The 142,133-nt window shown below is 39.8% G+C and overlaps 9 protein-coding genes and 1 long non-coding RNA gene across 16 annotated transcripts; 2 read left to right on the forward strand and 8 right to left on the reverse strand.

Moving 5' to 3' along the window:
• Positions 1-5,234: 5,234 nt before the first annotated feature.
• On the reverse strand, positions 5,235-33,121 carry LOC109202684 (sialoadhesin-like). Its single transcript, XM_025907709.1, has 8 exons — positions 32,966-33,121; positions 32,658-32,891; positions 15,467-15,808; positions 11,310-11,655; positions 11,167-11,224; positions 10,816-10,949; positions 10,655-10,712; positions 5,235-5,417 (listed from the first exon to the last, which is right to left on the reverse strand). The coding sequence occupies exons 1-8, from the start codon at positions 33,099-33,101 to the stop codon at positions 5,340-5,342; spliced, it is 1,386 nt and encodes a 461-aa protein (XP_025763494.1). The 5' UTR covers positions 33,102-33,121; the 3' UTR covers positions 5,235-5,339.
• Positions 33,122-37,585: 4,464 nt separating this feature from the next.
• Positions 37,586-42,709, reverse strand: LOC109202518 (sialoadhesin). The gene is made up of 7 exons (XM_025907686.1): positions 42,599-42,709; positions 42,123-42,425; positions 41,815-42,048; positions 40,812-41,153; positions 38,980-39,325; positions 38,825-38,879; positions 37,586-38,163 (listed from the first exon to the last, which is right to left on the reverse strand). The coding sequence occupies exons 1-7, from the start codon at positions 42,684-42,686 to the stop codon at positions 37,954-37,956; spliced, it is 1,578 nt and encodes a 525-aa protein (XP_025763471.1). The 5' UTR covers positions 42,687-42,709; the 3' UTR covers positions 37,586-37,953.
• Positions 42,710-46,104: 3,395 nt separating this feature from the next.
• On the reverse strand, positions 46,105-51,438 carry LOC109202678 (uncharacterized). The gene is made up of 9 exons (XM_019360594.2): positions 51,269-51,438; positions 49,674-49,955; positions 49,352-49,585; positions 49,140-49,244; positions 48,230-48,433; positions 47,795-48,127; positions 47,158-47,476; positions 47,006-47,063; positions 46,105-46,842 (listed from the first exon to the last, which is right to left on the reverse strand). Exons 1-9 carry the CDS (start codon positions 51,321-51,323, stop codon positions 46,636-46,638), a joined length of 1,797 nt encoding a protein of 598 aa, XP_019216139.1. The 5' UTR covers positions 51,324-51,438; the 3' UTR covers positions 46,105-46,635.
• A 6,078-nt stretch (positions 51,439-57,516) lies between these two features.
• Positions 57,517-57,950, forward strand: LOC109202698 (uncharacterized). Its single transcript, XR_002062643.2, has 2 exons — positions 57,517-57,704; positions 57,785-57,950. It is a non-coding gene; the product is annotated as an uncharacterized LOC109202698 (long non-coding RNA).
• A 3,911-nt stretch (positions 57,951-61,861) lies between these two features.
• Positions 61,862-69,534, reverse strand: LOC109202675 (uncharacterized). Its single transcript, XM_019360589.2, has 12 exons — positions 69,360-69,534; positions 66,208-66,489; positions 65,890-66,123; positions 65,679-65,783; positions 64,767-64,970; positions 64,341-64,664; positions 63,677-64,022; positions 63,534-63,591; positions 63,183-63,316; positions 63,020-63,077; positions 62,449-62,506; positions 61,862-62,367 (listed from the first exon to the last, which is right to left on the reverse strand). Exons 1-11 carry the CDS (start codon positions 69,412-69,414, stop codon positions 62,471-62,473), a joined length of 1,836 nt encoding a protein of 611 aa, XP_019216134.1. The 5' UTR covers positions 69,415-69,534; the 3' UTR covers positions 61,862-62,367; positions 62,449-62,470.
• A 17,044-nt stretch (positions 69,535-86,578) lies between these two features.
• LOC109202679 (sialoadhesin) lies at positions 86,579-97,488 on the reverse strand. Of its 3 annotated transcripts, none has more exons than XM_025907693.1 (9): positions 97,314-97,488; positions 95,769-96,050; positions 95,447-95,680; positions 95,235-95,339; positions 88,529-88,732; positions 88,103-88,426; positions 87,466-87,784; positions 87,314-87,371; positions 86,579-87,150 (listed from the first exon to the last, which is right to left on the reverse strand). In XM_025907693.1, the coding sequence occupies exons 1-9, from the start codon at positions 97,366-97,368 to the stop codon at positions 86,944-86,946; spliced, it is 1,788 nt and encodes a 595-aa protein (XP_025763478.1). In that variant the 5' UTR covers positions 97,369-97,488; the 3' UTR covers positions 86,579-86,943. The 3 variants fall into 3 exon arrangements, with proteins under 3 accessions (XP_025763478.1, XP_019216140.1, XP_019216142.1); XM_019360595.2 differs by having other exon boundaries at positions 86,580-87,150; positions 88,529-88,558; XM_019360597.2 differs by lacking the exon at positions 88,529-88,732 and having other exon boundaries at positions 86,580-87,150.
• Positions 97,489-107,560: 10,072 nt separating this feature from the next.
• LOC100701506 (uncharacterized) lies at positions 107,561-112,956 on the forward strand. 5 transcript variants are annotated; one of them, XM_025907711.1, is made up of 8 exons: positions 107,561-107,979; positions 108,696-108,779; positions 109,859-109,966; positions 110,542-111,588; positions 111,691-111,760; positions 112,304-112,478; positions 112,600-112,690; positions 112,843-112,956. In XM_025907711.1, the coding sequence occupies exons 4-8, from the start codon at positions 111,538-111,540 to the stop codon at positions 112,939-112,941; spliced, it is 486 nt and encodes a 161-aa protein (XP_025763496.1). In that variant the 5' UTR covers positions 107,561-107,979; positions 108,696-108,779; positions 109,859-109,966; positions 110,542-111,537; the 3' UTR covers positions 112,942-112,956. The 5 variants fall into 5 exon arrangements, 1 of the variants encoding a protein (XP_025763496.1); XR_003220361.1 differs by lacking the exon at positions 112,600-112,690 and having other exon boundaries at positions 107,570-107,979; positions 108,705-108,779; positions 112,843-112,938; XR_002062632.2 differs by lacking the exon at positions 112,600-112,690 and having other exon boundaries at positions 107,571-107,979; positions 112,843-112,938.
• A 5,932-nt stretch (positions 112,957-118,888) lies between these two features.
• LOC112847051 (sialoadhesin-like) lies at positions 118,889-126,142 on the reverse strand. Its single transcript, XM_025907715.1, has 5 exons — positions 125,144-126,142; positions 120,184-120,516; positions 119,427-119,745; positions 119,275-119,332; positions 118,889-119,193 (listed from the first exon to the last, which is right to left on the reverse strand). Exons 2-5 carry the CDS (start codon positions 120,407-120,409, stop codon positions 119,056-119,058), a joined length of 741 nt encoding a protein of 246 aa, XP_025763500.1. The 5' UTR covers positions 120,410-120,516; positions 125,144-126,142; the 3' UTR covers positions 118,889-119,055.
• Positions 126,143-126,784: 642 nt separating this feature from the next.
• On the reverse strand, positions 126,785-129,024 carry LOC112847081 (uncharacterized). Its single transcript, XM_025907822.1, has 4 exons — positions 128,926-129,024; positions 127,308-127,589; positions 126,990-127,223; positions 126,785-126,918 (listed from the first exon to the last, which is right to left on the reverse strand). Exons 1-4 carry the CDS (start codon positions 128,978-128,980, stop codon positions 126,785-126,787), a joined length of 705 nt encoding a protein of 234 aa, XP_025763607.1. The 5' UTR covers positions 128,981-129,024.
• A 3,052-nt stretch (positions 129,025-132,076) lies between these two features.
• LOC109202677 (uncharacterized) lies at positions 132,077-138,435 on the reverse strand. The gene is made up of 9 exons (XM_019360593.2): positions 138,305-138,435; positions 136,724-137,005; positions 136,406-136,639; positions 136,209-136,313; positions 135,305-135,508; positions 134,870-135,202; positions 133,508-133,826; positions 133,356-133,413; positions 132,077-133,192 (listed from the first exon to the last, which is right to left on the reverse strand). The coding sequence occupies exons 1-9, from the start codon at positions 138,357-138,359 to the stop codon at positions 132,965-132,967; spliced, it is 1,818 nt and encodes a 605-aa protein (XP_019216138.1). The 5' UTR covers positions 138,360-138,435; the 3' UTR covers positions 132,077-132,964.
• Between the last annotated feature and the right edge of the window lie 3,698 nt (positions 138,436-142,133).

Below are 142,133 nucleotides of genomic sequence, written 5' to 3' on the forward strand. Positions count from 1 at the left end.
GAGACGCTGTAAAAAGAAGTAACACTGGATTCAAACAGTGTCACACTGTATTCACTTCTCCCCTGTAACATTGATATTTTCTCCACAACACAGTGTAATTTAATCACCAACACACAGCCTGTAACCACAGTTTTCTTCACACAAAATCTCAGTAATCCTGTGGTAGAAAACATCATTAAGTTGTGTCCTGCTATAAATCACATGATCGAATCACATGATTAACCATCTGCTGTAAAAAGGAATGCAAATGTTAGCGCTGCGCATTTGTATACACTCTTTCTCACAGTAATCTCTGTGAGCAACACAAAGTAGTTAATAACACACCTATGGTAAATTCACAGACACAGAAAATTTTAAACTAAAAGGTTAAATTTGCAGAGTTCACATAGTCATGTGACCCAAATTTCCTCCTGTGGTCTCCTTCTGCTCCTACAACAGACACACACAGAGATACATCCACACCTTTGTCAGGTGGGGGTTAACTTCACACAATGGTGTTAATTTAGTCAGTCTTGTCAGCTTTTGTCAGTCAGTTTTTCCCCATTTTTATTTGCTGACAGTAGAAGCTCTCGTGACGCAATAAGTTTCTACTGCCAGCAATGACGTCAATTCAAAAAAGGAAAAGAAGAATTTTTGATCGGATTATCTCGCTTAATCCTTTTTTTGGGGGGTAGGGACCTATTTTCTAATTGTCCCAAATAAGTGACTTTCTCCTGAGTCCATTTTAATTTTTGGAGAAACTCACTTTTGCAACAGTTTTCTTGACGACGAGTCGTATAACGCTTCTGTTCTAATCGTGCATCTCTGCTCAAACAGAGATCTTCAAACGAAACCTTCAGTGCACCATGAAAGTAACAAAATAAAAAGAAATGAAAGAAAATAAAGGAAAGCAAAGGAAAGAAAGGCCCTGTTTAAGTCATGACACGTGTTCTTCATGCCAGGGGGATAAATCGTAACAACCCATTTGGCAGGCTCAACTTAGTAACAAAAGACAAATCAACAGCCAGTTTAATCTCAAACATTCATCCAATCAGCCACACACAACATACAGCATAACCCTGTTGTCTCATCACATAATAAGTTTCTTCTCATGTATCCAAATGTGTGCCATGGTAAAACTTCTTCACACACCAGAAACTCACAATCAGCTCACTCATTTAAGACCCCTCATCAGCATTCTGTTTTCCTCTATGATGCAGTCATCTGTCCTCCTATAATATTCAGTCCACTAGTCTATGTATCACTTTCATCTTACTAGTGACTTGGACAAGATGACAAACAGAATCTCATGCTTAAGATGCTGTCTGGTCTTCATGAGTATCATTGTATGTGTATACGCATGTAGGGTTAGTATGGTTGATGCATTTTCTGTATGTTTTTGTGTTCCTCTCTCATCACATTTTCATTATTCTCATCACTGCTTAAAACAACACACACATCTCTCTCTCTCTCTCATAAACAGAAAGTAGCATTACAGCTGTTTCAGGCTGAGAAACACCAAACACTCTTCGTGCTATCATTCACCACACAACTTATGTTATTTCTTTGTCCGGTGGGCAGGTGACCTGCAGAATCACGTCTGCCCCAGCTGGATACCTTTTCACACACACCGTGACGTCAGACACGCTCACACTTGCTTCTGCTTAGAGCACAATTTCACTTCATTCTTCAACGATCCACACACACCACGTGCTGCCCAATAAAAACTTTGCAGTGTATTTCATCCTCTTTCAAGGCCGACTTCTTTTAAGTTTGCAGCAGGCAACGCGACTTACACCAAAACCCAGGCTACATGTACACAACAGGTCACCAAATTCCATTAACACCGCTTAGGTTTCCTTCTGTGCTGCTGCGTTCACTTACTGGCACTCACACACATATACGCTCATTCACACTCTTTTTAGGCCTATAATCCCCCTTACCGCGGCGAGCTCTTTCCTCCTTACCATTGGTGGAGAAACCATACACTCAACGCCCTTAACTGCGGAGAACCTTTTTTATCTTTATAGAGCTCTATCCTCCTTTCGGTGGAGAAACCGTCCTTACCCTCCTTCTATTCGGTGGAGAAACCTCTTTAAACCTCCTTCGGTGGAGAAACCGACTTAATCCTCCTTAAATTAATCAAAAAGATTAAAAACAAAAAACAAAAACACTGGCGGAGAAACCAGGCAGCTTGCGTCTACACGCACAGCTTGCGCACTCACGTACCTGCTTTAACGCACGGGCACGTAGCCGCTCTCTAAGGCCTTCTGTACTCACTGTTCGTGTTGTTTCCATTCATGGGAAGAGTCTCTGGTTCCCGTCAATCGCCATCCATCCCGAGGGGAGTTCAGGCGCAAACTGTCCGGCCTAGAACAAAGCAAAGTACTAGGGCTTTCGTCAATCTTCCCAGACGATGGCTGCTAGCAGACTGCGGTGGCGTCCTCTCCCTCTCCTCGGTGAATGCGATGTGTTAGGCTCCGGCTCTCGAAGGACCAAATAAATGTTGGGTCTAAACTCAGACCCCGCTGTATCCAGGACTTATTCCCATGAAAGAAAAACAAGGCAACAGTGTTCGATCGATTACTTGCGCAAGGGAGGCCTCGTTGGTATCTTAGCTCATCACGAATGACCCCAAATCCGGCCTCCTCTCGCTGCCTTTTATTGAGAGACAGTTCACACACAACAATAGTACCTCCCCTCATAACCCCCCTTGGTTACAAAGACAAGGCACTGTATGCATATATGTGTGTGTGTGTGTGTATGTGTGTGTGTGTGTGTGTGTGTTATGCGAGAATGTGTGTGTGCGTGTGTGTGTGCGTGTGTGAGACCTCCTGCTGGGCAGGAAGCTTACATCAAAAAAGACCTTCACTAAGATGTTGCCTGTAATAAAACATTACAGCCCCTCACCCAGAACCTCGAGAATCTGGGGATGGGAGGAAAGAAAGAATTCCTTTCACAGAGTTAAAACAATGGACAAATGGTAAACATAAAAATGACAAATGTTTAACTATTCACTCTAACAGTACCTTCCCTATTTTGAAGTTACAAAAACTTACTTCTTTCCCCCCCAAAAAAATTAAGGTCAAAGTTCACGATTCAACAATAAGAAACAGACTAGGCAAAAATGTCATCTGTCCGGGACTGTTTTACTGCTTCAGGACCTGGACAACTTGCTTCAATTAATTGAACCATAGATCCTGCTCTCCAAGAAAATCCTGAAGGAGAATGTTCGGCCATTGGTTTGTGGCCTGAAACTTAAGCATAGATCTAAAGCTCAGAGGAAGAGAGTTCCAGAGTCTGGGGGCCACAGTGGCAAAAACTCTGTCTCCCTTACTTCTAAGCCTTGTATGCTGTACAACAAGTAGGCCCTGACCAGGTTCGACCAAGTTTAAGTTCTAAAAACAGCTGGAATTCCCATCACTACAGGCTATCTGTGCAGTAAAACACACAGGACCCCAAAGCTGCCCAATTCAGTGCCTGCGTGAGTGTCACCCATGGGAATCATCATTGACTAAAATATTCTAGCTGGATTGTCATTGAGCACAGTATGTGTCAGAAATACGGTAATAAAGAACTGAATGCATAAAGTAACAACGGTAAGCACACCAGGCACATGAAATTGAAATTGAATGTATAATATTAAAACTATTATAATGATCTAAACTACAAGCCAACTTTTACTTTTGATATTTTAACTGTAGTTATGTTTCATAAAATGCACATGCTTTTAATTAAAACCTAAACCTTCCATTGTAAGGGAATATTTTAACATTGTTATAGAACAAAGAAGGACCTAAATATTTCTTCCACCTCTGCTCCTGTTCAGACATTAATGAGTAAAGTCTGCTGAGTGAGGAGTTTAGATTTACCTGTGACAATCAAAAAGACTCCAGGCAGATCAGACTGTGTCCATCCTTCATGATCTTTCTGGAATCTGAATGTGTATCCTCCTGAGTCATTCTTCTTCAGATTGTTGATGGTCAGGATGTGTTGGTTCTTCATGTTGTCCTGATACTCCACACGACCTGCAGCCTCAATCAGCTCTTCAACTTCCACTTTATCTTTTCTCCATTTTTTACTCCAACATTTAAACTCTGGCTTCATGTTATCAGGATGTGAGTATTCACCTGTGATGTTCACTGAAGATCCTTCCAGAGCACAGATTCTCCTGCTGACATAATTCGCTCTCCAGCAGTTTTTATCCTGAACACCTGAAATATAGATGGAAGATTTCAAGTTGTTTGATTGGTTTGTATTTAAGCCCTTGAGTTATCATTATTGGTTAGCAAAATAGATTTGACACTTACAAACTTCCTTAGACTGAAGGTGTTTGTGGCCTTTAACTGCACAAGAGAATGTGTCTCTTGAAGAGTTTTGAGTTGAATAATGTTGATTCTCATGATAGTTTTGTTTGTTGTGATACCACATGAAGCCATTTTGATGGTCAGTCAGGTTACAGTTTGTTATACATGTCAGTGTGACAAACTCTGACGTTGAAGAAGCTCTTTGAACATGAACCTCTGTTAAAGAAGGATAAACACACTTCTTGTCACTATATTTGATGTAATCATACATCTTATTTAAGTCATATACATGTATAATCTCAACGAATATGGTATAAACTTCACCTCTGGGATATGTGATGGAGCACGGCTCATCTACTGATGTCTTCCTGTAAGAACACATTCTCCCTTTAGCATAGGTCACACTGAAGCAGGTCTCTGTGATGGAATCTGAAACAAAGAAATGATATTGATTGAAATTAATCACTGTATGACCCATTGTGTTTGTTTTCTAGCAACAATAAACATCATGACTCCCCCACAGAGACTTCAGGGGCTCTGAGATCCTCGTAGCCTTTGGCAGCACAGGAGTATGTGACTGCTTCCTCACTGCTGAGCAGCTCTTGGTACCAGGGAGACCAGTCCTCATAGAGAAACTCTCTGTTCTTGTACCAGATGTAGGCTGCAGGCTTTTCAGTCAGAGGACAGCTGCTGCTGCACATCAGTGTTACTGTCTGTCCCTCTGTGGCAGGAATCACCTTTACCTGCAGCTCTGAGAGGATGATGGAGAACAGCTTATACAATGATGTCATTTGGAAAGTAATCAATGAGTAAAAGTCACTGTACCTGTAACAACTTGAAGACTAATTCTGTTGAGCCAACAGAGTTGTGGACTGTCTGTAGTCTTCATACAGCAGTAAGAGTTTGCATCACTCTCTCTTAGATCATTGATGGTTAAAGTATTGTTTTTCTCTTCAGACATGTTGTACGTTACACGTTGTCCATCCACAGAGAGCTCACTCTGAACATACTTGTAACCATCCCAGCCTATAGTGAACCATTTTCTGCTTGAAGTCAGATGTTGATGTGAGCAGTGCAGATCCACTGATGAACCTTTGCAAGCACAGATCCTGGTTTCTCCTCCATTAACACCTTTAACAAAAGAGAGTTAACAAAAATATTTATTTATTAATATGTCTTTATTATTAACCACTTAATAATTTTCAGTACTTCACATTAGGAACTAGTGTAAAGTAAAATTTATCATCTGTAAATTTTACAAGTTACAAGTTAATATTAATTAATGATTTTTACATAAGAACTCATTAATAGTCTCTGATACCTGAAATGTAAAAGGTGAGACCCACAAACAGACGACCAGCATCTCTCAACTCCATTAACTTTTTAGTCCAGACATTGAGCGTAAAGCTGACATTAAAAGCTCGAACCATAAAGACAAAGTAAGTCATCGGTCAAACTAAGCAGTACTCTTTGTCAGAGTGAAGGGTGAGGGGGGACTGCTGGCCCATATTCTTTGGTTTCACACATCATGTGGCTTTGAAACTAAAAGTAAACTTGTTTCCTTTTCCTTCAAATCTTTTGCATTCTTATATGCTTTGTCTTACCATGAATAATATTTTAATTTGCATCAGTTGTTTTCGTATATAATCATTCTTTTGTTTTATTTACTTGCTGCATGCAGTTGTTTTTGAATGCATTAAATTGTCAGTTTATTTCAGTTTTCAGTTTATTAAATATGTTGAAGTTGTTGAACAGATAGCTGTGGAGGTGTATAACTACTGAGGATTTCTCAGTATGACAGTTTACAATGTAAACACATAGCTGGAGTGATGTAGACATAATTCTGCTGCCATTTTTATCTTTTCTTTTTCAAAATATAAAACAATGTGATATCGGGAACACGTTATTTAAAATGTCCTTAACTTTGAACCAAAAGACAAAAAGTAATGCATCCGTCAAACTAAACACTCTTTTTCTATGCAGAGTGAAGGGTGAGGAGGACAAAATGACTTTTTTTTCTTTTCTTTTAAGAAGGAACTGGTTTCACATTCACAGCTTAGAAACTAAAAGAATAACTTCCTTCCTTTTCATCACTTGCTTTCTTGTATGCTTTGAGTTTAAACCCTGCTTAATGCAGTTGTGCTTAAATATCCATCAGAGATACTTGAAGTTATTGAGCAGAAAGCTGTGAAGATGTTAAAACTCTTATAATACTTTAATAAGCGAAAACGTCTGTTTTCAAAGAGCAGCATGAGTGATGTTGATCTTAAGCTGCTGTGTAGCTGCTGTTTTTAATAGAAAAAGTTACTTTCTTATTGATTAATTTTTATTTAGCCTGTCTCTAGTTCCTTTCTTTAAAATTTCCATATTCAAGAAGTGTTTGAGTTCTCTGACTGAATTGTATTCTGGCTATAAAGTGTTAACATTAATTCTACTGTTTCTATCCTGTAGTGGTTTAATTCCTATTCCTTTAATGTCACTGCTGAGTGTGGCTCAACAGTCAAAACGTCTGCCAGTCTTTAGCCTTTTTTGACTAAAGAAGAGAAAATGGGATTTCAGCCATAGAGGAAAACACTGATACTCCTTTAACAAGTATTTTGCTTTATAGTCACGCTGTTTTTTTTGTTTGTCTGTTTGTTTGTTTTTTGGTGCTGCATTAAACACTATGATATATTCTCTAATGAAAAAATAAGTACTGCGCTTGTTGCCGTGTCAACTTCAAGATGAAACTAGATAATTTTGGAGGACTTCTTGAAGTTGTTTAGCAGTTCAGGACATGTCGACCAGAGGACACCATTATATCTCTTGATCTCAGCATCATTTTCTATTATTCTCAGCCTACTTCTTGTCAATTTCACAGCACAAGATTGAGTGAGGTGCAAATATCTGTAGTTATTTCATTATTTCATTATTAATATTTTCAGGAAGTTTTTTTCTTTTTCTTTTTTTACATTTTACATGATTATAAGTGTAGGCTTTAAAGTAATAGCATTCTTTTAGTTCTAGGGGTTTTTTTGTCTTTATTTTATGTGCTGTGTCATTTCTCTTCCCACAGGCTGGCACAGTGATCGTCCTTCCATCATTCTCTTGTTGTACCTGATTCCTCCTTCCTGTCAAAGACCTGGCAAGGTTTCTGCATCCCAAGCTGAGAAGCACACTGTGGTCTTCCAGAAGGTTTGTTCTGTATTTTTTGTTTTTTGTTTTCTTTCACACCAACTAACATTTGTGCCCCCATCTTTTTTGCTGATTCTTTTCATATATGAAATGCACTCTTAAAAATATTTGATACCTGTTTTATTCTTTTTACCATGTGACCTTGTGTTTGGGGCGAGGGGTGTTGGTTAGCTGTTGATTTGAACTTTGATGGGGAAAGCTTGTAACAATTATGTCTCGACAGAAATTTGGATTTTGTAATTCAACTTATTTTCTTTTACTTTTCTTCATTTTTAACATACTCTGAGTGGAGCAAGCATCCAGGAACATGTTGATGCCCTCAACCCCATTACACAACCCTATATACTTGCTGCTAGGACAAAGAGGAACACCATCCATGAGTTTTTTATTGTCCTGGACAAGCAGGTCAAACCATGCAAGTCAACCAATTCACTTGGAGCTTTTGATGACTTTTTCAAGGCTCACTAACACTGTTTAGAGTTATTATTTTATGTTTTACACTTATGAAGATACATTTGTTGAAGACCATTTTCATATAACGTGATAGATTGGAACACTACTGTTATACCCAATAGGCACTACCAAAAGACTCCATACAGCCATTATTCATAAGTTGATTTCATACTACAAGAGTTGACGGTAAAAAAGTAAAAAAAAAAAAAAGGGTTCACAACTGATAATAATTCATATTAGTTGACAAAAGCATAAAAATAATGTGAATGCGGTAAGAAAAGATTAAAAAAGTTATTATTTTTCATGTTGTATTAATTGTTGTCATTTTATTCAAGAGACACTGGCTCTGTGTTGAAATTGACTCTTGTGGTGTTGCACTCATTTTACTGTGTAGAAGTTACTCTGTGCTGCCATGATGTACTTTCCATGATGTTTATCTGTAGTGAGCTCAAGTTCAGAGACAAACCACAGCAGTTCTTGTTTGAAGTGATATGTAAATCACCTTTTTTACAGCTGCTGTTTCTGTCACTTCATAAAATCTCAAAAAAAGGAGTGAATGTCAAAAATAAATAGCAATTTTACAGGAAAGGTACAAAACAGAATAGACAAAGTGTTTACTGTGAGTATCTGTCGAGAAACTACACACAGCTTTAACAGCAGCAATATCACTTCCTTCTTCATGATTTTGTTATGGAAATTTTAACAATAACCTGCAAACACCTCAGTGAGCATGATTTGAAGTGAGTTTAATAACATATTGCAATATGGAGAGAACCACTCCTGTCAAACACTAGGGTGATCTCTGAATTGTGGCCGCTGCCCTTACATGTTATATAACCCATCACAGACACTCTTAAGAAAGAGAACATTCCATAGCATATCATATATCTCTATACCTTCAGTCCAGCTGGACTCCCTCACAGAGAGAATTATGACCTTGTTTTCTGCTTGGCTGTCACCTCCCTAAGAGCAGGATGTGTGGAGATTTCAAGTCTACAATGAACCTTCTGTGAAGGTGCAATAAAACCTGGGGCCCACTTGTGATAGGATTCCACATAAATGCATACAATTGGTGTCAGGAGTGATCTGGCTATACTTAAGTGATATGATTAAACATTAATACAACAGAAAAGAAATCTGCTTCCACTATTTCTTATGGTTCCTGTTGTTTGACTCTTTGTTGCAGTCTTTAATTCTTAGTTCACATTTTAAAGTTGGAGTTGCTATTTAGAGTCTCTGCTTGCTGTTTATCTCTGTTCAGGGAATGAGTTCTCTGTAATGTAGAGCATGTGGGTTTCAGTATGAGTAACTGTAGTCATCTCCCCCCACCTGTGTTTCCATTTGTTGCCTCCCCCTGTCTTGTTCTATGTTTGTGCACTGGACACTTTTACTTCCTTGTCTCGCACATTTTGTCAAGTGGTTCCCTTATTTGCTTATCATAACATGACTAGTTTTGTAAAGATTAGATTTGTAGTGAAGAGTGAATGTCTCTCATTATTAAGAGGTCATCATTTGTCAGCCAGAATACATATGAAACCGCAAGGCTGAATTTGAACAAAAACCACTTTTATTGCAGTAAATGTCAATACAGTTTTTTTGGAAAGTTATGAGGGTTGCAAAAGTTAATATAGAGACATCAAGTGGTTTTTGGACATTTCATGGTGCATTAAAAAAGTCACTCAGCTGCACTCAAACACAAGTTGCTGTTTTTTGTCATCTTTCAGTTGTGACATATGTTTTAATAACATACATTTTATAACTGAAAAGATTTATTTCTTCTGTAATTTATGTATGAAAACCACTGGCAGATCCACCAGATGTGGTGTCCCTGCTGTGATACTGAAATTAGTTCAGTCGCTAAACCTATCAGAGAAAAAGGCCCTTTAAATCACTATGGTAACAAAGTTACTTTAGTGAGCAGGTAGTGGGTCCATACTGGAGTAGAAAGCACTTGTGTGGGTCATAGGTAGTTGCAGTCCGCTATAATGAGCTGGGAGGTTTTCATATATGGAATCAGGCTTTACCTGAGGAGGAAGACACACATATTTTTTTCTCATTTAAATATTTTTACTTTATTTGCAGGTTATAATGATACCCTGACCAGCAGGTTTGTGAGGTCACAAAATATAAAATATCAAATCTGGGAAATTCCTTTTCTATAACACTTATATTTAAGTTACAATTTAAAAAAAAAAAAAAAAACGTTTTAAATTTTAATGATCGTAAGACGGACGCGATCTTATTTGGTCCAAATCGTTTTTCTGACGCTCCAGATGTTGATCTTGCCACTTTGACTTCCCATTTAAAGAGTTCGATCACAAATCTCGGAGTAAAAATTGATTCTGCACTTATATTTGATGGTCACATAAACGGGCTGGTAAAATCAGCATTCTATCACCTCAGACATTTATCGAAGGTTAAGCCCTTTCTTTCTAAGCGTGACTTGGAAAGTGTTATTCACGCCTTTATTACTTCACGTTTGGATTATTGCAATTCTCTTTTAATAGTGTCCAGAACATGTGGTCGCAGGTCTGGTGATACGATTACAAAATCGATCATCGACCTGCGGCCTAGAGCGTCCTGGTGCCACGTGCACTTATGGACACTCTTATGTTCGAACAAGGTGTTTGTTATGGCCAAACGGTGATTTGCACAGTTTGGCCATAACAATGCATGATTTACATATGAAGAAAAATAGCACAGAGGAGTTTTATGTTTTATACTTGAATCCTGTCATGTACCTGCTCTTCATTGTCTGATGTTTCACTTCTTGGAAAGTGACTGGAAGTTGTTGTCATTCTAATTTACAAAAAATGAAATAATTAGCAAATCAACAAGTGACTTCAAATCACAGTTTAAATATGATGAATACAGCAAAAAAAAAGAAAGAAGGTGTATTAACTTAGCAGGCGATAACTCGATGGTTGAGTAGAGGTCAGTGTTGTTTTTCAAACTGAAATGCAGCCTGACATAGTGATGACCATCCTGCTCCTCCGATTCAGCTGGAACGTTTTCATTTATGAAATTAGGAAAAATCTGCATAGACAAATAACATCACATTTTATTAATGTATATTTACATGCATTTACATATAGAGGTTATGATTCACATGAAGGAGAACAATACAGGGGCAAAAAATACATGCTTTTGGGTTAAGCAGGAATAGATTTATATAAAGAAAAACAACGTGTACAAGCGGCTTGTTTTATTTCTGTTGTTACTGCAGAAGAATTTTTAGTTTCCTGTTTTGTACCTGCTGTTTGTTGCCGAATGTTTCAGTTCTTGAAGGCTGGTTAGAAATCCTCTTTTTTCTGATTTGTAAACAGATAGAAATATATAAAGTAAAGCCATATCACAAGAACATATTGATCTGAATGAGATCAAAGTGTTGCTCACCTAACACACCAGAAGACAGAGAGAGGTATTAAAAACAGCAGAGCAGCAGAAACTCCTGCAGCTGCTGGTGTCCATGTTCCTGTGATACTTTGGACAGTGAGAGTCTTTGGAGCAGAGCTGATATCTTTGTTGGTTTTCACAGCACAGGAGTAGCTTCCTGCATTCTCTCTGCTGACTGGGTCTAGGATCAGATGTTTGTTCTGGTTCTCTCTTGGGGTCAGAGGTCGACTGTTCAAGTACCAAATGTAGTTTGTGTTGTCAGTCAGAGGACAGCTGGTACTGCAGGTCAGTGTGACTCTCTGACCCTCTGTCACCACTGCAGAAGGACTCATCTTCACTCTCAGCTCTGAAAGTAAAAAATCATTATTTATGCACCACTACATTATTTTCATTGATTTTTAATTGTCAAACTGAAAACATTTTGGAAATGAAATGAGACATTTGTTTCGAAATGTAGTTCTTGTGAATGTAGATTAAAAAAGAACAACATGATTCAATTAGCCAGAAATTTTATTGTTCAAAATTCTTCTGACCTCATTTAAAGTTGACTATTAAGCGATGTATGCTCCTCGATGTCAGAGGGTTAAATGTTGAAATGATGAGTCATTGCTTTATAGCTCAAACAAAATAACAGTATCCAGATAGTTCAAATAAAATGAAGCGAAACATGGAAAAGACACATGAATGCTTCTTCTAAAAAAGTAAAACACATTTTTTCCTTCATAATAATTACTATTTTATACAATATAAAAAGCATTTTTCTGAAAACTTGTCATGATCCTGAGTCCATGACTCAGTGATTTTGTGTTTGGTGTATTTATTGTTATTATTTGTGGGCTGTTTTGGGATGGTTTGTGTTTTGGGATTTTAGTTACTGGGATTCTGGGTTTGTGCTCCCTCTGTTGGTCCCTGGTGTTAGTGTTCCCCTGTCTCGTCAGGTTAATCAGGTCCAGCTGTGTCTCCCACCTGTGTGTGATTTCCCAGTGTCCCTCTGTGTATTTATAGTGTGTATTTCCCTCAGTTCCTCGTCGCGTCATCTGTGTTCATCTTCTGTGTCACCCTGTGTGGTCTCCCTGCTGTCCTCCCTGCTGTCCTCCCTGCTGTCCTCCCTGCTGTTCTCCCTGCTGTCCTCCCTGCTGTCCTCCCTTCTTGTTCAGGTTTGCTGCTCTTTGGTTTAATTTTTCCCAGTTTAGTTCATCCTTAGTTCTGTTTTGCCATCTCCACTTTATGTTTGGTATTGTTAATAAATCACCCTCACATCCGAATAAGTACTGCATTTGAGTCCTCCTTTCCTCACATCACACGGCCGCTGCCCCGAGCCGTGACAGTACGACGCGACCACAAGATGGACCCAGCAGCACTTAATCCGGCTAAGGAGCTACAGGAGAATCTCATCGATGCCACACAGGAGCTCATCGACCTGTGGCTGGAAAGCCAGGATGACGAGTCCCAGCGCGCTATAGAGAGGTGGCTACAGCGTCAGTTGACCGGTCTCCCATGGCTTTTGGGCTCGCTATACCCGTGGGAGCAGGACTTTCTCCTTTTGGATTTAGGACTTCATCCCCCGTCAGCATTCACTTTCGAGCAGTCAGATGCGGTGAGTGAGCTTTGGCTCCCCCAGATTCCGGGACTTTGTTTTCTGGGGCTATCCAGAGCGGGATGAGAGACAATATGTATAGCTTACCTACCTTCGTGGTAACGGATCCTTCCCAAGTGGGTGTCTATACATCGTCTGCTAAACCTAAAGACTGTGTCTCTGCCGCTCCTTCCGAGCCTGGACTTCATTGCCACCCTCCAGCTCAGTTTTGTGTTCAGCCGTTAGCCCCCCAGTCAGTAGCACCGCCATTAGCTCCCCAGTCAGTAGCACCGCCATTACCCCCCCCATTTCCTGTTCAGCCACCATTTCAGTCAGCCACTCAGCTACCATCACCACTAGCATCACTGCAACCCATATTTCAGTCCATGGCTCAGTCAGTGGCTCAGTTAATGGCTGAGTCACAATCTTCACTCGCTCCTCTACAGGAAGCTATGCCCATACACCCCTTAAAGGACTGTTTTTCCGCCGCTGTTTCTGAGCAGGGAGACAAACTGTGTCACAATGGACCTGTTCCTCAAAAGCTGGCTACATTAGAGACTGCTACTCACTCCAGGGCTTCCCCAGAGGCTGGGTTACAACCCTCAGCTAACTCTGGACCCCTGGAGGCCAAGACGCCAGCTAGGGACTGCACCCGGCTGTTACTGCCTGAGCAGGGTCAGTGCTCTGCGCAGCTGCAATCCTCCTTATGTGTGCCAGAGGCCCACGTGCCTACTGGTTTTGTTTCACGTGCACCAGAGGCCCACGAGCCTGCTGGTTTTGTTTTGTGTGTGCCAGAGGCCCACATGCCTACTGGTTTTGTTTCACGTGCACCAGAGGCCCACGAGCCTGCTGGTTTTGTTTTGTGTGTGCCAGGGGCGCCCATGCCTACTGGTTTTCAGCTTGTTTTTGCTGGGGGGACTGAGGAGCCCGTCCAGCCTGCCCCGTCATTGGCAGCTTCCGCTGAGGGGTCTCAGGAGCCGCTTCAGCCTGCTGCTTTCGCTGGGGGGACCGAGGTGCCTATCCAGCTGTCACCATCGCCTGCAGCGCCACCACCTGCGGCTCCCACAACGCCGCCTGCGGCAACATTCCCGTCCGGTCCAGCTTCAGCTCCATCCACGCCCGGTCCGGCGTCGGCATCAGCTTCATCCACGCCCGGTCCGGCGTCGGCATCAGCTTCATCCACGCCCGGTCCGGCTTCGGCATCAGCTTCATCCACGCCCGGTCCGGCGTCGGCATCAGCTTCATCCTCGTCCGGTCCAGCCTCCGTGTCTGCATCCTCGCCCGGTCCAGCCTCCGTGTCTGCATCAGCGTCAGCATCAGCATCAGCATCCACGCCTGCAGCGTCAGCATCAGCATCAGCATCCACGCCTGCAGCGTCAGCATCAGCATCAGCATCCACGCCTGCAGCGTCAGCATCAGCGTCAGCATCCACGCCTGCAGCGTCAGCATCAGCGTCAGCATCAGCATCCACGCCCTCAGCGTCAGCTTCATCCATGCCTGGGCTAGCTTCAGCTTCATTGGCTTCCGCAGTTGCCACGCTGCCGCCCGTCATCGCCAATGTGGACACCTTCCTGAACGAGGTTGTCGCCACCACCGCCTTCCGCGTGGCCGGCCTCCGGACTTCTGTGGCCGCCACCGCCTTTCCCGTGGCCGGCCTCCGGACTTCTATGGCCGCCACCGGCTTCTTCATGGCCTCCTGAACCGTCCCATCCTGGCCTTCTGTGCTATCGGGCCCCAGGCCTGCCACCTGCACTATGTTTCGGACTCTGCTCCCCTGTGTGTTTTGTGAACGTTTTGTTTGGGACTCTAGGGCCTCCATTTTGGTCCTGGTCCGGTCCCTCCGTCCTGGACCCCCTACCGCCCACCCGGGTCTGGTGGTGTTTTTCTGTGGCTGTTGGGAGCCAGCCCTTGAGGGGGGGGGTACTGCAATGATCCTGAGTCCATGACTCAGTGATTTTGTGTTTGGTGTATTTATTGTTATTATTTGTGGGCTGTTTTGGGATGGTTTGTGTTTTGGGATTTTAGTTACTGGGTTTCTGGGTTTGTGCTCCCTCTGTTGGTCCCTGGTGTTAGTGTTCCCCTGTCTCGTCAGGTTAATCAGGTCCAGCTGTGTCTCCCACCTGTGTGTGATTTCCCAGTGTCCCTCTGTGTATTTATAGTGTGTGTTTCCCTCAGTTCCTCGTCGCGTCGTCTGTGTTCATCCTCTGTGTCACCCTGCGTGTCCTCCCTGCTGTCCTCCCTTCATGTTCAGGTTTGCTGCTCTTCGGTTTAGTTTCTCCCAGTTTAGTTCATCCTTTGTTCTGTTTTGCCATCTCCACTTTATGTTTGGTATTGTTAATAAATCACCCTCACATCCGAATAAGTACTGCATTTGAGTCCTCCTTTCCTCACATCACACGGCCGCTGCCCCGAGCCGTGACAAAACTTATATGATTTCAGTTTTAAATGCAGGACTTTTTCTTTGTAATGAGCATTTGCAGTGCAGCATTGACATGTTCACAGCATCTGAATATTTGATCCACCTCTGCTCCTGTTCAGACATTAATGAGTAAAGTCTGCTGAGTGAGGAGTTTAGATTTACCTGTGACAATCAAAAAGACTCCAGGCAGATCAGACTGTGTCCATCCTTCATGATCTTTATTGAATCTGAATGTGTATCCTCCTGAGTCATTCTTCTTCAGGTTGTTGATGGTCAGGATGTGTTGGTTCTTCATGTTGTCCTGATACTCCACACGACCTGCAGCCTCAATCAGCTCTTCAACTTCCACTTTATCTTTTCTCCATTTTTTACTCCAACATTTAAACTCTGGCTTCATGTTATCAGGATGTGAGTATTCACTTGTGATGTTCACTGAAGATCCTTCCAGAGCACAGATTCTCCTGCTGACATAATTCACTCTCCAGCAGTTTTTATCCTGAACACCTGAAATATAGATGGAAGATTTCAAGTAGTTTGATTGGTCTATATTTCATCACTTGAGTTCATTATTAGATTTTTGAGACTTACAAACTTCCTTGGATTGAAGACTTTTGTGGTCTTTCACTGCACAAGAGAATGTGCCTGTTGAAGAGTTATGAACTGAATAACGTTGATTCTCATCATAGTTTCTTTTGTTGTGATACCACATGTAGACAGTTTGATCACCAGTCAGGTTACAGCTGGTGATACAGGTCAGTGTGACAAACTCTGAGATGGAAGAAGTTCTTTGAACACGAACCTCTGTTGAAAAGGGATAAACACACCTCTTGTAACTATGTATAGATATATTCAAAGAGCTTATATAATACATATAAATGATAGTTTCAACAAATCTGACTTTAAATGTTTACTGGAGATGTGTTTGTAGAGTGTGGAATTTTTACCTCTGGGATATGTGATGAAGCACCGCTCATCCACTGATGTCCCATTGTGGAAAGACATGTTTCCATAAGTCACACTGAAGCATGTCTGTGTGATAGAATCTGACCAAAAAGAAATTAGATTTAATATCTGTATGGAGGTCATTTTTACAGGGTTTTGCTGAAGGGTTTGTAGCACAGTAAACATCATGACTCACCCACAGAGACTTCAGGGGCTCTGAGATGCTCGTAGCCTTTGACAGCACAGGAGTATGTGACTGCTTCCTCACTGCTGAGCAGCTCTTGGTACCAGGGAGACCAGTCCTCATAGAGAAACTCTCTGTTCTTGTACCAGATGTAGGCTGCAGGCTTTTCAGTCAGAGGACAGCTGCTGCTGCACATCAGTGTTACTGTCTGTCCCTCTGTGGCAGGAATCACCTTTACCTGCAGCTCTGAGAGGATGATGGATAACAGCTTATACAATGATGTCATTTGGAAAGTAATCAATAAGTAAAAGTCACTGTACCTGCAACAACTTGAAGGCTAATTCTGTTGAGCCAACAGTGTCCTGGACTGTCTGTAGTCTTCATACAGCAGTAAGTGTTTGCATCACTCTCTCTTAGATCATTGATGGTTAAAGTTGGGTTTTTCTCTTCAGACATGTTGTACGTTACACGTTGTCCATCCACAGAGAGCTCATTCTGAACATACTTGTAACCATCCCAGTCTATAGTGAACCATTTTCTGCTTGGAGTCAGATGTTGATGTGAGCAGTGCAGGTCCACTGATGAACCTTTGAAAGCACAGATCCTGGTTTCTCCTCCATTAACACCTTTAACAGAAACTTTTATCAGGAATTGGATTCATTGTCTAATCATTTTTACCTCAGGGTTTTTTTTTCTTTTCTTAGCAAAAACTTTGTTATAAAAAGATAGAATGTAAATAATGTATAAATGATTACTCATACCTGAAATGTAGACGATGAAACAGACGAACAGATGTTGAAAATCTGTCAGCAACATGTTGGTTGAAGTCCTGCGTGCAAGCATAAAGTTGACAGTAAACATAAAAGTAGACACGATTAACTCACAGGTTAAAATCGATTTAAAACAGAAGGATTGACATGACTGTTTTTGTACAGTGGTTTGTCACACAAAGCACCTTTGAAACTAAACATCAACGTCCTTCCTCTGTGGTTCCTTTGTTGTCTGCAAGACGATCAATGTGGTTTAGCCGTTTTGCCCTGAATATTTTAGATGTTCAGGTAACTTTCAGCTTTCAATAAAGTGTTAATATTATTTCTCTACATTTATGTATGTATTTATACATTTTTTCTAAAACTCTCCTGCTCAAACCTGATGGAGTGTAATAAAAAATTTGTACAAGAGTCAAATGATTCTCTTGTCAAAATATTCATACAAACATTACAAGGCATGTTAAAAGCCTTTTAAAATAATAAAGACAATAATAATAATAATAATAATAATAATAATAATAATAATAATAATAATAATAATAATAATAATATTAAAATTACTAATGATGGCATTTTGAAAACATCACCATTGTTGTGCACCAGTTTATCTTGCTCTGCTGTCTTACAGTTCCTGGCCTGCCCACTGTAGGCTTCCATTATCACAGCTCATGATCTCAGCACCACAGACTGCTGCTGAGATCACGGACATTTGGTTAGCACTTGCAGGTTATGTTTTCAGTAATATTTTCCACTGAACCCTATTATTATCTTTAAGTTAGCGCATGACCACAGTTCTCTCTGCTAGATACTGATTGCAATCACAGCAGTGCACATGCAAGTGTTTGTTTGCATGTGTGTGTGTGTGTGTGTGTGCGCGTGTGTTTGTGTGTGTGTTGCAAATGAAGTGCCATGTCAATGCTACATTTGGCTGTAGCTCGGGAGGTAGAGCAGGTCACCTATTAATCGGAAGGTTGGTGGTTCGATCCTTGGCTCCTCCAGTCTGCATGTCAAGTATCCTTGGGCAAGATACTAACCCCAAGTTGCTCTCCGATGCATCCATCGGAGTATGAATGTGTGTGAATGTAGTTAGAAAAAGCACTAAGTACAGATAAAGTGCTTGTGTGAATGGGTGTGATTGGGTTAATGTGATATGTTGTATAGAGCGCTTTGAGTACTCCGGGAGAGTAGAAAAGCGCTATATAAGAATCAGTCCATTTACCATTTACATTTAACGTTCTGTTTCGCGTACACTACATTCATTCTGTTTTTCAGACCCTACATCTACGGGAAGAAGTTCCTTCTGCACACAGACCATGTGTCCCTCACTTGGCTGCTCAACTTTAAAGAACCGGAGGGATAGCTAGCCCGGTGGTTGGAGACGCTGGAGGATTACCACTTTGAGGTTCGTCACCGGGCGGGACGTCTCCACACCAATGCAGATGCCCTCTCCCGCCGCTCTTGTGAGGAGGAACAGTGCAGGTACTGCCAACGCCTAGAGGACCGGGAGGGCCTGACTTCAGTGATCGCGTCATCACAGGGCGGCCAGGAAGATGACTCTGTTCTGGGTGGGCACTGTAGCAGTCTTCAGGTCCAGTCCGCCGCAGGGGATACCGAGGATATGGAGGCCATGGATTCCCAACAGCAGCAAAGTGACCAGAACCAAGACCCTGTCCTTTCCCAGGTCCAGTGTCGGATTGGAGCCGGTCAGAGACCATGATGGTCAAAAGTATCTGTACTGGACCTCGAGACCAAGGCTCTCTACTCCCAATAGGCCAACCTCACAAGCCGGAATGGCCTCCCCAATGCTGCTGGCAGGATCTCCGGGGTCACCGTGAGGTCTTCCAGCTCTTGGTGCCTCAACAGTTGCGGTGCAGGGTCCTCCAGCTGGCTCATGGTGTGGCAGGGGCAGGACACTTTTGAGTTACCAAGACTCTGCGATGACTTCAGTCCCGGTTTTACTGGCTTGGGTGTCGCCAGGAGGTAGAGCTCCATGTCCATCGGTGCGATGCCTGCACGGCTCAGAAAGGACCTTCCCAACGCTCTCATGCCCCCTTGCAGCAGTATCTGGTGGGGGCTCCCATGAAGTGGGTTGGAGTGAACATCCTGAGACCCTTCCCCACTACTGACGAGGGGAACAGCTATGTCCTGGTTGCCATGGACTACTTCACCAAGTGGCCTGAGGCCTGCGCGGTCCCTGACCAGAGCACTGTTACCACTGCCGAGTGTCTGGTCAACGAGATATTTTGCCGGTTTGGGGTACCAGAGGAAGTGCACAGTGACCAGGGCCGGAATTTCGAGGCAGTGGTGTTCAAGGTCTGTCAGTAGCTGGGTATGAGAAAGACCCTGATGACACCACTGCACCCCCAGAGCAGTCCAGGAATCTACTAAGTGCGCTCCAGCGGCCTTGATTTTTGGGCATGAGCTGCACACCCCAGTACACTTGGTGTTCGGATCCCCCCCTGAGCAAGAAGTGGGCGGGAACCCTGGATTGGACTACCTCCACAACCTCCGGACCCAGCTACGGGAGGTGCACCAGTTGACCAGGCAGGCGCTCTGGGATGCACACTCCCGGCAGAAGCCATCTTATATTACCCGCTGCAAGGGGGGAGAACTGTCGCCAGGTCAGCAGGTGTGGGTCTACAGCCCGGAGAGGAAGAAAGGGCTTTCCCCCAAATTGATGAGTCAGTAGGTTGGACCCTGCACTGTTCTCGAGAGGCTGTCCGACATGGTCTACAGGGTGCGGCTGGTCAAATGGAACAGGGTGGTCGTACTCCATTGTGATCGCCTGGCACCCTATCAGCCCTTGAGTCCACCCAGGGAGGTGTCAGGGTCCCAGCTTCAACTACAGGCCCCCACCCTGGCCTCAGAGATGGCTGGGGGATCAGCTGAACGTCCTTAATGATGCCATCGCCTTCCCAACACCTCAGAGACTTTGCTATGGACATGCCAGTTGCTGGGGAGAGCTAACCACTCAGGTGGGGGCTGTGTGGCTTGTTGGGGGAGCGGCTAGTTATCTTCCATCATGCCTTGGGACATGTGCTGCTGTTAAGATGTTCTTGTTTTATTGTCCGCGGTTACATGACTTTTAACTGTTCTCTTAACTGTTCTGTTTATACTGCGGTACAAAGTCACTGACAGTCATTGTTTGAACGAAAGAATGATTTACCATGAGTGAGTTCTGTTATGTTGTTATTGACCCTCGGAAGCACACTGTAGCATAAGCAAGTGTTTAATAAAGAGCTCCTCTTACCTGTTTGTTGTGGAACAGCAAGCTCAATCGCTGAGTTTTGCTTTGTTGCTAAGATTCATCTGCTCACCACAATATAAATGTATTTTGCCAAAATCTCAGGTCAAAGCTCACAAAACTTTTGTGGTAAGCAAACGGATTCCACACAAAGATGTAAAGCGCAGCTCGTTCACCCGACGGCACGTACACGTCGGTGCTGAAAGCCGACATCTAAATGATTCTGAATCTGCAGGTTTGGTCGCTCTCTGACCAAAATTCGCTGAACCAGCAGCAAAAAAAGATCAAAACTACGCTTCACATTTGATAAACATCGTCATGAATTCCCTCTTACTTTTGCTGTTTTGCTTCCTCCACGATAAAATCACACTTCCTGCACAACTCACTCTCTCTCAGTGTACTCAGAGACTAGTTTACCATCAAAAATCTGTTTTCTGCATTATTCGCTTGCTTATTACGTACCAGTCCACCGTTGTGTACAGACTTGTGAGCTGTTTTGTTTTTTTTAAAAATGACTTCAAGAAAACTGCCTTTGTGCTTTCCAATACTGAATAAATGTAAACTTTTGAGAATGATGCCAAAATTGCAAAACACTTAGCTGTGTCTCTACTAAAACCTCTGTAACTTTGCTCTGCTTCATTTCAGCAGTATCAGGCAATGTTCATATGTTGATTAATGGTTTTCTTCCATTTTTGATCTACTGCAGAATATTTTCAAGGTTATCTGCTATACAAATATGTTTTTCTGTGTTTTATCCTCACTTACTTTGACACAAAAGCATCTGCTGTGATGCTTACACATCTGATGAAGTCTCACAAGTGTCAGCTTTGTTTTTATACAAAGATATAAAAACATGGATATGTACTGATAAATTATCAGAAATATAATATTTCTGATGGAGTCAAAATTCAATCGAATCGAATACCCAGCCCTATTTAAGACCCTTTCATTGTATGTAATTGCTCTCACTGTCAGAAGAGGAAGACAGAAGGCAGATGGCCTGCTAAAATGAAATAAAAAATAAAAATACATTACCATTCGCTGAATCTAAGCTTAAACTTGAAAATTAATTCTGCTACTTCTATCATCAGTGATATCATCAATAAATGTTTCTAACTGGATTCACTTACAGCCATTCATGCCCATATGAATGTTGCCTCCACCATGTTCAACAGAAAGCTGTACTGATAAATGATCAGTACAGCTTTTCCGCTGCAAGCTTTTCTGTTCCCACTGTCTGTAGTCTTCATACAGCAGTAAGTTTTGCATCAGTCCCTCTTAGATCATTGATGATTAAAGTTGGGTTTTTCTCTTCAAACATGTTGTACAGTACATTTTGTCCATCCACAGAGAGCTCACACTGAACATACTTTGATCCATCCCAGTCTACAGTGAACCATTTTCTGCTTGAAGTCAGATGTTGATGGGTGCAGTTTAGAACCGCTGATGAACCTTTAAAGGAACAAATTCTGAGTTGTGCTTTTCGTGGAAGTTTTAAAATAAACTGCAAACACCCGGTAGGCATTATTTGAAGTGGGTTTAAATACATATTGTAATATGGAGAAACTCTGGTCAAACATCTAAGCAGTCTCTGAAGATGGGTGCGGTTCACTCATGTCTTATATGCCTTGACCAAACTAACAGAACAAGAAATTCCTAAACATCACATGAGTCTATACCTTCAGTTCAGCTCATCCTTGGAAAACCTTCCCTTTGAGAGAGAAAGAGAGAAAATTACGACCATGTTTTCCACTTAGACGTTGCCTAAAGATTTAGATCCCAAATCCTCCCTCCTTCTTCCCTGAGATAAGGACACAGAGTCTCACTACCTGTTTACGTCTCACATAAATTTACAATTGCCCCACTGTGTTTGTAATAGGGCATGAAGACACAATTGTAGTGTCTATTCTACATGCGTATAACTAAGTGAGAAAGTGATATTACTAGTACTAAAGTGATCAATATATAAAAAAAGAAATTTGCCACCACATGCTCCATTAACACCTTTAACAGAAACTTTGATTAGCAAACAGCTTCATTATCCTACTATTATTATCTCTCTTTATTCAAAGATTAATGATAAAAAAGTCACAATCTTAAATACTTGACTTTAGGAATTAATATGAACTCAGATTCCTCAAATTTAAACTATACAATCTGTAATTTTTTTCAAATATTTCTTCTTAGGATTAGATAAAGTTATTTAAAATTATTATATAAGGACTCATAAATAATCACTAAGATATAAAAGATGATACTCATAAACGGGCAACCAGCATCTCCCAACATCATGATCGTTGTAGTCCAGGCTTTAAGTGTAAAGCTAACAGTAAAAGCTTGAACCATAAAAGAGACAAAGTAAGTCATCGGTCCAGCTAAAGAGTCTTCTTTGTCAGAGTGAAGGTGAGGGGCCAGAATGACTTCATGTTGACATTAAGCAGCTTTGAAACTAAAACGATACTTCCTTCCCCTTCTTTTTAATGTTTTTTGTGCTTCTATGCTATGTCTCGGCATTAAAAACATTTCAAACCAAAATCACTGCCTGTATCATCATGATAATTTTGTATGATTACTCTAAGTATGAGCTCTGCTGCATGCAGTTATGTTTAAATGCATTAAACATTCATCTGAGATGCTTGAATTGGTTGAGCAGAACGCTGAGGAGGTGTTAAAACTGTTGTCCGTTTCTGATGATGATGGTTCCAAGTCCAAACTTTAATGATCAAAAACTGGAGTGATGTTGACCTTAATCTGCTCTTAAGTTGAAATTTTATTGTATTTATATTTTAATGTAGAGAAAGATGACTTTTTGTGTTTGTTTTACTTGCTGTCTTGTGTTTTGTTTAACATATCTATAATTACTCTTTGAGCTCTCTAATTGAATTGTATTCTGGGTTTGAAGAGTTAACATTAACGTTGTTTTTGCTGGCCTCTGGTGGTTTAACTCGCCAACTTATTGCAGCAAATTACAACCTCATGCACTCCTGACCCTTCGATATGCCTGCTGGGTGTGGCTTATAGTTCCAGCCTTAGTACTTTCATTAGTAAACAGCTTTGTTATCTTTCTTTATTATCTCTCTTTTTGAACTTTCTATAATTAATCTCTGAAAAATCTGAAGTACTGTACATCAGGAATAAATATGGCCTCAATGTCCTCAACATCATGATTGTTGTAGTCCAGGCTTTAAGCGTAAAGCTAAAAGTAAAAGCGTGAACCATAAAAGAGACAAAGTGAGTTATCGGTCAAACTAAAGAGTCCTCTTTGTCAGAGTGAAGGTGAGGGGGACGGAATGACCGCTGTTTCATGTTGACTGGTTTCACACTTTAAGCAGCTTTGAAACTAAAACTAAACTTCCTTCCTCTTCCTTTGAATCTTCTTTGCACTTGTATTGTGTGTGTTCAGCCTGAAAAACATTTAAAAGAAAATACAACTACCTTCTGTATCATCACATACTTGTGCTGTATACAGTTGCATGAAATATTCACCGCAGATGCTTGTAGGTGTTCAGCAGAAAGCTGTGGAGGTGTTAAAACTGTTCTCCATATCTGAAAATAATGGTTCATAATGAAATTACATGAATCCTGACAAAGAATCCAGAGACTGAATCTCAATGAGAAAAAGCTTGTTAACGCTTTGTGTGTTTTATGTTTGTGTCTTGTTTTCTTTAAAGCTTCTATAATGAGTGGTTTAGCTCTCTGATTGAATTGCATTCTGGGTTTGAAGAGTTGAAGAGATTAATGTTATTTTTGCTGGTCTGTAGTGGTTTACCTCATCACCTTATTGGAGTAAAGGAGAACCTGATCCACTCCTGACCCACTGATGTCACTGCTTGGTGTGGTCAGAGCTGTTACTCTTTACCTAAGAATTGTGTTTTAATTCACTCTTGCTGTTTGCTGCTGTGAGGGACCACACAGCCAAGGCATAGAGGACGCAGGGAAAAAAATATCCTCAAAAAGGGTTTTCTTTATTTTAACCCTCAAAAAAGTTCAAAAGACAAAATTCAAAAACATAACTAGCAGGTACATAAAAGAGGTCAACTAAATATAACTCTACAAAAAGCAATTTCCAGAAACTTCAACAAACAAAGAGGACACAACTTAACTCACAAACTGACCAAATTAAAAAGACACCAGAGGGTAGCTTTTATAGTGGTTTGGCCAATTCTTTACACACAATAGGGGGAAAACAAAAACACACTAATATTAATTAAGCACAGAATAACACAAGTAAACCTAAAGCACCCCTGGTTCTGATAAGCACATGGTTGGTCCTGCTGAGCAGGCATTTTGAGCCCTCAGCCACGCCTTTTGCCTTGACAGGAAACAGCCACCGCCCAAAACCAGGTAACTCAAAGAAAGAGAAACATAATTAATATAACAGAAAACATTTTTAGAATAACCACACAATGCTATTATGTGCGTGCCTCATAATATCAGTGTTAGGTTTAACCAAATGATTAATGAATTATATTAACGAAGAAAACTGCAAAACAAACTAATAAAGTGAACAAATGGACTGATTTACCCATGTGTGGCTGATGCCATCACAGCTGCATCAAAAACAGTGACATATTCTCTGATTTAAATAAATACATAAATAAACACTTGGTGACCTCTCAGATATGAACTGACACAATTTAAGAGTCCTTCTTCAACTTGTGTAGCAGTTGGGGACATGTCAACCAGAGGGCACCATTATTATAGTTCTTGATCTCAGAAGCTGGTTATTTAATGCAACAGTCAATGCTGTTTAGAGATTTGACCACTTTTTTACTGAGCCATCCTTCAGGTATAAGTAACATTTCTCTATTTTTTTTCTATTTTTCTCTGACTACCCGTTGTCAAGTCAACTCATGATAACTGAGGTTATTTGAATCATTATGATATGCCAGGTTTTTACTAACTCATTTGTATATGGTTACAGCTTAATTTTACACATTTTTTCTACTCTTTAATCTGTTTCTCAGCTCCACTTTTTTAATAAATTGAAAAAAAGAGTTTTCACAGGTTAGATGAACCACTGCATTTTTAAGAAGTCAGTACTTTTAGTGTATTTTATAACAAGAGAAACATAAAATTAACATTACATAATTCTAAGTAGTGAGTAAATTGACATTTTTTCCACATTTTTCCACATGTATAATATTTCAATTACACAGTATTCCCCAGGGAATGAGTTTTGCAGTGACAGCTCCTGACACATAGGGACCAGTTTGGACTTTACCTTCCACCTCTCCTGCAGTTTTGCCTTCTGCCCCTGAGGCGTCTTGAGTTTGTTGGGTTCCTGCTCTCTGATCTTGCTGTTAACTGGCAAACATCATTTGTTGGCTGGCTAGAAGGTTCCTTGGTTTCCCTGGGTTTACAGGACAGCTGAATGATCTATTTTAATTAGCAGCACAAACAGTTGCAGCACCCCAAATGAGGAAATCATGGATCAAAATAAAAGCAAAAAGTATAAGTAACAAAACAAAAACTGGGTAAATTCAATTGCTTTATTACAAACATTCCTAAAAATCATTCCCATTCTGTCTGAAGCTCCTTTTAAAGTAGCAGTGCACTGTGAATGAAGGCAATTCTACAAGAAGGTCACCAAACATTATTAGAGCCGTGATGGAGAATTTTAAGAGTTTTGACCTTCTGTGTGTTAAATTAATATGGCTGAATAGAAGGCTCCAAAATATCGTGTTTTGTCTTCATATAACCCTCGATTAAGATATACTTGTGTTCTGTGAACACAGCAGGTATAACTTGTTCCTATAAACAATAAATTAACAACTGCATACAAATATTATTTAAAAAACAGGTTTTTGTTTGTTTGTTTTGTTTTTTAAAATCTCACAAAGACAACTTATTTATAGTGTGCAGATCAATTTGGATCATATTTCCATAACAATCTGGTGTCAGTGAAGTGGGATTCCTTGGCTGATCTAAAGCTGACATGGTGGTGGCGTGTCACCTCACATAGTTGTGAGATGAGACCAAACATGATGACAGCAAACACCTCCATTGGAATTTCTAAGAATGGACCGTGTTGTCCAACAAAAGAAGAAAATTGGGATGAAAAGTAGCAAAAAAAAAAAAGTGCTGGTGAATGTAAGATGCCTTATTACAGAAGTGAAAACGTCTCCACGTTTCCACTTCTGTACATAAAAGCTTTCTTCTCACTTTCACCTTTAAAACAGGAAAAGTGTGTTTTGTGCCTTCTGGCTGAAAACGCTATATCAGTGAATACTTCGCCATATACAACATGAGAATGTGTAAGTACAATAAAAGATTACAAACATTTCCTGAAAATACCTCAAAGTAACTACATACAGTAAAATTACTTACAGTGTAATTTATGTTTCCTTTCCATCTAAAATAATCAAAACAAAAATGTGTCACTAGGTAAAGATGGCATATAGCATAATTTGTTTCTTCTTTCTTTCAATTGATCTTGTTGTGCTGTACCCACCAGTAAGTATTTTTCACATGATAATTACACACTAAGTCAAATCTGTATTTAAAGCTGCTACAAATATTGCCACCTAGTGGTGGAATATTTTGTTATCTTTTGCAGATTCTGATCATCTATGGATTATATACTTATTAAAACAATAAAAAACAAACTATTCAAACATCCAGCTTCTTACAGAAAAGGGTGAAGAAATAAGATAGAACTGATTATTGTGACAAAGCTTCACATTAGATGTAATGCAGCAGAATTCAATTATGGTAGGTTGATTTACATTTCAAATAAACATTTTCCTTATATCCTCATCAAACCTGGGAAAAGAATCAATTTAATTATATTTTTATCAAAAAGTTTTGATAAAAATTAAATAGCAGGAGCCGGGCCTTTAATGTGTTAAAGGTTCACAGTTTTACAGTCATTTTTACAGTTAAAGCTCTAAACAATGTAGAAAGCAGCAACACAAAGCACAAAATGTAGCACAGCTTGCATGTCCGACAAAGTTAGCAATAGTATTTTTTAGTTGTGAGTTGTAATGTATTGTGCAGGACATGTGCGACACATCATCAAAGAGCTTTAAATTGTAAAACTGAAGCACATCTATGTTTCTATTCAGTTCAGCTGTATTTTATTTTGCACTATGATGTGTGATTTTTGCCCTCTGTACCTGCCAGCTTTATTTCATTCTTGAACTTATCAGGGAATGCTCCCTTCAAATAAGTATGACAAGAAAGTGACCTACTTTTCTTTCACAGTTAAAAAAGTGATTCAATGCTGCAGTAGAGATCAACTTCATTGGAACAGAAATCACCTGCATTGGAGTAGAGTTGATGGTTCATATTAACCTGTGTTCTGCTGTAGTACACTGAGATGTTTTCATATGTATAATCAGGATGCATCTGAAGAAAGAAGACAAACTAGTTAAATATTGGGTTAGACATCAGTGGATGAATCATTATTCATAGAAAGAAATGATTGTTTTGTTGTGTTTTTTTTCCAGTGTTGTACATTTTGTAAGAATTGCTGATGCATGATATCTATTAGATGTAATGCTATGGTAAGCATTGATGTGAAGTAACTAAAAAACCCATCATAATAAGAAATCGTAGAATTCTCGATTAGACAGATGTGTTGCATGCAGAGAGTCACTGTGTTGTGTATGAATATATCAGTCTTTGTCACAGCAGAGCTGAATCAGTCTGTTAGAGAAGGTGCTCTGCTGCCTGTCCAGTAACTGGTGAAGAGGATGGTCAGGATTATTTATGATGGATAAGAGTTTGTTTAGTGACCTCCTCTCCTAAAGAGCTTCAAATATATAGAGTTGCAGCCAATCACAGTTTGTCATAAAGAGACTTCACATCGATATTTGAGATGCTAATGTTTTTAGTCAGTTAAGTAGAAACATTATCAGGTATTGGTGCTGAGCTCCAATAACAAGACCTCTAAAGGAGGTTATGATGTAAATGAAAGAGAGAAAGGATGATGAACTTTAAGCTTTTTGTTATGATGAAGAACAAATGATTACTGTGTGTTCATTTATCTAAACAGAAACAAGACAGTTGATAGGATGTTCAGTTACTTTCAATTAAATTCCATTTTATGTTGCAACAAATCACAACACCAGTTGCCTCAAAGAGGGGTAATCATCTCAGGCAACCGGTTGTGGGTGAAAATGATTTTATATTAATGCTGATTTGTACCTGCTGTTTGTTGTTTGTTGTTTTTCTTCCTGGAGACTGACTGGAAGTCTTCTTTTTTCTAATTGACAAAAATGTAAATATGAAAAATATTTCAAATGAGGTTGAGTATGACTGATTTAAAAGAGGAAAACCATGGTTCTCACCTCCTCAAAAAGAAGAAAGTGAGAGGTGTTAAAAGCAGCAGAGCAGCAGAAACTCCTGCAGCTGCTGGTGTCCATGTTCCTGTGATACTTTGGACAGTGAGAGTCTTTGGAGCAGAGCTGATATCTTTGTTGGTTTTCACAGCACAGGAGTAGCTTCCTGCATCCTCCCTGCTGACTGGGTCTAGGAGCAGATGTTTGTTCTGGTTCTCTCTCGGGGTCAGAGGTCGACTGTTCAAGTACCAAATGTAGTTTGTGTTATCAGTCAGAGGACAGCTGGTACTGCAGGTCAGTGTGACTCTCTGACCCTCTGTCACCACTGCAGAAGGACTCATCTTCACTCTCAGCTCTGAAAGGGGAACATTCAACAATAATAATAATATATAAGTAATAATATGTCAAGACTTAAAACACTACATAGTCTCAACATGAGTTAGTCCTGGGTCAGTGACCCAGTGTTTTCTGTTTCGTATTATTAATCTTAGATTTCATTCATGTATCTTTGTTAGTTCTTAGGTTTTGGTTCTGTGTTTCTAATATGCCTCTAAGTTCAGTCTGTGTATTTCCAGTTTTATTGTGAAGGTCCATGTCTTATGTCAGCGTCTTCAGTTTACATTTCCCCTGTCTCGTCAGGTCAATTAGGTTCAGCTGTGTCTCCCTCCTGTTTCCCATACCACGTTTCCCTCTGTGTGTATTTATAGTGTGTGTCCTCTTGTGCTCGTCGCTGGTTTGTCTGTGTTGTTTCCCCCAGTCTTCATGCTTCTCTGTGTTGGGTTTCAGGTTTGTTTTTGTTAGTTCTCCAGTTTAGGTTATCTTGGTTCTGCACATGATATCACCACTGCTGTTTGTACATCACCGTTAAAATAAAGCTCGCTCACATCAGTAGCCCTGCCTGCATCTTGGGTCTTAATTTCCACACACCACATGTCTACCAGCACAGGCGTGACACTACAGGAGTTTTAATTGAGGCTTGACTGCAGGGAGACCCGTCAGTCCTTATATTTAGTTATATAATGTGACATTTATTCAAGCTCTGAATTCTATTTCACTGTATTTGACTGATAGGTTGAGTTATTTGTTACTTTTCAGCTTTGCTTATCATCATTGTCCAGATGTTGCTTGTTTGTGGGTGTCTCAGCCGTAAGTGTTGTCTTCACCAACTGTCAGGCATGATTTATAGGTTCACTGAAGGATCATTTCTTTGCCTTAAAAACTCTTGGATTGCTTTTGCAGTATGCTTTAGGTCATCATCCATTTGGACTGTGAAGTTCTTTCTGATCATTTTTGCAGCATTTGGCTGAATCTAAGCAAAGACTAAAGCCCTCTACATTTCAAAATTCATCCTTGCTACTGCATCAATAATCACTAGTGACCCAGTTCAACCAGCAGCCATAAGACATGACTCCATCAGGTCGTTTAGAGGACTATTTCTTTCTCTGTACTTTTAAGTTTTAAGTGAATCTTTAAATCTTTCCAAAATGTTTTTATTTATTATTATTTTCATTATTTTTTTCCTGATATTTCTTTGAGGGCAGTCTTTTCTTGGTTAAGAAAACATTTTTCTTAAAAAAAGAGAGATTACTGCAATCATCCACTGATGTCTTTTGGCCACTTCTAAAGATTTTGCTGTCCCTTGACACACTAACTTTTTTTTTTTTTTTAGTCTACTGTTGGTCTCCTTCACTCATCGTTGGACTCCATGTTGAAAGATCCACTGAAAACCGGAAAAGTAAATGTTCAATTCTTCACATAAATTTTATATTTTTCACACGCTCAGTCTGTAGCAATGAATCACGGGGAAAGGCCTTGGCTTCTTTCAGTTTTTAAGTTATCTTTGAGCCTCTGAAATTCGCTGACTGTGTGTAGAACTGGCTCTAATTTAGATAGATAGATAGATAGATAGATAGATAGAATTTTATTTCGAACAAATATAACTGCATAATTAAAAGTTAATCACCTGCTTTTTCTATATTTCTTGAATTAAAGCTGAAGGTCTGCATGTCATTCATATCTTGTTTATTTAATTTGAAAAATGTTGTTGTGGTTTACAGAAAATACAAACCTATGGAATCTTTTCCCAATAACTTTTGGATCTGACTGTTTAAAATAATAAAACACTTACATGTGCCATTTTCTATGAAATGAGTATCCCTACTTTTACTTTTGATCCTTGCTCTACAGTATTTTTACATAGTGGTATTGCTGCTTTTTAGTGAAAAGAATCTCAATAGTTCTAGCACTATTGCTTATATTAAAGTATCAATGAGTAAAATCTGCTGCTAAGATTTACCTGTGACAATCAAAAAGACTCCAGGCAGATCAGACTGTGTCCATCCTTCATGATCTTTCTTGAATCTGAATGTGTATCCTCCTGAGTCATTCTTCTTCAGGTTGTTGATGGTCAGGATGTGTTGGTTCTTCATGTTGTCCTGATACTCCACACGACCTGCAGCCTCAATCAGCTCTTCAACTTCCACTTTATCTTTTCTCCATTTTTTACTCCAACATTTAAACTCTGGCTTCATGTTATCAGGATGTGAGTATTCACTTGTGATGTTCACTGAAGATCCTTCCAGAGCACAGATTCTCCTGCTGACATAATTCACAGCTGAGCAGTTTTTATCCTGAACACCTGAAATATAGATGGAAGAATAAAAGTTCACTGGTTGTATTTCAAACCATCACTTAACAAAGTTGGGTTTTTTGAGACTTACAAACTTCCTTAGATTGAAGACGTTTGTGGCCTTTAACTGCACAGGAGAATGTGCTCCTAGAAGACTTTTGAACTGTATAATGTTGATTCTCATGAAAGCTTTGTCTGTTGTGGTACCACAGGTAAGTGCTTGGGAAGTCAGTCAGATTACAGCTGGTGTTACAGCTCAGTGTAACAAAATCCAGTGTGGAAGAAAGTCTTTGAACATGTACGTCTTTTAATAGAAAAGAAAAACACATTTTTTTCATTAATTAAGAGAGACCCAATATCTACCACACATCCAGAAGAAAACACATTCCATAAAACTTACAGATTGATTTGCATGTTATATTGTGAAATACGTTTTTGAACACCAAGTGAAACGTGAGGTACTTGATGGACAAATCATTGTTGGCAAGCACAGCCATAACACAGCAGTAACACATTTCTTGTAGTTGGTCACCAGGTTTGAGTAATTTAGGCCTCTTTACAGAAACGTTTAAAATCCTTTATGCTTCTTATATAACATTTGGCACTTTGAAGCTTCAGCACCCCCCCCCAACAGATCTTCTACAGTATTGAGATCTGGAGACCTTTAAACCACTCCATTGCCTTAATGTGCTTTTCTTTTGACAGTCCTTTGTTGCCATGGCAAAATGTTTTATGCATGCAAAAAAAGCTCGATTTTGGTATCATCTGACCATGACACTTTCTCCCAAGAATTCACGTTCAAACCTCTTTTAGATGTTTACAGGAAAAATGAAGACAGGCTTTTACTTGTGCCTTCATGATTGTAATCTGTGGGGGCCAGAATTCTGGCTTGGTTGTAAGGGATTAGATAATTACTTACTTTTGGCTAATCTCTCTCTTTTAATATGAAACTATCATGAAAAAATGTTCATGTGGTACAAATTAAGCATGGGATCAAATAAATATCTCCCCCACTGTTTACTGATACCGTGCAAATTACAGTACTTTCATCAAATAGGATAATGTACATGTACAGTGTGTGGAAGCTTCACCTCTGGGATAAGTGATGGAACATGATTCATCCACGGATGTCTGATTGTAAGAACACATTTTTTCAACTTTTCCAGCAAAGTTCAAACTGAAGCACGTCTGTGTGATGGAGTCTTGGGGAAAAAATGCAGCATTACCATTTGTATTGAGATTATTATTATCGTTTCCTGTTGTTTTATGTAACGTAACAAAATAAACATCATGACTCACCCACAGAGACTTCAGGGGCTCTGAGATCCTCGTAGCCTTTGACAGCACAGGAGTATGTGACTGCTTCCTCACTGCTGAGCAGCTCTTGGTACCAGGGAGACCAGTCCTCATAGAGAAACTCTCTGTTCTTGTACCAGATGTAGGCTGCAGGCTTTTCAGTCAGAGGACAGCTGCTGCTGCACATCAGTGTTACTGTCTGTTCCTCTGTGGCAGGAATCACCTTTACCTGCAGCTCTGAGAGGATGATGGAGAACAACTTATACAATGATGTCATTTGGAAAGTAATCAATAAGTAAAAGTCACTGTACCTGCAACAACTTGAAGACTAATTCTGTTGAGCCAGCAGTGTCCTGGACTGTCTGTAGTTTTCATACAGCAGTAAGTGTTTGCATCACTCTCTCTTAGATCATTGATGGTTAAAGTATTGTTTTTCTCTTCAGACATGTTGTATGTTACACGTTGTCCATCCACAGAGAGCTCACTCTGAACATAATTTCCCTTCCATTGGATAGTGAACCATTTTCTGCTTGAAGTCAGATGTTGATGTGAGCAGTGCAGATCCACTGATGAACCTTTGAGAGCACAGATCCTGGTTTCTCCTCCATTAACACCTTTAACACAAACTTTCATTAGCAAACTGATTTACTCCCTGTTTTTGGCAGACTCCGTTTGACTTTGTTAGAATATTGTTGCATGAATAATGCTAAACATTATTCATGCAACAATATTCTGTAGTTCACATTAGCAATTAATCTAAATTCAAAGTTTATAAATCATCTACAAATCATATAGTAGGCCTATGTAAAGTTACTTCTATTCTTAAATAGGGACTAATAAATAATCACTGATACCTGAGATAAAAAAGATGACAACCACGATCAGACGTCCAGCGTTTCTCAAAAACATGATTGCTGTAGTCCAGACTTTTAATGTAAAGTTGACCGTAAAAACATGAAAAAGGTAAGTCGTCCTACAAACTAAATAGTTCTCTTTTTTAGAGTGAAAGCTGAGCGAGCCAGAATGACTCTTGTTTCTGTTTTTAGTAGTTTCACACACACATTGTGCAGCTTTGACACTAATACCAAACCTTCGTACTCTCCTTGGTTTTCCTCTCAGTCTCTCTACGGTGATAAAGAATCTGTAAGCTGAAACTTAATGGTCGACACGAACAGTTTCAGCGGTGTAGAGATTAATTTGCTATGATAGTGTTGTGCTGGGTGTGGTTAGACGCAGGTGCTGGATGTGGTTCGAAAGTGTCAGGCTTTAGCACTTTTGAACCACACTCAGAGGTGTAAACACACCTTCAACCACAGGGGTAAACACTGTTTAAATACTTTGAGTAAGAATTGTGTTTTAAATTCACTCTTGTTTTTTGTGGCCTCAAATGCTGTGACATGTTGTTTCACTGATGAAAAATAAGCACAATATGAACCCAAACAATTCTGGAGGCATTTTTAAAACTTTTTTAAAAGGTATAACCTTCTCTCTAGCTCTGAGTAGATGATTGTTACTGCTCATGATGTCACCAAATGCTTGTTTAACACAGCAGTCTATGCTGCTGAGGGATTTGACCATCTTTGCTGAGCCATTCTGCAGGCATCAGGAACATGTTCATGTTCTCTGCTAACCCATTGTCAGCTCTCTGCAGCAGAAGAAAACTGAGCTGTAAATGTTGTTAGTTGTCAATCTTTTGAGGTTATGAGGCAGGTTTTCACTAGAAGAGAAATTTAGTGATCACAGCTGATCAGTATTTAATGTAAAAAAATATATAAGTTGCAGGAAATCAGGTCAGTTTTTTTTGCACTTGCTGTCATTTTTCCATACTGTTACAAAGGCGGATGGTTGTAATGAATTTAATAAGGTTCACATATGTACATACTAGTACTTAACTGAATTCAGGGTTATATTAAGAACTGACTTTTTTCTTTTATTATATTTATTTTACAGTGAAGACAGATGAGTTTATTCCTATATTTTTAAGTCATCATCAGGACTGTTGGTCTTGGGATTGCTGGTAGTGTTGCAGCACCCCCTGCAGCAAATGGCAGACATCACAACACCCACTGACAAGTGCAAAAAAATAAAAATAAACAATATTAATAATAATTGAAAAAAGATAGACAAACTGTTGAAATACTTCAAAGACCACTTCTTTCATTATTTTTCTCAGAAATGTGGGATTTGGGAAGTTGTTTTTTTTTCCTAAAAAAATCATGTTCAAATAACATTACATACTATTCACCGGCTATCACAGTGGCACAAACACATTGTTTTTTGTTGTTATATATTACAGTGTCATTAAATAAAAGAACAAAAGAAGACCATCAAATTAACAAGCTTCATCTCTTTAAAAATACTGGGAATTGTCCGGGTGCTGGCCTCTTTAATGTATCATTCTCGACCTGGGACTGGAAACATGGACATGGACCATCAGACTCACCTGTCCCTGATGAATGTCCTAACAGAAGGTTTTAACACTTTGGTCATCAGATCAATAAATTGTGAAGGAATCTGTCGCCTAAACTTCTGAGTGCCAAGCTACATTACAAATTATTCAGTAATTTCACGGTCCTACCTTTGTTACAAAAGGGTTTTTTGGATATTTGTGAATATTTTACGTTTGGGTCAGGAAAAACATTATCCATATTTTTGATAGGTTCTTGTCAGTCGTGCATAAATAGGTTTATGTATGCCTTGACTGTGTTAGGAATAAAAGAAATATTTTTTAATGTGTATCTGCTCATTATATTGTTTTATGTACTTTAATAATGAAGGCTTGTAGAGCAAGGCCACCTTTGACTCACAAATAAGTGCTCAGGCAGACTGAAAAACAGGACGTTTTAGTGCACAGGCATATTAATAAATCAAGACACAGAAAAGAGGAACTTTCCATATAAGCAATGTGTGAGACTGTGTGATGTGTAAAGTACCGAAATAACACCATATAAGACACACCTTATGATTCTAATGTTAGAGAGCTCTTGCAACTGGCGTTTGAGCTGTGCAGGGGTCTTTCTCTCTGGAAGATGATTGAATAAAAAGAAATATAACTGTTTTAACACACTATGAGTCGGTTTTCTCTGTTTTGTCATGGGGAAAAAGAATCGGGTTCAATAACTGCTACTTGTTAAAAACCACGTAGTTGGAAGGCTAATATGCTTTTTAATGGTTTCATAATGAATTTACTTACCTGTGTGTCTTCCTAACAGGTAAGAGTTAATTATTGTCACATCTGTGTTAAAATATTGTGTCTCCGTATACTTTTTTCAACAACGCAGACCAGTTGAGTTCAGTTTTGTCTGTTTTCTCTTGTCCTCTGTGTGTTGGGAGATAGTAGGTAGTTACATGACTTACATACTTTAGTTATACTAGAAAGTAAAGAGACAAATTGAATACTACATACACTTTATACCTTATACCCTGCAAGATGCAAGCAGGTAAGACCCCAGGTGCAGACTGTGCACCTGGGGTCTTGCCTGGTGTGGTCGACCCCAGCCTCTATCAATCTTGTGCTTAAAACTTGTTCCTTTGCTCCTATGATTAGTGCCTCTCTGCTGTTTTTCCGGCCAGGTATTATCCAGCCATTGACAGCATTTTTCAGTGTCAGCACTTCTTCTATCTGCCGATGATATATGCTTTGCAGGAGCCTTTCCTTCTGTGATAGTTCTTGTTGTTGCTCTTTCTCAGGTTTCCCCTGCCTGAGGTATTCACTAAGCATGTGAACTGTGGCCATCTCCTGACGTACTCATGGATCTTTGTTGTTTCATCCTGGATAATGGTTATGACGTTCACTTGTCCTTGAAGAGAGAGAGGGAGGGAGAGAGAGGGAGAGAGAGAGAGAGAGATGTACCTGTGGTTCTACTGAAGCCTCTTCCAGTTCTGAGGGCAACAGCTCAGAATACTACACCACTGGGACCTCTTTGGGCTTCACCTTTCATATCTGATCTACTAATGTGTTAGTTTTTTTCACAGGCAGTGCTCTGGAGGAAATGTTGGTAGAGGAAGCTGCCATCCACACGGAGAAGGCAGCAGTCACCAGACAGCACTTGGACCCACTGCAGGTAGTCGGGCATAGACAGATCTAGGTGTTGCAGAGGCTGCTGTCTGGGAAATGGTCAGCTGGGTGAGTGATGCCATTTGCTAAATCCACACTATTCAAAACAAGAAGCAAATGGTGTATCTTTCTTTTTGGAGATGATTGAGGAGACAGCAACACCATTCCAGTGGTCAATGGAGGAATGGACTGTGCACTTGCTGCCTCTTCTGAAGGGGTGGCCCAGATTGACAAATGGACAAAGCAGATACCAACACGGGCTGCCTGTGGCCAAGGGCGAAAAAATAGGTGAGGTGGTCCCTGATGCTGGGTGCGTACAACCAGAGGTTTATCCTGAACTCTGTGGCTCTAACCAGTCCCCTGACTGACCTCACATGGAAAATTGGCTTAGATCTGGTTCAGTGGACAGACTGATGGCAAGTCGCATATGAGAGGCTGAAGCAAGCACTCTGGAAATTGTCAGAGCATGAACGTCACTATAACTCTGTGGAAAAAGAGTGTTTGGTCAGGTCTTCGTGCTATTACGTGCTGGGGTGCCCATTCATCGTCTGTTCAGACCATGCCACGTTGCAAAGGCCCCACCATATTTTAAAAAATATTTTAGGTAGTACAGAGGCTGGGGGCGCAGATGGCTATGGCTGACTTCCTCTGTTGGCGGCATGAAGGTGTATGGCAACTGGGTGTGGTTTGTGGCTCGCTGTCAGAGGGAGAGAAAGGGCAGTGTTGGAGCAGCACCACTGGGAAGAATGGCACACCTGTTGTGTATTTCTGCAATATTTTTTCTCTTCCCATAGAAGTTGTGAGCAAGCAGAGGACACAGATATATTTTTTAACAAAAACTTTTCAGGGCGGGCAGTATAAAGGCGGAGGTATGTAAAGTGATGGAGCTATTTTGTGGTGCAGAAGAAGAGAGAAAAATGCCAACACGATGACTTTAATGTTTCATCGGTTCAGTTTTACAGACATTTCGCCAAAGCTCTAAACCATCCAGTACAGCTTGCATATCTGACAAAGTTGGCAATAGTAATTTGAAGTTGTGTTGTATTTTGCAGGACATGCACAACACATTTCAGCAGCAGCAGCATTTCTATTTTTCTACACACTACTACTTTTCTTACTCTTGTATTTTATTTTCCACTATGATGTATCATTTTTACTCTCTACTTATCAGTTGTGGTGTCCCTTCTGTGTTAGTTCATTATTATCCCAATCAGTGAATGCTCCCTTTAAATGATTTTTTTATCACAATGATTCGATGCTGCAGTAGATATTAGTTTCAATTTCGTCGAGTTCTGCTTCCTTGGCATAGAGCTCAGCTGCATTGGCATAGAGATCAGCTTCGCTGGCATGAAGATCAGCTTCTTCATAATAGAAATCTTGTTGATGTTTAATATTAACCTGCATTCTGCTGTAATGAGCTGAGATGTTTTCACAAATGGGACCAGGGTGCATCTACAGAAAGAAGACAAGTGATATGAGCACTGGGTTATTTAACACTAAGGATTCAGTTAATGCCTCATTCAAATAAAGAAATTACTTTTTTGTAAATGTTGTACATTTTGTTTTGATGTATGATATCTATCAGATTTAAATGGTTTAGTTTTTTTTACGTTCATTCTTTGTATGCAGTTAAACTTGAAAACATTGCAATTTTAAAAATTGAAACAAAAAGGAGTACATTTTTTTTTTATTGTCATTAATGAAGTCAAAAGTGTTTCTTATATTATTATTCAATGAATCAATGGAATAATTGATGAAATACTCGATTACTAAAATAACCAATAGCTGCAGCCCTAATAGCTAACAATTCGTGCAGAGGATGGTCGGGATATTTTATGGATAACAGTTCAGTGGTCTCCTCCCCAAAAGAGCTTTAGATGTGTGCAGATGCAGCTGATAACACTGTGTCATAATGTGAATGTGTTTTAGTCAAATAAAAAAATACAACTGTTGAGTAGAAACATGATCGAGGTAGGTGGTGAGCTCCAGTGACAAAAAGGCTACAAGAGGTTAGGATGTAAGTGAGGAAAAAAAAAGCATGATGTATGAAGTTTTTCTGTGATGGAGAATAAATTATTATTCCTGTGAAGAGAAAAGGAGAGATTTTTTTTACCTGTTTATTATCTGAAGTTTCTCGCCTTGGAGACTGACTGGAAGTCCTCTTTTTTCTATTGCACAAAAATAAATAAATAAATAGGTCAATAGTTAAAACATTTCATATCACAGTTTAACCATGACAGGTGTGACAGATAAGACAGTGTAGCTTACCTCCTGCACCAGCAGACAGTGAGAAGTATTAAAACCAGCAGAGCAGCAGAAACTCCTGCAGCTGCTGGTGTCCATGTTCCTGTGATACTTTGGACAGTGAGAGTCTTTGGAGCAGAGCTGATATCTTTGTTGGTTTTCACAGCACAGGAGTAGCTTCCTGCATCCTCCCTGATGACTGGGTCTAGGATCAGATGTTTATTCTGGTTCTCTCTCGGGGTCAGAGGTCGACTGTTCAAGTACCAAATGTAGTTTGTGTTGTCAGTCAGAGGACAGCTGGTACTGCAGGTCAGTGTGACTCTCTGACCCTCTGTCACCACTGCAGAAGGAGTCATCTTCACTCTCAGCTCTGAAAGAAGAACATACAATAATAACAATAATTCTTATTATTATCATTATTATTATATTAATAATAATAATAATCTCCTCCATGAATTGCTGCCTTGTAGTGGAGGGGTTTTTGTGTCCCAGGGATCCCAGGGCCTATATTGTCAGGGGCCTTTCCCCCCTGGTAGGGTCTCCCATGGCAATGCAGTGTGTGCCACAAGGGCGGTGTCCCTGGCGGAGTCTGGAGTTGCCCTCGGTGAGAGGCAGAGGGCTGGGGCGGGTTTCTAGTTATTCCTGGTGGACAAGAGGGTTTTTCTCTGTGCCTTCTTTTCATAATTTTGAGAATGAGAATAAACACCTCCAAGTCTGAGGCCACAGTCCTCAGCCAGAAAAGTGTAGTGTCCTCCTGGGTGCCTCCTGCGTGAGGTGTTTTGGGCATGTGCCACCAGGAGGAGGCCCCAGGGCAGACCCAGGACATACTGGGAGGATTAAATCTCTTGGCTGGCTGGGAATGCCTTGGTGTTCCCCCAGATAAGCTGGCGGACGTGGCGGGGGGGGGGGGGGTCTGGGCTTCTCTGCTTATGCTGATGCCCCCGTGACCCCGCCCCAGATAAGCAGATAAAAAATGGATTGAAAATTGCAAATTCACAACATGGGTTACTCACAAAACATCATTTTTAAAAACATGTTTTGTGAGTAATGCCATGTTTTAAGTGAAAAAACATAAAATTTACTGAAGCTCAGTTCTTCATTTCTGTGACTTTTTACAGGGAATGTTTGCTTTATTTCACTGTATTTGTCTGACAACTGGGGTTATTCATTTCTTTTCAGCTATTCATGCCATTATTGTTACTGTTCTAAAATGGTAAATGGTAAATGGCCTGTATTTGTATAGCGCTTTACTTAGTCCCTAAGGACCCCAAAGTGCTTTACACATTCAGTCATCCACCCATTCACACACACATTCACACACTGGTGATGGCAAGCTACATTGTAGCCACAGCTGCCCTGGGGCGCACTGACAGAGGTGAGGCTGCTGGACGCTGGTGCCACCGGGCCCCCTGACCACCACCAGTAGGCAACGGGTGAAGTGTCTTGCCCAAGGACACAACGACCGAGACTGGTTCTAGGTTACGTATGGGTTATATAGATGTTTTTTCTTAATATTACACCTTGTGATATTTGCTCAATCCAACATGAAACTTGAATGACTATCATTTTCTTAATTTCTGTGAATAGGAAAATCAGTATTTGTTGTCTATTTGATATATATAGCAAAGTGCTCATTATGAAATATTAGATCAAGATTATAAAATTGTTTTATATATTTTAAAAGACAAAAATAATGTTTTTGTCACTTGATCTGACTGTACATAAAAACACTGAAAGGGTGAATTTTTCTACAAAAGGAAAATGTCTATGTTTGCTTTTGAGCCTTGCTCTGTAATGGAATATTTTCACAGTCCTATTAATGAATAAAGTCTGCTGAGTGAAGAGTTTAGATTTACCTGTGACAATCAAAAAGACTCCAGGCAGATCAGACTGAGTCCATCCTTCATGATCTCTCTTGTATTTGAATGTGTATCCTCCTGAGTCATTCTTCTTCAGGTTGTTGATGGTCAGCATGTGTTGGTTCTTCATGTTGTCCTTATACTCCACACGACCTGCAGCCTCAGTCAACCTTTTAACTTCCTCATCACCACTTCTCAATTTTTTACTCCAGCATTTGAACTCTGGCTTCATGTTATCAGGATGTGAGTATTCACTTGTGATGTTCACTGAAGATCCTTCCAGAGCACAGATTCTCCTGCTGACATAATTCACTCTCCAGCAGTTTTTATCCTGAACACCTGAAATATAGATGGATTATGAGATGACTGACTGGTTTATATTTCAGGATGTCAGTGACTCAATAAAAAAGAATATTTTTAACACATACAAACTTCTGGAGATTGAAGACGTTTGTGGCCTTTAACTGCACAAGAAAATGTGCCTCTTGAAGACTTTTGAACTGAATAATGTTGATTCTCATAATAGCTTTGTTTGTTGTGGTACCAGAGGTAGGTAGTCTGAGGGTCTGTCAGATTACATCTTGTGCTACAAGCCAGTGTAACAAACCCAGAAATGGAAGAAGTCCTTTGAACATGAACCTCTGTTGATAAAAGATAAATACACTTCCTGTTATGCATAGATGTATTCATATTATATAATTCAAACAAATGTTGGACTCAACAAATCTGACACGTGAGTTTTGGTGGAGTTGTTTTTGTACAACTTCACCTCTGGGATATGTGATGGAGCACGGCTCATCCACTGATGTCTGTTTATAAGAACACATGTCTCCATATGCATAAGTAACACTGAAGCAGGTCTCTGTGATGGAATCTGAAGAAAAAGTAATTCAATTAAATATTTGTAACAAGATTATTTTTATATTTAGAATTGAGATTTCTATTCATATCAAATTTATTTATTGTCAAATAATATAGCAGAATGAACATCATGACTCACCCACAGAGACTTCAGGGGCTCTGAGATCCTCGTAGCCTTTGACAGCACAGGAGTATGTGACTGCTTCCTCACTGCTGAGCAGCTCTTGGTACCAGGGAGACCAGTCCTCATAGAGAAACTCTCTGTTCTTGTACCAGATGTAGGCTGCAGGCTTTTCAGTCAGAGGACAGCTGCTGCTGCACATCAGTGTTACTGTCTGTCCCTCTGTGGCAGGAATCACCTTTACCTGCAGCTCTGAGAGGATGATGGAGAACAGCTTATACAATGATGTCATTTGGAAAGCTATTAATGAGTAAAAGTCACTGTACCTGCAACAACTTGAAGACTAATTCTGTTGAGCCAACAGAGTTGTGGACTGTCTGTAGTCTTCATACAGCAGTAAGAGTTTGCATCACTCTCTCTTAGATCATTGATGGTTAAAGTATTGTTTTTCTCTTCAGACATGTTGTACGTTACACGTTGTCCATCCACAGAGAGCTCACTCTGAACATAATTTCCCTTCCATTGAATAGTGAACCATTTGGTGCTTGAAGTCAGATGTTGATGTGAGCAGTGCAGATCCACCGATGAACCTTTGAGAGCACAGATCCTGGTTTCTCCTCCATTAACACCTTTAACACAAACTTACATTAGAAAGAAACCTTTCTGTCAAAAAGAGAGAGAGATTCTGTAGTTTACATTAGGATCTAATCTGAACTCAAAGTTGTCATCTATAAATCATGTAGTAGGATTAGCTAAGGTTACTTTTATTCTTAAATAGGGACTAATAAATAATCACTGATACCTGAGATGTAAATGATGACACCCACAAAGAGACGACAAGCATTCCTGAACGGCATGATTGTTGTAGTCCAGACTTTAACGTTTAACATTGACAGTGAAAGCTTGAATAAAAAAAAAAGTAAGCCTAAGCTGTTCTCTTCTTCAGAGTGAAAGGTTAGGGGGGGAAAGATTGACTGTTGTTTCATATTCAGTGGTTTCACATCTTGTGCAGCTCTGAAGCTAATACCAAACTTCCTTCCTTCTCCTTTCAATCTTTTGTGGACTCTGCTGCGTGCACTTGTATTTTAAATAAATGTGCAATAAGCCTCAGGTGCTTGAGGCTGTTGAGAAGAAAGCTGTGTATGTGTTAAAGCTTTTGTCCATATCTCATTATGATGGTTTATGCTTTGTGATGAGTACAAACCTCTGTGGTGATCAAGAAACCGCAGATTCAAGCTCACTGTGCAACATGAACTGCTGTGGAGATGCAGACTTTTTTTTGCCACTGGTTACAGATGGGTGCTGGGTGTGGCCTAAAAGTGGCAGCTTTTATCACATTTGAGCAACACTCAGAAGTGAGAACAGGTCTTCAACCACAGAGATAAACACTGTAAATTTTTAAATAAAAATTGTGTTCAACATTCACTCTTGTTATTTCCTGCCTCAAATTCTGTGATTTATTGTTTGAATGCTGAAAAATAAGCATAATTTCAGATTCCCTTAGCACCCTCCTCTTTTGTTCTGTTGTTTAGTAATTTGAGACCAGAAGGGACCATACTTAATGCTCATTGGGTCAGCAACTCCATGTTTAATGCAACGATCTATGATGCTGAGGGATCTGATCATCTGTTCTGAGCCATTCTGCACACGTTGGTAACATTTTCTATTGTTCTCTGCTTAACCCTCAACAAGTGAGGTCTGTAAATGTCATTACTTATTTATGTTATGTGGCAAGTTTTCACTAATCTTTCTATATTTTACACTCAGGGACAATTGACTTTAATGATTGTTGATCACTAAGAATTTTAATACTTTTGGTTTTACTGTCATATTTTTACTGTTACTATCAAGTGAGGGTGTGTGCCAAGCAGCGAGAGAACCCAAAATGCAGGACTTGGCAGACAGGCTTAACTAAACTCAAACAGCTTTACTGCCAGAGCTCAGGAACAAAAACCTAAACTGAAAACTTGAACAGAGGGAAAAAGACATTAGGCTATGGGGGAAAGAGACACTGCTGAGGAAAACAAGGTGCAACTGAACAGAATCAATTAATGAAAAAAAGCAAAGAACAACTGAACACAACACACACAGGACAAAAGACTATCAAAACAAAACAGGGAACCAACACTTAGACTGATACTAACACCTGATTTTGACAGGCCAAAGTAAACACAAAGACAAACTCACTAAACATGGACACAGACACGTAGATGAGGCATAGACAACACAGGAGGGCCAGAAAAACATGAGAATAACAAAGAAAGCGATGAATACAAAATCAGAATGAAAACCTAACCAAAGTAAAGGTAATATTTAAACTAAAAACAGTCAAATGGGAAATATCAAACAGAAAAGTCCCAAACAGAAAACGCTGGGTACAAAACCCAGGATCGTGACAGTTATAGCATTAATGCTCATAATAAACATGGACAAAGTTCCAAATAATAACACCTTTAACAGAAACTTTCATTAGAAAACAGCTTCATTATCTCATCCATCTTTTTTACCTTTCTATCAATAATCTGTTGGCATCTGTGACCCTCAACCTGCTGTCCCAGCACGCAGCAGCAAAGAGGATGGCACTCACCACAGCAGACTCATAGAAAATCCTGAGCATTGTCCGATACATGTTAAAAGATCTCAGCTGCTTCAGAAAATAAATACGATTCAGGTCCTTCCTGCAGAATGCAGTGGTGCTTTTAACCCAGTTTATTTTCTGACATGAGTGTGTTGCTGATCACTTTGGCAGACACAAAGTGTTGAAGACGCAGATATTGTGGCCTTCCTGTCAGGTAATCCACAATCCAGGACACAAGAGAGACATCCACATGCGTCAGCTTATCACCCAGGAAGGTTGGCCTGATGGTATGAACTGGAAAAGTCGAAAAACATAACCTTCACAGTGCTCGCTGGCTGGTCCACATGGGCATCCACAATTTATCAGGTAGACGTTGGCAACCTCAACTCCAAGGCAACACTTGGAGCTGAAGCAGATTCTGATGTGGTTATTATTAAAAGGTTATTATAGTTAACTAAACCTTAGCTAAGAACTAAAAGTAGATGTAAAAAACATACAAAAACTTTGTTCACAAAGTTTGTTACTCTTTAAAAAAATTGTGTTTGAAATTCACTCTTGTTTTTTGCTGTCTCAACTGCTGTGACATATTGATTGATAGACAAAAAATAAAATAATATGAAATATAAAATATGAAACCAGAAAATTCTGGGGGGCTCCTCTCCTGGTTTTTTTCGTTTGTTCGTTTGTTTTGCAGTTTGAGACACGTCCACTAGAGGGCATTATTATCATATCTCGTGATACAGTAATGCTGAGGGATTTAATCATGTTTGCTGAGTTATCCTGCTGTTATTGGTAACATTTTCTATTGTGGTCTGCCTACCTGTTATCAAGTCTGCACAGCAGAAGATAACATGAAATGTTATATAGCTGGTTTTCACAGTGGTTAGCACTGTTGCCTCACAGCAAGAAAGTCCGGAGTTCAATTCCACCACCTGGCCGGAGCCTTTCTGTGGAGTTGGCATGTTCTTTCCATGTTTGCATGGGTTCTTGTTCCTCCCACTTTCCAAAGACATGCAGTTAGTGGGGTTGGTAATTCTAAATTGTGCACTTGAGTGTGAATGGTTGTCTGTCTCTATGCGTTAGCCCTGTGACAGACTGGACAGACCCTGTCCAGGGTGTACCAAGCCTCTTACCCTGTGGCGGCTGGGATAGGCTCCAGCACCCCCACAACCCTGACATGGATAAGCAGAAGAGAATGGATAGATGGAATCATTGGTTGCAGGAAACTCACCTTAAAACAGACCCGGTTTTACACATATTTGCACTTGTTTTCTGCCATTTGTGTGCGGTTATAATGGTGGATGTTCATATGTCAAAAATTCCAAATGTTTAGGTTAATAACATATAATTAATTAATATTAGAATTAACATCATTGCTTATATAACCTTGGAATTTTTCAGTAAAAATAAATGTGTATTTCCAATGAAAGTCGTGAAAAACATTTCTCCTAAAAATGACCTAAAGTTATCAACTTAAATATAAAATTTATGTGTAATCCTGTTCTCTAAACTTTTTTTCAGAATTACTCAGTATTTCAGGACACGTTTCTTCTCTCCTAAGAGATCTTGGATTATTACTCATTTATACCATCGCACCTACCTGTAAGTATTTTTACATAATAATTACATCCTAAGTCATGGGCTGTATCAACACTGTCACCTAACTGTGTAATTTTTTTGAACATTCTGATAACAAATAGTTTCTTTAAGCGATAATAATAGAAGGGAAAATGGTTTATTCAAACATCAAACATTCAAGAATCTTACAGAAAAAGCTGAAGAAATAAGAGAGAAATGATTATTCAGATAAATCTTCACACTAGTTGTAGCTGAAAGAATTAAACTACTACAGCGCTTTAGCTTTTTTTAATATTTATTAATACTCATAAAGGTTATTGATTTATGTTAAGCCGTTAGTGGTTCATTTATGGTTCAGGAAAAAAAAGAAATGATGACTTAAAGTTTTAACTGTTCAGTTTGAAAGCTCTAAACCACGCAGAAAGCAACAACACAAAGCTCACAAGTAGGACAGTTTGCATGTTATACAAAGTTAGCAATAACATTTTTACATTGTCTTATACTTTGCACGCAACACATGCATTTCATAATCAAACATCTTTAAATTGAAAACCACAAGCATTTCTACTTTTTACTCATTTCTACTGTATTCTATGTGCCATTTTAGAGTGTGATTGTTTTACACTCTGTACACAACAGCTGTGGTGCTTTTTTGAGTTTTTTTCTGTTTAAAAGGCAGTGACTCAATATTGGATGTTAGAGTATAGATCAGCTGTATTGGAATAGAGTTCAGCTTGATTGGGATAGACTTCGCCTTCACTGGAGTTGAGGTCACCTTGATTGGAGTCAAGTTCACCTTCATTGGAATAGAGATGAGCTTGTTGGTGTGTATTGACAGGCATTCTGCTGTAGTGAGCTGAGAAGTTTTCATATATGGGATTATGGTTGACCTGAGGAGACCAAAAAACATAACCTCCCACAAGGTACACATTTAACACAATATGGAAGGTTAAGACGTTGGTGAGATAAACAAGACAAAAAAAATCTATCCACACAAAGGATAAATGATCAAGTAAAAGAAAAACAGGATTGTGGATGCATTAAATGGTGTACCTGCTGTTTGTTGTCTGATATTTCACTCTTTGGAGAATGACTGGAAGCCTTCTTTTTTCTGAGTGTCAAACATGAAAGGATACGACTGAATAACAGATTTCAAATCAGAGTTTGAACATGATTGATCTAAAAGAGAACACAGTGATGCTCACCTCCGGCAGCAGAACACAGTGAGAAGTATTATTATTATTAACAGGAGAGCTGCAAAACCTCCTGCAGCTGCTGGTAGCCATTGAGCTGTGGTGTTATCCTTGTTGGTTTTAACACCACAGGAATAATTTCTTATATTCTCCCTGCTGACTGCGTCTAGGATCAGATGTTTGTTCTGGTTCTCTCTCGGGGTCAGAGGTCGACTGTTCAAGTACCAAATGTAGTTTGTGTTGTCAGTCGGAGGACAGCTGGTACTGCAGGTCAGTGTGACTCTCTGACCCTCTGTCACCACTGCAGAAGGACTCATCTTCACTCTCAGCTCTGAAAGAGGAACATTGTTAAATAATTAAAAACTATAAATCTCGTAAAAATTTCCCAGTTACCTTTATTTAAAATATAGGATATCATTGTGATTGGTAATGTGATACAGGTCAATTGGTGTGGAAAGCAAAGGACAGTCAACAGTTTTACAAGCAGCACTTATTCTTAGACCAGCTAAAATGTGATGATCAGTGAAATTTTGCTGATAACACTTTTACATTCAGTTTTGTTTGCTCAGGTTTACATTAGGCTTTTTAGTGTAAAACACTGAGGCTCTTACATGAATAAAACATCTTAATCCTTGTTAGGAGACTTTACCTGTGACAATCAAAAAGACTCCAGGCAGTTTCAGTTCTTTATCATTTTCTTTCAGGATGAATGTATATTCTCCTGAGTCATTCTTCGTCAGGTTTTTGATGGTCAGGATGTGTTGGTTCTTCACGTTGTCGTGATACTCCACACGACCTGAAGGCTCAATCCGCTTTATAAATTCCTTATCACCTGTTCTCCATTTTTTATTCCATAATTTAAACTCTGGTTTCATGTTATCAGGATGTGAGTATTTACTAATAATGTTGACTGAAGATCCTTCCAGAGCACAGATTCTCCTGCTGACATAATTCACTATCCAGCAGTTTTTATCCTGAACACCTGAAATATAGATGGAAGATTTACAGTTGACTGTGGTGTCTGCATGTTGAGATAACAGCTTTTTATTAATTAACAGAATTAACAGTTTTCTTTGATACTCACAGACTTCATCAGATTGAAGATGCTCGTGACCTTTAATTACACAGTAAAGGTTGTTTTCCAAAGAACTTGGAGTTGAAATGCTCGTTACATTTTCCCTATAAAGTTTTCCATTTTCATACCACACATAGACAGTTTGAGGGTCGATCAGAGGACATGAGGTGCTACAGGTCAGTGTGTTCCCAGGTGTCCTTACAACATGTACCACTGAGGAGATGATAAATACAGTTTTGTCAGTCACTGTATTATTAATATGCATATTTTATATGTGTATGTATGTCAGTTACATGGTTTTGTGTATGGGAGCAGATTTGTAGAGGTGAGTCCAAAGAACAACGGCACTTGAACTCACTTCTCTTTTCCTTATACGAGAGTGATCTGTGTACTCATTCTGTCTTTTCCTCGTCAGGGAAGTTTTCACTTTAACACATTTTCATTGACTGCATCCCCACACTTCCATAATAATCTTGGCATTCTACTTTTTTCATCCAAAGCATAATGTAATTCACGTTTGTTCAAAAAATTGTTTCATTTTTTAAAAATACTGATGGCTGCCAGTGCTACTCCTCAGTTTCTTAGTAGATGTACCTATGGTGTTAATGTGAAAGTCCTAGTTGAATTCATTCCTGAAGTATTGCAATCACAAAATGTTCAGAAAACTAGAACTTTGACCTTGACCTTGAGGTCAGTGTCACTGAGATTCAAAATCATCAAAGATTTTTAGTACATGTGCCTTTTGTAGCAATTTGGAAATCCTACGTTGCCTCATTCTCGCAGTTACAAATCTCGGTGTCCATGCCAACTGCCAATAACATCTTTTAACCTTTCAGCCTTTTTACAGCTGAGGGGTTAAAAAAGTGAATGTAGTGAGTGTATTTCAGAGATCAGTAAGAAGATGTGTTTGTGTGTTCACCTCTGGGAAATGTGAAGGAACAAGGCTCATGTACTGATCCCCGCTGATAAGGACACATTTCGCTTTTAGTGTAAGTCACATTGAAGCATGTTGATGTGATGGAATCTGGATGAAAAAGAAATATTAGAGTATTGAGTTTGTTTACTGAGAATTATTTGACTTAGTTTATTTATAGTAGTTTATTTTGTAACACACTGAACATCATGACTCACCCACAGAGACTTCAGGGGCTCTGAGATCCTCGTAGCCTTTGACAGCACAGGAGTATGTGACTGCTTCCTCACTGCTGAGCAGCTCTTGGTACCAGGGAGACCAGTCCTCATAGAGAAACTCTCTGTTCTTGTACCAGATGTAGGCTGCAGGCTTTTCAGTCAGAGGACAGCTGCTGCTGCACATCAGTGTTACTGTCTGTCCCTCTGTGGCAGGAATCACCTTTACCTGCAGCTCTGAGAGGATTATTAATAGAAATAATATCAATACATTGATAATTCATAAATCAATCGGTTCTTCACGGGTTTGATAAAACCACTGTACCTGCAACACTGAGAGAAATTCCCCTTTGGCCACAGTCTGATTTGTCAGCAGGTTCTCTGCAGCAGTAAATGTTTGCATCATTCTCTGCTAGATTGTTGACTGTCAGAGTCAAGTTACTATCTGCTGACATGCTGTACTTTCCATCTGCAGAGGTCTCAATCTTCAAGCCCCCCCTGTGTACACTGTACCAGTTCAAGCTTGAAGTTGGATGTTGATGTGAGCAGGACAGATTTACTGATGAACCTTTCAAGGCACAGATGCTGTTTGTTTGTCCCTGAACACCTTTAACAGAACATTTGATTAACAAGCATTTATGCAGATTTACACAATTTCTGTAACATTGATCTCTATACCAACAAGTCAGGGCAGTTGCACAATGATAATGCAAATGATTAACTTGTACTTTAATGACCTGTAGCTCATCAAGATAGAATTACTGAAAGTCCCTTCAACTAACAGATCTTATCCTGTTTTATCTAATCTTTTTGTGACTTTGCACAATTTGGCTACACCTGAAATGTTTTGCAGTCTTAAATTGAACAAAATATATCCTCCCTGAGAGATGGAGAACAAAGATCCAAGATCCAAAACAAACATCTGGCTTCAGAACACAACTGCTTTAAATTTCAGCTTTTAGTCAGAATGTTTGATTGTTTGATCTTCTAAATACTCCAGATGCTGTTCGGGTAAAATAAAGGAGGTGAAATTCAGAAGTGTCCTGCTTAAAAGAGAGATACTAATTAGAGAATGGACAGAGCGATAAATGCAAATGTGTATACAGAGTGCATGAAACACCATATATACCAGTCAAAAGTTTGGACACGCAGAATGACTGTAAATCCCTGAAATGTCTCTCTACATATAACGCGTTAACGGGTCAACTGCGCTAACATGTTGTCGCTGTGCAGCTCCACACATGGGGCATATATATATATATATATATATATGTTAGGGGGCTGTCAACATTAACACATTAATATGTCATTACGATATGGAAAGTAACAGTTCTTGCTTTTTACTTTCTCTTTTTCTCACAGTTTTAAGCTTCTACATGCTTGTGACTGGTAGAAGACTAGAGTTTGGGTTACAGTAGTTCTCCAGCACATTTTAAAATGTGTTGATCACATATTTTTAATTGTAACACAGAGTGATCGTTTACTGATATGGATTTGAGACAAGCTTGGAATGAGAGACTCATCTCACTATGGCCTAAACCCAGTACTTCATAGCACTGATGCAAAGGAACATTTAGTACATCAATCTTTAGAAACTAACAGCTTTCATAAAACTGCAGTATTTGATACAATGGAAAGGTGAACAATCTGACAAACCAGTTGAAACAAATACAGAAACAGGATATTTTTCTGTGGTGATTTAAAAAAAAGAGATAGGTGACTGTGAAAGGACAGGAGGACTGACCTTATAGAGTCAAAAAACATCGTTATTATGGCTTAAAGTAAACAACAGTAAAATTTAAAACAACCTCAAATATCTACAACCATAAAATGTTACCTATGCATTAATGCAACATTTACACTGATACATACAAAGTGGACATTGAATTAAGGGATCAGGGAAAACAGAATCTTTCCTACCTGAGAGACAGAGAACAAAAACCCAGAACAAACATTCAGCTTCTGTGAAGAACATGGCTGTTGCAGACTGTGCTGTCTAATCAGAAAGTTGATTTATAAGCTTTCAAAACCCCAGCTGCCGTCTTATTAAAGAGTGAATGCTTAAAAGCAGAAGTCATCTTCTTAAAACTGTGAAGTCTGATGACAGAATGGACAAAGAAATTAGGGCAAGTGTGTTTTCATGCAACACCTTCAGATCACTTCCTCTTGTGGAAAGATGAAACTTCAAGTGTCAAAGTAGCTGTTTCACATATTTCTATATCTCTCTATATATATCTCTCTAGGTATTTATTAGTATACATATATATAAATAGTTATATGCATGACTTAATTCTATGGGTTTTTTTGTTTGTTTGTTTGTTTTTTAATGTTTCCATGTTGTCAGAGTGAAAAAAAGGTACATGTGGTTTGGTTGTCATTTTGTGGTCCAGATAAAACTGAGAAAAAAACCCACAGACACACAGACTTTGAACTTTTAATGTTCAATTCAAAAGCATCTCAAGCTCACACACATGAAAACTTCATGAAACAACAGGTTTTTGTTTTGCTTTTAGTACAACATTTTGAATTAGTGCGTTTACTGCCAAATATTTCTAAAGTCAGAAGTCAGCCATGTTTTTTCTTTTCAACTGATTTTTATCATGTGTTTTATGCAGAGTTTAAAAACAGATACACCAGTTGTGATGCTGAAGTCATACAAAAGTCACTCAACTACAGAGGAATACTATTTTTTAATATATGGTGACAAACTTTATTGGGCAGGAAGTTGGAGTAGAGTCTGCTGTTCCAAAACCAGGATGGAAACAACTTCCTCTCTGAGGGTGTGTGGAGCGACTGAATGAGTGGATGTTTGGACTGCTTCTCTTTTCAGAATTGCTTTCTTGAGAGTGTAAGAGAAGTCTACAGGGCTGTTGTTTTTCTTTGAGACAAAGATGTTCAGGTTTTGGTTGAGAGAGGTGTGGTATTGAATTACTTGTTGGCAGCTGTCTCTCCGTCGTTTGTATCCTCAGTGTGGATCTGTTGCCCACCTCCTTAATTCCAAATGAACAGATCATCTTGGTTGCAAAGACATCAGACTCCAACACATTCAGTCTCTTTAAAGACAGACATTTATATATATATGAATGACCCTTTGAAAGACATTTCAGTGTCTAAAAGAATTAAATATGGCAATGATTCATGTACTATTATTGTTCCAGCTCAGTTACACATGATGTGCTTTGACTGCAGTGCTCATACTGTCTGCCTAAATAACAGTGGAAAATGGAAGAAGTGAGTTGCAGGCTCAAGCCAGTGGTTCAAGAAAGCAGTTGAAGGCTAGTGACAGTGGTTACAGTAAGCAATGATCTGCAGGTCGTGATGCAAATAAACAGCTAGCCACAGATAGTGCTGTAGATAGCAACCAGCAAATAGCTCTGCATGGTGGTGTGAAAATGGACTTGTGAACAGTGCAGGAGGATGATGAAGTGAAATGCAGAAGCTGTGGCAAAAGGGAAAGAGAAGTGAAGGCAAATCAAAGCAGTGGACAGGCAAGGTGAATGAAAACTGAAGCTGTAAATCAAAGCAAGATTTCAGGTTATTTGAATGTTGTAAATGTTGGAAAAGAAGAAGAAATGTTCGAGGGTGTTTCGTTGTTACAGTTCTCAGTTCTCAAAGAATGATGATCAGCGGGCATATTCCTTACAGAAGACCAATTACTTTTTCCATGAACCCATTGAAAGACAGTCTTTAGAAATCACAGACAATCCCTGATGGAGACATATTCATATATTGTGTTTTAAAGATAAGGAGAGTATAGGAGAATGGAAACTTTAAATGTGATAGAGGGATAGAGAAAGGTGAGCAGTGTTACATGAGCTCAGTACAGAAAAAGACATTGCTGTGCTCCTTCTACAGGAAATGCATGGCTTATTAGATAATGAAGTTGAATGGGGCATGAGTAAGAGAGGACGGTTCTTTCTAAATCATGTTGCAAATCTTAGTGCAGATGTAGCAGTTTTATTTCCTCAGCACCTTCAGTTATCACATTATCAAATCCAACTTAATATTTCTCTAATTCAGTTCAGTTTTATTTATATAGCAACAAATCACAACTAAATGTGCCTCAAGGTGCTTTATAGTGTAAGAGCAAGCACATGGCGACAGTGGGAAGGAAAAACTCCCTTTTAACAGGAAGAAACCTCCAGCACAACCAGGCTCAGGGAGGGGGAGCCATCTGCTGTGACCAGCTAGGGGTGGGGGCAGTGGGACAGGACAGAAGCCACACTACAGAAGAGAACCAGAGATTAATGATTAAATGCAACCTGGTGTATCAACTCTTAGGAAGTGAGAAGAGGTGAGTGAAGAAAAAAGTGCATCATGGGACATCATGAAAACAATTCAGTTGATTTCCAGCGATTCAAGTTGTCATTTTAATGCAGTAATGTAAGTTTTTACAACTTAACAAAATGTTGTCTCTGTTGGATGTGTTTACAGATACAACAAAATTTCCTGCTTTTCTCAATGTATCAAATGGGGAAAATTCAAAAAATGTTCTATGCAGTGTATTGAATACCTAACATCTAACAACTCATGCAATAACTCATTTCTTCAAAAACACAGGAAGTCTCTGCAAGCTAATCAAGGCCATGGTACATGTGTGAATGCTGCACAATGGAAGAAGTGTGGCATGCAAAGATGAGAAAAATGTCGTCTTATGCATCAGCACCAGCCATGTGTGAAAGGCCTGCTGTTTAAAAAAAAAGTGCACCCAAAACACAAAAAGGACTGGCAGATGAAACAAACAGAAAAGACTGTGTAACCACAGAAAGTCTAACAGAAAGGAACACCAGAAGTTTAAAACTGTAAAAGCAGAAATACATGATGAAAAAGCAAAGAAGAGAAAAACTGACAGAGAGAGGCATTTCTATTTATAGACATTAGAAACAGTTACAGTAGAGCAAAGAATAGCATGGCAGGAAATATAACAACAGACGATGGACTCTTACACAGATGCTTTGGTTCATGCATTCTTGCTGTTTCTGTTTCATGCAGGCTTTATGAATGCAGACAGCAAAATGAAGGGTGAAAATGTGAAACATATGAAAATATGAATTCATTAGTAAGGCTGGAATGCCAAAAAATTTTATCAATCACAAAAGTGAAAACAGTTTGATCTGAGTACAACAGCTTAGCCTCCAATCTTATAAAACTGGACAGACTTTGGATATTTTTCTTAAAGCTGAGATGTTGATCATAAATAATGCCCAGGTTTCAAGCAGATTGTTTTGTGTATGTGTTTGGGAGGCATTAAGTTGTACGATGATAATAGCAGACACCTGTATACTTATGTATGTATGTCTTATTATGGATTAGTCTCAATTAAAATGTTGTTCATAAGGACAGGCAAAGCAGCATTGTTTTTTGGGTTTTTGTTTTTTTGCCAAAATCAGATGTTTATATAATAAATTTTTGCCTTCCATTATCTTAAAGAGCTGCTCATTAAGTAAAAGTAAAAGTAACTTAGCGATGGGGCGGTAGTTATGGACTAAGCCAGATACAGAATCACAAGGGAGGGAGGAATGGGGATTCAAGGAATAACACAAACCAGACTAAAACCAAGAACAGAAATAAACAAGAGAATTAAAACCTGAAAATACAAATATAAAGAAACACACCAGAATATGCTGCTCCAAGAAAGCACAAAACCAGAAACCCTTAACACTCTCCAAGAAAACCCTGAATGCAACACCCATAAAACTAAGAAACAAGACAAATGTAAATATAATATATGCAGAATATAGAATCATGAAACAAAGATAATCAAAAATACAAAACTAGAAAAACCTGAATCATCCCAAAACTCCTAAACCAAGACCCAGGGACCATGTTTAGCCAGATTAGTTCATTAATTTTTATATGGCCTGACTTTGTGCATATGTGCTCTGACTGATGTCCATACAATCTTTTAAATTGCGCTTAAAAACTCACTTTCACCCTTGGATGCACAACCTACCAATACCTACACTCTTCCACAAGTGGGGTCAAAAATGACCCCAAATAGAAACAATGCATTTTGCTATAAACTCGGTTGTTATTCTTCAAAATCTTTAAAACAAAGAGTTGTAATATTTTCATATTTGAGGTATTCCTCATAAAACATGTTTGTGACATGAGGCTCTTTGCATTTTTATTTATTTTTTCATTAATTTTAAGAAATTGCACTTTTTGTATCACTTGTATCACTTTCGTATGCTTGCGCAGCATATACTGCAGAAGCTGGGTCTTCCCTCTGAAAGGCACAAGTTGTTCATCCACTGTAACACAATCACTGAGGATGAATTGCAGTCTGCAGTTGACCAGGAACAGGCCCCATATGTAGCAGAAAGCTGGATTGTGGTTTATTTTCAGTCGGTAGGCTCTGGTCCTCTTGTCATCAAAGTGCAAGAAACGGCGAATATCTTTAAATTGACATAGTGGCCTTTTACAATGGGTTATGCAGAGGACTCCCAAAAAACACACCGACTGGTACATCCCAGTTCTTCTCACTTCCTGCAAGAATGGTCAATCAAATGAAGTCTTGGAGCTTATGTTTGATTACATTTTTCCACTCTTTTCCCCTGTCTGTGGCGACTCTTCGTGCCTCCATGTTTATGCATGTCAGAACCTCTTCTATTATATTGTCAGACATGAACATCTTCCATGCATTTACTGGGGAGACAGTACTAAACCCAGGTGCAAGTCCTGGCCGACTAATTCAGAATATTGTGGCTAAAGCAGTAAGAGGGGCTCATTCTGTTAGACTCAATATCCATTTCCTCTTCAGAGGACTCATCAGAGGACTCCTCTGTATCTGACTGGCCTTGTTCAGTGGGGGGGACAATAGTCTGGGTCCTCTATATCTTAGATGTCAGATTCTGAGTCAGTGTCTCCGATGGGCTCTTCATCCCATCCGTCCTGGATCATTTGTAGGTCCACAGGGATCCTAGCTGGCCTCATATTCAGCCATGTTACTTTAAATATTAAAAAAAACATCAGAAAGGACAATGTTTAAAATGCACAGGAAACTATAAACAGGGCTGCACATAAATGGTCCGCAGGTGCACATTCGATGTCAAAATAAAAGACGCGTACCAGATAAGAAGTTGGAACGCTCGTTTCCGTACATTAGATGTTCTGGAGGAGGACAGACATTTGTTCAGAACTCTTAAAGATGTCGAATAAGCAAGCTCTGTAAGCAATTACTTTGGTATTCCTCCACCACAAAAGAAGCGCATATTCTCTGAATTTCCGAGAATACTTTAATTTTGACAGCGAATGCACACCTGCGGACCACTTATGTGCAGCGCTGACTATAAATCATGTATGTTACTGTGTAACATACAGTAACATACATGATGTAAAAATTAATTCTTGATCCATCAGAAGTGTAAGTGGGTCAGTCATAGTTGCTCAGAATGAAAGTTTCATAGAAGATTCCATAGTAACTGCTTGGGGTCATTCTCGACCCCACTTGTGGAAGAGTGGGGTAGTGATACAAAATCTGCATTTTTTTTTAATTAATGAAAAAATAAATAAAAATGCAAATGGCCTCATGTTACAAACATGTTTTATGAGGAATACCTGGAATATGAATATACTACAACTTTGCTTTTTAAAGATTTTGAAGAAAAACAACCCATGGGGTCATTTTTGACCCCACGTGTGCATCTAAGGGTTAATCTAGCCTTTGAAGCAAATTAGTTCAGACTGGCCTGCATTTGTGCTACATAACCGTAACTGTTGCTGTAACTATAACTGTTTTTGTTGTCTTTTATTGTAACCTGCATTGCGGCACTTTTGTGAAGCACTTTGATGGACACAAATGTGCTAAAGAAATAAACATTGTTTGATTGATTGATTGATTCCTTATGACTCTTTTAGGGTGCGCCTAGAACCTTAGCAAGCCTTGAAAACTAGAAACTAATCTGCCAGTCCCCAATATTTTCTAATCTAGTTATTTTTTTTCTCCAAGAAAATAGTTAATAACATGCACTATGTTCTAAATAAAACTTTAGTTGTTTTTTTCTTTTGTACAGTTATGGTTTCATTCTCATCGTGAAACGTCCATCATTCTCATTTGGAGTGCAATTCATTTGTCAAATAGAGACAAAGCAGACAGGGCATACCCTGGTATTGTCAGGGTCCTGGGTCTGAGCGACCCAGGGACCCTGAGCAGTTTTGGACTAATATTATAATATATGTATTTTGTATTGCTGTCCTCGTTCTCCCTGCATATGTGTGTGTGGGTGTGGCCCTGGCAGGTGATTGGCCACACCTGAAGACCATGTCACACCTGCAGCTGATCAGGCCTCGTCGGAGGAGCTACTTGAGAGTGTGGTGGAGCTCTCTCCGACGCTGGATCATTGCGTGGCTTCACGTTAGTCTCTCGACCAGTTCTTAGTTTGAGTCTCCTGCATTATTGTGTGTCTGACAGCTTCCTCTCTCTTATGTCCCCAGGAGTAGCGAGAGACGAGAGGGCAGCGAGCACGGGGTGCTCATCACGGAGAAGCGGAGACAGGAGCACTAACACTGGGAAGAGGACACGTCACGGGAGTCGGGAGAGCACGGGATTTATTGTCATGTTTTTCCATCACTGTAAATAAACGCACTGCTTGTACTAAGAGCACCGCGCCTGGGTCCTCCATTCCCCACATCCCCACGGTCTGCCATGTCAAACCGTGACAGGTATGTCAAATTCCTGGCCAGCATGTCAGATTATGATAAAATGGGATTTGGTTTGTGTTCATTCGTTTTACACATCATGCAGGTTTCAAACTAAACCCAAACTTCCTTCCTCTTTAAATACTTTATGCATTTATATACTATAGCTGTCTGAGCAAGTTAGTATTTTACATTTGAAAAATTAACGCCTACAGAAATTTTATTTCTGCTGCCCTCTCGTGGTTGAACTTGTCACCTTGCAGCAGTGACATGCAGCCTTGTTCACTCAAGAATTGTGCTTTTAAATCAGTCTTGCTATTTACTAAATCTCACTTTGCATAGAACACATTCTTTCAGGTAACCAATGAAAAATTAGCACATGCTGACTTCACAACGTCACTATGAATCCAAACAGTTTGGTGGACTCCTATTTGCAGGAGCCCTCTTCACTCTTTCTGCTCTTTAGCAGTTAGAGACATGGCCACGAGATGGAGCCATTATCATAACTCATCATTTCAACAACTGCTTGTGCATTCAATATAACAGTCTCTACTATTGAGGGATGATTTAATCACCTGTTCTGAGGTTCATACAGGTAGTGGTAATATTTTATCCTGTTACTCTTGTTTCACTTTGTAAATATGTTTTAAAATTGCAGTTGTCTCTTCGGGATGTTAATTCATCTGCTCTCAGTTCATGAAATGGAGAAAACTCAACAAAAAACATCAGAATCTACTTCTCGTGTGTGTGTGTGTGTGTGTGTGTGTGTGTGTGTGTGTGTGTGTGTGTGTGTGTAAAGCTGATTATGGTTACAGTCTTGGCTTGTTTAGTTCCCATTGTGAAGAAACATGAAGTGTCTGCTAGTGTGTGCTAGTGTCACATACACAGATTCTAGGTTTGACGAACAGTCTGTTGTGGGCAAAAGACAAAAACCAGTAAAGTTCTAAAATGCATTTCATTAGTCTAAGATCAACAGGAAACAGTGGAAGAATGGAACCAATATATTTTTGACACTTAAAACTTCTCTTGAGTATTGAGTTGAATTAAGTTGATTCTCAAAATAGTTTAGTTTGTTGTGATACCACATGTAGGCAGTTTGATTGTCAGTCAGGTTACAGCTGGTGCTGCAAATCACAAATCACACTGTTGAAGAAGCTCTTTGAATGTGAACCTCTTTTGATACGAGATGAATACACTTTGTGTTACTCATGAAACATTGAAACAGCTTATATGATTGACCAAAATATAAGTTCCAACAAATACAAACAAATGCTTTTACAGTTTGTTTGTGAAAACTTTCCCTGTGGGATATGTGATGGAGGACGGCTTATCCACTGATGCCTGTTTGTAAGAACACATCATTCTATAAGCATAAGTCACACTGTAGCATCTTTGTGTGATGGAATCTGGACAAAAATAAATGAAATGAGATTCAGTATTTGTATCCAGATCATTTTTATAATAATACTTATTATTATTATTATTATTGGTATGTCCAATAATGTTGGGATGTCCAGTCTGCGCTTTGTTTGGGGCATCCAGGCGAGGGAACACCTGTTGCTGGATGCAGCTTGTCCCTGACCCAGAGCAGTGTGTCTTTTCCCTTTACTGTGTGCGTCTATTGTAATTAAGTAAATGACTGGTGTTGTGATGCAGTGGGTGGCAGATGTGCCCCAAAACTTGACTCATCTGTACACACCCACAGTGTACCCTGTCTGTCAGACATGATTTATATATAACTCACTTACTGCACATAATGTCCTCTTTGTATATATTCACTCACTGTATATACTGTTCTCTCTCTTTTTGCACAGTCGAGGAGCGTATCAGGTCACATTTTGCTGCGTGTTGTACTTGTATAATTATGCACATGACAAATAAAGAATCTTGACACCGTCGTGTGGTGTAGGAAATTTTGAGTGTTCCTTTTCTAACTTCCTGTATGGAAGCTAACTGAAAAGGTCTCCAACTTGGTAAATGGACTGGTTCTTATATATTTTCTACTCTTCTGAGAACTGAAAGCGCTTTACACAACCTGTGCATTCACTCCCATTCTCACAAGCACATTTTCTAACTAGCATTCACACATACATTCATACTTCGATTGATGCATCGGAGAGCAATTTGGGTTAGTATCTTGCCCAAGAATATTTGGCATGCAGACTAGGGAAAGCCAGGAATCAAACCACCAACCTTCCGATCAGTAGATGACCTGCCTGAGCTACAGCCACCTCCACTAAAGAAAGTTCGACATCCAGTGGATTTTCTGAGAATAACATATCAAAACAAAGTGGTAGAAATGGCTCAAACAGGGTTAAGTTCATTTCAGTGCATGTTTCAGAAACATATAGGGACTCAAAGTGTGCTCTACCAAATGGTTGGGCAGAACATTCAAAGTTCTCATCTCTATAAATTATACAATGTTGACATTTGTCCTTTTCTTTTGGTGAGTATATGCATTTACATCTATTCTTATTTCAGGACTCATGAATAATCACTGACACCTGAGATATAAAAGATGACAGCCACAAACAGAAAGCCAGCATCTCTCAATAACATGATTTTTTAGTCCAAACTTTAAGTGTAAAGATGGTAAATGGCCTGTATTTATATAGCGCTTTTATGGTCCCTAAGGACCCCAAAGCGCTTTACATATCCAGTCATTCACCCATTCACACACACATTCATACACTGGTGATGGCAAGCTACGTTGTAGCCACAGCCACCCTGGGGCGCACTGACAGAGGCGAGGCTGCCGGACACTGGCGCCACCGGGCCCTCCGACCACCACCAGTAGGCAACGGGTGAAGTGTCTTGCCCAAGGACACAACGACCGAGACTGTCCGAGCCGGGGCTCGAACCGGTAACCTTCCGATTACAAGGCGAACTTCCAACTCTTGAGCCACGATCGCCCCGATGACAGTAAGTGCACAAAACACAAGAGACAAAGTCACTCACCATTCAAACTAAGAAGTACTCTTTGTCAGACTGAGGGATGAGACAGATAACATGAATGTTTAAATCTTTAGTATTCTTGCATGCTATGTTGTACCATGAAAACATATTAAACTACATTCAGTCACTTCCCATATAATAATGATGATTTTATTAGATTTACTGTAAGTATCAACTCTGCTCCTTGTAGTTGTATTTGAATGCATTAAATAGTCATTGTTGAGCAGAGAGCTGTGGAGGTGGTAAAACTGTTCCACAAGTTCAACGTGCAGCATGAACAGCTGTAGAGATGGAAACTTTAGTTTTCTGTGAAGCTACTTTTTTTTGCCTCTGGTTGAATGTGGGTGCTGGGTGTGGCTAGAAAGTGCCAGACTTTAGCACTTTGCAACCACACTCACAGATGTAAACACTTTTACTCTTTAATAAAAATCATATTTTATAACCACTCATGTTGTTTGCTGCCTTAGATGCTGTGAGATATTGTTTTTCTGATCAAAAAAAGCATAATCTGAACAAGTCTGTAAAGATAACTGAGCTGTAAATGTCATTAGTTAATTATGTTATGTTATGTGGCAGGTTTGTACTGACTTTTCTACATTCTGCAGTCAAGTGATAGTTAATGTAAATAATCGTTATTTGCAGGAAACTCACCTGAGAGCAGGTCTGATCTTACTTGTACTTATTGTACAGTCATTAATAGAAGGAAAAAAAGATTTAATAAACCCTCCACCTTCTGACAGCAAAAAGGTGAAGAAACAATCCACAAGTGATTATTCTGATAAATCTTCACAATAGTTGTGCAAAAGAATTTAGCTACTTGAGCTACTTTGTTTATTTTGTCTATTTTACATAACCATTATTAGAAACATTAGAAACATTAGAAACTTTCGTTCTCTGTGTTTAGCAGTTAGTTTCATTTATGATTCAGAAAAAAAGAAACCTGCAGACACGATGACTTTAAAGTTCAGTTTTACAGTCACTTTCCAGATAATGTTATAAATTCACAAAGCAACACAAAGCACACAAAGTAGTACAGCTGGCGTCTCTGACAAAGTTAACAATAGCATTTTTATGTTGTGATGCACTTTCCAGGTTTTTTGCAACACGTAATATCGTAGGCTATCTTTAAGTTGAAAACCCTATGCATTTTTACTTTTTTACTAATTTCTACTGTATTTTACCTTATATTTCTACTATAGACTGTGATTGTTTAACACTCTGGACTCATCAACTGTGGTGCTTTTCTTGTAGGTAATGACTCAATATTAGAGGTTACAGTAGAGACTAGCGCCATTGGAATAGAGATCAACTTCATTGGAATAGAGATCAACTTCATTGGCATAGAGATGAGCTTCGTGGTTCATGGTGTCAAGCATCCTGCTGTGCTGAGCTGGGTTGTTTCCATATATGGGATTAAGGCTGACCTGAGGAAACCAAATAACATAAGATTACATGTCATTGCGTACGAGAGGGTATAATGTTAGTGAGATAAACCTGCCATGTACCTGCTGTTTGTTGTCTGATATTTCACTCTTTGGAGAATGACTGGAAGCCTTCTTTTTTCTGAGTGTCAAACATGAAAGGATACAACTGAATAACAGATTTCAAATCAGAGTTTGAACATGATTGATCTAAAAGAGAACACAGTGATGCTCACCTCTGGCAGCAGAACACAGTGAGAAGTATTATTATTATTAACAGGAGAGCTGCAAAACCTCCTGCAGCTGCTGGTAGCCATTGAGCTGTGGTGTTATCCTTGTTGGTTTTAACACCACAGGAATAATTTATTATATTCTCCTTGCTGACTGCGTCTAGGATCAAATGTTTGTTCTGATTCTCTCTCGGAGTCAGAGGTCGACTGTTCAAGTACCAAATGTAATACAAAATCAATCATCAACCTGCGGCCTAGAGCGTCCTGGTGCCACGTGCACTTATGGACACTCTTATGTTCCAACAAGGTGTTTGTTATGGCCAAACGGTGATTTGCACAGTTTGGCCATAACAATGCATGATTTACATATGAAGAAAAATAGCACAGAGGAGTTTTATGTTTTATACTTGAATCCTGTCATGTACCTGCTCTTCATTGTCTGATGTTTCACTTCTTGGAAAGTGACTGGAAGTTGTTGTCATTCTAATTTACAAAAAATGAAATAATTAGCAAATCAACAAGTGACTTCAAATCACAGTTTGAATATGATGAATACAGCAAAAAAAAAAAGAAAGAAGGTGTATTAACTTAGCAGGCGATAACTCGATGGTTGAGTAGAGGTCAGTGTTGTTTTTCAAACTGAAATGCAGCCTGACATAGTGATGACCATCCTGCTCCTCCGATTCAGCTGGAACGTTTTCATTTATGAAATTAGGAAAAATCTGCATAGACAAATAACATCACATTTTATTAATGTATATTTACATGCATTTACATATAGAGGTTATGATTCACATGAAGGAGAACAATACAGAGGCAAAAAATACATGCTTTTGGGTTAAGCAGGAATAGATTTATATAAAGAAAAACAAGGTGTACAAGCGGCTTTTTTTATATCTGTTGTTACTGGAGAAGAATTTTTTGTTTCCTGTTTTGTACCTGCTGTTTGTTGCCTAATGTTTCAGTTCTTGAAGGCTGGTTAGAAATCCTCTTTTTTCTGATTTGTAAACAGATAGAAATATATAAAGTAAAGCCATATCACAAGAACATATTGATCTGAATGAGATCAAAGTGTTGCTCACCTAACACACCAGAAGACAGAGAGAGGTATTAAAAGGAGCAGAGCAGCAGAAACTCCTGCAGCTGCTGGTGTCCATGTTCCTGTGATACTTTGGACAGTGAGAGTCTTTGGAGCAGAGCTGATATCTTTGTTGGTTTTCACAGCACAGGAGTAGCTTCCTGCATCCTCCCTGCTGACTGGGTCTAGGAGCAGATGTTTGTTGTGTGTCTCTGTCATGTTCAGAGGTCGACTGTTCAAGTACCAAATGTAGTTTGTGTTGTCAGTCAGAGGACAGCTGGTACTGCAGGTCAGTGTGACTCTCTGACCCTCTGTCACCACTGCAGAAGGACTCATCTTCACTCTCAGCTCTGAAAGAGGAACATTATTAAATAATTAAAAACTATAAATCTCGTAAAAATTTCCCAGTTACCTTTTTTAAAAATATAGGATAGCATTGTGATGGGTAATGTGATACAGGTCAATTGGTGTGGAAAGCAAAGGACAGTCAACAGTTTAACAAGCAGCACTTATTCTTAGACCAGCTAAAATGTGATGATCAGTGAAATTTTGCTGATAACACTTTTACATTCAGTTTTGTTTGCTCAGGTTTACATTAAGCTTTTTAGTGTAAAACATTGAGGCTCTTACATGAATAAAACATCTTAATCCTTGTTAGGAGACTTTACCTGTGACAATCAAAAAGACTCCAGGCAGTTTCAGTTCTTTATCATGTTGTTTCAGGATGAATGTATATTCTCCTGAGTCATTCTTCGTCAGGTTTTTGATGGTCAGGATGTGTTGGTTCTTCACGTTGTCCTGATACTCCACACGACCTGAAGGCTCAATCCGTTCCTTATCACCTGTTCTCCATTTTTTAATCCATAATTTAAACTCTGGTTTCATGTCATCAGGATGTGAGTATTTACTAATAATGTTGACTGAAGATCCTTCCAGAGCACAGATTCTCCTGCTGACATAATTCACTCTCCAGCAGTTTTTATCCTGAACACCTGAAATATAGATGGAAGATTCAAAGTTGACTGTGGTGTCTGCATGTTGAGATAACAGCTTTTTATTAATTAACAGAATTAACAGTTTTCTTTGATACTCACAGACTTCATCAGATTGAAGATGCTCGTGACCTTTAATTACACAGTAAAGGTTGTTTTCCAAAGAACTTGGAGTTGAAATGCTCCTTATATTTTCCCTATAAAGTTTTCCATTTTCATACCACACATAGACAGTTTGAGGGTCGATCAGAGGACATGAGGTGCTACAGGTCAGTGTGTTCCCAGGTGTCCTTACAACATGTACCACTGAGGAGATGATAAATACAGTTTCGTCAGTCACTATGTTATTAATATGCATATTTTATATGTGTATGTATGTCAGTTACATGGTTTTGTGTATGGGAGCAGATTTGTAGAGGTGAGTCCAAAGAACAACGGCACTTGAACTCACTTCTCTTTTCCTTATACGAGAGTGATCTGTGTACTCATTCTGTCTTTTCCTCATCAGGGAAGTTTTCACTTTAACACATTTTCATTGACTGCATCCCCACACTTCCATAATAATCTTGGCATTCTACTTTTTTCACCCAAAGCATAATGTAATTCACGTTTGTTCAAAAAATTGTTTCATTTTTTAAAAATACTGATGGCTGCCAGTGCTACTCCTCAGTTTCTTAGTAGATGTACCTATGGTGTTAATGTGAAAGTCCTAGTTGAATTCATTCCTGAAGTATTGCAATCACAAAATGTTCAGAAAACTAGAACTTTGACCTTGACCTTGAGGTCAGTGTCACTGAGATTCAAAATCATCAAAGATTTTTAGTACAGGTGCCTTTTGTAGCAATTTGGAAATCCTACGTTGCCTCATTCTCGCAGTTACAAATCTCGGTGTCCATGCCAACTGCCAATAACATCTTTTAACCTTTCAGCCTTTTTACAGCTGAGGGGTTAAAAAAGTGAATGTAGAAACAGTGTATTTCAGAGATCAGTAAGAAGATGTGTTTGTGTGTTCACCTCTGGGAAATGTGATGGAACAAGGCTCATGTTCTGATGCCGGATGATAAGGACACATTTCGCTTTTAGTGTAAGTCACATTGAAGCATGTTGATGTGATGGAATCTGGATGAAAAAAAATATTAGAGTATTGAGTATGTTTACTGAGAATTATTTGACTTAGTTTATTTATAGTAGTTTATTTTGTTACACACTGAACATCATGACTCACCCACAGAGACTTCAGGGGCTCTGAGATCCTCATAGCCTTTGACAGCACAGGAGTATGTGACTGCTTCCTCACTGCTGAGCAGCTCTTGGTACCAGGGAGACCAGTCCTCATAGAGAAACTCTCTGTTCTTGTACCAGATGTAGGCTGCACGCTTTTCAGTCAGAGGACAGCTGCTGCTGCACATCAGTGTTACTGTCTGTCCCTCTGTGGCAGGAATCACCTTTACCTGCAGCTCTGAGAGGATCGTTAATAGAAATAATATCAATACACTGATTATTCATAAATGAGTTCTTCATGCATTTGATAAAACCACTGTACCTGCAACACTGAGAGAAATTCCCCTTTGGCCGCAGTCTGATTTGTCAGCAGGTTCTCTGCAGCAGTAAATGTTTGCATCATTCTCTGCTAGATTGTTGACTGTCAGAGTCAAGTTACTCTCTGCTGACATGCTGTACTTTCCATCTGCAGAGGTCTCAATCTTCAAGCCCCCCCTGTATACACTGTACCAGTTCATGCTTGAAGTTGGATGTTGATGTGAGCAGGACAGATTTACTGATGAACCTTTCAAGGCACAGATGCTGTTTGGTTTTCCCTGAACACCTTTAGCAGAACATTTGATTAACAAGCATCTGTGCAGATTTACACAATTTCTGTAACATTGATCTCTATACCAACAAGTCAGGGCAGTTGCACAATGATAATGCAAATGATTAACTTGTACTTTAATGACGTGTAGCTCATCAAGATAGAATTAGTGAAAGTCCCTTCAACTAACAGATCTTATCCTGTTTTATCTAATCTTTATGTGACTTTGCACAATTTGGCTACACCTGAAATGTTTTGCAGTCTTAAATTGAACAAAATATATCCTCCCTGAGAGATGGAGAACAAAGATCCAAGATCCAAAACAAACATCTGGCTTCAGAACACAACTGCTTTAAATTTCAGCTTTTAGTCAGAATGTTTGATTGTTTGATCTTCTAAATACTCCAGATGCTGTTCGGGTAAAATAAAGGAGGTGAAATTCAGAAGTGTCCTGCTTAAAAGAGAGATGCTAATTAGAGAATGGACAGACAGATAAAGGCAAATGTGTATACAGAGTGCATGAAACACCATATATACCAGTTAAAAGTTTGGACACGCAGAATTACTCTAAATCTCTGAAATGTCTCTCTACATATAACGCGTTAATGGGTCAACTGCGCTAACATGTTGTCGCTGTGCAGCTCCACACACGGGGCATACAGTGGCTTGCAAAAGTATTCGGCCCCCTTGAACTTTTCCACATTTTGTCACATTACAGCCACAAACATGAATCAATTTTATTGGAATTCCACGTGAAAGACCAATACAAAGTGGTGTACACGTGAGAAGTGGAACGAAAATCATACATGATTTCAAACATTTTTTATAAATAAATAACTGCAAAGTGGGGTGTGCGTAATTATTCAGCCCCCTGAGTCAATACTTTGTAGAACCACCTTTTGCTGCAATTACAGCTGCCAGTCTTTTAGGGTCTGTCTCTGCCAGCTTTGCACATCTACAGACTGAAATCCTTGCCCATTCTTCTTTGCAAAACAGCTCCAGCTCAGATTAGATGGACAGCATTTGTGAACAGCAGTTTTCAGATCTTACCACAGATTCTCGATTGGATTTAGATCTGGACTTTGACTGGGCCATTCTAACACATGGATAGGTTTTGTTTTAAACCATTGCATTGTTGCCCTGGCTTTATGTTTAGGGTCGTTGTCCTGCTGGAAGGTGAACCCCCGCCCCAGTCTCAAGTCTTTTGCAGACTCCAAGAGGTTTTCTTCCAAGATTGCCCTGTATTTGGCTCCATCCATCTTCCCATCAACTCTGACCAGCTTCCCTGTCCCTGCTGAGGAGAAGCACCCCCAGAGCATGATGCTGCCACCACCATATTCGACAGTGGGGATGGTGTGTTCAGAGTGATGTGCAGTGTTAGTTTTCCGCCACACAAAGCGTTTTGCATTTTGGTCTCATCTGACCAGAGCACCTTCTTCCACATGTTTGCTGTGTCCCCCACATGGCTTGTGGCAAACTGCAAACGGGACTTCTTATGGTTTTCTGTTAACAATGGCTTTCTTCTTGCCACTCTTCCATAAAGGCCAACTTTGTGCAGTGCACGACTAATAGTTGTCCTATGGACAGATTCCCCCACCTGAGCTGTAGATCTCTGCAGCTCGTCCAAAGTCACCATGGGCCTCTTGGCTGCATTTCTGATCAGCGCTCTCCTTGTTCGCCCTGTGAGTTTAGGTGGACAGCCTTGTCTTGGTAGGTTTACAGTTGTGCCATACTCCTTCCAATTCTGGATGATGGCTTGAACAGTGCTCCGTGGGATGTTCAAGGCTTGGGAAATCTTTTTGTAGCCTAAGCCTGCTTTAAATTTCTCAATAACTTTATCCCTGACCTGTCTGGTGTGTTCTTTGGACTTCATGGTGTTGTTGCTCCCAATATTCTCTTAGACAACCTCTGAGGCCGTCACAGAGCAGCTGTATTTGTACTGACATTAGATTACACACAGGTGCACTCTATTTAGTCATTAGCACTCATCTGGCAATGTCTATGGGCAACTGACTGCACTCAGACCAAAGGGGGCTGAATAATTATGCACACCCCACTTTTCAGTTATTTATTTGTAAAAAATGTTTGGAATCATGTATGATTTCCATTCCACTTCTCACCACTTTGTATTAGTCTTTCACGTGGAATTCCAATAAAATTGATTCATGTTTGTGGCTGTAATGTGACAAAATGTGGAAAAGTTCAAGGGGGCCGAATACTTTTGCAAGCCACAGTATGTGTTAGGGCTGTCAACTTTAACACATTAATATGACATTACGATATGGAAAGTAACAGTTCTTGCTTTTTACTTTCTCTTTTTCTCACCGTTTTAAGCTTCTACATGCTTGTGACTGGTAGAAGACTAGAGTTTGGGTTACAGTAGTTCTCCAGCGCATTTTAAAATGTGTTGATCACATATTTTTAATTGTAACACAGAGTGATCGTTTACTGATATGGATTTGAGACAAGCTTGAAATGAGAGACTCATCTCACTATGGCCTGAACTCAGTACTTCATAGCACTGATGCAAAGGAACTTTTAGTACATCAATCTTTAGAAACTAACAGCTTTCATAAAACTGCAGTATTTGATACAATGGAAAGGTGAACAATCTGACAAACCAGTTGAAACAAATACAGAAACAGGATATTTTTCTGTGGTGATTTAAAAAAAAGAGATAAGTGACTGTGAAAGGACAGGAGGACTGACCTTATAGAGTCAAAAAAAATCGTTATTATGGCTTAAAGTAAACAACAGTAAAATTTAAAACAGCTTTAAATATCTACAACCATAAAATTTTACCTATGCATTAATGCAGCATTTACACTGATACATACAAAGTGGACATTGAATTAAGGGATCAGGGAAAACAGAATCTTTCCTACCTGAGAGATGGAGAACAAAAACCCAGAACAAACATTCAGCTTCTGTGAAGAACATGGCTGTTGCAGACTGCGCTGTCTAATCAGAAAGTTGACTAATGAGATTTATAAAACCCCAGCTGCTGTCTTATTAAAGAATGACTTCTTAAAAGCAGAAGTCATCTTCTTAAAACTGTGAAGTCTGATGACAGAATGGACAAAGAAATTAGGCCAAATGTGTTTTCATGCAACACCTTCAGATCACTTCCTGTTGTGGAAAGATGAAACCTCAAGTGTCAAAGTAGCTGTTTCACATATTTCTATATCTCTACATATCTATCTCGCTAGGTATTTATTAGTATACATATATATATAGTTATATGCATGACTTAAATCTATGGTGTTTTTTTTGTTTGTTTGTTTTTTAATGTTTCCATGTTGTCAGAGTGAAAAAAGGTACATGTGGTTTGGTTGTCATTTTGTGGTGCAGATAAAACTGAGAAAAAAACCCACAGACACAGAGACTTTGAACTTTTAATGTTCAATTCAAAAGCATCTCAAGCTCACACACATGAAAACTTCATGAAACAACAGGTTTTTGTTTTGCTTTTAGTACAACATTTTGAATTAGTGCGTTTACTGCCAAATATTTCTAAAGTCAGAAGTCAGCCATGTTTTTTCTTTTCAACTGATTTTTATCATGTGTTTTATGCAGAGTTTAAAAACAGATACACCAGTTGTGATGCTGAAGTCATACAAAAGTCACTCAACTACAGAGGAATACTATTTTTTAATATATGGTGACAAACTTTATTGAATGAAAACTGAAGCTGTAAATCAAAGCAAGATTTCAGGTTATTTGAATGTTGTAAATGTTGGAAAAGAAGAAGAAATGTTCGAGGGTGTTTCGTTGTTACAGTTCTCAGTTCTCAAAGAATGATGATCAGCGGGCATATTCCTTACAGAAGACCAATTACTTTTTCCATGAACCCATTGAAAGACAGTCTTTAGAAATCACAGACAATCCCTGATGGAGACATATTCATATATTGTGTTTTAAAGATAAGGAGAGTATAGGAGAATGGAAACTTTAAATGTGATAGAGGGATAGAGAAAGGTGAGCAGTGTTACATGAGCTCAGTACAGAAAAAGACATTGGTGTGCTCCTTCTACAGAAAGTGCATGGCTTACTAGATAATGAAGTTGAATGGGGCATGAGTAAGAGAGGACGGTTCTTTCTAAATCATGTTGCAAATCTTAGTGCAGATGTAGCAGTTTTATTTCCTCAGCACCTTCAGTTATCACATTATCAAATCCAACTTAATATTTCTCTAATTCAGTTCAGTTTTATTTATATATCAACAAATCACAACTAAATGTGCCTCAAGGTGCTTTATAGTGTAAGAGCAAGCACATGGCGACAGTGGGAAGGAAAAACTCCCTTTTAACAGGAAGAAACCTCCAGCAGAACCAGGCTCAGGGAGGGGGAGCTATCTGCTGTGACCAGTTAGGGGTGGGGGCAGTGGGACAGGACAGAAGCCACACTACAGAAGAGAACCAGAGATTAATGATTAAATGCAGCCTGGTGTATCAACTCTTAGGAAGTGAGAAGAGGTGAGTGAAGAAAAAAGTGCATCATGGGACATCATGAAAACAATTCAGCTGATTTCCAGCAATTCAAGTTGTCATTTTAATGCAGTAATGTAAGTTTTTACAACTTAAAAAAATGTTGTCTCTGTTGGATGTGTTTACAGATACAACAAAATTTCCTGCTTTTCTCAATGTATCAAATGGGGAAAATTCAAAAAATGTTCTATGCAGTGTATTGAATACCTAACATCTAACAACTCATGCAATAACTCATTTCTTCAAAAACACAAGAAGTCTCTGCAAGCTAATCAAGGCCATGGTACATGTGTGAATGCTGCACAATGGAAGAAGTGTGGCATGCAAAGATGAGAAAAATGTCATCTTATGCATCAGCACCAGCCATGTGTGAAAGGCCTGCTGTTTAAAAAAAAAGTGCACCCAAAACACAAAAAGGACTGGCAGATGAAACAAACAGAAAAGACTGTGTAACCACAGAAAGTCTAACAGAAAGGAGCACCAGAAGTTTAAAACTGTAAAAGCAGAAATACATGAATAACAATCAAAGAAGAGAAAAACTGACAGAGAGAGGCATTTCTATTTATAGACATTAGAAACAGTTACAGTAGAGCAAAGAATAGCATGGCAGGAAATATAACAACAGACGATGGACTCTTACACAGATGCTTTGGTTCATGCATTCTTGCTGTTTCTGTTTCATGCAGGCTTTATGAATGCAGACAGCAAAATGAAGGGTGAAAATGTGAAACATATGAAAATATGAATTCATTAGTAAGGCTGGAATACCAAAAAAATGTTATCAATCACAAAAGTGAAAACAGTTTGATCTGAGTACAACAGCTTAGCCTCCAATCTTATAAAACTGGACAGACTTTGGATATTTTTCTTAAAGCTGAGATGTTGATCATAAATAATGCCCAGGTTTCAAGCAGATTGTTTTGTGTATGTGTTTGGGAGGCATTAAGTTGTAAGATGATAATAGCAGACACCTGTATACTTATGTATGTATGTCTTATTATGGATTAGTCTCAATTAAAATGTTGTTCATAAGGACAGGCAAAGCAGCATTGTTTTTTGGGTTTTTGTTTTTTTGCCAAAATCAGATGTTTATATAATAAATTTTTGCCTTCCATTATCTTAAAGAGCTGCTCATTAAGTAAAAGTAACTTAGCGATGGGGCGGTAGTTATGGACTAAGCCAGATACAGAATCACAAGGGAGGGAGGAATGGGGATTCAAGGAATAACACAAACCAGACTAAAACCAAGAACAGAAATAAACAAGAGAATTAAAACCTGAAAATACAAATATAAAGAAACACACCAGAATATGCTGCTCCAAGAAAGCACAAAACCAGAAACCCTTAACACTCTCCAAGAAAACCCTGAATGCAACACCCATAAAACTAAGAAACAAGACAAATGTAAATATAATATATGCAGAATATAGAATCATGAAACAAAGATAATCAAAAATACAAAACTAGAAAAACCTGAATCATCCCAAAACTCCTAAACCAAGACCCAGGGACCATGTTTAGCCAGATTAGTTCATTAATTTTTATATGGCCTGACTTTGTGCATATGTGCTCTGACTGATGTCCATACAATCTTTTAAATTGCGCTTAAAAACTCACTTTCTTATTCTAGCCTTTGAAGCAAATTAGTTCAGACTGGCCTGCATTTGTGCCACATAACTGTAACTGTTGCTGTAACTATAACTGTTTTTGTTGTCTTTTATTGTAACCTGCATTGCGGCACTTTTGTGAAGCACTTTGATGGACACAGGTCCTTTTTAAATGTGCTAAAGAAATAAACATTGTTTGATTGATTGATTGATTCCTTATGACTCTTTTAGGGTGCGCCTAGAACCTTAGCAAGCCTTGAAAACTAGAAACTAATCTGCCAGTCCCCAATATTTTCTAATCTAGTTATTTTTTTTCTCCAAGAAAATAGTTAATAACATGCACTATGTTCTAAATAAAACTTTAGTTGTTTTTTTCTTTTGTACAGTTATGGTTTCATTCTCATCGTGAAACGTCCATCATTCTCATTTGGAGCGCAATTCATTTGTCAAATAGAGACAAAGCAGACAGGGCATACCCTGGTATGTCAAATTCCTGGCCAGCATGTCAGATTATGATAAAATGGCATTTGGTTTGTGTTCATTCGTTTTACACATCATGCAGGTTTCAAACTAAACCCAAACTTTCTTCCTCTTTAAATACTTTATGCATTTATATACTATAGCTGTCTGAGCAAGTTAGTATTTTACATTTGAAAAATTAACGCCTACAGAAATTTTATTTCTGCTGCCCTCTAGTGGTTGAACTTGTCACCTTGCAGCAGTGACATGCAGCCTTGTTCACTCAAGAATTGTGCTTTTAAATCAGTCTTGCTATTTACTAAATCTCACTTTGCATAGAACACATTCTTTCAGGTAACCAATGAAAAATTAGCACATGCTGACTTCACAACGTCACTATGAATCCAAACAATTTGGTGGACTCCTATTTGCAGGAGCCCTCGTCACTCTTTCTGCTCTTTAGCAGTTAGAGACATGGCCACGAGATGGAGCCATTATCATAACTCATCATTTCAAAAACTGCTTGTGCATTCAATATAACAGTCTCTACTATTGAGGGATGATTTAATCACCTGTTCTGAGGTTCATACAGGTAGTGGTAATATTTTATCCTGTTACTCTTGTTTCACTTTGTAAATATGTTTTAAAATTGCAGTTGTCTCTTCGGGATGTTAATTCATCTGCTCTCAGTTCATGAAATGGAGAAAACTCAACAAAAAACATCAGAATCTACTTCTTGCCCAAGTGTGTGTGTGTGTGTGTGTGTGTGTGTGTGTAAAGCTGATTATGGTTACAGTCTTGGCTTGTTTAGTTCCCATTGTGAAGAAACATGAAGTGTCTGCAAGTGTCACATACACAGATTCTAGGTTTGACGAACAGTCTCAGTTGTGGGCAAAAGACAAAAACCAGTAAAGTTCTAAAATGCATTTCATTAGTCTAAGATCAACAGGAAACAGTGGAAGAATGGAACCAATATATTTTTGACACTTAAAACTTCTCTTGAGTATTGAGTTGGATTAAGTTGATTCTCAAAATAGTTTAGTTTGTTGTGATACCACATGTAGGCAGTTTGATTGTCAGTCAGGTTACAGCTGGTGCTGCAAATCACAAATCACACTGTTGAAGAAGCTCTTTGAATGTGAACCTCTTTTGATACGAGATGAATACACTTTGTGTTACTCATGAAACATTGAAACAGCTTATATGATTGACCAAAATATAAGTTCCAACAAATACAAACAAATGCTTTTACAGTTTGTTTGTGAAAACTTTCCCTGTGGGATATGTGATGGAGGACGGCTTATCCACTGATGCCTGTTTGTAAGAACACATCATTCTATAAGCATAAGTCACACTGTAGCATCTTTGTGTGATGGAATCTGGACAAAAATAAATGAAATGAGATTCAATATTTGTATCCAGATCATTTTTATAATAATACTTATTATTATTATTATTATTGATTATTATTATTATTATTATTATTATTATTATTGGTATGTCCAATAATGTTGGGATGTCCAGTCTGCGCTTTGTTTGGGGCATCCAGGCGAGGGAACACCTGTTGCTGGATGCAGCTTGTCCCTGACCCAGAGCAGTGTGTCTTTTCCCTTTACTGTGTGCGTCTATTGTAATTAAGTGAATGACAGGTGTTGTGATGCAGTGGGTGGCAGATGTGCCCCAAAACTTGACTCATCTGTACACACCCACAGTGTACCCTGTCTGTCAGACATGATTTATATATAACTCACTTACTGCACATAATGTCCTCTTTGTATATATTCACTCACTGTATATACTGTTCTCTCTCTTTTTGCACAGTCGAGGAGCGTATCAGGTCACATTTTGCTGCGTGTTGTACTTGTATAATTATGAACATGACAAATAAAGAATCTTGACACCGTCGTGTGGTGTAGGAAATTTTGAGTGTTCCTTTTCTAACTTCCTGTATGGAAGCTAACTGAAAAGGTCTCCAACTTGGTAAATGGACTGGTTCTTATATATTTTCTACTCTTCTGAGAACTGAAAGCGCTTTACACAACCTGTGCATTCACTCCCATTCTCACAAGCACATTTTCTAAGTGCTTTCTAACTAGCATTCACACATACATTCATACTTCGATTGATGCATCGGAGAGCAATTTGGGTTAGTATCGTGCCCAAGAATATTTGGCATGCAGACTAGGGAAAGCCAGGAATCAAACCACCAACCTTCCGATCAGTAGATGACCTGCCTGAGCTACAGCCACCTCCACTAAAGAAAGGTCGACATCCAGTGGATTTTCTGAGAATAACATATCAAAACAAAGTGGCAGAAATGGCTCAAACAGGGTTAAGTTCATTTCAGTGCATGTTTCAGAAACATATAGGGACTCAAAGTGTACTCTACCAAATGGTTGGGCAGAACATTCAAAGTTCTCATCTCTATAAATTATACAATGTTGACGTTTGTCCTTTTCTTTTGGTGAGTATATGCATTTACGTCTATTCTTATTTCAGGACTCATGAATAATCACTGACACCTGAGATATAAACAGCCACAAACAGAAAGCCAGCATCTCTCAATAACATGATTTTTTAGTCCAAACTTTAAGTGTAAAGATGACAGTAAGTGCACAAAACACAAGAGACAAAGTCACTCACCATTCAAACTAAGAAGTACTCTTTGTCAGACTGAGGGATGAGATAGATAACATGAATGTTTCACATTTACTGGTTGTGCAGCTTGGACACTAAAACCAAACATCCTTCCTCTTTCTTTAAATCTTTAGTATTCTTGCATGCTATGTTGTACCATGAAAACATATTAAACTACATTCAGTCACTTCCCATATAATAATGATGATTTCATTAGATTTACTGTAAGTATCAACTCTGCTCCTTGTAGTTGTATTTGAATGCATTAAATAGTCATTGTTGAGCAGAGAGCTTTGGAGGTGGTAAAACTGTTCCACAAGTTCAACGTGCAGCATGAACAGCTGTAGAGATGGAGACTTTAGTTTTCTGTGAAGCTACTTTTTTTTGCCTCTGGTTGAATGTGGGTGCTGGGTGCTGGGTGTGGTTAGAAAGTGCCAGACTTTAGCACTTTGCAACCACACTCACAGATGTAAACACTTTTACTCTTTAATAAAAATCATATTTTATAACCACTCATGTTGTTTGCTGCCTTAGATGCTGTGAGATATTGTTTTTCTGATCAAAAAAAGCATAATCTGAACAAGTCTGTAAAGATAACTGAGCTGTAAATGTCATTAGTTAATTATGTTATGTTATGTGGCAGGTTTTTACTGACTTTTCTACATTCTGCAGTCAAGTGATAGTTAATGTAAATAATCGTTATTTGCAGGAAACTCACCTGAGAGCAGGTCTGATCTTACTTGTACTTATTGTACAGTCATTAATAGAAGGAAAAAAAGATTTAATAAACCCTCCACCTTCTGACAGCAAAAAGGTGAAGAAACAATCCACAAGTGATTATTCTGATAAATCTTCACAATAGTTGTGCAAAAGAATTTAGCTACTTGAGCTACTTTGTTTATTTTGTCTATTTTACATAACCATTATTAGAAACATTAGAAACATTAGAAACTTTCGTTCTCTATGTTTAGCAGTTAGTGGTTCATTTATGATTCAGAAAAAAAGAAACCTGCAGACACGATGACTTTAAAGTTCAGTTTTACAGTGTTGTGGAAATTTGTTAACAAAGCCTGCAGACACGATGAGCGGTTAAAACCCAACACTTTATTTCCCATGCATGAGGAGAGACGTCAGTCAGGGGGCACTGAAAGTAGTCTCTGACAATGAACAGTTCAGGTCCCTTTTATACACAGTCACAGAACAAAAGGCTTTTACAGTTGCAGTTCACACCTTGGCTCTAAACAGAAAACTCTCTATCACCTGTGTGAATCTCCCCCACTGTGGGGTCAAGTCTTCCTGTGTGAGCTTCCGTCTCCTGGAATACATTCACCAGTTTCTCACCGTCTGTTTCCCAGTGTGGATGAGGTGTGAACCAGAGATACTAAACTAAGTAACATGAAAGCATTTCATTAAGACAATACATTAAAGAGAAATCCCACAACCCATACTAAACTAAGTAACATGAAGGCATTTCATCAAGACAATACATTAAAGGACAATACGCTAAAGAGAAATCCCACCACAATTCCCACCCTCTTGATTGCATCTCAATCACTAATACCAAGGATTTCTCTTCCTAACATTCTGTTAATTACATCAGCAATATTGCACACTCAAAAAGGTTTCACAATATGCATCATTCTTACAGTGTCAGGAAAATAATTTCACTCATCACAATCATCCTCGCTCTTGCTATCATCATTGTAATCTCCAGCTTGCAACAGGGGAAGTTGCAATTTTCGGGAACTCACTTCTCCTTGTGACCTTTACATTGCACAGATCAAAAATGACAGTCTGGGGGTTTGAATACACATAGTGTAGTCGAATGTGTCCATCATGCTCAATCAAGCATTTCCTCTCATCTTGTGGGTTGCTCCTTCTGTTGCACGAACCTCCTTGGATGTTGGTATGGTGCCCAGCCGCTGATCTCTCCTGAGGCTCCACCAGAGGGCAACCATCAGCCCACTGAAGAGCATCAGAGCTACCCCAGTGATGGGGTGCTTTCTGGCTTGTCGCATTGTTGCAGGTAGAGGGTAGACTGCCTACTACCTGAATGAAGTGTGGGGATTATTCTGCCCCGTTTGTCTTTTCTAGTTGCTCCTCCGTTCTGGGTGGTTCTCCTCTAAACAGCTTGCAGTGGCTGGCGTGGATCCAAGTAACTCGTTCTCCAACTTTTACCGCTGTTTGTGTGGTCAGTAGGACTTGGAATGAGCCCAGCCACCGCTTTGCCTTCCAGTGTCTCCTCCTGAAATCCTTCACTAGCACCCAGTTCCCTGGTTTGAACGGGTGCAGGGGTCCTTCTGCTGGCCTGGGCAGGGCTGCTTTCACTGCTCGGTGTACCTGCGAGAGAGTCCTGGAGAGATTTTGACAGTACACAATCATTTCGCTGTTGCACAACTCTGTGGACATGCCAGTCCATTTGGGGGGTTCTGCCCCCACTCTGGCAGGTCGTCCATACAACACCTCATAAGGGCTGAGGTGTGCTGGAGGTCTGGTTTGTGTGCGCACATACATCAGCACGAGGGGAAGTGCTTTTGGCCACGTGAGGCCAGTTTCTTCACAGCACTTTACCAGCTTGGACTTTAAGGAGCCGTTCATTCTCTCCACAGCACCTCCAGATTGTGGATGATATGCACAGTGTGTTTGCAATTTGAAACCTAGTTGCTTGCTGATCTCCTTCAATGCCTGGTTAACAAAGTGAGTACCATTATCACTTGTGATTTTCCCCGGGATACCCCACCTAGGAATGATTTCTGACAGGAGGGCTGTTGCTACTGCACTGCTGTCTGCACTTTTAGTGGGGAATGCTTCTACCCACTTAGAGAACATGTCCACTACTACTAGACAATACTTCTTCCCCTCGGCTGGTGTCAATTCAATGAAATCCATCATTAGATGGTCAAAAGGCATGTCTGGTGGGGGATGTGCTGCAGTGTTTACCTGTACTGGGCGTCCCACATTGTTGGTCGCACAAATGAGACACTTTTTGCAATGCCTCTCAGCTGCTGTGGAAAACCCTTTGGTGAACCACAGCGATGTTACTGCTTGTAGCATCCCCCCTTTGGACACATGGTCTAACCCATGTGCCCATTTTAGAAACCAGGGGAAGAAGTGTTTAGGCAGACATGGGCGGCCGTCAGGAGAGCGCCAAACAGATTCGACCAGTGTGCAGCCATGTTTGCGCCAGAGAGTTTGCTCTGGCTGGGAGGCAAATGACTGTACAGCAGGAAGATCAGCGAGGTTAGGTGTGGACAGCGGTGCCAAGACAAGTTGGAAGGGTAGGCCTCCTTCGGCTGCTGCTTTGGCTGCTGCTTTGGCTGCTGCATTTCCTTGGGAGACAGAATCAGTTTTACCTGTGTGTGCTGCACACTTCACTACAGCAATGCGAGCAGGCAAGAGGATGGCATCCAGCAGCGCTGCTACCTGGTTAGCATTGAGGATGGGCTTCCCATCAGATTTCAGGAACTTTCTGTGCCTCCACAAGGCGCCAAAATCATGCACCACACCGAACGCGTAGCGAGAGTCAGTGTAGATGGTGGCCGACTTACTCTCCGCAAGTTTACAGGCTTCTGTGAGCGCCACAAGTTCCGCAGTCTGTGCTGAGAAGTGTCTGGGCAATGAGCCTGAAACGAGAGTGGCATGATCAGAACACACAGCAAAACCCACCTGGTTAGTTCCACGTGAATCACGGGAAGAGGAGCCATCTACATATAACACTAAGTCAGAGTTCTCGATGGGAACATCTAACAAGTCAAGCCGAGGTGTACAAGTTTCACCCAATACAGCAGTGCAGCTGTGTGGCTCGCCATCCTCTGGCATGGGAAGAAGAGTGGCTGGGTTAAGTGTTGTGCATCGTTTCACTGTGATGTTGGGCATGTCAAGCAGTATGGAAGAGTACCTGAGCCAGCGAGCTGCAGAAAGGTGTGAAGTTTTCTGCTCCAGCAAAATGAGAGAAACTGCATGGGGTACCTGCACTGTCAGAGGAGAGTACCCTACAATGTCACGTGAGGCGAGCACGGCCTTCTCACACGCAGCTACTGCTCGTAGGCATCCAGGCAGTCCTGCAGCTACTGGGTCAAGCTTGGAAGAGTAATAACCCACCGGGTGAAGTGAATCACCATGCTGCTGTAAAAGAACAGAAGACATGAAACCATTCTTTTCATCCACCATTTGTGTATATGGTTTGGATGGGTCTGGAAGCGCTAAAACGGGCGCTGTTTGCAGCAGCTTTTTCAAGGAAATGAAGGCCGCTTCAGCCTCTGGTGTCCAAGAAATGCGATCATTAGCTGACAGGCTTGTACCATGTATGAGTGCAGTAAGTGGAGCTTCCACAGAGGAGTAGTGTGGAATGAAATTGCGGCAGTATGATGTGGTTCCTAGGAATGACATCATCTGTTTTTTTGTGAGAGGTTTTGGAATGGTCATCACAGCTTCCACCCTCTTGGAGGAAATCTGGTGAGAGTTGTAAGAAATCACATGCCCTAAGAATGTGACTTGCTCTTTACAAAACTGTAGTTTTGACTTACTAGCCTTGTGGCCCTTGTGATGCAAATGTGTCAGTAAAGTGAGAGAATCTGTCAGACACTGCTCTTGTGTGGGTGCACACAGTAGCAGATCATCGACATATTGAAGTAACACTGTGCCTTGGGAGAGGAGCAAGTCTGACAGAGAGTCTCTTAAGGCGGCATTGTAGATTGTGGGGGATTCACAGTAGCCTTGACACAACCGAGTGAATGTGTAAGCCTTTCCCTGGAACTCAAAAGCAAACCAGAACTGGCTATCTGGGTGAACTGGAACAGAGAAGAATGCATTAGTCAGGTCAGCAACAGTAAACCACATAGCACCAGATGGTATTTGGGACAAAATGGTGTGGGGGTTCGGAACCACAGGGGCTCTGGGGATCACAGCCTTGTTCACAGCTTGTAAGTCCTGCACAAACCGCCACTTAACCGGCTCATTTGGTCCTCTGATTTTCTTCACAGGGAATAGTGGAGTGCGAACCGGAGAGGTGGGGCATGGGATAATTACTCCGGCCTTTAACAGGGATTCAAACACAGGAGTAATCCCCTCTATGGCTTCCTGTTTCAGGGGATATTGTTTTTGGCATGGTGTAGAAGAGGACTTTGGAGTGATTACCACAGGCTCACAATCTTTAATTAGGCCTACATCATACTTAGATGAGGCCCACAGGCCGTCAGGCACCTCTGTCAGCAGGGGGTGTGAGGAGTTTAGAGGAGGTGTTGTTTGAAGCAGACAGTGTGAGACAGCTATGTTCACTAGCTCAACTGAGCGGACACAATGGACTGTATATGTCGTGGTTTTTCTGTAGGCTTTCATTTCTCGAGAAAACAAAACTGTGGGATCCTCTGTAGGCTCCCAATCGCAAGCGCGGTAGCACCGGTGCATGAATTCTCCCATGTCTTCCCACTGGCAGCTGTGAGCTTTTGCCAGGGGAACATGTGGGACCGATGCATCCATAGTAAACATGTTTCTTTGCTCATCAGTGAGAGAAATCGCAAGCGCAGCAAATGTGGAGCTCCAAAACATACATGTCACAGTTAGTAAATCATTTTCGGTTCTGCACCATCCTTCCTCATAACTGTCATCAGGGCCATGCAGAGAAAAGTGAGACGTGCAACTCAACTCTCCAGGAGCCATAAAACAGACATCTGGAGGCATGCAGTTGCGAGTCGCTTGTATGAATTCTGTAACAAGCGGCCCCTCCTCCAGCGTCCACCCGTAAGCGAAAGCTGGAGTCACGGGGTTATATTTCACCATCATATAATCATAGTCAGATTGCGTGATTGTGATGCCATTATAGCAGGAGATTAAACTTATTTTCAGTTTGCACATCAAATCTCTGGCAAGCAAATTGACCGGGCACAGGTCTGAACACAGAAACTCGTGTGTGAATTTTCTACCCTGTCCGTCTACACAACACAGGGGTATGGTGAAAGTTTCTCTCTGTATGGTTCCTGATGCTGATACAGAATGAGTGAACCTCCCGCCCAGCACGGGCTGGGGTGAGAGAGAATCTGAGCGTAGTACAGAGCGGGTGGCCCCGGAATCTACAAGAAATTCTACTTCCTGGTTACAAACTAACATTTTATACAAGGGCAGTGATTTATAAGGCGCACTATTTAAATGTACATATGTACCAGCTGGTGACAAAGAAACGTGTGTGTCTGTGTGCAAAACACTTTCTACATCAATGGGTGTGTGTATGTGTGTGTGATTTTCACTTCCCTGTTCTGATGAGGTGGGCAAACCACAGCCTGAAGCGTACTCTGGCGTCCTTTCCCCCAGATCTCAGTCCGCATGCACCCACCGCTGGCTCTGCGTTTGTTCACTTTGGCCATGATGCTGGTCGGGTCGGGGGCGACCTTGGTTAGGGCAATCCCGCTGCCAGTGTCCATGCTCGCCACAGACAAAGCAGGCGTCTGGGTCTACTCCCCACTGTTGTCGCTGTTGATCGCGTCCTCGATCCCGTCTTCCTCCCCGGCCTCGGACGCGCCAGCTGCCTTTACTGTGAAAGCCACTCCGCGGGTTTGCTGCGGTCTTGTACAGCGTTAAGGCCGCGTTGTGGAGGTCGGCGCTCTGTTTTTCCTCTTTCTTGCTTTTTCTTTCGTCCAGGTGATTCTGAGCATGGCGGGCATGGCGTCGCAGTTCCGTTAGCCGAGGTTCATCTTCTCCCCCCACATATGAATGCCTCACCTCGGCTGCCACATCTGGTCTCAGTCCCCGGAAAATATGGCCGCACAGATGGTGCTCATATGTGGAGGCGGAGGTGCCCGTCATGTCATCTTTGGGTATTCCACCATTAACTTCAAACACAGTTGTCATGCGATGTATGAAATCGTCCACAGATTCATCCTTTCTTTGCTTGCAAGCCTGAATCTTTGCCATGTCCACCTTGTCCGGGAAAACCTCCTTTAGCTTATCCATTAGGTGGGTTACTGCAGTACAATATTCACGATTTTCTCCATGCTCATAGGTCAGGTGTCGTATCCTCAGCGTAGGATCAGGCAAGTGGGATGATATTCTCCTCAGGTCGCATGGTTTCAGCTTGCTTGCCACTGCGCGTCTAATTTCTTGACCCGTGGGACGATATTCTTGGCAGAAAATTAGGAGTTGCTCACTGAGCCTTGCCCCCGACAGGAGAGGGTCAGGTAGATGGCTTGTGGCGTCAGCAATGTCTGATTGTGTCCACGGTCTGTGAACTAAAATGGGTCCCTCGGGCCCTGCCACTTCCACCATCGGGAGCTGCAGGTTCTCTCCTCTCGCCTGTCGCCGCCTCTGCATTCTCCGCACGGTCTGGAGGTTTTTGGCCTCCTCGCCGCTGTCTGCACTCTCTGTATCGTCCCGCTCATCATCAGTGGGACAATATTCAGGCTGATCCGTGGCAAAAGGCAGGACGTAATATCCATGGCGGCTGGCCTTACTTCTCCACTTTCCTCTCTCGTTCCTCCGTCCTTGTGTTTTCTCTGTCATCTCTCCAGCTCTCGACGCGCTCCGTGTGTGACTGAGCGTTTGGAGGGCCTCTCTCGGCCCTCTGCTGGGTCTGAGTGTCATTTTTCCCGCTTCCTCCTGGCGGGGCTGCCGCCCCACAGTCGCTGAACTGGCGCTGGCGTCTTCTGGCGGTGAGTCGTGTGGTGCAGAGCGGGATGGGGGGGAAGGAGTCCAGGTCCGTATCAGCTTTCAGGCCCTGCAAAACAGCCTGTACTGGGGAAGCACAAACAGTGCGTGAACAGGGAAATGATGTGTTGTTCTCCATGTTATACGGAGGTGGAAGAGGCGCTGAGGCAGATTCTGCGTCAGCCTCCCTTCCACGCACTTCTCTAGGTAATTCTTTCAGAGCTGCTTTATTTTCTCTCCTTTCGGCTTCCCTCATCCACATTTTCAAACATTCCTTCTCATCGGTTACCCTACGCAGATCTACAGTCCTAACTTTCCCTTTCTTCAATAGTTTTGCTTCTTCCTCCCGCAACTGTTCCTCTATTTTCTTTAACTGGTTAACACTCAGCGATCCCTTTTCAGGAAAACCGTTTACTTTTTCCCACTTAACAACATATTTCATACACCCAATTCCCCATTTCTTAACCATACAGTCAAACATTGAGTTTTGTCCCTGGCCGCTAGGTGAAACATCTGCTGGATCTAGATCCCATGTTTACATTCAGAGCGTCCCCTGCAATGGCCTTCTTCCCTTCTCGGCAGAAAAGTGCTAAAATACCGTCACTCCACACACTGTATTTTGCAGACGTGATTATCAACGGTGGACTCGAACCACCGTTCCCTGTGATGGACCGGTGTTTCTGCAATTACTCTGGCAGACGACTGCTTTTCTTTTGCGCAACACCGGAACCGAACACAAGCCTGGGGACTCGAACCCCCGGATTTTCCCTCCGGAGACTCGAACTCCGGAAATCGGCAGACACTTCACCACTCAGCCAGACAAAAAACTCTCGTGACTTGTATAAATGGTGGATACAGCTCACCGTTCTGCAGGAGTTTCCCCTCGATTCATCAAGGTGATCTCGGTGGTCGCTGAAACACAGGCTCCGCGACTCTGCCTTTCTCTTTGCTTTAAACAGCTGGCAGGACCGAAGCGTTTTGCTACCTCGGGGTGATCAGCCGTCCCAGAGCCGTCCTTCAGCGAGAACACCGGATCACCCTGCTCACAGTACCATTCTGTTGTGGAAATTTGTTAACAAAGCCTGCAGACACGATGAGCGGTTAAAACCCAACACTTTATTTCCCATGCATGAGGAGAGACGTCAGTCAGGGGGCACTGAAAGTAGTCTCTGACAATGAACAGTTCAGTTCCCTTTTATACACAGTCACAGAACAAAAGGCTTTTACAGTTGCAGTTCACACCTTGGCTCTAAACAGAAAACTCTCTATCACCTGTGTGAATCTCCCCCACTGTGGGGTCAAGTCTTCCTGTGTGAGCTTCCGTCTCCTGGAATACATTCACCAGTTTCTCACCGTCTGTTTCCCAGTGTGGATGAGGTGTGAACCAGAGATACTAAACTAAGTAACATGAAAGCATTTCATTAAGACAATACATTAAAGAGAAATCCCACAACCCATACTAAACTAAGTAACATGAAGGCATTTCATCAAGACAATACATTAAAGGACAATACGCTAAAGAGAAATCCCACCACAACAGTCATTTTCCAGATAATGTTATAAATTCACAAAGCAACACAAAGCTCACAAAGTAGTACAGCTGGCGTCTCTGACAAAGTTAACAATAGCATTTTTATGTTGTGATGCACTTTCCAGGTTTTTTGCAACACGTAATATCGTAGGCTATCTTTAAATTGAAAACCCTATGCATTTTTACTTTTTTACTAATTTCTACTGTATTTTACCTTATATTTCCACTATAGACTGTGATTGTTTAACACTCTGGACTCATCAACTGTGGTGCTTTTCTTGTAGGTAATGACTCAATATTAGAGGTTACAGTAGAGACTAGCGCCATTGGAATAGAGATCAACTTCATTGGCATAGAGATGAGCTTCGTGGTTCATGGTGTCAAGCATCCTGCTGTGCTGAGCTGGGTTGTTTCCATATATGGGATTAAGGCTGACCTGAGGAAACCAAATAACATAAGTTTACATTTCATTGCGTACGAGAGGGTAAAATTTTAGTGAGATAAACCTGCCATGTACCTGCTGTTTGTTGTCTGATATTTCACTCTTTGGAGAATGACTGGAAGCCCTTTTTTTTCCTGAGTGTCAAACATGAAAGGATACGACTGAATAACAGATTTCAAATCAGAGTTTGAACATGATTGATCTAAAAGAGAACACAGTGATGCTCACCTCCGGCAGCAGAACACAGTAAGAAGTAAGAAGTTATCAAGTTTGCACAGCAGAAGATAACATGAAATGTTATATGGCAGGTTTTCACAGTGGTTAGCACTGTTGCCTCACAGCAAGAAAGTCCGGAGTTCAATTCCACCACCTGGCCGGAGCCGTTCTGTGGAGTTGACATGTTCTTTCCATGTTTGCATGGGTTCTTGTTCCTCCCACTTTCCAAAGACATGCAGTTAGTGGGGTTGGTAATTCTAAATTGTGCACTTGAGTGTGAATGGTTGTCTGTCTCTATGCGTTAGCCCTGTGACAGACTGGACAGATCCTGTCACAGGGTGTACCAATCCTCTTAACCTGTGGCGGCTGGGATAGGCTCCAGCACCCCCACAACCCTGACAAAGATAAGCAGAAGAGAATGGATAGATGGAATCATTGGTTGCAGGAAACTCACCTTAAAACAGACCTGGTTTTACACGTATTTGCACTTGTTTTCTGCCATTTGTGTGCGGTTATAATGGTGGATGTTCATATGTCAAAAATTCCAAATGTTTAGAATTAACATCATTGCTTATATAACCTTGGAATTTTTCAGTAAAAATAAATGTGTATTTCCAATGAAAGTCGTGAAAAACATTTCTCCTAAAAATGACCTAAAGTTATCAACTTAAATATAAAATTTATGTGTAATCCTGTTCTCTAAACTTTTTTTCAGAATTACTCAGTATTTCAGGACACGTTTCTTCTCTCCTAAGAGATCTTGGATTATTACTCATTTATACCATCGCACCTACCTGTAAGTATTTTTACATAATAATTACATCCTAAGTCATGGGCTGTATCAACACTGTCACCTAACTGTGTAATTGTTTTGAACATTCTGATAACAAATAGTTTCTTTAAGAGATAATAATAGACGGGAAAATGGTTTATTCAAACATCAAACATTCACGAATCTTACAGAAAAAGCTGAAGAAATAAGAGAGAAATGATTATTCAGATAAATCTTCACACTAGTTGTAGCTGAAAGAATTAAACTACTACAGCGCTTTAGCTTTTTTAAATATTTATTAATACTCATAAAGGTTATTGATTTATGTTAAGCCATTAGTGGTTCATTTGTGGTTCAGGAAAAAAAAGAAATGATGACTTAAAGTTTTAACTGTTCAGTTTGAAAGCTCTAAACCACACAGAAAGCAACAACACAAAGCTCACAAGTAGGACAGTTTGCATGTTATACAAAGTTAGCAATAATATTTTTACATTGTCTTATACTTTGCACGCAACACATGCATTTCATAATCAAACATCTTTAAATTGAAAACCACAAGCATTTCTACTTTTTACTCATTTCTACTGTATTCTATGTGCCATTTTAGAGTGTGATTGTTTTATACTCTGTACACAACAGCTGTGGTGCTTTTTTGAGATTTTTTCTGTTTAAAAGGCAGTGACTCAATATTGGATGTTAGAGTATAGATCAGCTGTATTGGAATAGAGTTCAGCTTGATTGGGATAGACTTCGCCTTCACTGGAGTTGAGGTCACCTTGATTGGAGTCAAGTTCACCTTCATTGGAATAGAGATGAGCTTGTTGGTGTGTATTGACAGGCATTCTGCTGTAGTGAGCTGAGAAGTTTTCATATATCTGATTATGGTTGACCTGATGAGACCAAAAAACATAACCTCCCACAAGGTACACATTTAACACAATATGGAAGGTTAAGACGTTGGTGAGATAAACAAGACAAAAAAAATCTATCCACACAAAGGATAAATGATCAAGTAAAAGAAAAACAGGATTGTGGATGCATTAAATGGTGTACCTGCTGTTTGTTGTCTGATATTTCACTCTTTGGAGAATGACTGGAAGCCTTCTTTTTTCTGAGTGTCAAACATGAAAGGATACGACTGAATAACAGATTTCAAATCAGAGTTTGAACATGATTGATCTAAAAGAGAACACAGTGATGCTCACCTCCGGCAGCAGAACACAGTGAGAAGTATTATTATTATTAACAGGAGAGCTGCAAAACCTCCTGCAGCTGCTGGTAGCCATTGAGCTGTGGTGCTATCCTTGTTGGTTTTAACACCACAGGAATAATTTCTTATATTCTCCCTGCTGACTGCGTCTAGGATCAGATGTTTGTTGTGTGTCTCTGTCATGTTCAGAGGTCGACTGTTCAAGTACCAAATGTAGTTTGTGTTGTCAGTCAGAGGACAGCTGGTACTGCAGGTCAGTGTGACTCTCTGACCCTCTGTCACCACTGCAGAAGGACTCATCTTCACTCTCAGCTCTGAAAAAGGAACATTATTAAATAATTAAAAACTATAAATCTCATAAAAATTTCCCAATTACCTTTTTTTAAAATATAGGATAGCATTGTGATTGGTAATGTGATACAGGTCAATTGGTGTGGAAAGCAAAGGACAGTCAACAGTTTTACAAGCAGCACTTATTCTTAGACCAGCTAAAATGTGATGATCAGTGAAATTTTGCTGATAACACTTTTACATTCAGTTTTGTTTGCTCAGGTTTACATTGGGCTTTTTAGTGTAAAACATTGAGGCTCTTACATGAATAAAACATCTTAATCCTTGTTAGGAGACTTTACCTGTGACAATCAAAAAGACTCCAGGCAGTTTCAGTTCTTTATCATGTCGTTTCAGGATGAATGTATATTCTCCTGAGTCATTCTTCGTCAGGTTTTTGATGGTCAGGATGTGTTGGTTCTTCACGTTGTCGTGATACTCCACACGACCTGAAGGCTCAATTCGTTCCTTATCCCCTGTTCTCCATTTTTTAATCCATAATTTAAACTCCGGTTTCATGTCATCAGGATGTGAGTATTTACTGATAATGTTGACTGAAGATCCTTCCAGAGCACAGATTCTCCTGCTGACATAATTCACTCTCCAGCAGTTTTTATCCTGAACACCTGAAATATAGATGGAAGATTCAAAGTTGACTGTGGTGTCTGCATGTTGAGATAACAGCTTTTTATTAATTAACAGAATTAACAGTTTTCTTTGATACTCACAGACTTCATCAGATTGAAGATGCTCGTGACCTTTAATTACACAGTAAAAGTTGTTTTTCAAAGAACTTGGAGTTGAAATGCTCCTTATATTTTCCCTATAAAGTTTTCCATTTTCATACCACACATAGACAGTTTGAGGGTCAATCAGAGGACATGAGGTGCTACAGGTCAGTGTGTTCCCAGGTGTCCTTACAACATGTACCACTGAGGAGATGATAAGTACACTGTAAAATGTAATTCTAGATGTTTGTTATTTCAACATATTATTCTATATCAGTTTGACGATAGATGACTGAAGTTGTTGTTATAACATAGAATTACAAGTTAAAAACGTCCCAATTACACCAAAAAAAGCTAACTTGAAAACTCATGTCCAGCTAAATCAGCAACTTATGTGAACTTGACAATGTGGGTAAGTTGAGCACAGCAGGATTCAAAACTGCCTCACGTGACTGCTACCGAGGTGCATCATGGGGAATTGGCGGTTAACGACATGCTCACTTTACTTGGACGTTTTCTAATCGTCTTCTTTGGAATATGCTTTCAAGGTGAGTAACACTGGTTATAACTATAAGGAAAGAGAGCTACAAAAGTTGGAACATGTTTTGAATTTATGGCATGATGTGTGTTTTTCTCTTTTACCGAAATGTTTGCTTTAGCTAATGTAACTTTAGCCGACAAGGTCCAGCTTGTGTGTCATGACCAAACTTGAGCTAATAAACTGACATATGGCCTTTTTTATGGGTTTAATGTGGCACTGACCAAATCACAAGTATTGTGCCGCTAGCTTTAAGGTTGTGCACTCAACCACTGTTGCGATATTAGCAAGCTAACTCAGCTAATTAATAAAGCTTATTTCATATTGTCTCTGTACTTGTAAATTTCTTTCAAGTTCACAGGCTGTTGTATTTTGGTGGAAGTTCATTTTGGCAATATTTCCAATAACTGGCTGGGTTCAAAAAGAACTTTTTGGCAGGACTCCGATGCTTGTTGTCATCTGTTTACCCCTATGTAATCACTTAAGTTGTTATTAACTGCTGCATGCTAAGCTGCAAGAGTGCACTGAGGACTGAGACAAAATATGGTCTACAAACCAGCATTATATTAGTTTTTATCAGATAGTCCTCCAGTGTGTTTATTTTTTGCTTTAATTCTATTGTGCAGTTATTTGTTACCCTGAAATGCTTTATGCTTAACAACAGCTCACTATTTTGACTTATTTTTGAACTCTTGTGATCAGTATGACTAGATTGTGTGAGTTTCCATACTAAAAGAGCTGTAGTGATAAAATAATTGGCATCAGAGACACTGATTTTTGGCATGGTATACTGCAGAAGTTTTTTTTTTTTTTTGCATAATTTACCTTTTAATTAAACTGCATTCTCTGTATTGTAACAAAACTAACATTGTTTATATGTCAGAAAATTAGCAAACATGAATAAATGGCGAAAACAATATAATTATAACATATATTTTTATTTTACTTATTTTAGGTCTGTGAAGCCAAACTTGATGCTGGGGATTTATTTTTGTCAGTGGAGTCAAATGGTAAGTTACAATTTGTGCATTTTGTCATACTGGAAACACCTCAGATTATATTGTAATTTAATAGCTCTGTAGAACAAATGATACAAAGATTGTAGTGTCAGGGTACTTCTTAAGAAGTAATATGGCACTATTGATGATCACATGCAGGTGGCATAAACTAAATATTCAGACGTGTTACCAACAAATGATTCATTAACAAAAGCAATGGAGCAGACTGTTTAGGTTCTTGTGGTTGTAATAACATCCATAACTGCAAGTTTGTCATTAATTTATTTTCACAGGTCTAGATGATCACATCTGTCTTTGTCATTTAAATGAGGTGGACTTGCAAACTTTGCACTCTTTTGGGTAAATTGCTGTCCACGACATATACACAGAATGTGCACAGTATTTCAGATCTAAAAAGGGAGTATGTAATGGACTTGCTGGCTTTAATGTAAAAAGCCTGTTGTGTAACTTTAATGAGGCAGTTGGACTAAAACAGTATTGCTCATCAAGGTAAACATCTGAGGAATAAGGAAACTGTTACTTGTCCTTTTACTCAGTGTTCTTTTAATCGCACGTTTACTAAAGTTTTACATCACATAAGTCATTTTCACAATCATTCTACTTTAAAAGATTTCGAGACAGACCTTATTGTTCTCTGAACTTCCTTGTTCGCTGAACGGCAGGTAAAGTGCATCTTTTTGTTTGTTTGCTTTTGTGCGTTTGTGTTTTCTCTAATGGGCCTCAGATGACTGTTTGCTTAAATTTGGGTCTCAAAGAATCTTTTTTTTATTCTGTCTGTACTCTCCACCCCTCTTCTTCTATTGCTCAGGTTGAAGCAGAATTTGCCCGTCTTACATCTGTTGACCTGAAAGGGTTCCTTTTTGCTGTGCTTGACCATTATGGAGAGGTTCGTGGAGCTGTACAAAATCAAGAGCGGCATAGGAGGGCTAACTAGGCTCATAAGATGCTTCGGAGATGATGTAAGTGTTCAACTGCGAAATCTAATCCTTTGTTTAAGTTTTAGGTTATCCAGTTCAACTGATGAACTCATTGAAAGAAAGCTGATAAGTAAAGTCTGTCATCATATTTCACAACCGGACATTTAGTGTGGTAACTTTTACAGAATCTATGTATATTGGTGGTAGGTTGGATATCATATTCTACTTGAATGTCCTGATAAGCCTGATTCAAAATCTCCAATGATAATCATATATTGATGGAATTATGTATCAAAAAGCTGTGAATTTGGAGCTGTCTACATGCTTCATAAACACTGTTTAAAAAGTGTTTTTGTTTTCTTTTTGACTTCTTTGACCAGAGCCCTACACAAAGGAAGAGGACAGAGGACCTAATTTTCTAAAGGAAGATCCCTCACACACTTTCAAGACTGTGAAGGTTAGCATTGTTTCTTTTAGTAAATTTAATAATGACAGCACCACAGTGGATTTTAAATGAAACATGTGGCATCTATGAAACAATAGATGCCACATGATAACATGTGTACTTTTTCCTCACCAAATGTATTATTACAAGATCTTTGACACTGGATTTGGTCTGGGTTTCAGAGAAACTAACTGGCAAGCTAGCATTGATATTATTAGTGTCTTGTGTTTATTCATGTCTTCACCAGGGTCTTTGACATTTCGCTGCTGTACTGTTCACTTCAGCTTTACGTTTGATTTCTCACATTGTATATTGTAATGGCAGAGATATTAGGATATTTAAGGGGCTGCAGTGGCTGCTACAGCTGTGGGGGGCAATACTTTGGTGAAATGTCCTGGACCCTGGAAAAGAGACTGTGTAGACTGGGTAAGCAATTAAAGGTTACTGGCCGAGAGTCATTGGGCAGCTGGGTAAAGGTGGATGTTGATATTCAGTGCCAATTATGCAACCTGTTCAGCCATGTCTATATGCTCTTTTTTCATGCTGTTAATATAGGGGGAAAAAATAAACTTTAATCAATAAACTGATTAAAGAAGCATTGTCTATGGAGCCACAATCTGATCCTGTAGTGTAGCTGCAGTTTGCACATTTCATGTATTCTCAGCCAGATTTGGTTTAGAGCACAGCCAATATTTAGCATAAGTAGATTTAAATTCACACACTGGTGATGGCAAGCTACATTGTAGCCACAGCCGCCCTGGGGTGCACTGACAGAGGCGAGGCTGCCGGACACTGGCACCACCGGGCCCTCTGACCACCACCAGTAGGCAACAGGTGAAGTGTCTTGCCCAAGGACACAACGACTGAAACTGTCGGAGCCGGGGCTCGAACCGGCAACCTTCCAATTATAAGACGAACTGCCAACTCTTCAGCCACGATTCAGTCATCCACCCATGTGTGTGAATGACTGAATGTGTAAAGCGCTTTGGAGTCCTTAGGGGACTAGTAAAGCGGTATACAAATACAGGCCATTTACCATTTAAATTGAAAATTTTGTTTGAATTCTGCAATTGAAGACATGCTCAGTTATTTATGAACATGGTCTTTGTTTAAAGCAAGAAATGGATTTGTAACATGGGGGTGCATATCTCATTCTGAAAAAACTTTAACAACTGATAAGTGTTACCCAAAGCCAATCACCATCATCCAAAGCATCAGTATGGCTCTTCTTTGGAAAGACATGAATTGTTAAGCACAAGGGATATTGTGTAATTGTAATTGTGTAATTTTTTTTTTTTTTTTTGTCTTTGAACCCTTTTATAGCCGACAGGTATTGAAGACACGTTTTCTAAGAGGATGAAAGTTGGCATTGCGATGATGAAAGAAGAAGACATCATCGATGTGTTGGTTGTCCTTGAGGCGGCAGTAATCCTGTCTAATCTGAGCGATGTCTCAAGTGCCATTTCCATGCTGATGGGCCTTCTTTTTGCCCTCAACATAGACTATCCAAAGGAACTTAAGGACATCTTTGAAGTCATTCAGAACATCCTAATGAACATTGGTGGAAGGCAGTGCATCTCACTAGTGCATGGTCTAAGAAACAGACTCTTGCAGAAAGCCATGCAGAACTGTAATTGTATGCTCCTTAGTGTTAAGGACAGTTTTTATTTTACTGTTTGTTTTTTTTATTCTTGCAAGTTCTCATTCTCACTTTTGTATGTCACTAAATGACTACACTTTACAAAATTCCAGATTAGACAATTACTCATTTGTTCATGGTTTAAGAAACTTATGTGAACAACAATATAATGGTGGACTTTGCAGATGCTTATCTCATGCAAGTCAGTAGTTTTTCCTTTGTTTTGCAATTGAGCAGACTCAAACTGATGTTTCTGAAATATTCATATTATCAAATGTTTCAGAAGCATGCACTCATTTTCAGAGATATTGGTTCTGTGGAATTTGTTGCAATTGTAAACGAAGACAAATACAAGTTTGATGTCTTACTTGTTATAAACTGATCTTTACTGTCACTTATCAAAGGTTTTGTACTATTTTAATATTTCAAGTTTTATGCTAACAGGTGTGACTGAGCACAATGAAGTTTAAAAATTTTGTAAATGTAAAGAATAACTTTTCTAAAATAGCAAGTGTCCCGTTGATACATTACATTAATGCAGACTTTATGTTGTTACTTCACAAGAATCACTACTGCTCCGAGAGTATTGGTCAGAATTTAATCTTCACCCAAACTGGGCTCAAGACCAAGTTCAAATTTATTGTTTCACAGGGAGCAGCCTTTGAGTTTTGATGGATTGTGAGCCTGATGAGCTACGTCACTGATTTTTCTGTTTCTCAGATGACTAAGATGGCACAATAAATGGTGAATGTTGGGTGCTCATGAGTAATTGTCTTGTCATGTTCTTAAAACAAACTTTCTGTATGAAATGATCAGATAGACTTTAATGGAATCTGTGGGGTTTTATTTTTTTTTCTGTAAACAACAGAAAATTAATTTAAAGGAATGTAGATATTTAAACCTGAGATCTAAGATAAACCTAACAGGTAGTTTTGCTGAAATGGATGTTAGAAAGCTAAAAAAACAAAACAAAACTTAAGATGTTTAATACACATTTTTCTTTACATCCAGTCAATCAACTCTGATAATTAAAATGAAACTGATTTACAAGTTCACTCAGCTACCTTAAGGAGCTCAGGTAATTAATAAACTTAAATCAACTTAGCTAACAGGTTATGTTAGTTAAGCTAAAATAGATTCCTAAGTTAAAAGAACTACTAAAGTATTTGAATTAACTAAAAAACCCAAGTCAACTGAACTAGGACAAGAGTTTAAACAATAGATTATTTTAATTTAGCTGAAAGGATTTTCCCAAGTAAAAATGACAATTAAAGGAGTTGAACTGACTAACAAATCTCAGTCAACTAAACTAAGATGAAAGTTTAGACAACATGTGATTTTTCATTAAGATAACAATTGGTTGTGTTATAAGAACAAACTCTATTTCTTGACTTAACTTAAAATTTTAAGGCAGCCCTTTACCTCATATTTTTAAGTTGAAACAACAAGTTATATTTTACAGTGTACAGTTTTGTCAGTCACTGTATTTTTAATATGCATATTTTATATGTGTATGTATGTCAGTTACATGGTTTTGTGTATGGGAGCAGATTCGTAGAGGTGAGTCCAAAGAACAACGGCACTTGAACTCACTTCTCTTTTCCTTATACGAGAGTGATCTGTGTACTCATTCTGTCTTTTCCTCGTCAGGGAAGTTTTCACTTTAACACATTTTCATTGACTGCATCAACACACTTCAATAATAATCTTGGCATTCTACTTTTTTCACCCAAAGCATAATGTAATTCACGTTTGTTTAAAAAATTGTTTCATTTTTTAAAAATACTGATGGCTGCCAGTGCTACTCCTCAGCTTCTTAGTAGATGTACCTATGCTGTTAATGTGAAAGTCCTAGTTGAATTCATTCCTGAAGTATTACAATCACAAAATTTTCAGAAAACTAGAACTTTGACCTCGACCTTGAGGTCAGTGTCACTGAGATTCAAAATCATCAAAGATTTTTAGTACAGGTGCCTTTTGTAGCAATTTGGAAATCCTACGTTGCCTCATTCTCGCAGTTACAAATCTCGGTGTCCATGAAAACTGCCAATAACATCTTTTAACCTTTCAGCCTTTTTACAGCTGAGGGGTTAAAAAAAGAAAAACTGTACTTCAGAGATCAGTAAGAAGATGTGTTTGTGTGTTCACCTCTGGGAAATGTGATGGAACAAGGCTCATGTTCTGATCCCTGCTGATAATGACACATTTCGCTTTTAGTGTAAGTCACATTGAAGCATGTTGATGTGATGGAATCTGGATGAAAAAGAAATATTAGAGTATTGAGTTTGTTTACTGAGAATTATTTGACTTAGTTTATTTATAGTAGTTTATTTTGTAACACACTGAACATCATGACTCACCCACAGAGACTTCAGGGGCTCTGAGATCCTCGTAGCCTTTGACAGCACAGGAGTATGTGACTGCTTCCTCACTGCTGAGCAGCTCTTGGTACCAGGGAGACCAGTCCTCATAGAGAAACTCTCTGTTCTTGTACCAGATGTAGGCTGCAGGCTTTTCAGTCAGAGGACAGCTGCTGCTGCACATCAGTGTTACTGTCTCTCCCTCTGTGGCAGGAATCACCTTTACCTGCAGCTCTGAGAGGATTATTAATAGAAATAATATCAATACACTGATTATTCATAAAACAATCGGTTCTTCGCGCGTTTGATAAAACCACTGTACCTGCAACACTGAGAGAAATTGCCCTTTGGCCACAGTCTGATTTGTCAGCAGGTTCTCTGCAGCAGTAAATGTTTGCATCATTCTCTGCTAGATTGTTGACTGTCAGAGTCAAGTTACTCTCTGCTGACATGCTGTACTTTCCATCTGCAGAGGTCTCAATCTTCAAGCCCCCCCTGTGTACACTGTACCAGTTCATGCTTGAAGTTGGATGTTGATGTGAGCAGGACAGATTTACTGATGAACCTTTCAAGGCACAGATGCTGTTTGTTTGTCCCTGAACACCTTTAACAGAACATTTGATTAACAAGCATCTGTGCAGATTTACACAATTTCTGTAACATTGATCTCTATACCAACAAGTCAGGCCAGTTGCACAATGATAATGCAAATGATTAACTTGTACTGTAATGACCTGTAGCTCATCAAGATAGAATTACTGAAAGTCCCTTCAACTAACAGATCTTATCCTGTTTTATCTAATCTTTTGTGACTTTGCACTATTTGGCAACACCTGAAATGTTTTGCAGTCTTAAATTGAACAAAATATATCCTCCCTGAGAGATGGAGAACAAAGATCCAAGATCCAAAACAAATATCTGGCTTCAGAACACAACTGCTTTAAATTTCAGCTTTTAGTCAGAATGTTTGATTGTTTGATCTTCTAAATACTCCAGATGCTGTTCGGGTAAAATAAAGGAGGTGAAATTCAGAAGTGTCCTGCTTAAAAGAGAGATACTAATTAGAGAATGGACAGAGCGATAAAGGCAAACGTGTAGACAGAGTGCATGAAACACCATATACACCAGTTAAAAGTTTGGACACGCAGAATGACTGTAAATCCCTGAAATGTCTCTCTACATATAACGCGTTAACTCGTTAACGGGTTAACCACGCTAACATGTTGTCGCTGTGCAGCTCCACACACGGGGCATATATATATATATATGTTAGGGGGCTGTCAACATTAACACATTAATATGTCATTACGATATGGAAAGTAACAGTTCTTGCTTTTTACTTTCTCTTTTTCTCACAGTGACATAGTTCTCCAGCACATTTTAAAATGTGTTGATCCTATATTTTTAATTGTAACACAGAGTGATCGTTTACTGATATGGATTTGAGACAAGCTTGGAATGAGAGACTCATCTCACTATGGCCTGAACTCAGTACTTCATAGCACTGATGCAAAGGAACATTTAGTACATCAATCTTTAGAAACTAACAGCTTTCATAAAACTGCAGTATTTGATACAATGGAAAGGTGAACAATCTGATAAACCAGTTGTAACAAATACAAGAACAGGCTATTTTTCTGTGGTGATTTTAAAAAAGAGATAAGTGACTGTGAAAGGACAGGAGGACTGACCTTATAGAGTCAAAAAACATCGTTATTATGGCTTAAAGTAAACAACAGTAAAATTTAAAACAGCTTTAAATATCTACAACCATAAAATTTTACCTATGCATTAATGCAGCATTTACACTGATACATACAAAGTGGACATTGAATTAAGGGATCAGGGAAAACAGAATCTTTCCTACCTGAGAGACAGAGAACAAAAACCCAGAACAAACATTCAGCTTCTGTGAAGAACATGGCTGTTGCAGACTGCGCTGTCTAATCAGAAAGTTGATTTATAAGCTTTCAAAACCCAGCTGCTGTCTTATTAAAGAGTGAATGCTTAAAAGCAGAAGTCATCTTCTTAAAACTGTGAAGTCTGATGACAGAATGGACAAAGAAATTAGGCCAAATGTGTTTTCATGCAACACCTTCAGATCACTTCCTGTTGTGGAAAGATGAAACCTCAAGTGTCAAACTAGCTGTTTCACATATTTCTATATCTCTATATATCTATCTCTCTAGGTATTTATTAGTATACATATATATATAGTTATATGCATGACTTAATTCTCTGGGGTTTTTTGTTTGTTTGTTTGTTTTTTAATGTTTCCATGTTGTCAGAGTGAAAAAAGGTACATGTGGTTTGGTTGTCATTTTGTGGTCCAGACAAAACTGAGAAAAAAACCCACAGACACAGAGACTTTGAACTTTTAATGTTCAATTCAAAAGCATCTCAAGCTCACACACATGAAAACTTCATGAAACAACAGGTTTTTGTTTTGCTTTTAGTACAACATTTTGAATTAGTGCGTTTACTGCCAAATATTTCTAAAGTCAGAAGTCAGCCATGTTTTTTCTTTTCAACTGATTTGTATCATGTGTTTTATGCAGAGTTTAAAAACAGATACACCAGTTGTGATGCTGAAGTCATACAAAAGTCACTCAACTACAGAGGAATACTATTTTTTAATATATGGTGACAAACTTTATTGAGCAGGAAGTTGGAGTAGAGTCTGCTCTTCCAAAACCAGGATGGAAACAACTTCCTCTCTGAGGGTGTGTGGAGCTACTGAATGAGTGGATGTTTGGACTGCTTCTCTTTTCAGAATTGCTTTCTTGAGAGTGTAAGAGAAGTCTACAGGGCTGTTGTTTTTCTTTGAGACGAAGATGTTCAGGTTTTGGTTGAGAGAGGTGTGGTATTGAATTAGTTGTTGGCAGCTGTCTCTCCATCATTTGTATCCTCAGTGTGGATCTGTTGCCCACCTCCTTAATTCCAAATGAACAGATCATCTTGGTTGCAAAGACATCAGACTCTAACACGTTCAGTCTCTTTAAAGACAGACATTTATGTATGAATGACCCTTTGAAAGACATTTCAGTGTCTAAAAGAATTAAATATGGCAATGATTCATGTACTATTATTGTTCCAGCTCAGTTACCCATGATGTGCTTTGACTGCAGTGCTCATACTGTCTGCCTAAATAACAGTGGAAAATGGAAGAAGTGAGTTGCAGGCTCAAGCCAGTGGTTCAAGAAAGCAGTTGAAGGCTAGTGACAGTGGTTACAGTAAGCAATGATCTGCAGGTCGTGACGCAAATAAACAGCTAGCCACAGATAGTGCTGTAGATAGCAACCAGCAAATAGCTCTGCATGGTGGTGTGAAAATGGACTTGTGAACAGTGCAGGAGGATGATGAAGTGAAATGCAGAAGCTGTGGCAAAAGGGAAGGAGAAGTGAAGGCAAATCAAAGCAGTGGACAGGCAAGGTGAATGAAAACTGAAGCTGTAAATCAAAGCAAGATTTCAGGTTATTTGAATGTTGTAAATGTTGAAAAAGAAGAAGAAATGTTCGAGGGTGTTTCATTGTTACAGTTCTCAGTTCTCAAAGAATGATGATCAGCGGGCATATTCCTTACAGAAGACCAATTACTTTTTCCATGAACCCATTGAAAGACAGTCTTTAGAAATCACAGACAATCCCTGATGGAGACATATTCATATATTGTGTTTTAAAGATAAGGAGAGTATAGGAGAATGGAAACTTTAAATGTGATAGAGGGATAGAGAAAGGTGAGCAGTGTTACATGAGCTCAGTACAGAAAAAGACATTGCTGTGCTCCTTCTACAGGAAATGCATGGCTTATTAGATAATGAAGTTGAATGGGGCATGAGTAAGAGAGGACGGTTCTTTCTAAATCATGTTGCAAATCTTAGTGCAGATGTAGCAGTTTTATTTCCTCAGCACCTTCAGTTATCACATTATCAAATCCAACTTAATATTTCTCTAATTCAGTTCAGTTTTATTTATATAGCAACAAATCACAACTAAATGTGCCTCAAGGTGCTTTATAGTGTAAGAGCAAGCACATGGCGACAGTGGGAAGGAAAAACTCCCTTTTAACAGGAAGAAACCTCCAGCACAACCAGGCTCAGGGAGGGGGAGCCATCTGCTGTGACCAGTTAGGGGTGGGGGCAGTGGGACAGGACAGAAGCCACACTACAGAAGAGAACCAGAGATTAATGATTAAATGCAGCCTGGTGTATCAACTCTTAGGAAGTGAGAAGAGGTGAGTGAAGAAAAAAGTGCATCATGGGACATCATGAAAACAATTCAGTTGATTTCCAGCGATTCAAGTTGTCATTTTAATGCAGTAATGTAAGTTTTTACAACTTAACAAAATGTTGTCTCTGTTGGATGTGTTTATAGATACAACAAAATTTCCTGTTTTTCTCAATGTATCAAATGGGGAAAATTCAAAAAATGTTCTATGCAGTGTATTGAATACCTAACATCTAACAACTCATGCAATAACTCATTTCTTCAAAAACACAGGAAGTCTCTGCAAGCTAATCAAGGCCATGGTACATGTGTGAATGCTGCACAATGGAAGAAGTGTGGCATGCAAAGATGAGAAAAATGTCATGTTATGCATCAGCACCAGCCATGTGTGAAAGGCCTGCTGTTTAAAAAAAAAGTGCACCCAAAACACAAAAAGGACTGGCAGATGAAACAAACAGAAAAGACTGTGTAACCACAGAAAGTCTAACAGAAAGGAACACCAGAAGTTTAAAACTGTGAAAGCAGAAATACATGATGAACAATCAAAGAAGAGAAAAACTGACAGAGAGAGGCATTTCTATTTGTAGACATTAGAAACAGTTACAGTAGAGCAAAGTATAGCATGGCAGGAAATATAACAACAGACGATGGACTCTTACACAGATGCTTTGGTTCATGCATTCTTGCTGTTTCTGTTTCATGCAGGCTTTATGAATGCAGACAGCAAAATGAAGGGTGAAAATGTGAAACATATGAAAATATGAATTCATTAGTAAGGCTGGAATGCCAAAAAATTTTATCAATCACAAAAGTGAAAACAGTTTGATCTGAGTAGCTACAACAGCTTAGCCTCCAATCTTATAAAACTGGACAGACTTTGGATATTTTTCTTAAAGCTGAGATGTTGATCATAAATAATGCCCAGGTTTCAAGCAGATTGTTTTGTGTATGTGTTTGGGGGGCATTAAGTTGTAAGATGATAATAGCAGACACCTGTATACTTATATGTCTTATTATGGATTAGTCTCAATTAAAATGTTGTTCATAAGGACCGGCAAAGCAGCATTGTTTTTTGGGTTTTTGTTTTTTTGCCAAAATCAGATGTTTATATAATAAATTTTTGCCTTCCATTATCTTAAAGAGCTGCTCATTAAGTAAAAGTAAAAGTCACTTAGCAATGGGGCGGTAGTTATGGACTAAGCCAGATACAGAATCACAAGGGAGGGAGGAATGGGGATTCAAGGAATAACACAAACCAGACTAAAACCACACTGTTAGCCTTTGCAGTAATTTCCATAGCTTAGTACTGCAAAATCAACAGTAAAAAACGCTAAAGGATGTTTGCAGTTTAGTACTGTAATTTGCAAGTAATTGTGGGAAAATTCCATGAGATTACATTATTTTTACGGTAACTCACCGTATTCATGGAAACAGCTGTAAAATACAGCAAATCTAACAACTGGTGATGTTACTGAGATTATACTATTACACCATCGGGATTTCTGTTGTTTTCTACTGTAGATCTAAGAGTAATTACCTAAATCCTCATTCACAGTGTATTACCATAAAATGCAATTCATTGTGAGAGTAGTATCACATGTAAACTACAATATACAGCATCATTTTTAACTTAAGGAGTAAGTTGCAGCTACACTATTTGAAGTATTTGAATTATAACTGAAGTATACTAAGAAGTACAACGAAATACCCAACAAGCATTGCAGTGCTTTAACTGTAAAATTAAAACAACTATGAAACAAATAATTGATGTTTTAAACAAGAATTTGTCACAAATTCTTGTGTAATGTCTTTTACCTTCTGAACAGAGTAAGTGGGATAAAAAAAAAATGTTTAAACCGTGAGTGAAAAGGGTTAATAGTTAATAAACCTCAACTCTCAAATCATTTTCTCACCTGTTTGCAATATAATTCTGGTACATGAACTATGAGTGTAGTTCTCTGCAAAGGAAGCCTTCTGATAGTTGGAACTATTATCTGACTGTCTGGGGAATGGAGTGATTTGTTACATGTGAAAAATATGTTTTAACTGGATTTTAATTACTATGTTTCAACCAGAAGTAACTCAAATATAAACTAATAAGTAAATCAATAGTATACTTGTAAGTTTAGTATTGTGTTAGAGTCAAGTATATTTTAAGTATACTCTTATAGACTGGAAAGGACATTATGCTAGTACAGTTATAGTGAACAAAAAGTACATCTAAAAGTTCATTTCAAGTATACTTCTATATACTAAAACGGGCGCCAATGTAGTCCCCAAGAAGCATTAGTAGTATACTTACTAGGTAACGTATACTTAGACTGATTTCCTAACTACAGTGAACTAACCAGAAGTCTCGGAATATGCTCTGGTGGTCATTTTACACAAGTTCAGGTGTCACATCCATGAAACCTACACCACTAACCAGCATCAGTCCTACAACTCACTCTCAAATTTCATAAATTCTGGGACAAGCAGAAACTGTATTTTTAGCGGTGCATTTTGTGGCAGGCCAGACTGCTATAAAATGCACTCTCCTTGTAGCACCACTTCATCTTGGTTCAGAAGAGATGTCCTGGATATACATAATAATGTAACACGGGTGTTTTTGTTTGTTCATGTTTAGCGCGTTGGGTTGTGTTTTTAAAGCGAATGTTACGTTTTTAAAGCGTGTTATGCGACAGGTGTGTGTAGCACTGGTTACACATCTCAATGGGAGAGCATTAGTCGAGACCTTTCTAACCTTTACCTGACGTACAACGTGACGTATGGCGCACACTTTCAAAACAACAATGGCGGATAGAAGATATTGCTCGAGGCGGCTAATGCTCCTTTCGCTGGTTGCCAACCACCATTAAATAACAAGAAGAAGAAAATATTGATCTGCTTTTCTTAGTTTTGCACGTTTAAGACGCAATTCAAACTCAAACAAAGCTGCAAAGCTGGGGCCCGTTCTTCGTACCTTGCTAAGTAAGTTAGCCGGATTTGAATGTTGACGATTTCGCGTGATCTTGGATCGTTCGGTTCTCCGAAGCTCATCTGGGACTTGCTGTCATAGCAACAGATCCGTAAGCGTAAACCTGCTCGGGAGCAGGTTTACTTTATGTAAACAGGATTAGATCGCGGCCACTCAGGTATGTCCGCTGCAGTTATATGAAAGCAAGAGCGATATTTCGCCACTGTTTCACCATAAATAAATATTATCAATGTAACTAAAGATAATGCAGCATTCGATTCTTTTATTGAGTTCATACAGATACATACAGGTCATTTCCGAAAAAAAAGGGAAATGTACTATTAATCATTCTAATACATGTAGTAGATCATGTCAGATGTAATTCATATTTTAGAGTAGTAATAGTAAATTACTACGTGCAATCAAGATGAGACCACGACTATAAAAGCGAAGGTGGATTTGGGAAGTCTGTCGCAGCCATGTCGTTGTACGCGAGCAAGGAAGGTGCAAGATTGATAAGGAGAGTTTACAGAATTTAGCGTATATTGCGGGATAGACAGGATCCTTTAGCTCAGCGCGACGGTGTGCTCATAGAGAGATATCGATTCTCCCGTGAGGGTATTATTTACTTTCTTCCTCTCTCTCTCTCTCTCTACATATATATATATATATATATATATATATATATGTATATATACATATATATATATACACTTTACTCCCGACTTACTGTGCATGCTTCAGTCACCCCTTGCATGGGAACAGGTAAAAGTGATGGAGTGTTATGTCAAACTACACACAAAAAACCCCACAATGTCAATATATGTCACAGTCAGTAGCGGTTTTAGATACGGGCGACACGGGCGGTTGCCCGGGGCGGCATCGTGGTGGGGGGCGGCATCACGGGCATCGGCAAAAAAAATAAAAAATTGCTCGTACTCATGCTGCCCCGACATCAGCCAGCGCATATTGGGAATGGCATAGGCACCGATCGGTTTTCTATCGCCCATTTGCTGGGAGTAAGGGCGCCCTCCGTTTGCGAGGTGCACCTGCTGCTTGCGGGGCGGCGGGGGATTCTCTGGCTGGCTGGAGCAGCATCTAATAATCAACTCGCAAAATAAAACAAAATAAAAACAAACCAACAAACACGAAAACACCAAACATTATGATACAGACTTATAATTTGCACCGGTGTTTTTTCGAAATTCAATACGCGAAAAGTGAGCGCGAGAGCCCTCGGTGCGCCTGCTCGCTGCTGAAGTCAAAGTAAACTTTATTGTCATCTCCGCTACATACAGTCCAGTATATAGAGAGACGAGACGACGGGGCTCCAGTTACAGCAGTGCAAATAAAGAAATAATAACTATAAGAAGAGTAAGAAAATAAATATACACTTTAGGACTCGGGGTAAAGGGATCAATGACAATTTAAAATTTATAATTTACAGTTTGATGATTTAAAGTCTCACACACAACGCGTCGAAAGGGGAGCTGTGGCGTGTCCAGCGGAGTGGCCTGGGGGGGCACAGGCCACCCCCCCAACCAGACTGGCCACCCCAGGTGCCACCCCGAAGCTAAAACAATAAAATTCAATGAAATATCAAATGTACGATTATGTTTTCACAGTGAAGCTCAGATATCCGAGTGTAAGTGAATGCAGCATCGGCTTCTGAGCTATGAGCATCACGTAAGCAAAGGAAGGAGAGCCAAGCACGAAGACAGCACCTTTTTCGGCGAAAGATTAACAGTTTAACATAGCTGGACTGGCCATCGAGCATACCGGGTGGGCTGATGACTTATTTATTTATTTTTTTTGTAAGGGCATGAACAATGAGAGGTGGTGGATTGGCCAGATGCTGGCCGATGTGTAAGAATAACTCAGTTGTTTGGTGGTGGCTATGGCGGAGCTTCCACAGAGGCCAGCAGGTGGATGAGTGAAGGGGAGGCAGGGGGAGGAGACACCCGAGGCGGCCGCCAGTCCGATTGTCAGGTGAACTGAACTTCAGGTAAGAAGTTATGACCTGCAGTCTATCTGGGTCAGATATAAACCAAGTTTAGATGGAGTTTATTTTCGTTATGCTGACTTTTTACAGTCAGTTACAATAACTCGTACTGTGTACTAGCTAACATGATGGAGTTTCTATACAGCTGGGTGGATGCCATGATGTTACTGATAGTGAAGTTTATTCATAAGGTTAGTTAGTAGAGTTGCCAACGGCTCCTTAAAAAATGGAATGGTCCATCATTCAGAGAAAATATTACACGTTTCGTATTGAGCTGAGAAGAGACGCAATTTGTCGCGGACTTCAGCTAGAATGGAAAAAAAGACACAAAGCTGGAGCTTTTCTCTCTTGTTTGTTTATCGCCCACTTTGTGCCAGAAAGAGGAAACCAGTGGATGTCGCGCTAAACAACAGCAGCACCTTTAAGCTTGATCAGCTATTGTTAGAATTTATTTAATATTAATTTCTAGTATCAGCTGATGTTTGCTGGAGCCACTGCTGTGAAAGCTGCTGGTCATGATGGTTTGTATATCTGGTGAGAGGACAACATGAAGATGAAACCAGGAGATGTCCTTACTGAATCATCAGAGCTGAACAGGTGATGGAGAAACAGGTTTACCTTTTAGGTGACATGAATGAGTTGAAGGGAAGTTATGAACTGTTTCTGAGAGACAAATAACACCAGGATCCTTTTCTAAGTAGCTGACAGCTGGTAACTGTGCAGGGGCGGATCTAGCAAAGTTATGCCAGGGGGCCAGGTAGGGCATTAACAGGGAGAGGGGAGCACAAAGAAATACTTTTCTTTCTTATTCTCATTTAAAATATCTAGCTTTTATTAAATAATTATCTGAATCTTGCGAAAAACGTTTTTATCTGACGTAAAATTTATAGAAATCATGCATAAACCAACAAGACAGTGTACATCACTGTCCAGCCCTGCAGGTTAATACTGGCAGTGTCACCATGCCAGCTGACTGTATTTCATCATCAGCCAGTGTTGTTCTTTATACATCAGTATTACCAAAGTTTACCATAAGGCAGCATAGAAAGTATTTACTTGCTTTCAGGTTTCATTCAAAAGTTAGTCTTTTCATTTGTTTCCCCACTTTTTTCTTGTTTCAAAATCAAACACCAGTTTGTAAGAAGATTATCTTCTTTTTTTAATAGGCAGATAAAGTTTTGCATTGGCTAATTTGCCAATTGTATGTTAAAAATGTTTGTATTTTAATATCCAAAAATGTTTTTGCCCAAAACATATGTGCACTATATGTCAGTAAAAATACTATGCAAATATTGCTGTCCTTGAATGCTGAATAAACACTGACAACGCACTGATTGTATCTCTTGCACTTTATCAACGCAGTATCTAAAAACTTTGCACCGTAGTGGTTAAAATCTCATTCTAATAAGCGTTAAAAGCTAATTCAGTTATGGTTAACGGTTGGTAGAAGTTTTTTTTAACATTATCTGCCAATTACATCTGCCACCCTTCTCCAAATCTGTGCCCCTACCTGGCCCCCCCAACAAAAATTTTCTAGACACGCCACTGAAGGGGAGGGGGGCCGGCTGCTTCCAAATAGACCACATTTCATTCATAATGTTGTAAATCCAAGCCCATTATGTATTCATGATTTGAATCCTGGGTTGTGTGAAATCCCAGAAATACACCTTAGACAAAGTGAATCTGTGAACTAAGGTGTAGGTCTGTTAGGTTATGTTGTGGTGATCCTCGGGTTGGAGGATGGAGTGCAAAATGGAAGATGGACAAGAAAAGTTCAAAGCCATCAGGTGCTTAGTTTAGAAAAAAGAGAAAAGAAGAGGAGGAGAAACGAGCAAAAGATACACATAAGCAGATGTGTCATTGGATAATGGCAGGTCATCCTGAAACAATCAGAATCATACTTTATTAATCCCTAAGGAAATAATGTGGATTACAGTTGCTCCAATAAGAAATGGTAAAAATAGTAACAGTAACAGACTAAATTCCAAACAAGACATTATGTTACAGACTTTAATATTAATTAATCATTGTCAATTGTTGATTTGTCCTGTTCTCATTGTATGATGAATTATGATGGCTGTTTGGTAGCCGTTTGCATACAATCCGTACTCTCTCTCTCTTCATATATGTGTGTGTGTGTGTGTGTGTGTGTTTCTCTGGCGAAATTCAGTATGGTTCCGACAACAGTTTTATGTTAATGTATAATCCTTAATATGTTTTATGTGTGTGTGTGTGTCGGGGGGGGAGGCCAGAGGGAGTGTTCGCCCGGGGCGCCAAACAGGCTAGGACCGCCACTGGTCACAGTACAAAAAGGGGTGTGACGAGGGGGTGCAGGACCACCACCTGTCTTTATTTGCTCTGCCCTTTTCTTGGTTGCTGTTATAAACAAACAAACAGATTATTCCAGGGTCTCTTGTCATAGACTAAAAGCAATATAAGTGATAAATATTACCATTCTGTGGAATATTCTTATATTTCACTTTTACTTGTTCCCATGTTCTAGTGGGTCCTGTTGTGGCTCTAATGTGAAAGAGGATATGATGTAATATAATATAATGTGGTATAATATAATATCACATGATATAATGTAATATCATGGATCACTTACGAGTTTAATTTGTCAGCAACTTTCTGCCAGCCCTCTCTCCTTGCTTTTGCAGCCTTTGCAGTGTTCCCCTGCGTTTTACTTAAACTCTGAAACTCCTGATATCCCTCAATCAAGAGTTCTTGGTCTGCTGCCGTGAAATACTGAGCGCGCTCCTTCGACATCTTCGCCGACCAATCACAGGGTTGCCGATCAATGTTTCTACTATCGATGCGTAGCCCCTTTTAAGCCACCCAGTGATCTCAGATTACTTCATCCAGCTATACTGATCGTCAACAACGGGTGTGTTCGGAGAACCGGATTAGCAAGCTCAAAGTTAGCGCGATGATTTGATCTTGGATGTGTCATTTGATCTTGGATGTAGTAAGCGAGGTACGAAGAACGGGCCCCTGGAGAACAACATGGCCATCAACTATTCTGTGCCACAGATCCAGTTCGCTGCAGCACAGAGTGATGATGAGATGGTGGAAGAACAACAGAGACAATTTACGGACCGTTAAGATGTGCAACTTAGAAGTAGTCAGAGGTAACTGGATGGAGTTCAGTCAGGTTAAATGCACGGTTGATTGGATTATATCTGAAGATCGTATACTATTCGTGACAACTCTGCTAGACTCCAAATTTCTCGTCCATGAGGGAGTATCTCAAAAGTAAATGAAACAACTAAACTTAACACTTTTTCCCTAAAACGGACTGACATGGGAAACATTAAAGTTGGATTGACACCAGCTAATCAGTCTGAAGGTAAGTGTTTTTTCACTTATTCGAGAGAAGTCAGAAATGCGTTCTTATTACTGTTTGTTTTGACTTTTCAGCTACCTTACCAGGTTATTTTCATTCACATGCTAAGACAAAATGTCAATATCTATGAATGTGGAGACTCAAAAGACTAGTTAGGTAATAGTTGCCGATGGATTTATGAGACTTGATAGAAAGTTGGACGTTTGCAACAGGTGAATCGGTGAACTACCGAGGTTGCGCCCAAATGCTTAAAGCTGTAGCTGGTCAGTGTTTTCAGGTGTGCTTGTACTACCTGTACGGTGCGGAGTGCTGACTTAGTCAGGCTAAACCCATTAAAGCGTCGAGCTCAAATATCTTTTCATTTTTGTGCACTGCTCTCTTGTCTTTTGTCAGCACACATTTTCTGTTTATTGAAGCCTTTTGTTAATAATTTTGATCATGTAAAAACTGGGAATTGGTCCCTATTGACAATACTCTTATTTTTTTTTTTTTGCATTGCATTGCATTGCATATGTCATTTAGGAAAGGTAATTGGTCATTGAACTTTTTGCAACTATGTGTATTTGTAAATTTTGTGGCTTCTGTGCACACAAATTTATATTGTTCATTTTGCATGTTAAAAGCCACAAACATGTAGCTAACTATAGGCTTTCTTGTGGAACTGAGAACTGTCCTGCCATTTTCAGAACATTTTCTGCCTTTCATTCACATATGCCTAGGAATCACAGAACAAGAAGGGAGACCACTGAGGAGAAGTTCTATGAGTTCACGGGTGACCTCAGCTGTCAAGTTCCTGGATGTGGGTATGCTGTACAAAACTTTACAACTCTGTGCCCATCTCAGATTTCACATCAAAGACGGGAAAAAAGTATTATGTCCATTTGAAGGTTGCTCTAAATACTTCAGTGTCCGAACATCATTTTCCAGCCGTATTTCTCGAAAACATAAGTAGACAGTTCAGCAGTCAAGGGCAACAAGAAATTGGGGAATTTGCCATAATATAAGGACAGGACACAGTTAATCTATTAGAAGACAGTTGGCTTTGTGTAATGCAGGCTAAAATGCTCTTACCAACCAGCACTATACAGAGCATCATAGAGAAATTTCAGGATCTTCTCAGCTGTGCAATGCACGATGTTCTTGCAGTACTGTTTGACAAACTGTCTTCATTTAATATTCCACAAGCAGAAGTGGACAAAATCAATCAAGAACTTTTTTCATAGAGGACTATATATATCTGAGACACAGTAGGTTTCCTGACAAAGCTTTAAAAGCAAAACATCACTATTTGTTACATTATACAGAGCTTATCCTTCACTTTGGACCACTCATTCGTTTGTGGACCCTTAGGTTTGAGAGCAAGCAGTCGTATTTCAAAGCATGTACAAGTTCAGTCTTGCATAACTTTGTCAACTTATGCAAGACTGAACGGCATCAGTTACTGCAGTCCTACCTCTCAGTGGGCCAAATGTTTCCACCTATAGTCCAAATGATTGGAGAAACAAGTGATTAGAATCCTCATCTTTACAACGCTCTCATTCAAGAAGCTGTGGCAAACTTTAGATGTGTCAGCAGTTGTCTACAAAGGTACCAAGTATGTCAAAGGCTATGTTTCCATTGTAGATGACACTGATGATGGCTTGGTTTTTGGGAAGATAACTGTTATACTTGTTGACGATTCTGAATTGTACTTTGTGCTCGAGTTGCATCACTCAGTACTTCTCATTGACCTTGGACTTCACTGCTTGTGTTGCCCTACAGAAAGAAGTGTTTGTGTAAATGCTGACAGTCTGATGGATTATTACCCACCACCACTTTATAACATGGCAGGCCTTTTTGTTGTCTCCCTACACCATTCAGTTTCCTCTTAACTCTTTTTCAGGGATGGAAATTGAAGAGGAACTCACAAGCCTCCTGCTGGCACTGGACAGAGAGAAAATAATCTCCATTGTAGAACATCTGACGGACGTTATTGGTGTACAACAAAAAAGTAAGTGTTTGTGGAGGCGGAAGATCTCAAACCCTTTCTCACACCAATTCAAATATGTAAACTACTTCTTGCATTTAAAGGAGGTTTGTGTAGGTTCTGTACAAATCATAGACTTGAGTCTATGATTTGAAGGTCACTCATAGACTCATATGTCACTGATTAGCTTTTTTTTCTCTTCACCATACTACACATGTACTTTGACAGTATAATATTGAAGAGCGTTTTGGGGCTCACATTGTCTGGTAGATACTTAACACGGAAAACATAAACAAAAGTAGACACTAAATCTAACACCATTAACCTTTCATTGGTAGTGGTACAACTAAGGGTTTGAAATTGTGACATACTGTAAAATATATTGACTCAAGGTCTTTTCAATGCAAGACCTTGAGTTTGTAGTTCTTTTGCAGTCCTGGGATAGCTTCCTTTCATCTTCAGACAAGGTCCCCAAAACTGCCTTGCCGTTACTACTCAATCCTAATTGAAGGGTTCATCTTTTAGTGAGGACATATTTGTTAACATAGTAGCTTTTTAAGGTAGCTTTTCCAATGATCTTTATTTATTTATTTTCTTAGATGGCAACAGACCAGAGAACCTGAATGACACCATTACTCTGGAGCCTTGCCCTGCTGCATCAGCTGAAACATCAAGCCATCCACCTCACCCCTCCTCCTCCACGTCCACCACTATGTACAACCATTACTCCAGCTCTTGGGTCTCACACTTACAGATTCCTTGGGAAAGATTTCCACTCCGACTGTCGCATGCAATCACAAGAGGAGACAGAGCTCATCCAGAGGACAGGAGAAGTATGGTTAGAATTGTTGTGGAGGCCATGCAAGTTCACTGCAGGAACCCTAAACGTGCATCTTGTGAAGAAGTTGCTAAAATCATTGTAAACAGATACCCTCAAACATTTGCAGATTTTACTGAAAAGGGAGAAAGACTGGGTTGTGGACATTATTCACTACTAAGAAGCATCAAATCTAGAGTTGAACATGTTAATCGAGATAATACAACACATAGACTTCATCAAACAAAGAGAACCAGGAATGAGGAAGACTACAGTCCCAACAGTAATGCAACCTCACCTAAAAAAGTTAGATGCCTTGTTGATAGCTATGGTTGTATATATTGGCAACCAGTTGAACTTCCTGAGGGGGAAACGCCAGCTTCTTTAGAGGAAAAGAAACGCATCCTGTTAACAATTTTTAATTCACAAGGACCTGGAGCTGTGGAGAGACCTGATGTGGATGACTTCATGTGCCTCACATATATTTCTCAGCAGCAGCTTATCAACAGTTGTCCCTCACTTTCAGTAGCTGAAATTCAGGAGCAGTGGCCATTCTTGTTTACTCGGAAAGGTCTTTCGAACCACTTTTACAAACTCACAGGCATCGATATCAGTGAGCGCTTAGGTCAGGCCCTCATAACCAAAGGCAGAAGGATTATTAACTATTTCTCCAGCCAGAAGCTCAATAAGGACACTCGGTATAAGGACACTCATCCAGCAGATAGAAAGTGAGGAAGTTTTGACCAATAACAAGGTTGGCACAGCAGCCATACTTCTCATGATGAAGTATTACAAGGAAGATGAAGACTCCCTCTTTGTCTTAGCAGATGTAAGCTTTTTTCATACAGCTCTATGTTTAATGCTGTTGCTTGCTGTCCTGTTTTTGTTTTGTTTTTTGTTACATAAAATGTCTTGGTCCTTTTTCTGGCAGGAAACATCTACCAGGATGTCCCTTGAAGCAGAGAGCAACCTGCCAATCATTCCAGGGCTGATTATGCTTGGTAAGAAGTCATTTATGAAATAGAGCTGATTAGACCATATTAAAATTTCTGTTTGGCACAGGAGCTTTTCGTGGACACGGGTATCCAGTCTCTGTTTTGTTAGCTCAAATTTCTGTAATTTCCTTTATAAACCAAGGTTGTTGGACATGTGTCTCAGTGAACCCAGCAAGGTAACAATATCAAATTTCACATTACATATTACTGATCAACATAGTAGTCTAGCTACACCAACAGCAGAAATACTAAAGTCAATACTGTAAAGTTTAACAGCAGCACAAACTATAAACTCCAAAATAACCATACAGTTGATTCATCTCTGGTAATTTAATTGGGCTGACTCTTTGTTAGGTGTGTTTAATGTGCAGAATAATTCCCAATTATGTACAATTCTAATATGTTAAAACGGACTTATGTACATAAGGCCATTAATAATTAACTGTACGTAGGTATTTGCTTTTTGATTATCTAGACAGTGTGAAGAAGTGAAGTATTGAAATTATTTTATGTTGCATAATGACAACATGTTGCCCCTATACATTTAAGGACAAAGTTCAATGACCGCCACCTGCTGGAGGGTGAGTGCAGAGGGACGTGTAATTGTTGAGCTGGACAAAGAGAACATCTTTGCTGATGCGATGTCAGTCTTCTTTGGTTCATTCTATGTATTGAACCTGGAATACCAGGAGTCAGCGTGTGCAACATTGGAACTAATTCAGAGGTATGTTTGAACAGTTAGCTAATAGTGATAGATGATGAATAAATTATCCCTAAGTAACTCATTATTTCAAATCACAACTCAATGTTACTGTATGTTACTATTTATTATGGCATGTTTTAAGGTTTTTTGTAAGGATAAACCCTGAAGAGGGAACAAAATGTACCTCCAAGGTTGGGACAAGCAGAAAGACTGGGACCACTGTGAAGCGAAAGGTTGTTCACATTAACCCTCATGTCACAACTTTCCTCCAGTTGCTTACTGAATTTGAGTGGAGAACTTCAAATTAGGTAACTGTTTTTGCCATTTTTAGTGAACTTCTTGTATAATTTAAGTGACCAATGTGTTGTTACCTGTGTCTTCACAGATGATCCATGGCCCATGCTTTCTGGACATTTACACAAGACGAACAACAATGAAGACAAGCTCTCTCGCCATCTTGCAAGACGCTGTCTCTGTCCAATAGGTTTTTTGAGTGCAACAGATTTGATTTTTTTTTTCCTTCTTTTACCCGTTTGTTAAAAATTATTTCAGCTACTTACACTTTAATTGTCACATGTATTGGCTTACCCTACAAATCAATGAACTCAGTCCACAAAGCAAGGTCAGGGTTCAGTGCAGGTCAGTCAAGTTCCTTCACACCACACACACTCATCCATGTCCTTGTGGACCCTGCTTTGTGCATTGATTTGGTAGTGTGAGCCAGTATTTTGGACAAAGTGTATATACAGGCAGAAGTGTGGGGCTTGATATTATATTCATTACAATTCAGTTTATTTATATGGTGCCAACAAAATGAATGCCAAGGCACTTCACATTGTAGGTTTAAGACCCTACAAAATATAACTAAGAAAACCCAACACTTGAGCATATGTTGTCTGCCATGATATGGATATGACATAATATCGTTATTGTTTGTATAACCATCTGAGAAAATAATGGATTACATGGTTCAGTAAAAACAAATGCTTCCTCAATGAAAATATGTTTTCAGTTCTTTTCAGTTTTTGATTTTGGAAATGTGTATTTCATCAGGGAAAAATCAGAACAGAAATAAAAAGTGGTGTAAAGCACATGAATTATTTTGTGTGTGTGTGTGTGTGTGTGTGTGTGTGTGTGTGTGTGTATCTATCTATCTATCTATCTTGATCAATCGATCTTTAGTGGGTATATATATGTTTTTATGTAAATATAAATAAATAAATGATACCTTTTTTTTGGAACCCTCCAGTCTCTTACAGTATGTTACTGTTTCCTTAAATTACGGTAAATTACGACGTGTTAAACAGTAAATGACCGCCTGTAGGAACCGCCTGTATCCTCTAGCAGAGATTAATATTTTTGGTACTGATGATGCGTGATAACGGTAAGTTACTGGTTAATATATTGCAGTTTATTACCTTGTAGCGGGCTTACAGTGACATACCGTGGAAAAACGGTAGTATACCAATTTCTTAATCACAGTATAATGTTACTTTGTTGACGTAATTTACGACATAACGACATAGCGGTATCTCACTGGCGTCACTGTCTACGGTGCGTTACCATAATTTGTCCAAGAGTATTATACCACAACAGCAAAAAACGGTATCATCCTGCAGAACGGTAAGCTGCCGTAACACGGCGTCACGGTGTGACGCTGGCAACAGTGACGCCAGTATGTTACCATAAAGTGGAGATGAAAAGTCTAACAGTGCAAGAACAGAAATAAACAAGAGAATTAAAACCTGAAAATACAAATATAAAGAAACACACCAGAATATGCTGCTCCAAGAAAGCACAAAACCAGAAACCCTTAACACTCTCCAAGAAAACCCTGAATGCAACACCCATAAAACTAAGAAACAAGACAAATGTAAATATAATATATGCAGAATATAGAATCATGAAACAAAGATAATCAAAAATACAAAACTAGAAAAACCTGAATCATCCCAAAACTCCTAAACCAAGACCCAGGGACCATGTTTAGCCAGATTAGTTCATTAATTTTTATATGGCCTGACTTTGTGCATATGTGCTCTGACTGATGTCCATACAATCGTTTAAATTGCGCTTAAAAACTCACTTTCTTAATCTAGCCTTTGAAGCAAATTAGTTCAGACTGGCCTGCATTTGTGCTACATAACCGTAACTGTTGCTGTAACTATAACTGTTTTTGTTGTCTTTTATTGTAACCTGCATTGCGGCACTTTTGTGAAGCACTTTGATGGACACAGGTCCTATTTAAATGTACTAAAGAAATAAACATTGTTTGATTGATTGATTCCTTATGACTCTTTTAGGGTGCGCCTAGAACCTTAGCAAGCCTTGAAAACTAGAAACTAATCTGCCAGTCCCCAATATTTTCTAATCTAGTTATTTTTTTTCTCCAAGAAAATATTTACTAGTGTCATTTATAGTTTCAAATTCAATTTCATGTTAATAACATGCACTATGTTCTAAATAAAACTTTAGTTTGTACTTTTGTACATCGTGAAACTTCCATCATTCTCATTTGGAGCGCAATTCATTTGTCAAATAGAGACAAAGCAGACAGGGCATACCCTGGTATGTCAAATTCCTGGCCAGCATGTCAGATTATGATAAAATGGCATTTGGTTTGTGTTCATTCGTTTTACACATCATGCAGGTTTCAAACTAAACCCAAACTTCCTTCCTCGTTAAATACTTTATGCATTTATATACTATAGCTGTCTGAGCAAGTTAGTATTTTACATTTGAAAAATTAACGCCTACAGAAATTTTATTTCTGCTGCCCTCTAGTGGTTGAACTTGTCACCTTGCAGCAGTGACATGCAGCCTTGTTCACTCAATACTGTTCACTCAAGAATTGTGCTTTTAAATCAGTCTTGCTATTTACTAACTCTCACTTTGCATAGAACACATTCTTTCAGGTAACCGATGAAAAATTAGCACATGCTGACTTCACAACGTCACTATGAATCCAAACAGTTTGGTGGACTCCTATTTGCAGGAGCCCTCTTCACTCTTTCTGCTCTTTAGCAGTTAGAGACATGGCCACGAGATGGAGCCATTATCATAACTCATCATTTCAACAACTGCTTGTGCATTCAATATAACAGTCTCTACTATTGAGGGATGATTTAATCACCTGTTCTGAGGTTCATACAGGTAGTGGTAATATTTTATCCTGTTACTCTGTTTCGCTTTGTAAATATGTTTTAAAATTGCAGTTGTCTCTTCGGGATGTTAATTCATCTGCTCTCAGTTCATGAAATGGAGAAAACTCAACAAAAAACATCAGAATCTACTTCTTGCCCAAGTGTGTGTGTGTGTGTGTGTGTGTGTGTCTGTGTGTCTGTGTGTGTGTGTGTCTGTGTGTGTCTGTGTGTGTGTATGTGTGTGTCTGTGTGTGTAAAGCTGATTATGGTTACAGTCTTGGCTTGTTTAGTTCCCATTGCGAAGAAACATGAAGTGTCTGCAAGTGTCACATACACAGATTCTAGGTTTGACGAACAGTCTCAGTTGTGGGCAAAAGACAAAAAACAGTAAAATTCTAAAATGCATTTCATTAGTCTAAGATCAACAGGAAACAGTGGAAGAATGGAACCAATATATTTTTGACACTTAAAAACTTCTCTTGAGTATTGAGTTGGATTAAGTTGATTCTCAAAATAGTTTAGTTTGTTGTGATACCACATGTAGGCAGTTTGATTGTCAGTCAGGTTACAGCTGGTGCTGCAAATCACAAATCACACTGTTGAAGAAGCTCTTTGAATGTGAACCTCTTTTGATACGAGATGAATACACTTCGTGTTACTTATGAAACATTGAAACAACTTATATGATTGACCAAAATATAAGTTTCAACAAATACAAACAAATGCTTTTACAGTTTGTTTGTGAAAACTTTCCCTGTGGGATATGTGATGGAGGACGGCTTATCCACTGATGCCTGTTTGTAAGAACACATCATTCTATAAGCATAAGTCACACTGTAGCATCTTTGTGTGATGGAATCTGGACAAAAATAAATGAAATGGGATTCAATATTTGTATCCAGATCATTTTTATAATAATACTTATTATTATTATTGATTATTATTATTATTATTATTATTATTATTATTATTATTGGTATGTCCAATAATGTTGGGATGTCCAGTCTGCGCTTTGTTTGGGGCATCCAGGCGAGGGAACACCTGTTGCTGGATGCAGCTTGTCCCTGACCCAGAGCAGTGTGTCTTTTCCCTTTACTGTGTGCGTCTATTGTAATTAAGTAAATGACTGGTGTTGTGATGCAGTGGGTGGCAGATGTGCCCCAAAACTTGACTCATCTGTACACACCCACAGTGTACCCTGTCTGTCAGACATGATTTATATATAACTCACTTACTGCACATAATGTCCTCTTTGTATATATTCACTCACTGTATATACTGTTCTCTCTCTTTTTGCACAGTCGAGGAGCGTATCAGGTCACATTTTGCTGCGTGTTGTACTTGTATAATTATGCACATGACAAATAAAGAATCTTGACACCGTCGTGTGGTGTAGGAAATTTTGAGTGTTCCTTTTCTAACTTCCTGTATGGAAGCTAACTGAAAAGGTCTCCAACTTGGTAAATGGACTGGTTCTTATATATTTTCTACTCTTCTGAGAACTGAAAGCGCTTTACACAACCTGTGCATTCACTCCCATTCTCACAAGCACATTTTCTAAGTGCTTTCTAACTAACATTCACACATACATTCATACTTCGATGGATGCATCGGAGAGCAATTTGGGTTAGTATCGTGCCCAAGAATATTTGGCATGCAGACTAGGGAAAGCCAGGAATCAAACCACCAACCTTCCGATCAGTAGATGACCTGCCTGAGCTACAGCCACCTCCACTAAAGAAAGGTCGACATCCAGTGGATTTTCTGAGAATAACATATCAAAACAAAGTGGCAGAAATGGCTCAAACAGGGTTAAGTTCATTTCAGTGCATGTTTCAGAAACATATAGGGACTCAAAGTGTGTTCTACCAAATGGTTGGGCAGAACATTCAAAGTTCTCATCTCTATAAATTATACAATGTTGACGTTTGTCCTTTTCTTTTGGTGAGTATATGCATTTACGTCTATTCTTATTTCAGGACTCATGAATAATCACTGACACCTGAGATATAAAAGATGACAGCCACAAACAGAAAGCCAGCATCTCTCAATAACATGATTTTTTAGTCCAAACTTTAAGTGTAAAGATGACAGTAAGTGCACAAAACACAAGAGACAAAGTCACTCACCATTCAAACTAAGAAGTACTCTTTGTCAGACTGAGGGATGAGACAGATAACATGAATGTTTCACATTTACTGGTTGTGCAGCTTGGACACTAAAACCAAACATCCTTCCTCTTTCTTTAAATCTTTAGTATTCTTGCATGCTATGTTGTACCATGAAAACATATTAAACTACATTCAGTCACTTCCCATATAATAATGATGATTTCATTAGATTTACTGTAAGTATCAACTCTGCTCCTTGTAGTTGTATTTGAATGCATTAAATAGTCATTGTTGAGCAGAGAGCTTTGGAGGTGGTAAAACTGTTCCACAAGTTCAACGTGCAGCATGAACAGCTGTAGAGATGGAGACTTTAGTTTTCTGTGAAGCTACTTTTTTTTGCCTCTGGTTGAATGTGGGTGCTGGGTGCTGGGTGTGGTTAGAAAGTGCCAGACTTTAGCACTTTGCAACCACACTCACAGATGTAAACACTTTTACTCTTTAATAAAAATCATATTTTATAACCACTCATGTTGTTTGCTGCCTTAGATGCTGTGAGATATTGTTTTTCTGATCAAAAAAAGCATAATCTGAACAAGTCTGTAAAGATAACTGAGCTGTAAATGTCATTAGTTAATTATGTTATGTTATGTGGCAGGTTTTTACTGACTTTTCTACATTCTGCAGTCAAGTGATAGTTAATGTAAATAATCGTTATTTGCAGGAAACTCACCTGAGAGCAGGTCTGATCTTACTTGTACTTATTGTACAGTCATTAATAGAAGGAAAAAAAGATTTAATAAACCCTCCACCTTCTGACAGCAAAAAGGTGAAGAAACAATCCACAAGTGATTATTCTGATAAATCTTCACAATAGTTGTGCAAAAGAATTTAGCTACTTGAGCTACTTTGTTTATTTTGTCTATTTTACATAACCATTATTAGAAACATTAGAAACATTAGAAACTTTCGTTCTCTATGTTTAGCAGTTAGTTTCATTTATGATTCAGAAAAAAAGAAACCTGCAGACACGATGACTTTAAAGTTCAGTTTTACAGTCATTTTCCAGATAATGTTATAAATTCACAAAGCAACACAAAGCTCACAAAGTAGTACAGCTGGCGTCTCTGACAAAGTTAACAATAGCATTTTTATGTTGTGATGCACTTCCCAGGTTTTTTGCAACACGTAATATCGTAGGCTATCTTTAAGTTGAAAACCCTATGCATTTTTACTTTTTTACTAATTTCTACTGTATTTTACCTTATATTTCCACTATAGACTGTGATTGTTTAACACTCTGGACTCATCAACTGTGGTGCTTTTCTTGTAGGCAATGACTCAATATTAGAGGTTACAGTAGAGACTAGCGCCATTGGAATAGAGATCAACTTCATTGGCATAGAGCTGAGCTTCGTGGTTCATGGTGTCAAGCATCCTGCTGTGCTGAGCTGGGTTGTTTCCATATATGGGATTAAGGCTGACCAGAGGAAACCAAATAACATAAGATTACATGTCATTGCGTACGAGAGGGTATAATGTTAGTGAGATAAACCTGCCATGTACCTGCTGTTTGTTGTCTGATATTTCACTCTTTGGAGAATGACTGGAAGCCTTCTTTTTTCTGAGTGTCAAACATGAAAGGATACGACTGAATAACAGATTTCAAATCAGAGTTTGAACATGATTGATCTAAAAGAGAACACAGTGATGCTCACCCCCGGCAGCAGAACACAGTGAGAAGTATTATTATTATTAACAGGAGAGCTGCAAAACCTCCTGCAGCTGCTGGTAGCCATTGAGCTGTGGTGCTATCCTTGTTGGTTTTAACACCACAGGAATAATTTCTTATATTCTCCCTGCTGACTGCGTCTAGGATCAGATGTTTGTTGTGTGTCTCTGTCATGTTCAGAGGTCGACTGTTCAAGTACCAAATGTAGTTTGTGTTGTCAGTCAGAGGACAGCTGGTACTGCAGGTCAGTGTGACTCTCTGACCCTCTGTCACCACTGCAGAAGGACTCATCTTCACTCTCAGCTCTGAAAAAGGAACATTGTTAAATAATTAAAAACTATAAATCTCATAAAAATTTCCCAGTTACCTTTTTTTTTAATATAGGATAGCATTGTGATGGGTAATGTGATACAGGTCAATTGGTGTGCAAAGCAAAGGACAGTCAACAGTTTAACAAGCAGCACTTATTCTTAGACCAGCTAAAATGTGATGATCAGTGAAAATTTGCTGATAAGACTTGTACATTAGTGCCAGAAAGTTGACTGTGTTCATCTGGATGTAGCATTTTCAGAGGGAGAAATGTTTCATCATTCATCCACATCAGTCTCTGGAAGATTGACTTGGATGAGTCACTTGGATGAGTGACTTCTTCAGATCTTTCTCCCACTAAAAATGCTACGTCCAGATGAACGGAGTCAACTTTTTGGGAATAAAACATCTTAATCCTTGTTAGGAGACTTTACCTGTGACAATCAAAAAGACTCCAGGCAGTTTCAGTTCTTTATCATGTCGTTTCAGGATGAATGTATATTCTCCTGAGTCATTCTTCTTCAGGTTTTTGATGGTCAGGGTATGTTGGTTCTTCACATTGTCGTGATACTCCACACGACCTGAAGGCTCAATCGGTTTTTCAAGTTCCTTATCCCCTGTTCTCCATTTTTTAATCCATAATTTAAACTCTGGTTTCATGTTATCAGGATGTGAGTATTTACTGATAATGTTGACTGAAGATCCTTCCAGAGCACAGATTCTCCTCTTGACATAATTCACTGTCCAGCAGTTTTCATCCTGAACACCTGAAATATAGATGGAAGATTTAAAGTTGACTGTGGTGTCTGCATGTTGAGATAACAGCTTTTTATTAATTAACAGAATTAACAGTTTTCTTTGATACTCACAGACTTCATCAGATTGAAGATGCTCGTGACCTTTAATTACACAGTTGTCACACAGTGGAAATGTGTATTTATCTTGTATATTGTTTTATTTTGATTTTTAGTGGTTATTTATGAGTGTCGTTTTATTTGCATGGTTTTATTCTATTTCTATTGCATGGTTTTTAGTGTTTTATGTGACATGGTTTTTATCCACTGTGGACTGGCTGCACATGGGACAAATTAGCTGATAGGGACCACCTGCTGAGGCATGGGTGTGTCCAGAGGTGGCCTATCAGCTGTGTAAAGACCTTTTAAAAGCAGGCTAGCTGAGCGCTGAAGGGAGAGAGGCCTCAGACTGGAAGGTTAGTGCTAGATGGCCAGTGTGACACAGCGACCCGGCGACCCGGTCCTGACCTCATTGAACGGCAACAGTAGGAGACAACGCGTGTGACTGGCAGCAGGGCAGAGGTTTACCTCTGCCTGCATTTGTGAGTAGGGTCTCTACTGTTTACTGGGTGCAGCTGGATTGGGAGAGGGTCACCATGGCCATGAGCCGGGCCGCTTCTGGGACCATTGTTCTGGCCCCTATTTGTTATGTTACAGGACACCGACGGAAGGGGAGCTGTGGCGGTGGTCGCATAATGGATTCGGGTGCAGAACGCAAGCCGGGCTGGGAAGTGATGGGCCAGCGGAAGGACAAGAAGATGGGAGGCTCTTTCTTGTCTGCCAAAGACGAGGCTGACGTGGACTCAGCTCTAAAGAAGGAATTCCCGGCCTGCTGATGGACCCATAATGAACATGTGGCATAATTAGAACAGGGGGTTTTTAATGAATGTGGTAGTTTTACGGGTTTTAGAATTGTTTTATTTAGTTTTAGTAGACAGATAAACAGAACATTTTATTTCATACATTTTAAGGGTGTTTTTATTTGTGCTCCCTGGCCTAGTAATAAACTGTTTCTGATGAGACCTGCTTCATCTCTGGGCCCGTGGTATCCGACTCTCCTGCTCCCCCTTGTATTTTAAAGAATCTTTCTTTTTAGCGTAAAAAGTCCGCCCGTGTTACATTTGGCGTTGTCGACAGGATACAGGTTTGGGAGCAGTGTTCAGTACCTGGGCTACAGATATAGATGATGGAATGCAAAACCAAGTGTTTAAATCAGCTACCCTCGCTGAGGGTTGTAAGGAAGGGGTGTACAGAAAAGACTTTTTATTGCCACGTGAGGATTCATGAGTAGTGTTCAACCACAGGGATATCAGGAGTTGAGCTTCAAGAGTTGCTGGCTGTGGGATCATGGGTTGCTGCTATGCAGTAGTGCTTAGGAGAAGCACGAAGATGTTCAAGATGGGCTTTACGTCTACCAACAGCTGCTCACACTGCCAAACCAATTCACCGGCAATTATATCCACGCACTTTGGTTCTGTCCACCAGTTCAGAAGTTTTGGCGTGAGATATGTGAAGACTTATCAAAGTGTCTGAAATGTAACATTCCAACTTCCCCTTTAGTATGTTTGTTGGGCAGCTTAGATAATGTCACTCTGGAAAAGAATATAGCCCATATGGTTTTCACTGCCCTATGCATAGCCAAGAAAACAGTCCTCATGAACTGGAAAAATAAAAATAATCTTAATTCTAACCAATATAGAAATTATCTATTAGATCACATTAGTCTTGATACAGCCTCTGCCACCACATCAGATCAATTGCTCTGGGCTCCTTTGATCAGCTCCATCACCTAGTGGGGGTGGGGGGTCCTAGTTTGGTCCCACCTTCACTGTTGTGATTGGTGTGGGGGTAGGGACAGGCTTAGGGCATCGGGGGGTTCCCCGGGAGCATCTTCCTTGGGGGGCTCAACCCGGGGTAGTGGTCATGGCCAATTAGGGGCTCTGTTGGCTCTTAGGTGACGGTTTCCTCGTGGCCGCGTGCAGCAGGGCTAGGGGAGGGTCTGTGCTGACGGACGTGGGTTACTGACCTGGTAGCCTGGCTGCCCCTGGGTGGGTCCGGGATGGGCGTGAGGTTCTGGGGGCACTCCGTCTCTGGGCTGGGGCCCTGGCCAAGCCTCAGGGGCTTGGGTCCTGGTTGGTGTGTTGCCGGGGTTGTGGGCGGGTGGGTGTATGGGGGCCCAGTCCTGGCACAGGGTGCCGCCTGTGCATCGAACCACCTGGGGGGCTCTTCAACTGGTGGGGGAGGTTGTCACATCCTGCAGGACCCTTCCTCTCTTCAGGAACTCTCTCTGCAGGAGGGGGAGATACAGGAGAGGTGGAGGAAGATCTCAGCCTGGGCGTCTATTGTCTTGTGTAGTCTGGAAGATGAGTGGATGATGGGGTGGGTGCAGTTTTCTCTGTGGTGGGGTCAGGTGGACTGTCCCGGGCTCTGTGGGGCCGGGCGGCGCTGCTGCACTGGGCTTGGGCCCCCCTTTCCCTGGCGGGTTGCAGAGTATGGGGGTGCCTACTGGGGTCAGCGGGGGAGCTGACCCCAGGGAGGGGTCACTTGCCCCTCCCTTCCTTCCCTCCCCATCTCCAGCTGCCTCCCTCTTCCCGCTCCACCACAATCACCCACACATGCAGGGCCTTGGGGTAGGGGTGTGTCACCAGGGTGCAGAGGAGACATCCCCCCCCTCTGTCCCCTTCTGGCTGCCTCTGCCTCAATTTTATCCCACAACTTAGACATTCACATTACTCACACTCTCATTACACATACATATAGGATCTTGGGGGTGGGCACGCTACACGGATTCCAATCACCATCAGGGTGTACACCTCACCCCTGGCGTCGCTGCCCACCTCTCAATTTTAAATACACGTAGACATTGAGGACTAGCAGGAGGGCTATACGCTTACCTGCTGCTCTGGCAGGTAGCTCCATGCCCTCCTGGGTTTTAAATGCACCTTAGAACACACATACATCAACACTACATATGAGCGGGTGGAGGGAGGTTTGGAGTCTTCCTACACCCCCGTTCTCTGCGGCCTGCTGGAGCGGGGGGGCTAGGAGGAGGAGTTGGCCGTCCGACTGGGGTCTGGAATGTGGGGTCTCCCTGCTGCTGCGGAGTCGGGGCGGTCTGTTTCTCCCCACCGCAGGGAAAAGGGTAACACCACCTGGGTCTGGGCGCAGTTTCCCCCTCCAGGGGCAAGGGTACCTAGACCCGGGGCTTAGAGTACGCTTGGGGAGAGTGATTGTGTGTACAGTGTCTCTCTATGTCTGTCTCCACGTTGGGTGAGTGTTGAGAGCATGAGGGTGGGAATAGATGTTTGTATCTGTGTGTGCCTGTTTGTCTGTGTCTATATGTCAGGTTGGGTATCAGACCCCACCTCTCTGGGGACATCTCAGGTCCTCCAAGGTTTGGAGGCCCATCTCCCCCACCACTTCCCCTGCCGGTGGCAGACGCCCTCAGACATCGGTGCATTGGTGGTTCTTTGTGTCCGGGGGTGGGCGCCCAGGTACCCACCGGCTCACTCCTTGGCGGCTGCTTATCGGGGCATGGAGCCTGGGGCTCGCTCGGGCCACTTCGGGGATGGGGTGCCCTCGGCCTCTCGGCCCGGGGCTCGGTCACTCAGGCACAGCTGGCTGCCGGCGGAGCTCACGGGCACGTCACTGCAACCCCCCCTGGCTTCTGCTCCGCAGCTGCTGAGTGACCCCTCATCTGGGACTCTCCTCAGCTCTTTCTGGGATAGTGGCGCGGCTGCCCCTCTGTTGGTCTTCCTTGGTCTCTTGTGTTCTGGGGGCCTCTGGAGGTCTGGAGTTTTGATCTCCTCCATACTTGCTTCATGCCCTGGAGGTCGGGGCAGTGGCCCCCCACACCCTCTAGCAGATCATTACATGAAGGAACCTTTTAAAAACAAGCGCGTTCATGCTCACAGGTGTACACACGGGTGATCACACACACAAACTATACCCTTTTGGGCTCCTACCTCAAAGCACACTGTGCGCTGTCGATCTCACGTGCTGCACCATAATGTTTAATATTTAGTATTTACTGTCATATTCCCATATATCATTGTGATCTTGTTTATTACTCTCGTCTTCTTCTGCTTGCTTCCTTTTTTCTTTCTCAACAGGTGATCCAGGTGATCGATATGTATTTTTTTTGTCTGCTTATTCTGTTGGTTTTTGTTTTTTGCCCTTTTTCCCCGTCCCTCTTCTCAGGTTTTTTTTTTCTTTCCCTCTTTCTTTCTCCCCTTTCTTTCCACCAGTCAAGTCTGTCCCGTATTCAGCAAGTGAAAATAAAATAAACAATAAAAGGTGAATCAGATGGACCATTACGGCAAGGCTGGGATGGTCCATTTGGTAAAGTAAATCCGTTGGGCATCTTTCTTCGCCTTTAGACAATAATTCTGATGGCAAAAGAACCAAACGGGACAGGTTAAAAAAAAAAAAAAAAAAAAAGGAGAAGCACGAAGACCAGGCTATGCCTGGAAGGATCCCAGCAGTGCCCAGCTGAGAGGAACCAATGGTCTGGTAATCCCATACATTAGCTATGCTATGTGGTCATGAAATTGAAGAAAAGCAGGTTACCTGGATGTGGCAATTGGACTGTATAACTCACCTGTGCTGTAACTTTTCTAGGATGCATTCAAAGGAACTCGTTGGTAGCAGATTATTGCTGATGTTTCATGTGTTACGTGTACAGAAGGGACTACCAGAGACACAGTAGCCAGCAAGGTCAAATGTTGTCCAGCCACCCTCCTGGACAGAGCACCTGAATGTTGTGACAGGGACTGTCACAGTTAAAATATGGGGGGATGTCACACAGTGGAAATGTGTATTTATCTTGTATATTGTTTTATTTTGATTTTTAGTGGTTATTTATGAGTGTTGTTTTATTTGCATGGTTTTATTCTATTTCTATTGCATGGTTTTTAGTGTTTTATGTGACATGGTTTTTATCCACTGTGGACTGGCTGCACATGGGACAAATTAGCTGATAGGGACCACCTGCTGAGGCATGGGTGTGTCCAGAGGTGGCCTATCAGCTGTGTAAAGACCTTTTAAAAGCAGGCTAGCTGAGCGCTGAAGGGAGAGAGGCCTCAGACTGGAAGGTTAGTGCTAGATGGCCAGCGTGACACAGCGACCCGGCAACCCGGTCCTGACCTCATTGAACGGCAACAGTAGGAAACAACGCGTGTGACTGGCAGCAGGGCAGAGGTTTACCTCTGCCTGCATTTGTGAGTAGGGTCTCTACTGTTTACTGGGTGCAGCTGGATTGGGAGAGGGTCGCCATGGCCATGAGCCGGGCCGCTTCTGGGACCATTGTTCTGGCCCCTATTTGTTATGTTACAGGACACCGACGGAAGGGGAGCTGTGGCGGTGGTCGCATAATGGATTCGGGTGCAGAACGCAAGCCGGGCTGGGAAGTGATGGGCCAGCGGAAGGACAAGAAGATGGGAGGCTCTTTCTTGTCTGCCGAAGACGAGGCTGACGTGGACTCAGCTCTAAAGAAGGAATTCCCGGCCTGCTGATGGACCCATAATGAACATGTGACATAATTAGAACAGGGGGTTTTTAATGAATGTGGTAGTTTTACGGGTTTTAGAATTGTTTTATTTAGTTTTAGTAGACAGATAAACAGAACATTTTATTTCATACATTTTAAGGGTGTTTTTATTTGTGCTCCCTGGCCTAGTAATAAACTGTTTCTGATGAGACCTGCTTCATCTCTGGGCCCGTGGTATCCGACTCTCCTGCTCCCCCTTGTAATTTAAAGAATCTTTCTTTTTAGCGTAAAAAGTCCGCCCGTGTTACACAGTAAAAGTTGTTTTTCAAAGAACTGTGTTCATTGTTGAGATGCTGATTTTCCCTAAAAGGTTTTCCATTTTCATACCACACATAGACAGTTTGAGGGTCAGTTAGAGGACACAAGCTGCTACAGGTCAGTGTGTTCCCACTAGTCCTCACGATATATACCTCTAAAAAAATGGGGAATACAGTTTCATCAGTCACTAAATTATTAATATGCATATTTGATACCCTGCTATTTCTTTACCATTTTTCTCAATTACCATAGTTTTGTGTGCATGCGCCGTCTTCTCCTAAGGAAAAGCCTCTCTTTGCTTTGTTTAATTTTATATCTTGCACTCATTTCCATTATACATGTCTTCAACAAAGTTTAATGCAATTAAATACATATGTGATCCAGTTAATTAAATAATTTTTAAAAAGTGAATATAGAAACAGTATACTCCAGAGATCAGTAAGAAGATGTGTTTGTGTGTTCACCTCTGGGATAAGTGATGGAATAAGGCTCATCTTCTGATGCCTGCTCATAACGACACATTTCCCTTTTAGCATAGGTCACACTGAAGCATGCTGATGTGATGAAATCTAGATGAAATTAAATATTAGCATACTGAGTATGTTTACTGAAAATCATTTGACTGAACATCATGACTCACCCACAGAGACTTCAGGGGCTCTGAGAGCCTCGTAGCCTTTGACAGCACAGGAGTATGTGACTGCTTCCTCACTGCTGAGCAGCTCTTGGTACCAGGGAGACCAGTCCTCATAGAGAAACTCTCTGTTCTTGTACCAGATGTAGGCTGCAGGCTTTTCAGTCAGAGGACAGCTGCTGCTGCACATCAGTGTTACTGTCTGTCCCTCTGTGGCAGGAATCACCTTTACCTGCAGCTCTGAGAGGATCGTTAATAGAAATAATATCAATACACTGATTATTCATGAATGAGTTCTTCATGCATTTGATAAAACCACTGTACCTGCAACACTGAGAGAAATTCCCCTTTGGCCGCAGTCTGATTTGTCAGCAGGTTCTCTGCAGCAGTAAATGTTTGCATCATTCTCTGCTAGATTGTTGACTGTCAGAGTCAAGTTACTCTCTGCTGACATGCTGTACTTTCCATCTGCAGAGGTCTCAATCTTCAAGCCCCCCCTGTGTACACTGTACCAGTTCATGCTTGAAGTTGGATGTTGATGTGAGCAGGACAGATTTACTGATGAACCTTTCAAGGCACAGATGCTGTTTGTTTGTCCCTGAACACCTTTAACAGAACATTTGATTAACAAGCATCTATGCAGATTTACACAATTTCTATAACATTCATATGTTATTCTGACTATATAAGTTTTATGCATATTTTCCATGTGGCACTCTGAAAATTGCTAATATATTGCAACGTTATCAGAGAACCATCAAATGTTTTGTTGCAAAAAGTCACAGGGTCAAGAAATGTATTTAAAAAAAAGACCACCAAAGATTTGAGAAGAATCAAACTTGTTATTTTCCATTGATTTCATATTCTGGAACTGGAATATTATAGTACTTCCTCTTCTGACCAAAATCCTGTTGAGAACTTGTGTGCCCTTCTGAAATGGAAGATTTACAGTAAAGGAAAACAGTGCAGCTCTCTGAACATTGTCTGGGAGGCTGCGGGTGCTGCTGCACAAAACATTTGATCATTGAGAAATCAAATGGTAAATGGTAAATGGACTGGTTCTTATATAGCGCTTTTCTACTCTTCTGAGCACTCAAAGCGCTTTATACAACTTGTGCATTCACCCATTCACACCCATTCGCACAAGCACATTTGTCTAAGTGCTTTTTTTTTTTAGCTAACATTCACACACATTCATACTCCGATGGATGCATCAGAGAGCAATTTGGGGTTAGTATCGTGCCCAAGGATATTTGGCATGCAGACTAGGGGAAGCCAGGAATCGAACCACCAACCTTCCGATCAGTAGGTGACCTGCTCTACCACCAACAATCTTGAAAGTAAATCCAGTGTTTTGGTCGATAACTTTTTTTTTTTATGTCAGAAATGTTTATTTATACATTTAAAGTTGTTTGTTTTATCATTCTCACTTCAATGGGTGAAAATAAACAAATGAGATGGGAAATATGCATTTTTCATTTAGTTGCATAATAATTCTACACACTAATAGTTACCAATAAATGTGAAAATCTCACTTTTACTTTCTTAAATATCCTGATTAGGCACTGTAGTTGTTCAAGAATAATCACTTACGGAGCTATGTGAGCCAAGCCGGGAGTGCGTTAATATGGCTTAAACCCAGTGATTCATGGCACTGAAGCAAGGCAACTTTTAGTACATAACTCTGAGAAACTAGCAGCTTATGTAAAAATAAAGTGTACTTTTTAGAAACAAGTGTCTGTGAAAGGACAGGAAGACTACAAATGATGATCTTACAGAATACAACAAAATTCCTTCTTTTAGCATAAACTAAACAACAGTAAATATTCATTTTATATCTACAAGTCTCAAATATCTACAACTGTAAAATGTTACCTATGCATTAATGCAACATTTACACTGATACATATAAGTGGACAGTGAATTAAGGGATCTTTCATACCTGAGAGACAGAGAACAAAAACCCAGAACAAACATTCAGCTTCTGTGAAGAGCATGGTTGTTGCAGACTGCGCTGTCTAATCAGAAAGTTGACTAATGAGCTTTCAAAAACCCCAGCTGCTGTCTTATTAAAGAATGATTGCTTAAAAGCAGAAGTCATCTTCTTAAAACTACAAAGTCTTATGACCAATTTGACATGGAAATTAGGGCAAATATGTCTGCATGCAACACCTTCAGATCACTTCCTCCTCTTGTATCAAATTAGTGCAGCAGATTTTTCATATATGACATATAACAGCACCACAAAACATCTGTGTGTTGCTTTTGTTATTTTGAGATAAAAGCATCTCAAGCTCACCCACATGAAAACTTCCTCTGAGAAGCAGTATTATATTTTTCTTCTTGCCTTTACCACAATGCTTTGAGATCATGCATTTCACTACCATGCATTTCCTCTTTTTTGGCTCATTTTTGTAATGTGTTTTATTCAGAGATTAAAAACTACTTACAGATACACCAGCTACTACTGATGTTACACTAAAACCTAGCGAGGAATACTGCCTTTTAATGTCTGTTTATTTGCTTTTCTTCATCAGGCTCAGTTTAAAATTCAATTTCATGTTAATAACATGCATTCTGTTCTAAATAAAACTTTAGTTGTTTTTTTCTTTTGTACAGTTATGGTTTCATTCTCATCGTGAAACTTCCATCATTCTCATTTGGAGTGCAATTCATTTGACAAATAGAGACAAAGCAGACAGGGCATACCCTGGTATGTCAAATTCCTGGCCAGCATGTCAGATTATGATAAAATGGCATTTGGTTTGTGTTCATTCGTTTTACACATCATGCAGGTTTCAAACTAAACCCAAACTTCCTTCCTCGTTAAATACTTTATGCATTTATATACTATAGCTGTCTGAGCAAGTTAGTATTTTACATTTGAAAAATTAAAGCCTACAGAAATTTTATTTCTGCTGCCCTCTAGTGGTTGAACTTGTCATCTTGCAGTAGTGACATGCAGCCTTGTTCACTCAAGAATTGTGCTTTTAAATCAGTCTTGCTATTTACTAAATCTCACTTTGCATAGAACACATTCTTTCAGGTAACCGGTGAAAAATTAGCACATGCTGACTTCACAACGTCACTATGAATCCAAACAGTTTGGTGGACTCCTATTTGCAGGAGCCCTCTTCACTCTTTCTGCTCTTTAGCAGTTAGAGACATGGCCACGAGATGGAGCCATTATCATAACTCATCATTTCAACAACTGCTTGTGCATTCAATATAACAGTCTCTACTATTGAGGGATGATTTAATCACCTGTTCTGAGGTTCATACAGGTAGTGGTAATATTTTATCCTGTTACTCTTGTTTCACTTTGTAAATATGTTTTAAAATTGCAGTTGTCTCTTCGGGATGTTAATTCATCTGCTCTCAGTTCATGAAATGGAGAAAACTCAACAAAAAACATCAGAATCTACTTCTTGCCCAAGTGTGTGTGTGTGTGTGTGTGTGTGTGTGTGTGTGTGTGTGTGTAAAGCTGATTATGGTTACAGTCTTGGCTTGTTTAGTTCCCATTGCGAAGAAACATGAAGTGTCTGCAAGTGTCACATACACAGATTCTAGGTTTGACGAACAGTCTCAGTTGTGGGCAAAAGACAAAAACCAGTAAAGTTCTAAAATGCATTTCATTAGTCTAAGATCAACAGGAAACAGTGGAAGAATGGAACCAATAAATTTTTGACACTTAAAAACTTCTCTTGAGTATTGAGTTGAATTAAGTTGATTCTCAAAATAGTTTAGTTTGTTGTGATACCACATGTAGGCAGTTTGATTGTCAGTCAGGTTACAGCTGGTGCTGCAAATCACAAATCACACTGTTGAAGAAGCTCTTTGAATGTGAACCTCTTTTGATACGAGATGAATACACTTCGTGTTACTTATGAAACATTGAAACAACTTATATGATTGACCAAAATATAAGTTTCAACAAATACAAACAAATGAGTTTGTTTGTGAAAACTTTCCCTGTGGGATATGTGATGGAGGACGGCTTATCCACTGATGCCTGTTTGTAAGAACACATCATTCTATAAGCATAAGTCACACTGTAGCATCTTTGTGTGATGGAATCTGGACAAAAATAAATGAAATGAGATTCAATATTTGTATCCAGATCATTTTTATAATATTACTTATTACTATTATTATTATTATTATCATTATTATTATTATTATTATTATTATTGGTATGTCCAATAATGTTGGGATGTCCAGTCTGCGCTTTGTTTGGGGCATCCAGGCGAGGGAACACCTGTTGCTGGATGCAGCTTGTCCCTGACCCAGAGCAGTGTGTCTTTTCCCTTTACTGTGTGCGTCTATTGTAATTAAGTAAATGACTGGTGTTGTGATGCAGTGGGTGGCAGATGTGCCCCAAAACTTGACTCATCTGTACACACCCACAGTGTACCCTGTCTGTCAGACATGATTTATATATAACTCACTTACTGCACATAATGTCCTCTTTGTATATATTCACTCACTGTATATACTGTTCTCTCTCTTTTTGCACAGTCGAGGAGCGTATCAGGTCACATTTTGCTGCGTGTTGTACTTGTATAATTATGCACATGACAAATAAAGAATCTTGACACCGTCGTGTGGTGTAGGAAATTTTGAGTGTTCCTTTTCTAACTTCCTGTATGGAAGCTAACTGAAAAGGTCTCCAACTTGGTAAATGGACTGGTTCTTATATATTTTCTACTCTTCTGAGAACTGAAAGCGCTTTACACAACCTGTGCATTCACTCCCATTCTCACAAGCACATTTTCTAAGTGCTTTCTAACTAACAGTCACACATACATTCATACTTCGATTGATGCATCGGAGAGCAATTTGGGTTAGTATCGTGCCCAAGAATATTTGGCATGCAGACTAGGTATTTGCTCTACCAAATGGTTTGGCAGAACATTCAAAGTTCTCATCTCTATAAATTATACAATGTTGACGTTTGTCCTTTTCTTTTGGTGAGTATATGCATTTACGTCTATTCTTATTTCAGGACTCATGAATAATCACTGACACCTGAGATATAAACAGCCACAAACAGAAAGCCAGCATCTCTCAATAACATGATTTTTTAGTCCAAACTTTAAGTGTAAAGATGACAGTAAGTGCACAAAACACAAGAGACAAAGTCACTCACCATTCAAACTAAGAAGTACTCTTTGTCAGACTGAGGGATGAGATAGATAACATGAATGTTTCACATTTACTGGTTGTGCAGCTTGGACACTAAAACCAAACATCCTTCCTCTTTCTTTAAATCTTTAGTATTCTTGCATGCTATGTTGTACCATGAAAACATATTAAACTACATTCAGTCACTTCCCATATAATAATGATGATTTCATTAGATTTACTGTAAGTATCAACTCTGCTCCTTGTAGTTGTATTTGAATGCATTAAATAGTCATTGTTGAGCAGAGAGCTGTGGAGGTGGTAAAACTGTTCCACAAGTTCAACGTGCAGCATGAACAGCTGTAGAGATGTAGACTTTAGTTTTCTGTGAAGCTACTTTTTTTTGCCTCTGGTTGAATGTGGGTGCTGGGTGTGGCTAGAAAGTGCCAGACTTTAGCACTTTGCAACCACACTCACAGATGTAAAGGTTATTGATTTATGTTAAGCCGTTAGTGGTTCATTTGTGGTTCAGGAAAAAAAAGAAATGATGACTTAAAGTTTTAACTGTTCAGTTTGAAAGCTCTAAACCACGCAGAAAGCAACAACACAAAGCTCACAAGTAGGACAGTTTGCATGTTATACAAAGTTAGAAATAATATTTTTACATTGTCTTATACTTTGCACGCAACACATGCATTTCATCATCAAACATCTTTAAATTGAAAACCACAAGCATTTCTACTTTTTACTCATTTCTACTGTATTCTATGTGCCATTTTAGAGTGTGATTGTTTTACACTCTGTACACAACAGCTGTGGTGCTTTTTTGAGATTTTTTCTGTTTAAAAGGCAGTGACTCAATATTGGATGTTAGAGTATAGATCAGCTGTATTGGAATAGAGTTCAGCTTGATTGGGATAGACTTCGCCTTCACTGGAGTAGAGGTCACCTTCATTGCAGTTGAGGTCACCTTGATTGGAGTCAAGTTCACCTTCACTGGAATAGAGATGAGCTTGTTGGTGTGTATTGACAGGCATTCTGCTGTAGTGAGCTGAGAAGTTTTCATATATGGGATTATGGTTGACCTGAGGAGACCAAAAAACATAACCTCCCATAAGGTACACATTTCATACCATATGGAAGGTTAAGATGTTGGTGAGATAAACAAGACAAAAAAAATCTATCCACACAAAGGATAAATGATCAAGTAAAAGAAAAACAGGATTGTGGATGCATTGTATGGTGTACCTGCTGTTTGTTGTCTGATATTTCACTCTTTGGAGAATGACTGGAAGCCTTCTTTTTTCTGAGTGTCAAACATGAAAGGATACGACTGAATAACAGATTTCAAAACAGAGTTTGAACATGATTGATCTAAAAGAGAACACAGTGATGCTCACCTCCGGCAGCAGAACACAGTGAGAAGTATTATTATTATTAACAGGAGAGCTGCAAAACCTCCTGCAGCTGCTGGTAGCCATTGAGCTGTGGTGCTATCCTTGTTGGTTTTAACACCACAGGAATAATTTCTTATATTCTCCCTGCTGACTGCGTCTAGGATCAGATGTTTGTTGTGTGTCTCTGTCATGTTCAGAGGTCGACTGTTCAAGTACCAAATGTAGTTTGTGTTGTCAGTCAGAGGACAGCTGGTACTGCAGGTCAGTGTGACTCTCTGACCCTCTGTCACCACTGCAGAAGGACTCATCTTCACTCTCAGCTCTGAAAGAGGAACATTATTAAATAATTAAAAACTATAAATCTCATAAAAATTTCCCAATTACCTTTTTTTAAAATATAGGATATCATTGTGATTGGTAATGTGATACAGGTCAATTGGTGTGGAAAGCAAAGGACAGTCAACAGTTTTACAAGCAGCACTTATTCTTAGACCAGCTAAAATGTGATGATCAGTGAAAATTTGCTGATAATTTGCTTTTACATTCAGTTTTGTTTGCTCAGGTTTACATTAAGCTTTTTAGTGTAAAACATTGAGGCTCCATCCATCCATCCATCCATCCATCCTCATCCGCTTTATCCGAGGCCGGGTCGCGGGGGCAGCAGCCTAAGCAGAGAAGCCCAGACCTCCCTCTCCCCAGCCACCTCCTCCAGCTCATCCGGGGGAACACCAAGGCGTTCCCAGGCCAGCCGAGAGATATAATCTCTCCAGCGCGTCCTGGGTCTGCCCCGGGGCCTCCTCCCGGTGGGACATGCCCGGAACACCTCACCCAGGAGGCGCCCAGGAGGCATCCTTGTCAGATGCCCGAACCACCTCAACTGGCTCCTTTCAATGTGGAGGAGCAGCGGCTCTACTCTGAGCCCCTCCCGGATGGCCGAACTTCTCACCCTATCTCTAAGGGAGAGGCCAGCCACCCTTCGGAGGAAGCTCATTTCTGCCGCTTGTATCCGCGATCTCGTTCTTTCGGTCACTACCCACAGCTCGTGGCCATAGGTGAGGGTCGGGACGTAGATCGACCGGTAAATTGAGAGCTTCGCTTTTACACTCAGCTCCCTCTTCACCACGACGGACCGGTGCAGCGTCCGCATCACTGCAGCCACAGCACCAATCCGTCTGTCGATCTCCGGCTCCCTTCTCCCATCACTCGCGAACAAGACCCCGAGATACTTAAACTCCTCCACTTGGGGCAGGAACTCATCCCCGACCCGGAGTGGGCACTCCACCCTTTTCCGGCTGAGAACCATGGCCTCAGATTTGGAGGCTCTTACATGAATAAAACATCTTAATCCTTGTTAGGAGACTTTACCTGTGACAATCAAAAAGACTCCAGGCAGTTTCAGTTCTTTATCATGTTGTTTCAGGATGAATGTATATTCTCCTGAGTCATTCTTCGTCAGGTTTTTGATGGTCAGGATGTGTTGGTTCTTCACGTTGTCGTGATACTCCACACGACCTGAAGGCTCAATCGGTTTTTCAAGTTCCTTATCACCTGTTCTCCATTTTTTAATCCATAATTTAAACTCCGGTTTCATGTCATCAGGATGTGAGTATTTACTAATAATGTTGACTGAAGATCCTTCCAGAGCACAGATTCTCCTGCTGACATAATTCACTCTCCAGCAGTTTTTATCCTGAACACCTGAAATATAGATGGAAGATTTAAAGTTGACTGTGGTGTCTGCATGTTGAGATAACACCTTTTTATTAATTAACAGAATTAACAGTTTTCTTTGATACTCACAGACTTCATCAGATTGAAGATGCTCGTGACCTTTAATTACACAGTAAAAGTTGTTTTTCAAAGAACTTGGAGTTGAAATGCTCGTTACATTTTCCCTATAAAGTTTTCCATTTTCATACCACACATAGACAGTTTGAGGGTCGATCAGAGGACATGAGGTGCTACAGGTCAGTGTGTTCCCAGGTGTCCTTACAACATGTACCACTGAGGAGATGATAAATACAGTTTCGTCAGTCACTATGTTATTAATATGCATATTTTATATGTGTATGTATGTCAGTTACATGGTTTTGTGTATGGGAGCAGATTCGTAGAGGTGAGTCCAAAGAACAACGGCACTTGAACTCACTTCTCTTTTCCTTATACGAGAGTGATCTGTGTACTCATTCTGTCTTTTCCTCGTCAGGGAAGTTTTCACTTTAACACATTTTCATTGACTGCATCCCCACACTTCAATAATAATCTTGGCATTCTACTTTTTTCACCCAAAGCATAATGTAATTCACATTTGTTCAAAAAATTGTTTCATTTTTTAAAAATACTGATGGCTGCCAGTGCTACTCCTCAGCTTCTTAGTAGATGTACCTATGCTGTTAATGTGAAAGTCCTAGTTGAATTCATTCCTGAAGTATTGCAATCACAAAATGTTCAGAAAACTAGAACTTTGACCTCGACCTTGAGGTCAGTGTCACTGAGATTCAAAATCATCAAAGATTTTTAGTACAGGTGCCTTTTGTAGCAATTTGGAAATCCTACGTTGCCTCATTCTCGCAGTTACAAATCTCGGTGTCCATGCCAACTGCCAATAACATCTTTTAACCTTTCAGCCTTTTTACAGCTGAGGGGTTAAAAAAAGAAAAACTGTACTTCAGAGATCAGTAAGAAGATGTGTTTGTGTGTTCACCTCTGGGAAATGTGATGGAACAAGGCTCATGTTCTGATCCCTGCTGATAAGGACACATTTCGCTTTTAGTGTAAGTCACATTGAAGCATGTTGATGTGATGGAATCTGGATGAAAATAAATATTAGAGTAGTGAGTATGTTTACTGAGAATTATTTCACTTAGTTTATTTTGTACCACAATAAACATCATGACTCACCCACAGAGACTTCAGGGGCTCTGAGATCCTCGTAGCCTTTGACAGCACAGGAGTATGTGACTGCTTCCTCACTGCTGAGCAGCTCTTGGTACCAGGGAGACCAGTCCTCATAGAGAAACTCTCTGTTCTTGTACCAGATGTAGGCTGCAGGCTTTTCAGTCAGAGGACAGCTGCTGCTGCACATCAGTGTTACTGTCTGTCCCTCTGTGGCAGGAATCACCTTTACCTGCAGCTCTGAGAGGATTATTAATAGAAATAATATCAATACACTGATTATTCATAAATGAGTTCTTCATGCATTTGATAAAACCACTGTACCTGCAACACTGAGAGAAATTCCCCTTTGGCCACAGTCTGATTTGTCAGCAGGTTCTCTGCAGCAGTAAATGTTTGCATCATTCTCTGCTAGATTGTTGACTGTCAGAGTCAAGTTACTATCTGCTGACATGCTGTACTTTCCATCTGCAGAGGTCTCAATCTTCAAGCCCCCCCTGTATACACTGTACCAGTTCATGCTTGAAGTTGGATGTTGATGTGAGCAGGACAGATTTACTGATGAACCTTTCAAGGCACAGATGCTGTTTGTTTGTCCCTGAACACCTTTAACAGAACATTTGATTAACAAGCATCTGTGCAGATTTACACAATTTCTGTAACATTGATCTCTATACCAACAAGTCAGGCCAGTTGCACAATGATAATGCAAATGATTAACTTGTACTTTAATGACCTGTAGCTCATCAAGAAAGAATTAGTGAAAGTCCCTTCAACTAACAGCTCTTATTATGTTTTATCTAATCTTTTTGTGACTTTGCACAATTTGGCAACACCTGAAATGTTTTGCAGTCTTAAATTGAACAAAATATATCCTCCCTGAGAGATGGAGAACAAAGATCCAAGATCCAAAACAAATATCTGGCTTCAGAACACAACTGCTTTAAATTTCAGCTTTTGGTCAGAATGTTTGATTGTTTGATCTTCTAAATACTCCAGATGCTGTTCAGGTGAAAGAAGTTGAAATTCAGAAGTGTCCTGCTTAAAAGAGAGATGCTAATTAGAGAATTTACAGAGCGATAAAGGCAAATGTGTAGACAGAGTGCATGAAACACCATATAAACCAGTTAAAAGTTTGGACACGCAGAATCACTCTAAATCTCTGAAATGTCTCTCTACATATAACGCGTTAACGGGTTAACCGCGCTAACATGTTGTCGCTGTGCAGCTCCACACACGGGGCATATATATATATATGTTAGGGGGCTGTCAACATTAACATATTAATATGAGATTACGATATGGAAAGTAACAGTTCTTGTTTTTTACTTTCTCTTTTTCTCACAGTTTTCAGCTTCTACATGCTTGTGACTGGTAGAAGACCACAGTTTGGGTTACAGTAGTTCTCCAGCGCATTTTAAAATGTGTTGATCATATATTTTTAATTGTAACACAGAGTGATCGTTTACTGATATGGATTTGAGACAAGCTTGGAATGAGAGACTCATCTCACTATGGCCTGAACTCAGTACTTCATAGCACTGATGCAAAGGAACATTTAGTACATCAATCTTTAGAAACTAACAGCTTTCATAAAACTGCAGTATTTGATACAATGGAAAGGTGAACAATCTGATAAACCAGTTGTAACAAATACAAAAACAGGCTATTTTTCTGTGGTGATTTTAAAAAAAGAGATAAGTGACTGTGAAAGGACAGGAGGACTGACCTTATAGAGTCAAAAAACATCGTTATTATGGCTTAAAGTAAACAACAGTAAAATTTAAAACAGCTTTAAATATCTACAACCATAAAATTTTACCTATGCATTAATGCAGCATTTACACTGATACATACAAAGTGGACATTGAATTAAGGGATCAGGGAAAACAGAATCTTTCCTACCTGAGAGACAGAGAACAAAAACCCAGAACAAACATTCAGCTTCTGTGAAGAACATGGCTGTTGCAGACTGCGCTGTCTAATCAGAAAGTTGATTTATAAGCTTTCAAAACCGCAGAAGTCATCTTCTTAAAACTGTGAAGTCTGATGACAGAATGGACAAAGAAATTACGGCAAATGTGTTTGCATGCAACACCTTCAGATCACTTCCTGTTGTGGAAAGACGAAACCTCAAGTGTCAAACTAGCTGTTTCACATATTTCTATATCTCTATATATATCTCTTTAGGTATGTATTAGTATACATATATATATAGTTACATGCATGACTTAATTCTATGGGGGGTTTTTTGTTTGTTTGTTTTTTAATGTTTCCATGTTGTCAGAGTGAAAAAAAGGTACATGTGGTTTGGTTGTCATTTTGTGGTCCAGATAAAACTGAGAAAAAAACCCACAGACACAGAGACTTTGAACTTTTAATGTTCAATTCAAAAGCATCTCAAGCTCACACACATGAAAACTTCATGAAACAACAGGTTTTTGTTTGCTTTTAGTACAACATTTTGAATTAGTGCGTTTACTGCCAAATATTTCTAAAGTCAGAAGTCAGCCATGTTTTTTCTTTTCAACTGATTTTTATCATGTGTTTTATGCAGAGTTTAAAAACAGATACACCAGTTGTGATGCTGAAGTCATACAAAAGTCACTCAACTACAGAGGAATACTATTTTTTAATATATGGTGACAAACTTTATTGAGCAGGAAGTTGGAGTAGAGTCTGCTCTTCCAAAACCAGGATGGAAACAATTTCCTCTCTGAGGGTGTGTGGAGCTACTGAATGAGTGGATGTTTGGACTGCTTCTCTTTTCAGAATTGCTTTCTTGAGAGTGTAAGAGAAGTCTACAGGGCTGTTGTTTTTCTTTGAGACGAAGATGTTCAGGTTTTGGTTGAGAGAGGTGTGGTATTGAATTAGTTGTTGGCAGCTGTCTCTCCATCATTTGTATCCTCAGTGTGGATCTGTTGCCCACCTCCTTAATTCCAAATGAACAGATCATCTTGGTTGCAAAGACATCAGACTCCAACACGTTCAGTCTCTTTAAAGACAGACATTTATATATATATGAATGACCCTTTGAAAGACATTTCAGTGTCTAAAAGAATTAAACATGGCAATGATTCATGTACTATTATTGTTCCAGCTCAGTTACACATGATGTGCTTTGACTGCAGTGCTCATACTGTCTGCCTAAATAACAGTGGAAAATGGAACAAGTGAGTTGCAGGCTCAAGCCAGTGTTTCAAGAAAGCAGTTGAAGGCTAGTGACAGTGGTTACAGTAAGCAATGATCTGCAGATTGTGACGCAAATAAACAGCTAGCCACAGATAGTGCTGTAGATAGCAACCAGCAAATAGCTCTGCATGGTGGTGTGAAAATGGACTGGTGAACAGTGCAGGAGGATGATGAAGTGAAATGCAGAAGCTGTGGCAAAAGGGAAGGAGAAGTGAAGGCAAATCAAAGCAGTGGACAGGCAAGGTGAATGAAAACTGAAGCTTTAAATCAAAGCAAGATTTCAGGTTATTTGAATGTTGGAAATGTTGGAAAAGAAGAAGAAATGTCCGAGGGTGTTTCGTTGTTACAGTTCTCAGTTCTCAAAGAATGATGATCAGCGGGCATATTCCTTACAGAAGACCAATTACTTTTTCCATGAACCCATTGAAGGACGGTCTTTAGAAATCACAGACAATCCCTGATGGAGACATATTCATATATTGTGTTTTAAAGATAAGGAGAGTATAGGAGAATGGAAACTTTAAATGTGATAGAGGGATAGAGAAAGGTGAGCAGTGTTACATGAGCTCAGTACAGAAAAAGACATTGCTGTGCTCCTTCTACAGGAAATGCATGGCTTATTAGATAATGAAGTTGAATGGGGCATGAGTAAGAGAGGACGGTTCTTTCTAAATCATGTTACAAATCTTAGTGCAGATGTAGCAGTTTTATTTCCTCAGCACCTTCAGTTATCACATTATCAAATCCAACTTAATATTTCTCTAATTCAGTTCAGTTTTATTTATATAGCAACAAATCACAACTAAATGTGCCTCAAGGTGCTTTATAGTGTAAGAGCAAGCACATGGCGACAGTGGGAAGGAAAAACTCCCTTTTAACAGGAAGAAACCTCCAGCACAACCAGGCTCAGGGAGGGGGAGCCATCTGCTGTGACCAGCTAGGGGTGGGGGCAGTGGGACAGGACAGAAGCCACACTACAGAAGAGAACCAGAGATTAATGATTAAATGCAGCCTGGTGTATCAACTCTTAGGAAGTGAGAAGAGGTGAGTGAAGAAAAAAGTGCATCATGGGACATCATGAAAACAATTCAGCTGATTTCCAGCGATTCAAGTTGTCATTTTAATGCAGTAATGTAAGTTTTTACAACTTAACAAAATGTTGTCTCTGTTGGATGTGTTTACAGATACAACAAAATTTCCTGCTTTTCTCAATGTATCAAATGGGGAAAATTCAAAAAATGTTCTATGCAGTGTATTGAATACCTAACATCTAACAACTCATGCAATAACTCATTTCTTCAAAAACACAGGAAGTCTCTGCAAGCTAATCAAGGCCATGGTACATGTGTGAATGCTGCACAATGGAAGAAGTGTGGCATGCAAAGATGAGAAAAATGTCATCTTATGCATCAGCACCAGCCATGTGTGAAAGGCCTGCTGTTTAAAAAAAAGTGCACCCAAAACACAAAAAGGACTGGCAGATGAAACAAACAGAAAAGACTGTGTAACCACAGAAAGTCTAACAGAAAGGAACACCAGAAGTTTAAAACTGTAAAAGCAGAAATACATGATGAAAAAGCAAAGAAGAGAAAAACTGACAGAGAGAGGCATTTCTATTTATAGACATTAGAAACAGTTACAGTAGAGCAAAGAATAGCATGGCAGGAAATATAACAACAGACGATGGACTCTTACACAGATGCTTTGGTTCATGCATTCTTGCTGTTTCTGTTTCATGCAGGCTTTATGAATGCAGACAGCAAAATGAAGGGTGAAAATGTGAAACATATGAAAATATGAATTCATTAGTAAGGCTGGAATACCAAAAAAATGTTATCAATCACAAAAGTGAAAACAGTTTGATCTGAGTACAACAGCTTAGCCTCCAATCTTATAAAACTGGACAGACTTTGGATATTTTTCTTAAAGCTGAGATGTTGATCATAAATAATGCCCAGGTTTCAAGCAGATTGTTTTGTGTATGTGTTTGGGGGGCATTAAGTTGTAAGATGATAATAGCAGACACCTGTATACTTATGTATGTATGTCTTATTATGGATTAGTCTCAATTAAAATGTTGTTCATAAGGACCGGCAAAGCAGCATTGTTTTTTGGGTTTTTGTTTTTTTGCCAAAATCAGATGTTTATATAATAAATTTTTGCCTTCCATTATCTTAAAGAGCTGCTCATTAAGTAAAAGTAAAAGTAACTTAGCGATGGGGCGGTAGTTATGGACTAAGCCAGACACAGAATTACAAGGGAGGGAGGAATGGGGATTCAAGGAATAACACAAACCAGACTAAAACCAAGAACAGAAATAAACAAGAGAATTAAAACCTGAAAATACAAATATAAAGAAACACACCAGAATATGCTGCTCCAATTCAATTCAATTCAATTCAATTTTATTTATATAGCGCCAAATCACAACAAAAGTCACCTCAAGGCGCTTTATATTGTACAGTAGATGGCACAATAATAAATACAGAGAAAAACCCAACAATCACATGACCCCCTATGAGCAAGCACTTTGGCGACAGTG

Source organism: Oreochromis niloticus, linkage group LG6, assembly GCF_001858045.2.
Source record: "Oreochromis niloticus isolate F11D_XX linkage group LG6, O_niloticus_UMD_NMBU, whole genome shotgun sequence".
Taxonomy (NCBI): Eukaryota; Metazoa; Chordata; class Actinopteri; order Cichliformes; family Cichlidae; genus Oreochromis; species Oreochromis niloticus.

What these genes read in the sequence shown, in the direction of transcription:
- LOC109202679 (XM_025907693.1), bottom strand. Translation starts at nt 97,368, where the DNA reads ATGTTCTTCACAGAAGCTGAATGTTTGTTCTGGGTTTTTGTTCTCTGT. An exon ending in TTTTGTTCTCTGTCTCTCAG is followed by an intron (nt 96,051 to 97,313) that starts GTAGGAAAGATT and finishes GTTCTGTTAAAG; the next exon opens with GTGTTCAGGGACAAACAAAC. An exon ending in AGCCCCTGAAGTCTCTGTGG is followed by an intron (nt 95,340 to 95,446) that starts GTGAGTCATGAT and finishes TTTTTCATCCAG; the next exon opens with ATTCCATCACATCAACATGC.
- LOC109202518 (XM_025907686.1), bottom strand. Translation starts at nt 42,686, where the DNA reads ATGTTAAACGTTAAAGTCTGGACTACAACAATCATGCCGTTCAGGAAT. An exon ending in AGTCTTTTTGATTGTCACAG is followed by an intron (nt 39,326 to 40,811) that starts GTAAATCTAAAC and finishes TTCTTCTTTCAG; the next exon opens with AGCTGAGAGTGAAGATGACT. An exon ending in AAACTTCAGATAATAAACAG is followed by an intron (nt 38,164 to 38,824) that starts GTAAAAAAAATC and finishes TTCTTTCTGTAG; the next exon opens with ATGCACCCTGGTCCCATTTG.
- LOC109202678 (XM_019360594.2), bottom strand. Translation starts at nt 51,323, where the DNA reads ATGTTCTTCACAGAAGCTGAATGTTTGTTCTGGGTTTTTGTTCTCTGT. An exon ending in TTTTGTTCTCTGTCTCTCAG is followed by an intron (nt 49,956 to 51,268) that starts GTAGGAAAGATT and finishes GTTCTGTTAAAG; the next exon opens with GTGTTCAGGGACAAACAAAC. An exon ending in AGCCCCTGAAGTCTCTGTGG is followed by an intron (nt 49,245 to 49,351) that starts GTGAGTCATGAT and finishes TTTTTCATCCAG; the next exon opens with ATTCCATCACATCAACATGC.
- LOC109202677 (XM_019360593.2), bottom strand. Translation starts at nt 138,359, where the DNA reads ATGTTCTTCACAGAAGCTGAATGTTTGTTCTGGGTTTTTGTTCTCTGT. An exon ending in TCTTCAATCTGATGAAGTCT is followed by an intron (nt 135,203 to 135,304) that starts GTGAGTATCAAA and finishes TCTATATTTCAG; the next exon opens with GTGTTCAGGATAAAAACTGC. An exon ending in AGTCTTTTTGATTGTCACAG is followed by an intron (nt 133,827 to 134,869) that starts GTAAAGTCTCCT and finishes TTCCTCTTTCAG; the next exon opens with AGCTGAGAGTGAAGATGAGT.
- LOC100701506 (XM_025907711.1), top strand. Translation starts at nt 111,538, where the DNA reads ATGATGAAGTATTACAAGGAAGATGAAGACTCCCTCTTTGTCTTAGCA. An exon ending in CCCTCTTTGTCTTAGCAGAT is followed by an intron (nt 111,589 to 111,690) that starts GTAAGCTTTTTT and finishes TTTTTCTGGCAG; the next exon opens with GAAACATCTACCAGGATGTC. An exon ending in TCCAGGGCTGATTATGCTTG is followed by an intron (nt 111,761 to 112,303) that starts GTAAGAAGTCAT and finishes TATACATTTAAG; the next exon opens with GACAAAGTTCAATGACCGCC.
- LOC109202684 (XM_025907709.1), bottom strand. Translation starts at nt 33,101, where the DNA reads ATGTCTGAAGAGAAAAACAATACTTTAACCATCAATGATCTAAGAGAG. An exon ending in AGTCTTTTTGATTGTCACAG is followed by an intron (nt 11,656 to 15,466) that starts GTAAATCTAAAC and finishes TTTTACTTTCAG; the next exon opens with AGCTGAGAGTGAAGATGAGT. An exon ending in ATCGAGTTATCGCCTGCTAA is followed by an intron (nt 10,713 to 10,815) that starts GTTAATACACCT and finishes TTTGTAAATTAG; the next exon opens with AATGACAACAACTTCCAGTC.
- LOC112847051 (XM_025907715.1), bottom strand. Translation starts at nt 120,409, where the DNA reads ATGAAACCAGAGTTTAAATTATGGATTAAAAAATGGAGAACAGGGGAT. An exon ending in AGTCTTTTTGATTGTCACAG is followed by an intron (nt 119,746 to 120,183) that starts GTAAAGTCTCCT and finishes TTCCTTTTTCAG; the next exon opens with AGCTGAGAGTGAAGATGAGT. An exon ending in TATCAGACAACAAACAGCAG is followed by an intron (nt 119,194 to 119,274) that starts GTACATGGCAGG and finishes TGGTTTCCTCTG; the next exon opens with GTCAGCCTTAATCCCATATA.
- LOC109202675 (XM_019360589.2), bottom strand. Translation starts at nt 69,414, where the DNA reads ATGTTCTTCACAGAAGCTGAATGTTTGTTCTGGGTTTTTGTTCTCCAT. An exon ending in AGCCCCTGAAGTCTCTGTGG is followed by an intron (nt 65,784 to 65,889) that starts GTGAGTCATGAT and finishes TTTTTCATCCAG; the next exon opens with ATTCCATCACATCAACATGC. An exon ending in AGTCTTTTTGATTGTCACAG is followed by an intron (nt 64,023 to 64,340) that starts GTAAAGTCTCCT and finishes TTCCTCTTTCAG; the next exon opens with AGCTGAGAGTGAAGATGAGT.
- LOC112847081 (XM_025907822.1), bottom strand. Translation starts at nt 128,980, where the DNA reads ATGCTCTTCACAGAAGCTGAATGTTTGTTCTGGGTTTTTGTTCTCTGT. An exon ending in TTTTGTTCTCTGTCTCTCAG is followed by an intron (nt 127,590 to 128,925) that starts GTATGAAAGATC and finishes GTTCTGTTAAAG; the next exon opens with GTGTTCAGGGACAAACAAAC. An exon ending in AATTTCTCTCAGTGTTGCAG is followed by an intron (nt 127,224 to 127,307) that starts GTACAGTGGTTT and finishes CGATCCTCTCAG; the next exon opens with AGCTGCAGGTAAAGGTGATT.